Source organism: Armigeres subalbatus, chromosome 3, assembly GCF_024139115.2.
Source record: "Armigeres subalbatus isolate Guangzhou_Male chromosome 3, GZ_Asu_2, whole genome shotgun sequence".
NCBI classification, from domain to species: Eukaryota; Metazoa; Arthropoda; class Insecta; order Diptera; family Culicidae; genus Armigeres; species Armigeres subalbatus.
In genome coordinates this window covers 249,246,677-249,364,712 of record NC_085141.1, presented here as the reverse complement: position 1 = coordinate 249,364,712, position 118,036 = coordinate 249,246,677, and the positions used below count along the sequence as shown (strand labels likewise).

At 42.6% G+C, this 118,036-nt stretch overlaps 1 protein-coding gene across 2 annotated transcripts; it reads right to left on the bottom strand.

Annotated features, from left to right (window-relative positions):
* Positions 1–4,063: 4,063 nt before the first annotated feature.
* LOC134223361 (leukocyte tyrosine kinase receptor) lies at positions 4,064–114,816 on the bottom strand. Of its 2 annotated transcripts, XM_062702503.1 has the most exons (17): positions 114,515–114,816; positions 39,438–41,517; positions 24,293–24,901; positions 8,659–8,740; positions 8,435–8,596; positions 8,214–8,371; positions 7,984–8,150; positions 7,734–7,921; positions 7,506–7,671; positions 7,152–7,443; positions 6,495–7,095; positions 6,329–6,427; positions 6,064–6,271; positions 5,784–5,999; positions 5,655–5,724; positions 4,665–5,591; positions 4,064–4,604 (listed from the first exon to the last, which is right to left on the bottom strand). In XM_062702503.1, exons 2-17 carry the CDS (start codon positions 40,146–40,148, stop codon positions 4,080–4,082), a joined length of 5,181 nt encoding a protein of 1,726 aa, XP_062558487.1. In that variant the 5' UTR covers positions 40,149–41,517; positions 114,515–114,816; the 3' UTR covers positions 4,064–4,079. The 2 variants fall into 2 exon arrangements, with proteins under 2 accessions (XP_062558487.1, XP_062558488.1); XM_062702504.1 differs by lacking the exon at positions 39,438–41,517.
* Between the last annotated feature and the right edge of the window lie 3,220 nt (positions 114,817–118,036).

Genomic DNA, 118,036 nt, shown 5'->3' with positions numbered 1-118,036 from the left:
CGGATCATGTCTCTCAGATCCTTTTGTTTTTCTATATGGTGTACCACAAGAAAGTATTCTAAGACCAGCATTGTGAATTACCAGTGAGGTTTTTGTAAGCTGATGATGCCAAGATCTACATTGTTGTTAATAACCTTGATGTCTGCATTCAACTACAAATGCTTTTTACCCGTTTTAAAAAGTGGTGCACGGTAAACTGCCCGTTAGTATCCACAAATGTCAGATAATAACGTTCAGGAGACGGGGGGTCCCGCAGCGTAGTTGGCTACACGTTCGCCTTACAAGCGAATGGCCATGGGTTCGATTCCCAGCCCCTCCACCAAACCCTCGTCAGTCGCCGGATCCGCAGCTCATACGGAGGCGTTTTGGGGTACGCGCCTTACCGTCACGGCTGCCTAACGACCAGGGATGCCAGATCCAATTTTTAAAAGTCTGTATCTATCTCAGCAAAATGTCCGTATTTGTCTGTATGGAGTTTAGAAGGTACAGGAATTGTAAAATTATTAAAAAATTATGCGCTTTTGACAACGTACAATTTTGAGGTTTCAATAATAAAAAAGTCGGTGTAAGACTTAGTCGAGTCCAAGTACGAGATACTGAAGACAAGTAAGGTTGCTGTTGAGATCGAAATACGTATAGGCGAATTTGAGTAAAGCTCATCGATTATTTCGACATCTGGTGGTCGTCACAAGAACCACGAAAAAAGTGTCGTTGGCCAAAAAAGTGCATTGGCAGCATACGGAGGGAGTACGGTTTTCGCGTTTTCTGATTAATCGAATCATTTATGAAAGCTGAAATAGTCGCAAATTGGAAGAAAATTTTGTTTTCTTTGGGATGAGCTTCCATCCGGTGTGTGCTCGCATATGATTTTTCCGATTAAACAGCACATCTCTTGCAGTGTCTCCACCGCACAATCTTGGTTATGAATTCCCGGATTTTTAATTCGCAGCTTACTTGGGTGGGATTTGTTTTCAACAGCTGCTTAAAGACTTTAAGAAGCCATTGCCAGTGGAAAACATGAGACTATATACCAAAAAGTGAAGTAAATTTGATGGAGAAAATTTGATTTTGAATGTAAATAATCGCTTCTGACGACTTTTCTCCCAAACTCTCGCAGCGCACTCTATCATTGGATCCTTCTCGAATCCGCCTATTCATGAAGTTACTGTAAAGTTACAATCAAGTGGTGACAATAAATTAGATAAAACTATCTCGTTTTAGGACAAGTGAAAATATTCCACTAAAAGCTCTGAATAATGTTCTTATCAATATGTATGTTGTTACATTAGCATAAATTTATTATTTAAGTAATTTTCTAAAAATTGAGAAGTTGGGAAGTCCAAAAGAGTTTTGTTCGGAAGAGAGGCACAGAAGTAATAAATCCGTTTAAAAACCCGAAGAACGGAACGGACATCTTTTGGGTTTACAAACGGAGAACCTTTGGTCTTTCAAACTATTTTGGCTTCTAAGACTTTGGTCCGATTCGCGAATTAAAATCAAATTAAACTTAAAAATGACAGTTCAATAATTTTCAAATAACCCTGCTTGCAGAGCAATATTACTTTTGACAGATATTGAATCATTTTTGATAGATGTTTTGTTGGTCTTGCTGGGCAGCACCGGGGGGTTTCATTTCATTTCTTATGACCGGGGGATTTCATAATTTCCGAACTAGGACTTTTAAGATTAGTTTGATTTCAATTCGCGAATCGGACTAAAGCCTAAACAGAACTCTTTTTGCCATTACCATTTGCGCTTTCGAACCAAATCCTTTTGGTTTCCGAACATAATCTTTTTAGGCATTGCAATCTCAAATATAATCCGTTGTACAGAGACAGAAAAAAATTCAGAACCCTAGATGGCTCCCACGGAATTCCAAAAGTATTCCTTTTGAAAGTCTAAAAGGAATCCGTATGAAAATTAAGTCCAAAATAATTTCGTTCAGAAGGTTCCGTTCAGAAACCCAAAAGAATTCTGTTTTGGAAGTCCAAGAGAATTTCGTTCCAAAATATAATAGAATTGCTTCCAGAACCCCAAATAGTTTTGTTCGAAAATCCAGAGAAAGGACTTTTTTTGAGATTTTTTTGTTTTCTGAACGGATTTCTTTTTGGGCTTTTGGAAGTCTTCAGGGTTTTCGAATCGATTCCTTTTGCGCTTCCGAACAAAATCCTTTTAGGGCTTCGATAGGAAATCCCATAAGTATTCTAATCGGAATCCCTTATCCAGAAGCAGAAAAAGATTCCATTCACAAGCCTAGAACGCTCCGATCGAAAGTCCAAATATATTTCTTTCGAAAGTCCAAAAGGATTCCGTTCGGAAGACCAAAATTATTCCGTTCGGAATTCTAGAATAATTTTGTTCGGAATCCCATCAGAATTCCGTTTGAAAGTCCAAAGGGATTTCTTTGCAAAGCCCAGGGTGATTCCTTTCGAAAGCCCGACAGAATTTCGTTCATAAGCTCCAAGGGATTCCTTAAGAAACCTCAGAATGATTACGTTCGGGAGTTGACATAATTTTGCACGGAAATCCGTAAGAACAGATATCTTTTGAGTACACTAACGGAATGCTTTTGTGCTTCCGAATGGACTAATTTTGGGCTTCCAAATGGAATCTTTTTAGGGCTTCGAATACAATTAAAAAATATTTCTGTTTGGAATTTTAAAAGGATTCTGTGTGAAATCCCGAATCCCGTTCAGAAGCCTAAAAGGCCGCGCACGGAATTCCAAAATGATACCGTTTACCTTATAGAATTTCGTACGAAATCCCCATAACGATTTTATTTGAAAACCCAAACCCTGTTTAGAAGTTCATAGTTTTTGAAAACCGAATGTCTGTAAAAGTCTGTAACTTTAATCAAAAGTCTGTATAATGTCTGTAATCTGTATGATGTCTGTATGCAAGTCCAAATGTCTGTATAAATACAGACATGTCTGTATGTCTGGCATCCCTGCTAACGACGACTGACAACTTGTTCTTCTCGGAGGCATTCCTCCAACGTTACCCGGATAAATGGCAACCGAACAATGCAACGATCACTGGATACACGACATGCGACAAACGGACACAATGGACTCACGATGAAATGGACTGGCAACGATAACAATAATGGTAATGGAAATTTAAAAATAGATTCTGTGTGGATTCTGTACAGCAGAATACCACAGTAGATCTCGGCACAGTTGGTGCGTTTCCATGGGATTTTCCAAAGGGATTTTTTCCAGGATTTCCGAATGAATGCTTTAGCATTGTTCATGGAATTTTCCAGAATTTTCGGAATTATTCTCTAGATTTTTTCCAGAGGATTTTTCAGGAATTCTCCTGATGCATGTAGGAATACCTGAAGAATTTCATTAAATTTCAATAAACGTTGATTACTGTCCACAACTTTGGGAGATTCACTCTGCTTCTTTCTCATTTATAACACATTAACACTGAACCAGCTCTCCGATGTTCTGTAAATGAGGGGCTACCTAACTGTTCAGTAAAAGTCTAAAAATCAACCAGCAATTCAAATATTGATACATTTATCCCATTTATTCCGAAATGCCGAAGGATTATTATTTTAAGCACTATTGCTGCTAAAAATTCTTTTTATCCACGTCAAATGTCCAAATGAGAGTCTCTCTTTACTTACTTTGTTTTTCGATTATCACAAAGGCATGCTAACATTTACATCCGACTTTTTAGCAAAGATCTGAAGGAAATAGCTTTGTCTATAGCGTGCTGAGGTGAAAATATTGCAACGAATGTAAAGTTAGCCTAGATATTAGCAAAAGAAGGCGTTATGAAAGAGTCTCGCATTTGGACATACGACGTTTTCAAACGAGGTTTTTGTTGCCAGCCGTCGGGGCAACGCGTTGCTGGATAAAGGCTGCTGGTATCTCAGAATATAATGCTCAAAAATTTACCATCTACTTGAAATGGACCAATTCAATATGCATATCAACGAAAGCCAGTTTCTAATGCTTTGGAAAAATGCATCTAATGAGAAGACTTGCTTCTTCAGATAGCGCGAAATATTCTGACACTTAGACACTTCATCAGTTTCCAGAAAACACTCCACCTTCAGCCCGAGCCATCTAACAGCTGATCTCCGAGTGGTTCTCATTGTTTATGTACCGATCACTGAACGTCTGAATGGTGAACGCCGTCGGTCTGTTGTCGCTTTTATCGCTCCCACTGCTGTTACTGTGGTGGTGGCTTCCCCCACTATTGACCCCAACACCACCGCCCCCGCCCCCATTACCCCGTCCACCGATAATTTTTTCCCCAATGTCACCGTTGTTCAGCGCACTGGCGTTGATCATCCGGATGTTGGCGTACGAGGTTCCTCCCACGCCTCCGGTTTGCTGTTTGTTCAACGTCGACGGATCCAACGTAATCGGTGCCGGTATGCTGTTGAGCAACTTGGCCGTTTCGATGGGATCCATGACGGGAGGCGGCGGCATAACTCCGTTGCCGTTCAGACCGTTGCAGTGCGCAACCATGCCGTTCAGTGGACCACCGGTCCCGATGGAATTGGTCATCGGGTTGCTGAAGGAGATGGGCGGCTGTATACTGGTTGGCGTTTGCTGTGGCGTGTCGAGGGAGATGAGCTTGTCGACCTGGAATTGAGCGTTCGATTAGGCAACGGGATAAAGAGTAAAGGCATGGTAATGTTTTACCATTGGACAGGGAACTTCCAAGGGACCATTCTCGGTGACCAGCATGGTAGGCTCTTGAGTTGGCATGGTGGCTACCGAAGTAACGACGGTTGGATGTTCCCGGATGAAGGAGGTCTCCCAGCATTTTCCCTCCTGCGGCTGAGACTGATAACCGTTCATTATTCTCGGAGAGGCTGTTTTCGGTGCAGTGCAGGTGACCATGGTGTCCGGAATGGTTACACCAGTGGCTTCGCTGAGCAGTCGTTCAGCTACACTCCTAGGACCGGGGAGCGGTATGAGATAATCAGACGAATTGGGAACTTGCAGACAGAAGTCGTCGTTTCCGGGTGGTCGCATAATAGTCGTGTCCCTTTCATTAGAAGGTTGCCTGAAAAAGCTTGGCAAAGGAGCGTTCATCACTTCCGGATCCTGAGTACAGGTCGTCAACTGTTCCAGTAGGTAGGAGAACGTGGGCCGTTCCTCCGGTGTAGGATTCCAGCAGTCTGCCATGATGCGATAGATGGCATTGGGGCAGCCAGGAGGAGCATCGAGACGACCTCCCCCAGTGACTAGTTGCATTACATCGCGATTTGGAAGTCCGGTGTAGGGCATCAGCCCCAAGCTGAATACCTCCCACAAAAGCACGCCGAACGACCATACATCAGTCTTAGAGGTGAAGATACCATCCAGGAAGGCTTCCGGAGGCATCCACTTGATGGGCAGCATCGCTTTGCCGCCTTTCCGGTAGTAGTCAGATCGGTAGATGTCGCGAGCCATTCCAAAATCAGCAATCTTGACGACTCGACCGGGGCCCTTACTACTAAGTAAACAATTCCGTGCGGCAATATCACGATGGATGAAGCGTTTACTCTCCATGTAGCGACAACCCTTGGCCACATCCAGGGCGCAGAAGATAAGATCCTTCATGGTGAGAGGAGATGGACGTTCCTGTTGAGAGAGTAAGACCGTTAGCAATGCTGACTGTAGAATAAGGTGGGGAGTTGTGCTTACAGGTTTGTTGCGGCCTTCCCGAAGGAAGTTCTTAAGATCCCCACCAGCGAGTAGTTCAAGAACGATAAATCTGTAACAACAATAAAAATTAGTAATGGAAGCAGGCTTATGCAAACGTCCGTTCCAAACCGTGGGTGGCGATCGAAGCAGACACCTATCAGGTGCACAATGTTCGGATGGTTAAACTTGGCCATGATGGCAGCCTCCATGAGGAAATCTGACTCGGCTTGTCCGGTTGACATTTCTGGCAAAGTTTTCACCGCCACGGGCATTTCTACAGCATCTCCATCACGGTGTCGGTATAAACCTTGGTAAACCTCTCCGAATGCTCCCTGTCCGAGAGCCCTAGATGTGGAAAAGAAATGGTTTGAAACATAATCACTCGAAAAATATCACAAGGCTGACTCACTTGACAAGTCGCAAACTTTCGCGTGCCACTTGTGGCAAACTCTTGACATCGACGTTCCCGTTCAGAATACCATCACAACCGTAGTTAGGATTGAAGTTTGTCAAACCTGTGTCATCCGCGGTGGTGCGTAGTCGACTTAACTGTAGATCCTGCTCGAGCAACATTTTGTGCCGGAGAGCAGCTTGACGTTTACGTTGATAGCGATTATCTACAGATCGGAAGGTTAGCTCACTACAAAACACTTCAAGGTTACCATAGAACTTACATAAGATGAGTATTAGACTAGCCAGTGCTGCACATAAAACTATCACAACGATTACAAAGAATATGATTAGGTACTTCATTTCTAAGGTTTCAGTTTGTACTGCAAAGAGAACAGGAAGCCCGAATTAGATACCGTGAACAAGGGTAGACTTGAAAAAGTTACTCACATTCACAAGCAGTATAGTTATCAGGTTTGAGCGTCCACCCATCTGGGCAGATACATCCCACAGTAGATCGGTACTCGTCGAGCGCCACACATCGATAATCGCAACCACAGCCTTGAATCGCCGGTATAATTAACACCGCTCCGTGACCACTATTGGTTCCAGAATGCTCCATAGACAACTCCGGGACGTTTCTCTTCGACGCCAGGAACGAGCTACCGCCCTGTCCATTAGTCGAATTGATCATCGTATCTCCACCGGAATAGCCTCCGCCTCCACCACCCGTATCGCAACCACCACCACCTCCACCGAAGCCACCCTGACCATGAGTTCCCCGTGGTTGATAGCAGGGAACACCTCCGCGGCCTCCTTCCAGCAGAGATGCTCCATAGTTTGGATCCAGTGCCATATCGGCCTGGGCTCGCCAACCTCCTCCTGGGCCTGCATGCCTTGCTGCCTCAGAATGAGCCATCCCAGAAACGTCTTTCTTTCCCAGGATAAACTTCTTACCATGCTGTATGTCTTCGTCGAGATACCGACCTACACCAAGACCGCCACCCCCGCCGGCTACCAATAATGGAACAGCAGTGTTGGCTGAGTTGAGCTATAAAAAAATTATGTTAACTCATATTCAGTTCAACTCACATTCTAGACACTCACCAAAAATACGTAGGTCCCTCCACCACCGCCTCCAGCACCATCTTCGATAACTGTATTCTTCACCTGATGCGTCTTAGAGAAGAAAAGATCATTCGCGTATTGTTTGTTCTTGGGCTCGCAAGTTTCATCCCGCAGTCCCATCGACTTAATGCAAGCGTGCTCTCCGCTTTGTCCCACCAGAATGTAGATCTCCTCATCCTTGTGTAGCTCCAGCACGCTCAACACCATCGCTCCCCGAGAAGATCCAACTCCACCGGACCCGAGACCACCACCTGCACCCTTGGCGATGATTCTGACGAACAGATAACGGTTATGTTAAATGCACAGTGATTATCCCGAATAAGCATAACTTACGTGTAATAGCCCTCGTTTGGAACCTTCCACGCCTGGATTCCCTTGAATGGTAGACTATCGATCACGTGGATAGCGTTCAACGCTTCGGTGTTGTTGTACGACGCCAAACAATCGGATGAAGTCGGCCCTTGCTGCCCTGTAGCGCCACATGTATTGAGCTCGATATCTGTAATGGATTTTCCGTAAGTATCACGTTTTTCAGACGTTGTCCCACCTCGAAGAACTTACATGACTTCCCGACAAAGTCTTTGTGCGGTTGTTTAATCCCCCCAATACGGGGATCCCAGTAGTTGTACCCTTCCAGGTCATCGGCCGGAATGTTAAGCCCGAAGCACTCCGGACTCAGCGAGAAGTCATCGATGGCAACATCCGAGTAGATCCTCATACCCATGCGTGCCTCGAATTGTAGATAATACCTACAGAGTAATACGTTTAATTTAATAATTTCTGAAATTGTCAGAACTCAATGCAGCCATACTTTGTAGTAATGTTCGGTAGAATGATATCAACTCGTTGCCAGTCATCTCCGAGATTCTTGGAGCTCCACCAGAGAGTTGTAGTCACATTCTCTTTCTCTTTGATTTCCACACTCGACAGGTTGATACTCCCCGGATTCATTCCGAACTGATGGACGTAGAAGCGGACCTGATGAAAAGTGAATCTTGATTAGTCCTCTCCGTCGAAATGGAGATATTGAGAGTATCTTACCACACAGGAGTTTCGAAATGGCGAGGAAGCATTCGTGTGCACCAGAGGTGGAGGGTTAAAGATGACACTGTTCATGATAGCGTTGCTGGCCAATCCGACCAGTGTTTTCTTCTCACTGTCGTTGGCGTGCTGGTTCATATTGACGAACATGTAGTAACCTGAAAAGTTCAACAATTTCATTAGTTCGCCTTCCATGGCAATAGGTTCGCTGAATCGCTTACCGGTGGTATTGCTTTGCCAATATGTGTGGTCGAAATCCGGTCCGGTCTTCTCGGTTGGCGTAGGTCCGGAGTGGCGTGCCCAGGACAAGATGGCGTTGCCATAGTTCTGCCAACCGCACCAATTACTTTCGAAGTCGCAGCGTCCTCCGAAGGGGATTTTGTCTGGAAATGTACGACCAATTGAAAACCGAAGCGGCTTCACCCAAGTGATGATCGGAACTTACCGCAATTGAGCGTTTCGTCTTCCTCTTCATCGCAGTCAACGGTGATGTCACAAATCTTTGGAGTCTTGATGCAGACCGGTAACTGTAATAACATTGAAGGAAACGTTGGTATTATTTACAATAGAAGAAATGGTAATCAATTCTGAAAACTTTGAGTGTAAGTAAAGGCTTATGAATAAAAAGCGATTCCACACACGCCTGCTAAAAAATCCAGCTGTGAACAGATCGTTCATTGAAGAACTTGGAACACGGGCAGTGGATGTTCCGGAAGGTGATAGCGTAGAAGAGCAGTGGACGGCCATCAAGAATGCCTTCTCTAAACCAAGCAAGAACATCCTGGGTAAGCTGCGCACTCGGCGAAAGGAGTGAATTAAGTGGAAGAACCGTCGCGTATTTTTATTTCAGCTAGTTTTGCTTTCCATCTATAGCCAAAGGCCAGGTGTCGTCGCATAACGTGAATTTCTACGCCAGCCTACCTGCTCGATTTCTAGTGATCTAGTGTTGAGGAAGTCGTCTACCAGTCGAAGTTTGAGTGCTGATTGGCAATTTGGAAGGCACGTGTATGAAACGCAGTTTATTTGGATTGTTCTGGGGCTGTTAAGCGGAAAAGATGACAGGTAGAGTCGATGAAGAAGGAGTGTCATGAATCTCTCAACAAACTCATCGACGAATACGAACGTAACCTTCGTATGTTAGAGAAGGTCGGAGAACTGGAGCACGCTTCTTGTGTTCCAAACTCGACCCAGTCACCATGCGTCATTGGGAGACGCATAGAAGATGTTTCAATGTTCCTACGTACGAAGAGCTGATTGATTTCATGAGAAGCCACAGTTTAATTCTGCAATCGGTGACAACCTCGAAGCCTCGACCATGTGACCCTTCTCGTTCAACTCCAACATATCGCAATATCTCCTCCAAGTCAGCCTCGGCTTATTCATCCCTTTCTTCACAACCGCTCAAAATGTGTGCCTTTTGTAAGCAGTCTTCACATTCACCTTTCCATTGTGAAGTCTTTCGAACGGTTCGATGCTACGAAGAAGAACGCCTTGTGTATTAACTGTCTTTCGCCATTCCATCAAATGAAATACTGTTCGAGTGGAGATTGTCGTGTGTCCAACCAAAAACATCATACGATGCTGCATCAAAGAACCAACCCATCATCCAGCCAACAATCCCAATCACTGAAGTTATCGTCGTCTGGTTCGCAGACATCCTCTTCACCTTCCGCTAACATAAACCACTCGCAGTCCTCTCATGCAAGTAAGTTCTCCACTTCGTCTACAGGGTGTTCAATAAGTTCGAATACAAATGTTTTATCATTGTGTTTGTAAGCCCAATGTACATATTCTGTATTAGTATTGGTGACAGCGTTAGCTGTATATATATGCTACCGGATGTGTGTGGTGTTGACATTCTGTCACTTGTTGTTTGTTTATCACGCGCGTTGAAAATGGATTGGGGCATAATAAATAGCCGTTTTTGAATGTCAAAATCATTGCGGCGTAGTAAAAAACTGAGATTTTGGGGACGATTGATGCCCCCAGTGGCCCGGTACTAAGATGGAGTTGAGCCCTACGTGTTCCAATAGGACGATAACCCTTTATACACGGAAATTGCGATTTTAGCCTAATATGGGGACAATTTCATCGACTTTTTGGACAAAACATTGCGACCTCCCAGCTTCCCGGATTTGAACCCTCTTAACTTTTTTGTTTGGTCCTTTATGATGTTAAAGCTGTACGAATACAAGGTAAGTAACTTGGACCAGTTCAAGACGTAATTCTCAAAATCTGGAACGAAATGCCCATGCAGATCGTGCGTGCCGCGTGCGATGGGTTTTAGAAACGTTTAAAGCTCGTGAAGAAGTACAAAATAGAGGTCATTCCAAAAGAAATGTTACAAACGTTCCTTATAAACAATACTTCCAATGAAATGCAACTGGGAAAAGAAATAATTTAATCTAAATTTTAAAACATTTTTTGAAAGTGTATTCGAACTTATTGAACACCCTGTAATGAGACCCAAGCCCCCGCCAACTATGCTCTTCCAACTCAACATGTCACTGTGTCGACCGTCGAGCAACATCATCGCGTTCCATCAACTCTCAACAGTCCTGGTGAAGATTTTCGATCCGGCGGGTCAATCGTTGTGGGCGCGTGCTCTTTTGGAGTTCGGTTGTCAACTTAATTTCGTGACGGAGCAGCTTGTCCAAAAGCTGAAGCTTAAACGGACGAAAGATTTTCTACCAATCAGCGGAGTCGCACTTTCCTCTACATCTTCCAAATATTCGGTCTTTTTTTTACGAATCAATTTATTTCATTTCATTCTTTAGTTTGAACAATATTTTTTTGACAGATTAAGCACAGACAAACAGACATAACACATTGAACATTTACTCATCAAATTCATCGTCGTTTAAACACTAACGACATCTGTTGATTTCAGTTAGTTGGGCAAATCACGAATCAGATGGCGGTAGTGATCAAACGTCAAACTCGAGCAAAAACGATGCGCGCGCCACGAGTAATCGATTGGCCAACTAATGATCATTTGTTTTGACCAGTAAATCAGTGAACGATGGAATTATGACGAGTGTTATGTTTGTTTGTCTGTGGATTAAGTGTTTAGCCTTTGGCTCTTCATCTTAGGTTATTAGTTTGTTTCAATTATTTATAAAAAGTTTATATTCAATTCATCTAGTTTTTCAATTTTGTCTTCTAAGGTCATCGATAAGAGTTCAGTGCGTGATCTTTCTTGTTTCGGACAGCAGAACGATCGCGCGGTCGGCCGAATTATTGTGTTCTGCATTGCGCGGCCGGTAATAAAAATAATCAGTTCAGTGCATGATCTCTCTTGTTTCGGACAGCAGAACGATCGCGTGGTCGGACGAAATATTGTGTTCTGCATTGCGCGGCCGGTAATAAAATTAATCAGTTCAGTGCGTGGTCTCTCTTGTTTCGAAGCGGGCTTGGTTTCTGCCTCATACGCAGGAGGTCGTGAATTCAATCCCAGGTCCGTTCCATTCTCCTACTTTGTATCTTTCTCTTTATTTCTCATGTTCTAGCAATCGCTAGAACTGGAAATGGACTTCCATACCGTTTCCATTACTATTTCTATACCTTCAATTTGAGTATTCTAACAGTAATCTGCTAGAATTGGAAATGAACTTATAGAGCTCGTTTCCTACATCCAATTAGAAATTCCATCAGTTACCTTCTCCTATCTATCACATTGGCAGCTCGTTAACCAAGACGGACCTCTGCCTCTCCAACTTAACCCAGAAATTCCAACAAATTCCGCATGAACTCATGGCAAGTGCAGAGGTATATTCGGCTTGCAGTGGGCGAGTGATTGCATCATCATTTCCTCCCCCTTCCCTACATTGACTTGCATTCTGACGTGGCAGGCGCCAGTATGACCTAACAAATGAGATCACCAGCACTTGTACATTGAAGATGTGTGCTAGTCCCAAGCAAACATCTGTTGGTTCCCTGTGCAAGAACAGCTGATCTGGTCATAATGGAGTAGCAACTACGAGCAGTCAATCAAGCTCAAGCTCAAGCTTTGTCTTCTAAGGTCATCGATAAAACGGGCTTGGTAGTCATATGGCTATTGCTTCTGCCTCATACGCAGGAGGTCGTGGGTTCAATCAAAGGTCCGTTCCATTCTCCTACTTTGTATCTTTCTCTATATTTCTCATGTTCTAGCAATCGCTAGAACAGGAAATGGACTTACAAACCGGTTTCCATTACTATTTCTATACCTTCAACTTGAGTATTCTAACAGTAATCTGCTAGAATTGGAAATGAACTATAGAGCTCGTTTCCTACATCCAATTAGAAATTCTATCAGTTGCTTTCTCCTATCTATCACATTGCCAGCTCGTTAACCAGACGGACCTCTGCCTCTCGAACCTAACCCAAAAATTCCAACGAATTCCGCATGAACTCGTGGCAAGTGCAGAGGTATATTCGGCTTGCAGTGGGCGAATGATTGCATCATCATTTCCTCCCCCTTCCCTACATTGACTTGCATTCTGACGTGGCAGGCGCCAGTATGACCTAACAAATGAGATCACCAGTACTTGTACATTGGAGATGTGTGCTAGTCCCAAGCAAACATCTGTTGGTTCCCTGTGCAAGAACAGCTGATCTGGTCATAATGGAGTAGCAACTACGAGCAGTCAATCAAGCTCAAGCAAGCTCAAGCTTTGTCTTCTAAGGTCATCGATAAATTTTAAAATTTTAAAACCTAACTACTATGTACACTAAATATTTACATTAAGAATTTGATAACCTAAATAAGAACTAGCGCCCTAATAGCATCCTGGTCAGAATGTAAACAACGGACCCTAAACCTTTCCTTGCACTCACCAAAGCGCTCGTGTAATGTTTTGATCCCAGCCAGACGGCGGACCTCTGAAGTTCTTGTCCTGGGAGGAGTGTTGAGAATCATCCTAAGGAATTTATTTTGAACTCGCTGGAGTTTCAGATGATGAGTTTTTGCGCAGCTCTCCCAGACCGGCATGACATATTCGATCAAAGGGAGGATGATTTGTTTGTAGACAGCAAGCTTATTTTTCAGGGGCAATGACGACAGTAGTTTCAACAAAACGTTACACTTCGTCACCGTCTTGTCAACCAGTTGTCGGAAAATAAGCTTGCTGTTGAGGATCAAGCCATGGTAGTCAGCCTCATTGGCCCATTCCACAGTCGTACCATTGAGGATGATTTTACAGTCCTCAGGCGGAACATGCTTAGGGGATTTTGAGTGGGGGAAGATGATGACCTGGGCCTTCGCCACGTTGATACAGATCTTCCAGCTGGTGAGGTACTCTGTCAGGGCATCCAGGCCTCGTTGGAGTTTTGCCACTAGCGCTCTGATCACTCTACCGTTGTAGACGATGGAGGTGTCATCTGCGAACAGAGACAGAATGCCGCCTTCTGGAGGTTCTGGCATGTCGGAAGTGAACAGGTTAAGTAGCAAGTGCCCGAGAATACTGCTCTGGGAACTGGAACTCACTCCGCTGATTGAGACCCGGAATGTCCTGGCCTACAGATAGTTGTTGATCATTTTCACCAGGGAAGGCTGGGAAGATTGTAAGTTGGACGATGGAAAGTTGCTGAGTCTGAGACACTGATTAAAAATCAGCGAAAGGTGCTCAAAGACCGGATCACTCATGTGTTTGAGCTCGAGATTCAGGATCCTGTCGAAGCCTGGGGCCTTTATGTTTTTCAATAATTTGATATAGGCCGTCAATTCGCCAGCTGAGATCTCCAACTCCTCCGAGAAGTCGTTGGGAGGCAGGTGAATGTTGTTTGCATGCACGTTAACGGCTGCTTCGTCTGGACTGACGATGTTCTGTCCGAGATTGTGCGAACTGACGAATTTATTCGAAAATATTCGGTCGTCGTCCGCATCCAGTCTCATCACGCTGATTTTGAGACAGCAGTTGGCGATTCCATGTTCTTCCAAAAGTCACGATGGAGCTACCAAAGCAATCAGTGGAGGTGCTTAGTCTTCAATTCCCATCGAACATTGTATTAGCGGATCCATAATTCGGAGAGCCAGGTCCAATCGACTTAATATTCGGCGCTGAAAACTTCTTCGATTCGTTACGAGAAGGACAAATAAAAAATCGGACCGAATCAGCCCAGCTTGCAGAATAGAGCGTTAGGATGGGTGGTGTCAGGGAAAGTCGAGTCTTTCATTGTTAACATCGCTTACTCCACCTCTACCATCGAAGAACAATTGGCAAGATTCTGGGAGATTGAGTCGTGTCGCTCGAGTCGTACATTATCGTTAGAAGCAGCAGCATGTGAGCAGCATTATGGTCAAAACACAGATCAGGATTCTACCGGGCGGTTAACCGTTACTCTGCCAAAAGGAGAATCAGAATTCGCAAGTTGTTCGAAGGTCGTTGGGGCATATGAAGCTGATCGATAATCCATATCCACGCCAACCAACGTACTATCTCCCACACCATTGCGTCGTTCAACTAGATAGAGTGGGGTTCGATACATTCTGTTCGACTGACACAGGAGTGTCTTTGAATGATGCTCTCATGGTTTGTTCCGCAGGTGCAAGATGACCTAGTTTTGATAATACTGCGGTTTCGCAGCCCTCAATTCGCTATCATTTCTGACATCTAAAAAATGTATAGGCAAATTGGGATGAACTCTGTCGGATCAGCAATTTCAGCTTATTTTTTGGAAAGATTCGCCCTCCGAAACAAAGCGAACCTATCAACTCACAACCGTGACATAAGGAACGCCTTCGGCTCCATACCTCGCCACGAAATGTCTCCACAATTGGATCAGAAAGCCATCCTGCAGCCACAGTTGTCATAGGAAAGGACTTCTACATAGACGATCTGCTCACTGGTGCTAGCGTTGGGCCTCCATATGCAGATGTGCTCGACTTGCGGTTAGCGGCAGTATAGAAGAAGGTCAGCAACTGGCCCAACAATTAAATCAGCTGACGAATTCTGCTGGACTACAACTTCGGAAGTGGGCGTCTAACAATTCTCAGATTCTTCAAGTCGGTCCTGATCGTATGAAGGATGAACGTACCCGCCTCTCCGGTAAAGACACTGGGTCAACACTGGAATACAAGCACTGATGAATTCTGTTAAGAGTACCAAAGCACAGTAACTCCTTCCCAATCACGAAACGCATCGTACTTTCGGATATCGCACGGATTTTCGAACCTCTGGGACTTGTTGGTCCAATTGTAGTGCAAACAAAGCTGTTCTGTTCATGCAAGAGTTGTGGAGAGAAGGCAGAACATGGGACGATGAACTGAATGAGAGTGCTCAACGTCGCTGGACGGAATTTCGTGACAACCTTCAGGACATTGCAACAATAAGTATTCCCCGTTGGGTCCTCGGTCCTCGAATTGCATGGGTTTTGTGTTGTGTCCATTCGTGCATATGGTGCTTTAATTTATGTCGAGACACTCGTTTCGAACGTATGTATTTTTGTGAACCTTCTAACCGCAAAATCCAAGGTTACGCCACTTGGAAACTCGAAAAGAAATCCATCTATCAGCTTACCACGGCTCGAGCTTTCTGACGCGTTACTTTTTGGCCACCTGATCGAGAAGGCTGAATCCAGCGTACGCTAAACATTTCTTTTGGAATGATTGGACTACAGTCTACCACTGGCTTTCTTCAAACCCGTCACATTGGAAAACTTTCGTTGCTAATCAGGTGTCAGAGATACAACAAATCACTGCAAACGGAATATGGGCGCACGTAACCGGGTTAGAAAACCCAGCGGATGTAATCTCTTGCGGAATGCATCCGAATGATTTCGCTCCATGGTGAAATGGTCCAGAATGGCTTCGTCAACCATCTCTGTTTTTGCCATCGCTCACTTATCCAGTGGATCAAAAATTTCCATCGGATCAACTAGAAGAACGTACCGTTGTACTACCAACTCTAGTGCGGCAAACGAACGAATTGTTTTCGCTTTATTCGTCGTGCACTACATTAACAAGAATTGTAGCTTTAGTCCTTAGATTTCTGTTTAATTCGAACCCGGTTAACCATATTGAGCGACGCACGAGATTCTAAACAACAGAAGAATTAGCTGGAAGTACGGAACAACTAGTTAAGATCGCTCAAGAAGTTTTCAGCGCCGAATATTGAGTCGATTGGACCTGGCTCTCCGAATTATGGATCCGCTAATACAATGTCCGAAGGGAATTACCAATAGAACTAATGAGAAACAAAAAACTAGACATTGTTATAGTTGCATTTAATACCGTATATGTTACAAGTGACTAGAGAAACTAAAAAAGATATCTGCTGAAATTTTCAGCCAAGGGTAGAGAACCCCCTATTCCCGTCAGCAACGTTCATTACTCGAGCGTATTACAGCCGAATTATTTGTTTTTTAGTACATGTTTAGTTTCTGCCGATATCTAGTGATGTACAAAAAATCAAGCCATTTGGTTGGACCGCGGTCAAGTTATTAACGTTGCGGACGGGAATAGGGGGTGCTGCCCAAATGGTCCCGCTCCCTATATACAGTTGAATACAATGGCGGAAAGTATGAAAAAAAAACTATTCTGAAGTTACTCGCAAATTCGTTTGCGGACGAGTGCGGATGATCTTTAGCCTTCAATAGGAAGATGAAAGCCTACACGGAACCGCGAAACAACTCACTTTACAGTTGTAACAGTACTAGCAACCCTATAACCAGAGACCGGCGGAGTGAAAAACTGTAGAAATGGCAACGTATGAAAATGCATGAAATCGTGAAAATAACACTGGCAGCACTTGAACTTTTTGCTTGCTTCTTATGCAAGCAAAAAGTAAACAAGTCGAATTGGAACCGCTTTTGACGGTTCGATTGGAAACAAGATGGCGTCTTCGCCGATCTCTTATTCTAGTATTTCTAAACAGTACCATGAATAATGTTTTGAATTTCAAATAGAATTGTACAAAGTACCACAGTAATGATGAATTTTCCCGTTGAACTACCCCTCACAAAAGCTGACTTTGAGTGGTTACCGATAATGTTCATTTTCTACACTCAATAATTCACTGAACTAAATGAGTTCCCGCTCAAATGTATGGCGCAAAATAACCGCCGTTCAAGCAATATATCTCAGCGACCATGTGCCAAGGCCCGGCCAATGACCTATCAGGATTGCTTTCAGGATTCGTTGACCCCCGGAATCATTTTCAATCTTCGGGTGGGAGACAAGTAGATTGATCGTTTCCACTTGGAAGCTCGGGAAAAGGGAGGTCTTTACCCGCCGAATATGGATGTTGGTGTGGGTAGAGGCAATTTTTTGACCTTCGCGAAATCACTTCGTGATTCGCGTAATTTCCGGCGACGATCATAGAATCTCGCGCTTTGATCTGAGGATCCAAGGACCTAGCTCGTTCACTTCGTTTTGGTCTACGGAAGAGGCAAGAGCAGTCCGGATTTTCTAAATCGCGTCGTGGTGAGTTCTTGAAGGTGAACCATAGGAAAATGTGAAAGTGCTCCAAGTTTGCTTATTTAGATTTTTCCCTTAATTTCCCCTCTACTAGTTAGTCAAACCGTAATCAAGTTTGTAGTGCATTCTGGCGGTTAGGTGGTTGTGTAGACTTGCGGATAAAGCGGTAAGACTGAAGACTAAACTTGGTGCAAAGTGTGGTGTTCAAGACCGGTGTGGGTCCTCTTTTCTTTATCAGATTGTGGCAAGTTGCAAGGCCTGACACACCACCCACACAGTTGGAGACTGCTTTTGACCCCGTTTACCTGCTACGAAGGACGTCCCGGTGGTACACGTGGACCGGAGAGGGCAGCGCACGTCTTTTCCCGCGCCCTTGGCAGGGCGGCAACAACCGGACCGGTTAGAAACCGGTAATCAAGTTTCTTCATCTTTTTTCGTGAGTGACGGCGTGCAGAGCGTGACACGGTCGCGTAAAAAGTTTTTCCCCCGGCCGGATTCGAACCGGCGACCTTTGGATCGGGAGGCGCACACCGTAGCTCGACGCCACCGACGGCTGTACCCCGTCGGGCAGTCCACAATTTCGCGCCGGAGGCGTCATCGACAACGGCGACATCAATGAACGACGCGTGAACAATTTCGGAGTCCGTGGGAGAGACCGCGCGTGACACTGTAACTGATGGAATTTCTAATTGGATGTAGGAAACGAGCTCTATAGTTCATTTCCAATTCTAGCAGATTACTGTTAGAATACTCAAGTTGAAGGTATAGGAATAAAAATGGAAACGGTATGAAAGTCCATTTCCAGTTCTAGCGATTGCTAGAACATGAGAAATATAGAGGAAGATACAAAGTAGGAGAATGGAACGGACCTGGGATTGAACCCACGACCTCCTGCGTATGAGGCAGAAGCAGTAGCCATATGACTACCAAGCCCGTTTCGAAACAAGAGAGATCACGCACAGAACTGATTAATTTTATTACCGGCCGCGCAATGCAGAACACAATAATTCGTCCGACCGCGCGATCGTTCTGCGGTCCGAAACAAGAGAGATCACGCACAGAACTTATAAATTTTATTACCGGCCGCGCAATGCAGAACACAATTTTTTTTTTTTTTTTTGCTATTTTTATTTGCTAATTATCTAATACATGCATTCATCTCTTAGACTAGGTGTTCCGTGTTTTCTTAACACTATCATCCTTATTTGCTATGTTACGCTTTTAGTTATTATTAATACATTTCAATTGCCTCTGGCAGTTAGAATTTTTTCCTCTGGTTAAATTGAACCATGTAGGAATTACAATGTTTTCAACTTAAACTAAACTTAACCTATTTTATACTAAGGGTACAAGGAGTTAATCGTTGCAATAGAAGATTGCAACGATTTTTGTCTAAGATTGGAAATTATTTTGTTGGACATTTGTTGCAATGTCTCAATATTAGAAATTCTATGAAGTTCATTGGTACTATACCACGGAGGCAACTTCAGAATCATTTTCAAAATTTTATTTTGAATCCTCTGGAGTGCCTTCTTTCTGGTATTGCAGCAACTAGCCCATATTGGCACAGCATACAACATGGCAGGTCTAAAATTTGTTTGTAAATCAAAAGTTTGTTCTTAAGACAAAGTTTTGATTTTCTGTTTATAAGTGGATATAGGCACTTAATATATTTGTTACATTTGGCTTGAAGGCCTTCAATGTGATTTTTAAAAGTTAATTTTTGATCTAGCAGAAGTCCTAAATATTTAGCTTCGCTAGACCAATTAATTGGAACCCCATTCATAGTGACAATATGTCTGCTAGAAGGTTTCAAATAAGAAGCTCTCGGCTTATGTGGGAAAATTATAAGCTGAGTTTTGGAAGCATTCAGAAATTTTCCATTTTGCAAGTAAGTGGAGAAAATATCCAAACTTTTTTGCAATCTGCTACAAATGACACGAAGGCTTCGCCCTTTGGCTGAGAGGCCCGTGTCATCTGCAAACAAAGATTTTGACACCCTGGTGGTAAATCAGGTAAGTCAGAAGTAAAAATGTTATACAATATGGGCCCCAGTATGCTGCCTTGGGGGACACCAGCCCTTACAGGTAATCTATCAGATTTAGTATTCTGATAGTTTACCTGCAGCGAGCGATCTGATAAATAATTTTGGATCAGTTTAATGATGTATAGAGGAAAATTAAAATTCATCAATTTTACAATCAAACCTTCATGCCAAACACTGTCAAATGCTTTCTCTATATCAAGAAGAGCAACTCCAGTCGAATATCCTTCAGATTTGTTGAGCCGAATTAAGTTCGTAACTCTTAATAACTGATGAGTGGTTGAATGCCCATGGCGAAAACCAAATTGCTCATCAGCAAAAATAGAATTGTCATTAATATGAACCATCATTCTATTTAAAATAATCTTTTCAAACAGTTTGCTTATTGAAGAAAGCAAACTGATTGGGCGATCAAAATTGGAACAACTTTGGCATTTTTCCATTTATCTGGAAAGTATGCCAATTGAAAACATTTGTTAAATAAATTAACCAAAAAGGATAAAGAGCTCTCAGGAAGTTTTTTGATAAGTATGTAGAAAATACCATCATCACCCGGGGCTTTCATATTTTTAAATTTTCTAGTAATAGATCTCACTTCATCCAAATTAGTTCCCAACGAAGGATCAAAAACATTATCTTGATTGAGAATGTCTTCGGAGCTCCGTGTAACCTGATCCTCAATTGGACTAGTGAGACCTAGACTAAAATTATGGGCACTCTCGAACTGCTGAGCAAGTTTTTGAGCCTTTTCGCCATTTGTTAATAAAATTTTATTTCCCTCTTTAAGCGCTGGAATTGGCTTTTGAGGTTTTTTAAGAATTTTCGTTAATTTCCAAAAGGGTTTCGAACTGGGATCCAACTTCGAGACATTATTCTCAAAGTTGGTATTTCTCAGAATAGCGAAACGTTTTTTAATTTCATTTTGCAAATCTCGCCAAATAACTTTCAACGCGGGATCGCGAGTTCTTTGGTATTGCCTTCTTCTCACATTTTTAAGACGGATCAGTAGCTGAAGATCGTCGTCAATAATAATGGAGTTGAATTTAACTTCACATTTCGGAATTGCAATGCCTCTGGCTTCGACAATTAAATTTGTCAAAGATACGAGCGCATTGTCAATATCACTTTTGGTATCGAGAGGAATATCAACATCAAAATTCCTATCGATATATGTTTTGAGAGAATCCCAATCAGCTCTATGATAATTAAAAGTAGAGCTGATTGGATTATAAATGGCTTCTTGTGAGATTTCAAACGTCACAGGAAGGTGATCAGAGTCAAAGTCAGCATGAGTTACCATTTGGCCACACAGCTGACTTGAATCCGTTAAAACTAAATCAATTGTAGAAGGATTTCGACTGGAAGAAAAACTAGTTGGTCCATTGGGATATTGAATAGTATAATATCCCGCAGAACAATCTTCAAATAAAATTTTACCATTGGAATTGCTTTGAGCATTATTCCATGAACGGTGTTTGGCATTGAAGTCACCAATTACGAAGAATTTTGATTTGTTGCGAGTCAGAATTTGAAGATCAGCTTTCAACAAATTCTTTTGCTGCCCATTGCATTGAAAAGGCAAGTAGGCTGCAATGAAGGAAAATTGTCCAAAATTTGTTTCAACAGAAACTCCCAAGGTTTCAAAACTTTGGTTTCAAACGAAGAAAATAATTTATGTTTGATACGTCTATTAATGACAATGGCAACCCCACCACAGGCGCTGTCAAGACGATCATTTCTGTAGATAAAATAGTTTGGATCTCTTTTAATGGAGAGTCCTGGTTTTAAATACGTTTCAGTTATAATGGCAATATGCACATTATGAACTGAAAGGAAGTTGAATAATTCATCTTCCTTACCCTTTAGAGAGCGGGCATTCCAATTTAGAACTTTCACACAATTATTTGGATCCATTGAAACGGAGTCCGATAACAATTTTTTGTGTGTACTTTATACCAACCTGAATAGCTTCAGGAATGGTATTTGCTTTGAACATTGCATCAATCATGTGATGCAATTGTTCAGTTAAAAAATCAAAATCGGAAGCAGTCATGCTACCTGAATCGGCAACATGACCGTTATTTTCCGTTGGGATATGGGTATAAACCTCATTTTGAGAAGAGAAATTTGGTCTACCAGCAGCGATGTTTGCATACGTAGGTACATTGGAAAAATTTGAATTTACTGAAGTGCTTGCTACCCGTTGACGAGCGGCAAAATTTGTTTATGAATTGTGGTGGGTATGAATTGCTCGACCGGTAACCGGTTTCGAAATTTGAGCGTTTGAAAAATTTCTACCCGTCGAATCTGGGATCCGATTGGAATTTCCCGTCATCAATTTTGCACGGGAATTCAAAACTTTTTTGCGTGAAGGGCATTCCCAGAAATTGGATTTGTGATTGCCCCCACAGTTTGCGCACTTAAATTTATTGGAATCTTCTCTCACAGGACATGCGTCCTTGGCGTGAGAGGTTCCACCACAAATCATGCATTTAGCATCCATGTGACAATGTTTGGTTCCATGACCCCACTTTTGGCACTTACGGCACTGGGTGGGGTTTTGGAAATTTCCCCCAGGCCTGCGGAAATGTTCCCATGTAACATGGACATGGGACATAATACAGGCCTTTTCCAAACTTTTCATATTATTTAGTTCACTTTTGTTAAAGTGAACTAAATAAAATTCTTGAGAAATGCCCCTCTGGGAAGTACCAGACTGAGATTTCTTTTTCATCTTAATTACTTGGACTGTTGAAAATCCAAGTAATTGAGAAATTTCAATTTTAATCTCATCCAGTGATTTATCATCAGACGACTTTGAACAATCGCTCAGTTTTGTCGTCGTATGTGAAGAATTTATGGCGCTTCTCAGTTAAATACTGAAGAAGACGTTTGCGATCGTCAAAGGATCCCGGCAATACGCGGCAGTCACCCTTCCTAGCAATCTGAAATGAAACCTTGATCCCCTGAAGGTTACTCAAAATCTCATTCCGGAAGCCAGAAAACTCGGCAACAGATACCACAATTGGCGGAATCCTTTGCTTTTTCGCATGAATCGAATCACCTGGGCTAGAGGTAGATTCGATTTGCTCAATATCATCATTAATCAAATCGAACTGATTGCTCAGTTCGATTGGAGAAGAATTATTTCCGATATTAGAGTTAGAAGGAATATCTGAATTCTCCAGCTTCCTTCTATTTTTCCGCGCTTGGGCAGGACGGTCTTGAAACCTTGTTTCTTTGAAGGAAGTGGAGAATTCAGAGACTCTCCCTTCCTCTTGTTTTTGTTAATACTCATTGCTGAGCGTGGAGACGTGACCTTCTAAGAGGTTTTTTCCCAGAACGGTGTCCCTGCAGGATTACCACCGCTTGTCGGAATTTTACTTCCGCAAACGGGTCCAACGTAAAACGAAGGCACGGGTCCTTGCAAAGATCGTAACGGGATCAGTGGGTACAAATAGCGCTAAGAAGCACCGTTGAAATTAAAATAGCTTGGGGTAGTATTAAAAACTTCCTTCCGCAAAGAGAGAAAGAACCGCACAGCACGAAAGCACGATGCGGTCTGATGCAGAACACAATAATTCGTCCGATCGTTCTGCGGTCCGAAACAAGAGAGATCACGCACAGAACTGATTAATTACCGGCCGCGCAATGCAGAACACAATAATTCGTCCGACCGCGCGATCGTTCTGCTGTCCGAAACAAGAGAGATCACGCACAGAACTGATTAATTTTATTACCGGCCGCGCAATGCAGATCACAATAATTCGTCCGACCGAGCAATCGTTCCCCGTCCGAAACAAGAGAGATCACGCACAAAACTGATAAATTTTATTACCGGCCGCGCAATGCAGATCACAATAATTCGTCCGACCGAGCAATCGTTCTGCGGTCCGAAACAAGAGAGATCACGCACAAAACTGATTAATTTTATTACCGGCCGCGCAATGCAGATCACAATAATTCGTCCGACCGAGCAATCGTTCTGCGGTCCGAAACAAGAGAGATCACGCACAAAACTGATTAATTTTATTACCGGCCGCGCAATGCAGATCACAATAATTCGTCCGACCGAGCAATCGTTCTGCGGTCCGAAACAAGAGAGATCACGCACAAAACTGATTAATTTTATTACCGGCCGCGCAATGCAGATCACAATAATTCGTCCGACCGAGCAATCGTTCTGCGGCCCGAAACAAGAGAGATCACGCACAAAACTCTTTTCACTCAAATCCGCCCTTGCGTGGAAGAAGCCAAAAATAAGTAAAATGCCAAGAAAAATCCGGTGAGTATTTCACCTTTACTCCCGTGTTGAATTTTCACCCACTATGAAGTTTCACCAACTCAAATTTAAGTTATTTTCACTCACCCGGGACTGCGGTGAAAATAACTCAAATTTAGCTTCTTCCACGGAACAGCATAAGTTGAGTCGATGCAGCTCTTTTTGTTTCTAATAACATTCAAGAGGGAGAGTGAGAAAACTACCTACTAGTGAGTTAACATTGATTCCCTATTTCGAGAAACCGTCATCGCGGTAACAGTCACTTTGTCGGAGTACTTTAGTTCACTGTTCAGTGTTAGTTTATGTTACATTAACTTTGCTTAAATCATCATGAACAAAATAATCAATCTACTCACCTTACGAGAAGTACACTGCACTTGGGACTCGCTGCAATTCTTCGTGCTCAACGCATCCGGGAAGCAGTTCACCAACTTCAAGTTGTCTATACTGACGTGTCCTCTCGCTCGCCCGCCTATTCGATTCGGCACAACCTCGAACAGAATCTGAAAGTCCTTCGATATCCGATCGATTCGGAACGTGATCCGCTGCCATTTGCGCAAATCGTTGCCCATGATCTCAGCCGGCACCCAGGATGGATCCTGGTTCCCACTGGTTTCGATCACAATGCGCAACGTACCGTGTCCCATCGCGCTCTGGTGGGTCATCATCTCCAGATAGCAGTGCTCCCGAGTTGCGCCAAACATCGGCGAGGTCAGAATGTGTTGGGTGCTGTTGCCCGTTAGCCGCAGATGCAGAAAGTGGCCATTGGCGTCACCGAGTATGTCGGAGCTGGGGCCCGGCATCATGCCGGTTCGGTTGGATGCCGTCAGATTTGCCCCGGTTACCACCTGGAAGCTGTTGGGATTGGCTTCGTCCGCTTTCCAGGCGCATTCGGTTTCAAAGTTGCACATCACTCCGAGCATGTTGTCTATCTCGAGGGCAGTCGGTTGTTGGTGCGGGTAGTGCTGGAATTATTTATAAGAAAAAAATTATAAACGAAATTGTTTGATAAAAATTAATACAGTACTCCGAATTATGAGAAGATTATGAGAATGCGAAGTATGTCTGTATCTTATTTCAAGGAATCTTTCATAACGTCGAATATATAAACTACAGCGTTTGATAGGTCTTAGGTCGATTTGTTAAGTAAAACATTGTACTGGTATAATTAATGGGATTAAAGTAAAACTTCTGCGTAAAGTTAAACGCAATGATATGGAAATGCTAATTTCATCTTCCAAATTTATAGCCTATTCAGATTACGCCTTTTTTACAATATTAATTATCGAGTTAAATATTAGAAAGAAGATTGAATGTATGGGCATTTGCACCAAGTTACTCTTTATCATTATATTTATTAACATAAATGGCTTAATCTGAATACTGTCTAAGACGAGTTTGGTATTTTCCATTGATTTCCACTACGTTTTGTTATCTTTACAGATAAGCATAAGTCGTCGAGTTAAGTACGAGACACTGAAGACGGCCTCTCAGTTGAGGTCGAAATACGTATCTGTAGAGATAACAAAACGTAGTGGAATTAAGTTGAAAGTACCAAACTTGTCTTAGACAGCTGAATAGGCTATTAGACTACATGTTTATGATAGAATTAAAGGCGAAAGTATAGATTTGATAGTTCCGTAGGGATACGGCAGGCATGAAGATTTGAAATACAAGTGGATTTGAAAGCGAGCGGAGGGCATTTTTAGGGACGAAATAAATCACACCAAGATTCCGTGTGAAGAGGAAGGGAAGAGTATCAGGTGTGGAAACTTGATCCCTTGGGTGGGAGAGTTAATTCTCCCCTGTTTCATCGAGAATCAAAGTAGTTTTGTTCTAGCCTTTTTTTAGTACTAGCAGACCCGACGAACTTCGTTTCGCCTAAAATTGATTAATTCACCTTAGAAACATTTCATGTCGTCAAAGTCATGTTTAGTTCCAATTGCCTAATTATTTCTCGAGTTATGCAAAAATTAGACCTGTGCGGCGCCGACGATTTTGGGTCGGCACGCCGCCGATCATAATTTGGCCAAGCCGATGACTAATCGCAATAACAAAAAATAGCTACGAGTCGCGTAAAGTACGAGACATTGAAGATGGCCTTACAGTTGAAGACGAAATACGTATCTGTAAAGCAATATAACGTGGTGAAATCAATTGGAATAGTACTTGTGATGTCGAAGAGATCTAGTGATCCTTGATTAAGTTTTAAGAGATGGATGAGTATAATCGGTGGTGTGAGACTAGCGGTCAATAAAGATTGTCGTGCTTCAGTAAATTGTGCTCTGTAGTTTCTTGTGGACCCCAAATTCGGAAGTGCCTCGTTATTTCAGATATCACATTGGCGACGAGGATAAATGTGAGTAATTCTAATAAAAGCTATGGAAATAATTAAGAAAATGATAAACTTTCATGATAACCAACGGTGCGTTTTTTTTTGGAACACCGTCCAGTCACGTGTTCGGAAAAAAATCAAACATGTGTAATCCCCATGGTAACCGTAACCGGAGCAGAATAAATCGTCATTAATAAAATGATTACTAGTCAGTGAAATAAATACACGATAGAATGAAAATATATCAGTTCTTTGTTTTCATCGGATGATGAAAAAAGCATTCATCCGATGCATATTGACACTAAAGTTGCACTACTCTGGTGTAACGTGTCGTTAATACACAAACAAACAAACTAAAGTTGGGCATGGTGGGTTATTAATCAATTTTGAGATCATTCCATGCCCTTGTCAACTGTCATAATGTTCGAGGAGTTCATTTCTCACAAAGCTTTGGCACGCGTTCATTGAGTTTATTCATTATGTTTTCATATTTATCATTTCGATTGTAGTAAACAAAGTTCTAACAGTTTCAAATTTCGGTGATACCGTGATATTCTGCATATTTTTGGTGAACTTTTCAATATGAAAATATTCCAATCAACCGGGAACCGTTATGAAGGTAAACTGAATTTTAGTGAATACGATCCTTCAGATGGATTACCTAACCAAGAAACGGAAAAACAAATCGACCACGTTCTAATAGACTTATGCAGGGGTTCATCGAATTCACTCACCCGATGGATTTTGACATTTGAGCGGGTCGTCTTCTCGAACAAAAGTTCATTTTGCGTTCATTATGCGACCCGCTCAAACGTCATAATTTCTTGGGGAGTTCATTTTGCGTTAGTCTATCGACGGTAAATTCTTCTCCGACATCACGAGCGTCCGCACTTACGAGATCGAGACCGTGAAGAGACGGAGCAACTGTACCGCGCTAATAACACACGAAAGCTCTATGAGAAGTTAAACCGTTCACGTAAGGGCCACGTGCCACAGCCTGATATGTGTAAGGACAAAAACGGGAACCTTCTTACGAACGAGCGTGAGGTGATCCAAAGGTGGCGGCAGCACTACGAAGAGCACCTGAATGGCGATGTGGCAGACGAAGATGGCGGTATGGTGATGGACCTGGGGGAACGCGCGCAGGACATAATTCTACCGGCTCCGGATCTCAAGGAAATGCTGGAGGAGATTGGCCGGCTGAAGAACAACAAAGCCCCTAGCGTTGACCAACTACCAGGAGTGCTATTTAAACACGGTGGTGAGGCACTAGCTAGAGCGCTGCACTGGGTCATTACCAAGATTTGGGAGGAGGAAGTTCTGCCGCAGGAGTGGATGGAAGGTGTCGTGTGTCCCATCTACAAAAAGGGCCATAAGCTGGATTGTAGCAACTACCGCGCAATCACATTGCTGAACGCCTCCTACAAGGTACTCTCCCAAATTTTATGCCGTCGACTAGCACCAATTGCAAGGGAGTTCGTGGGGCAGTACCAGGCGGGTTTTATGGGCGAACGCTCCACCATAGACCAGGTGTTCGCCATTCGCCAGGTACTGCAGAAATGCCGCGAATACAACGTGCCCACACATCATCTATTCATCGACTTCAAAGCCGCATATGATACAATCGATCGGGACCAGCTATGGCAGCTAATGCACGAACACGGTTTTCCGGATAAACTGACACGGTTGATCAAAGCGACGATGGATCGGGTGATGTGCGTAGTTCGAGTTTCAGGGGCATTCTCGAGTCCCTTCGAAACCCGCAGAGGGTTACGGCAAGGTGATGGTCTTTCGTGTTTGCTATTCAACATCGCTTTGGAAGGGGTAATACGAAGAGCAGGGATTAACACGAGTGGTACAATTTTCAATAAGTCCGTCCAGCTATTTGGTTTCGCCGACGACATAGATATTATGGCACGTAACTTTGAGAAGATGGAGGAAGCCTACATCAGACTGAAGAGGGAAGCTAAGCGGATCGGACTAGTCATCAACACGTCGAAGACGAAGTACATGATAGGAAGAGGTTCAAGAGAAGACAATGTGAGCCACCCACCGCGAGTTTGCATCGGTGGTGACGAAATCGAGGTGGTAGAAGAATTTGTGTACTTGGGCTCACTGGTGACTGCTGAAAATGACACCAGCAGAGAAATTCGGAGAGGCATAGTGGCTGGAAATCGTACGTACTTTGGACTCTGCAAGACGCGCGGATCGAATAGAATTCGCCGCCGTACCAAACTGACAATCTACAAAACGCTCATTAGACCGGTAGTCCTCTACGGACACAAGACCTGGACGATGCTCGTGGAGGACCAACGCGCACTTGGAGTTTTCGAAAGGAAAGTGCTGCGTACCATCTGTGTTTCGACGACAATAGTTACAAGATACAGTCAAAAATTCTTTGAATATTCCGACTGCAATAAGCTCCATACAAACATTCATCCAAGAGTTTCTCTCGCAGTTCCTCCAAGAATTCTTTAAGAAGTGTTTTCAAGAAATCCTCCGGGAGATTCTCCAAGAGTGCTCCCATGCGTTCCTTCAAGACTTCCTTCAAAAATTCCTCCTGAAGTTCTTCCAAGATTTTTTCCCGGAGTTCCTCCGAAAATTCTTCTAGGAGTTTTTTCAAGATATCTTCTAATAATTCCTTCAGAATTTCCTCCAAGAATTTCTCCAGACGTTCCTCCAAGATTTCTTCCAGAAATTTATCCATTAGTTCCTTCATGAATTCCTCGAGGAGCTCCTCCATGAATTCCTATAGGAGTTCCTCCAAACTTTCCTCGAGGAATTCCTCCAAGAATTCCTCCAGGAGTTCCTCCAAGAACTCCTCCAGGGGCTCATTCAAGAATTCTTCCAGGACTTTTTCCAAGAACTTCTCCCGGAGTTCCTCCATAAATTCCTCCTTTTCAAAAATTATACCAAGAATTCCTCCAGGAGTTCCTCCAAGAATCCTTCCGGAAGTTTCTCCATGAATTTTGCCCTTAGTTCCCGTGGGAGTTCCTCCAGGGTTTCTTCAGGAATTTGTTCTTCTTGGAATTCCTCTGAAAGTTCCTCCAGGACCTCCTCCAAGAATTCCTACAGGAATTTCTCCAGCAATTATTTCAAAAATTCCTCTAGGAGCTCCTCCAGATGTTCCTTCAGGAATTTCTTCAGAAGTTACTCTATGAGTTCCTATAAATGTTCCTCCTGAAATACCTCCAAGAGTTGCTCCGAAAATTCCTTCAGAAGTTCCTCCAGGAATTCTTCCATTAGCTCCTTCTAGAATTCTTTGAGGGGTTCCTTCAGGAATTTCTCGAGATGCCTCTTCAGAAATTCCTCCAGGAGTACCTCCAAAGTTCCTACTAGAATACCTTCAAGAGTTCCTCCAGCAAGGAACTCCTTCAGCAGTTCCTCCAAGAATTGCTCCAGAAGTTCCTCCAGGAATCAGGAATTTTTCCATTAGTTCCTCCTAGAATTCTTAGAGAACCTATGTTGAAAAACAGGCCAAGTTTCAGTAGGAATGTAGAGCCATTGAAGAAGAAAAAGAATCAAAATTGTATGCGTAGGATAACTAGGAAAGCATCATCGACACGCAAAATGCATTGTAGAAGAGAAAGAAGACTTTCGATTAAAAGACTGGAAGGGCCATTCGGCCGAAGGGCACAAGGCCAAAAGGTGTTTGGTCAAATATGTTATTTGGCCGAATGAACCATTAAGCCAAAACCCGTGCCGGCGAAAATGCCGTTTGGCCGAACTAGTCATAGTCATTAGCGCCAAATAGGTCATTTGACAGAAAGTACCATTTGTCGAAGGGCTGCAAAATGGTGGGTTGACATCAAGGAAGGAGCGCCCAACAGAGCTCTGGTTCATTCCCACAGGTTTCAATCTCACGCTTCCACGGGTCATCCGATGATAAAAGACCGCCAACTAAGGGTTGTGTATTTAGCTGGTAGTGCAGTCTGGGCACTGTTGTCCTTTTGACATCAGATAGAGTGAGAAGGTATGCCTCGAGCGTCTGTTCACCAGGAGGTGCGGCTCAAACAGCGTCTGATTAACGAAATGCTGTATCGCGTCAGCTATACCTAAGGTGGCAGTCCCATCAGCGCGATGTAGGTAACGCGACCTCTCAAATACCACGAAAAATGGTGATAGAAGAAAAAGAGAACGTTATTTTTGGCAACCGACCCGACAACGAAATAAAAACCATGATTGGAAACTCGGTACCTGGAATGCCAGGTCCTCAAATGAACCTGGACGAGTGGACCTTATGGCTCGCGAACTGCAGAAGGTTTGAATTAACGTGGCCGCTATTCAAGAAGTCCGATGGCCCAGATCCGGAGAACGTGAATTCCAAGCCGTGGACCCCACGACCAACACTGCATTCAAGTATAACATCTATCACAGCGGCGGCAGAAAAGCAGAGCATGGAGTTGGTTTCGTAGTGATGGGCAAGCAGATGAAGCGATTGATGCGGTGGAAACCCATTAGCAAACGAATCTGTGTGTTGAGGATACGGGGCAAATTCTTCAATTACAGCCTAATCAACGTTTACGCATCGACAAACGATAAATCCGACGACGTGAAGGACACGTTTTATGAATGTCTTGATAAAGCCGACTTTTTCCGTCCCATAATCGTTAGGGAGAGCCTTCACTCCGCTACCAATGACAACGGCCTACGGCTAGCAAACTTCGCTGCTGCCATAGGGATGGCCATCAGTAGCACCTACTTTGCACGAAAGAACATCCGAAAGCACACCTGGAGACACCCAAATGGTGAAACTTGCAATCAGATAGACCATGTTCTGGTGGATGGGCGCCATTTCTCTGATATTATCGATGTGCGGACATTCAGAGGTCCGAACATTGACTCTGATCACTACCTCGTTGTCAGTAAAAATCGATCACGGTTGTCAACTGTATTGAACGAAAGATCACAGGGAACGACGCGTTACTACACCCAGCGATTGTCGGCGGAAGGAGTACCGGCTGAGTACCGCCAGAAGCTCGACGAATGGATAAGTGCAATCATCGTTAGCGACAACATCAACGATCTATGGGAGTCGATCCATGGAGCGGTGAGCACAACAGTACGAGAAGTGGTAGGCACTGCACAAAGGCGACCCAGGACGGGTTGGTTTGATGTGGAGTGTCAGAGAGAGACAGACGAGAAGAACGTTGCCAGAAGCCGAATGCTAGTGTCGGGTACCCGATCGAATAGAGATCGGTACAATGAAGCAAGAGCAGCCGAAAAACGGACCCACCGCAGGAAGAAGAAAGAGTACGAAGAACAAGTTATTAGTGAGGCGCAGGAAAAATGGAGCAGAACGATATGTGGAGGTTTTATGAGTCTGTCAATGGCGTGCGGAGAAAGACAGCGCCATCTCCCGTCATGTGCAACGACCAACAAGGGAATTTGCTGACAGATAAAACCGAAGTGGCTGCCAGGTGGAAGCAACACTTCGAGACTTTGTTGAATAGTGGAAATGACGGTGCATCGGTGAACAGAATAAATATTAGCGACGATGGACAAGCTGTGGAGTTACCTACACTAGATGAGGTTAAAAAGCTGTTAAAGAGTTGAAAAACAATAAGGCTGCGGGGAAGAACTAGCTCCCGGCTGAACTTATCAAACATGGCAGTGAGCAGCTTCATGAAGTTCTGCACCATATTATGTCGAAAATATGGGTAGACGAGGAAATGCCTGCTAGCTGGTTGGACGGCCTCATTTGCCCTCTCTTTAAGAAAGGGCACAGACTGGAGTGCGCCAATTACCGAGGAATAACCCTCCTTAATCCAGCGTACAAAATTATGTCCCGTATTCTGTTCAACAGATTGAGACCGCTTGAAGAGTCCTTCGTCGGCGAATACCAAGCAGGTTTTCGTGAGGGCCGATCAACGACGGATCAAATGTTTACTCTGAGACAAATCCTTGATAAATTCCGGGAGTACAACTTGCAGACACATCATCTGTTTATTGATTTCAAGGCGGCGTACGATTTAGTGAAACGGAATGAATTATGCCAAACTATGCTTGAACATGGTTTTCCGGCGAAACTGATATGGCTGATTCGTATAACGTTGGACGGATCGAAATCAAGTGTAAGGGTTGCGGATGAAATATCGACGTCATTTGTTACCTTAGATGGATTAAAGCAGGGTGATGCACTCTCGAATCTACTGTTCAATGTAACGCTCGAGGGAGCGATTAGGAGAGCTGGCGTGCAAAGAAGCGGTACCATTATCACAAGATCGCACATGCTCCTGGGTTTTGCGGACGATATCGATATTATCGGAATTGATCGCCGTGCCGTGGAAAAGGCTTTTGTGCCTTTTAAGAGGGAGACAGCGAGGATTGGACTCACGATCAATACCAGCAAAACGAAGTACATGGTCGCTGGCAATCAACGTGGGTTCATTACTGGTGGTGGTAGTGAAATGGTGCTGGATGGTGAAAAATTTGAAGTGGTTGAAGAATTTGTGTATTTTGGAAAATTAGTGACGTGCGATAATGATGTTACCCGCGAGGTGAAAAGGCGTATTGCAGCTGCAAATAGGGCTTATTACGGACTTCGTAACCAGCTTAAGTCCCGTAGCCCGCAAACGAAAACAAAACTCGCGCTGTATACTACTCTGATTCTTTCGGTGGCTTTATACGGCCATGAAACATGGACGTCAAAGGAGGCTGATCGAAGAGCTTTCGGAGTGTTTGAGCGTAAGGTGCTGCGGACAATATTCGGCGGTAAACAAGAGAACGGTATCTGGCGGCGTCGCATGAATCACGAGTTGTACCAGGTATATAAAGGGCTGGATATTATTAAGCTTATACAACACGGCAGAGAACCCGAAAGAGGGCGCAGGCTTCGTGGAAGGCCGCGTACACGATGGCTTTTTGCAGTTGAAGAGGACCTGAGGGCGCTCAATGTTCAGGGCGACTGGAAGCGATTGGCCCAAGATCGAGTCCAGTGGAGAAGGATACTCCATTCGGCGTAGGTTCATCGAAGAGCTGTAGCCCATCAAGTATCAAGTAAGTACCATTTGTCGAAATGGTACTTTGGCAGGGTGAACATTTTTGACCATATTACCCTTTCAGTAATCGACATTTGACTGTATGACGTTAAGCGGTCATGACGTTAAGCAAAATGACATTTTCGGCCAAATGGCCTTTTCTGTCAAACGACTATTCCGGCCAAACCGCATTTTTGGCTTGATTACCTATTTTGCCAAACGATATGTAAGGGCAAACAGCATTTTCGGCCAAATTAAAAGTTCGTCCGTATGTCACTTTGATCAAAAGGAATTTTTGGCCAAACTGTTTCGATGCATAACCCTTTCGTCTAAATGTTCATTCCTCGGCCAAATGCAATTCGGATAACCTCATAAAATAATTTTCAAATGAATATTTTGCAAAAACTTAGAGAATTTTTTGGGGTTAGTTTTCTTCAGATGAATTTCAAAAGATTCTGCCGGTTATGTATACAATATCCCGAAAAAATGTAAAAAAATAAAACAGATTAATCCACCTAGCGGTGATGGCGCCTTTCTCGCTTCTTTCGAGTGAGTATTTTCTACGCACTTTTGGTGAAAAAAAAGTATTTTGACCATAACTTATGAGCCTATAGTCCGATCCGGCCAATTTTCAACAGGAAACAATGGGACCGGATTCTGCATCGAATGCAACTTCTTGCGAGCAAATCAGCTGATGGTACATATGTGACTAAAATGAGTGAGATTTTGAAAAAAGGAATTTTGGTTATAACTCCGAATCCCATAGTCCGATTCCGCCAATTTTCAATACGAAACAATGGGACAAGATTCCGCGTCGAATGCAACTTGTTGCGAGAAAATCCGTTAAAGATAAGTGCCTGAAAAATGAGTGAGAATTTTGTACGTGTTTCTTATGTAAAAAATGAATTTTGGCCATAACTTCGAAACCCATAATCCGATTGGGCCAATTTTCAATACGAAACAATTGGACAAGATTCTACGTCGAATGAAACTTGTTGCGAGTAAATCAGCTAAGAGTAAGTGCCTAAAAAGTGAGTGAGAATTTTTCTTATAAAAAATATATTTTGGCCATAATTCCGAAGCCCATAGTCCGATTGGGCCAATTTTCAATACGAAACAATGGGACAAGATTCCGCGTCGAATGTAACTTGTTGCGAGCAAATCGGTTAAGGATAAGTGCCTGAAAAATGAGTGAGATTATTTTGCGCACACACATACACACACATACACACACATATACACACACAGGTACAAATGTCGATCCGGATTAGGAAGGCGTACGGAGGCACACAGACAGCGATGATTCGTCTGCCAGTAACCGCTGCTCATAAGGCACTGGAAGTAGGCAAACTGACGGTTGGATGGTCGAAATGCCCATTGAAAGCCGCCCCAGAAGTGAGCAAATCTATGGAGAGATGCTTCAAGTGTTTGGGCTTTGGACACCGAGCAGGAGCTTGTAAAGGTCCAGACAGATCTAACATGTGCTAGAAATGTGGGGAAACATGTCATCTTGCGAGAGACTGCACGCAAAGACCGAAGTGTGTGCTTTGCACTTCAGAGGACGGAAATGATCATCAGACGAGTGGCTACAAATGCCCAGCCTACAAGAGGGCGATCGCAGGCCAGCAGTAATGCAGATAATTCAGATTAATCTGAATCATTGTGAAACCGCACAACAACTGTTATGGCAGTCTACAGCAGAAACGATGTGCGATGTCGCGATAATTGCAGAGCCGTATCGAGTTTCCCCTGATAACGGCAACAGGGTAACAGATAGAACGGGTTTGGCTGCGCTACAAGTCATGGGCAAATTCCCTATTCAAGAAGTGGTGGAGAGTTCATGCGAAGGCTTCGTGATTGCCAGAATTAACGGCGTCTTCATATGCAGCTGCTATGTGGACCGTGGATCAGTTTAGCCAGATATTGGATCTGTTAACCGATAAGCTGATCGGACGAAGGCCGGTAGTCATAGGAGGTGACTTCAATGCCTGGGCCGTGGAATGGGGCAGTCGAGTGACCAACACAAGAGGATATATCCTGCAGGAAGCTCTAGCGAAGCTAGATGTACGATTGTGTAATGAAGGCTCGGTGAGCACGTTTCGGAGAGATGGGAGGGAGTCTATCATCGACATCACGTTCTGCAGTCCTTCGTTGGTGGCAAGTATGGACTGGAGAGTTAGCGAGGAGTACACTCACAGCGACCACCAGGCGATTCGCTACCGTATTGGCCAACGAAATCCTGGTGCAACACGAAGAAGGATATCCAGTGATCGGAGGTGGAAAACGAAAGCCTTTAACAAAGACCTATTCTTTGAAGCACTTCGACCGGACAGCAGTACCGAGACCATTGATGCGGCCGAGCTAACAAGAATGATGGTAAGAGCTTGCGACGCTACGATGCCACGAAAACTAGAACCGAGAAGCAATCGGCGTCCAGCTTACTGGTGGAACGATAGGCTAAGAACGCTACGCGCTGCTTGCCTCAAAGCTCGGAGGCGGGCACAGAGAGCAAGGACGGAACCAGATAGAGAGGAACGCAAAGCGGTGTTCCGGGAAGCTAGGACCGCATTGAAACGGGCTATCCAGCTCAGCAAGTCAGACTGCTACAAGGAGCTGTGCCGAGAAGCAGACGCCAACCCCTGGGGGGACGCGTATCGGGTCGTGATGGCGAAGATCAAAGGCCCATCGACGCCAGCTGAAATGTGCCCGGACAAGTTGAAGGCAATTGTGGAGGGTCTCTTCCCGAAACATGATCCGACCATGTGGCCGCCAACACCGTACGACGAAGAAGGAGAAGCAAACCCCTTAGATCGACAAGTGTCCAATAGTGAGCTTGCGGAAGCGACTAAACGCCTGAAAGCGAAGAAAGCCCCGGGTCCGGATGGAATACCGAACGTTGCGTTAATAGCTGCGATCCTGGCATATCCGGACATGTTCAGGAAGGCGCTGCAAAAGTGCCTGGACGAAGGCAATTTTCCAGAAATGTGGAAGATCCAGAAGCTGGTGTTGCTGCCTAAGCCAGGAAAGTCACCCGGCAATCCAGCCGCGTACCCAAGTAGCACAAATTGTTTCACTACTGAACATTTCACTGTGTTGCAACTATTCGGGAAGAAATAATCTTTGCGTATGTGCCATCAAATATAACTCTCTTGCAATCTAAAAAGCGCAAGAGGTGGAGCCTACGGAAACATCCTTCGATTGCAGTAAAAGTACAATAATGTTGCAAAATACTACAGCGGAAAAAATAAAATATAAATATAAAACTGGATTCGATTTATGGATCTTGTGATTGATAGTCCTTCACTCTACCACAGCACCATTCAACACTTCGAAGGGAGTGGATGTTGACTCACAATAAAAACCATACGATTATGAAGTTTTGTACTCGAGTTTCCTGTTACTTGATTGCACCATCACATGAAAAAAATGTGAGTTGTCGAAACGTTGAACGATGCAAAATTAAACATGAAGACACATTCAACTTTTCTGCAACCTTATTTAAACAAACAATTAAAATTTGAAAGACGCATTGAAGTAACATGGTAAAAAATATGCAACTTAATGATTTTGTTTCGTGTTTGCAACATGAAGTGCAGTACTCTTTGTTTGTTTGTTTTCAAATGTCAAACACGTACTGTATTGCAATTTTAATGAAACATTGATCACAATTCGAACGTTTTTTACATCTTGACGCAACTTTTTCGTGCTTTGATGTTTTTCCAATGCCGTTAATGAAACTGAATAGAAACAACGTGCTTTTAGGAAGATGTTGCGTGTGCTACTTGGGTACAGGTCTATATGCCTATTAGACACGCTCGGGAAGCTCCTTGAGAGAATCATCCTCAATAGGCTGACGAAATGTACAGAGGGAGAACGCGGGTTGTCGAATATGCAGTTCGGATTCCATAGAGCAGTATCGACGGTGGATGCCATTCGAACAGTGCTCGAGAGTGCTGAGAAGGCGTCCAAGCAGAAGAGACGAAGAGATCGGTACTGCGCAGTGGTCACGATAGACGTGAAGAACGCGTTCAACAGCGCCAGCTTTGAAGTCATCGCGGCGACGCTGCACAGAATGCGGATCCCCAACTATCTGTGCAATATACTGAAAAGTTATTTTCAGGGTAGAGTTCTGATGTACAAGACGAACGAAGGACAAAAATCGATGCGCGTTACAGCGGGTGTTCCCCAGGGCTCCATAATTGGTCCAACTCTTTGGAACGGGATGTACGACGGAGTGTTGACTTTGCAGCTACCCAGGAAAGTGAAAATCGTGGGTTTTGCGGACGACGTGTCACTAGCGGTGATGGGCGAGACTCTTGAAGAAGTGGAGGTGTTGGTGATGGAGACGATAGCCATTATCGAGCGCTGGATGAGCGGTGTTAAGCTGCAGATAGCTCACCACAAAACGGAGGTGCTATTAGTCAGCAACTGCAAAGCGATCCAGTGAATGGAGATCGTCGTCGGGGGCTATGCGATTGCTTCGAAGCGATCACTGAAGCACCTGGGAGTAATCGGCTAAATTTCAACGCGTTGACTACGCCTGTGAAAAGTCGGCGAGGATCATGCCTAACGTAGGCGGATCAAGAAGCAACACGAGGCGTTTGTTAGCTAGTGTCTCGTCATCGATACTGCGGTATGGGGTTCCTGCTTGGGGCAATGCACTGCAAACCAAGCGGAACCGGGAAAAGCTGAAAAGTGTGTTCCGGCTGATGGCCATTCGAGTCGCGAGCGCATATAGAACGATATCGTCGGAGGCAGTATGCGTTATTGCTGGGATGCTACCCATCTGCATCACCCTGGAGGAAGACATCGAGTGTTATCGGCGAAGAGACACCAGAAACGTAAGGAAGGAGGTGAGAATCCGTTCGATGGCGAGATGGCAACAAGAGTGGGACAGTACGGAGAAAGGGAGGTGGACGTGGGTCGGTGTGGATGAACAGAAAGCATGGTGAAGTGAACTTTGACCTGACGCAGTTTCTGTCGGGTCACGGATGCTTCCGGAAGTACTTACATCGGTTTGGACATACTAATTCGCCGTTATGTCCAGAGTGCGAGAATGTCGAAGAGACTCATGAACACGTGGTATTTGATTGCCCAAGATATGCGGAAGTGCATAGAGGAATGCCTGCCCTACGGGCGGTCAACATCGCAGAGCGAATGTGTCACGAAGAAGGCACGTGGAATGTGGTCAGCAGAGTCGTGACGCAAATACTGTCAGAACTGCAGCGTAGATGGAGAAGTGACCAGCGAATAAGCGTAGTCTCGGGGGGAAATCCAGTGTGAGTCCAGAGAGCAGTGTTTGGCCTGCTGAAGAAAGAAGAAGGAAGTGCTTCGGGTATGTAATGCACCGCCAGTGCGGACGTCATCCACCACCGGAACTGTCGGACCACCTCTGCAACCCGAAGACGAAGACGGCGCAATGCGCGAAAGCGTCCCGTGCGATAGCCGCCGGTAGTCGGGGCACCATCAGTGCGGAAGTTTCCTTCACCGGAACTGGTGGACCACCCTCGACGCCGGGGGAAGTCAGGAGGATTCGAGTGAGGAAGTTTACGGCACGACCGCCGATGAATCGAGACAATGTAGCAGTGGATCTCAGCAAGCCAGTCGGCGAACTAGCCTAAGCTAGGGGCCGGAATTTTAGAAGAAGTGCATGAGCACATAATACAAAGCACTGGAGGTGCTTCTTAATTTTCTTATTTTTTTTCAACTGTGAAGTAAAATCATCAGAATTTATTTGTGAAGATCTTATAGTAATTACTTTTGATAATTATCAATCAATAAATTTCAGAATATGTCATATCTACACCCAAAAAACCAATCTGACAATTATTGTATAAAATCTGGGCATATACAATTCTGTAAGCTTTTTATACAAATATTGTATTAAAATAATACAAATCTGTATTATTTTAATACAATATTTGTATAAAAAGCTTACAGAGTTGTATATGCCCAATTATTTTACAGTTTCTGTAAGGTTCTTATGCAGAACTGTATTAAAATCTGCCATCCCCTGGTTGGATGTACATATAACCACCTTCCAGCAAAAGTTCATCGCTTTCATTGACTCAAGAGGCTTCAGTTTTGGTGGCAATTTTGAGACACAACCAAAATTAGTTAAATTCCAGGATCATAATTCATCTGCAAATAAACAATTTTAATACAACTACTAAAACAACTACTCACCACATTAATCCGCTCGTAAATCGCCCGCAAAGGATCGTCCCTCGGCGTTTTGAAATGCTCGTAAGGCCTCCGGTACCCGGGCGATGACACTGAGTTCCCGTAGTGCATATCCAGCAGATTTTGTCGCGACTGGCCACCATCGTTGCCTCTGGACGATGTCGCAGAACCGTTTCGATCGGGCAGCTCTGCCGGTTCTTGCGATTTCTGCTCATTATTTAACCTCCGCAGCTCTGCTATGCTGGAGGCCTTAAATCGCCTCGGATTGAATGGCATCTTCCGGTCGTGGTGTGCATCATCCGCTCCACCGCCATGAGCGCGATGGGCCGTAGTCGGCGTCGGAATGTATTTGTTGTTCCGCGCCTGTTGGATCAGACTGGGACTGGCACCCCGATTCCCATTCTCAGACGTAATGTCATTGATACTGGGATAGGGAGCGGCGTCTTCTTCCTCGTGAGCAATTTGATTGCTGGAGGCAGTCCGATGGTCGGGATGTTCGTAGTGCTCAGAAGGTGGCTCGTTGGTCGTAGACGTTGTCGACGGTTGAAGGACGTTGATTACACCTGTCGAGTTGTGAGCTGCACCAAATGTGGCATTACCTAGCGGGCGTTGGCCCAATACGGGACGATTGAACATGCAGAGGAGGACCAACGGAATTATTTTCATCGTTCGGCGCCTGTTAAGGCCCGAGGCGAAAGTCGTAGGTTTTGGCATTTTTCTTCTACGTGTTGATAACTTGTTTCTTTTTTTAGATTAATGCGATATAATATCTCTAGTTGCTATCTCACTTGTCACTGTTCTTCAACGAAAGTGCGAGTGTATAAGTTTGTGGTTTCATTTGTGTTCGAACAGTAGGAGGCACGGTTGAAGACGCGAGAGCAGAATACGCGAGGAGATCGTACAGATTCTTTGATTTTGGAAGATTCGAGGAGAGACAGCCTCTGTCTGGAGTGCTGTCGGTAGATTCGAATTTCGGAGAGACTTACAGGAAAATCCTTGTACGCCCCAGCCCACCGCCTCTTCCTTTTTCGGGGTTGCGTTTTTGCTTCGACGACTTCTGCTGCTTCTGCTACTCCCGTTACTCTAAATGTGTCGTAGAGTAAAAATTCAGCTGCAATTTTCACTCGCTTCCGCATTCTCCATGGTAGCCATAGTACCTGTCCATCTGGCCATTTTGGAGTAACTTTACATAATTTACAATCATTTCTGTTTTATTTCGCAACTATTCTGAACGAAACGTAACTTGAACAAAATACTTTTCACTTATCCATTGGCGACCTCACTGAGGTGGTCTCATCTTAAATATTGATACCATACTTCTTCTTTTCCTTGACGCCATCACTCGTCGTCAATTGGGAGGACATATAGTCATCCATCTCTTGATTTTCAAATAATCTAATGCGTAACACCATTTTTCGAATCTCTTCTTGCAGCATTTTCCACCCCACGGGTTATTTTACACTTTTTAGACTCCCCCAAAGACGAAGCGTTTGAACCCTGGTTATCCTTTTTCCAACACTGCTTCCATTTTTTCCGATTTTCAAGCACCTATTTTTTAAATCGTTGCACAGTTTACACTGAAATCCGCATTTTCAAATCTTCATTTATCAATCTGATGCTATTAGCAAGACAATTCCTGCCTAAAACCCTCACAGGAAGGCCACAGAAGTTATTTGACTCCACCGTAAGTCGACGCCCCGAGTTTTTCTTCTCTTCACAAAATGGGCAGCGGCAGGGAAAACTCACTCTGGGCCGACGACCATCCGATTAGAAACGCAAAAAATTGCACCGTGCGTGGGCCAGCGCCCGTAATCCACGATGATTCCGACCGATCGTACCGGTACCGACGGAGTGTTTCTACCACGGCGTGGCCAGTTTTCCGGAGTTTGAGGTCCACAAAAAGAAAATTTTCGCCTCCGACGTTTTTCGCAAAAAGGACGACGGAGTATCCACTTTTCACTTTTCACACACACGCGCCGCTGAAATACTGGCTGCTGCTTCCACACTGGATGCTGTGCCCGTGCGGTGAGATGGTTTAGGATGGTTCGGCTCTCCCTCTCGCCGATATGGTGGGGTGTTCGTTCTGTGGAAAACAAGGAAAAATAGGGATGCTGTCGGTTAGGATGGCGAAGAATTTTCCTATCCCGCTACGTGTTCTCTCTCACTTTGTTACGATGGGTTCCACTCTCAGCGCCGTGGACGGCATGGCGAATTACGTGAAAGGATATGTTATGGTTATGGATGGTATCAGTCGGTGCCACCGCAATCGCATGCATTTCGTTGTTGTGCACAATACGATCGAGAACGTAAAATTTGAATTTTTAAGAGACTTATGTATAAACTGCTCACTTGATGAGGCTCCACTATGACAACGAAACAATATACTTAATAGTAAACAGTTAAATAAAATATTTCATATCTCAATGGTCAATGGTAATAACTAAAGCTCAATGTTAATAACTAAAGGCGAGTAGCCGAGAATATCTAAAAAATAACAAATCGCAATCTTGATGATATGATAACTTGGTATTGAATTGTTTGGGATTGTTGCCTGGTCTTTTAACTTTTATACCAGACAAGCTCATAAGTCATAACATAGCCGTAAAGCTGGTTATATACCTCCTCGTGGTGTGTTACGGAGTAAGTTCTACCATGGTCACATTGTCAGCTACCAGCACATCCTGACCCAACGAATACCTTATCAACAGGGTTGGGAAAAATCAAATTTTCGAAAAATCGAGAATGATCAAACTCACCCGCGATTTTACTTTTAAATTATCAAGTGATTAAAACTCGCCAGCGATTAAGAATCGTTTGAAAATCGTATCTTGATTTGAAGCATTTACCGTTACATTTTGAACTCTTTTTCCTCACTAGCATGAAGCTATAACGCCAAATAGAAGATATAACGGGACTGTTAACAATTAGCTATTATTAGTGAAGATTAATGATTGAATGAAAATTCTGTGTTTAATATCGTTTGAGTACAAAATTTGAGAAGTTGTCGCCGGTGACAACTCGTCTACTGTTTTCACGTGAGAAGTTTTCACATGAAAATTGCAATCATGATCGTCTGAAAATGATTAAGCACAACACTGCTTATCAATATCCAACTCCGTGGTCCTTCTCTCCCTAGTAACTCCCTAGATAAGCGTGGCCAGGAATGTGTAATTTACAAGTAACTGTTGCATGAAAAACTACAAGTAGAAAACATTAGCGTTGGTTTGTAGTTTCTTTTACAAGTATGAATAGTGCTGTAATTTAATTCACATTTTTTTTATTATTTTTAACGACTTAACAGAGAAAGAAACTATTATTCAAAGTGATTCAAATTACCATAGAGTGAAATACTATGCACAAAGAATGAATTTCTCGTTCCCATAAAAAATGAAAATTATGATACTTTTCAAATGACTCTAAGTTAGAAGAAATATTTTAAGTCCAATTCTGGTCGAGTGGTGGGGAAGATTAAGCTTTAGAAACCCAAAACTACTACAAAGGTGGTTCAGACCGCATCATGCTTTCGTGCTGTGAGGTTCTTTCTCTCTTTGCGGAAGGAAGTTTTTAATACTACCCGAAGCTATTTTAATTTCAACAGTGCTTCTCAGCGCTATTTGTACCCACTGATCCCGTTACGATCTTTGCAAGGACCCGTGCCTTCGTTTTACGTTGGACCCGTTTGCGGAAGTAAAATTCCGACAAGCGGTGGTAATCCTGCAGGGACACCGTTCTGGGAAAAACCTCTTAGAAGGTCACGTCTCCACTCTCAGCCATGAGCATTAATAAAAACAAGAGGAAGGGGGAGTCTCTGAATTCTCCACTTCCTTCAAAGAAACAAGGTTTCAAGACCGTCCTGCCCAAGCGCGGAAAAAATAGAAGGAAGCTGGAGACTTCAGATATTCCTTCTAAATCTAACGTTGACATTATTTCTTCTCCTATCGAACTGAGCAATCAGTTCGATTTGATTGATGATAAATTTGAGAAAATCGAATCTACCTCTAGCCCAGATGATTCGATTCATGCGAAGAAACAACGGATTCCGCCAATTGTGGTATCTGTTACCGAGTTTTCTGGCTTTCGGAATGAAATCTTGAGTAACCTTCAGGGGATCAAGGTTTCATTTCAGATTGCTAGGAAGGGTGACTGCCGCGTTTTGCTGGGATCCTTTGACGATCGCAAACGTCTTCTTCAGTATTTAACTGAGAAGCGCCATAAATTCTTCACATACGACGACAAAACTGAGCGATTGTTCAAAGTCGTCTTGAAAGGTCTCCCAAGTGATGATAAATCACTGGATGAGATTAAAATTGAAATTTCTCAATTACTTGGATTTTCACCAGTCCAAGTAATTAAGATGAAAAAGAAATCTCACTCTGGTACTTCCCAGAGGGGCATCTCTCAAGAATTTTATTTAGTTCATTTTAACAAAAGTGAACTAAATAGGGTCGGTGTACCAATTGACGCCATACATAAGAACAACTATTTTTTTAAAAATAAGTAAAAGGCATGTGGGGTGGGTGTACTTTATATATCAAGCGAAAGGTTTTACTTCCTGCTCATCTGTTTCATCATAACTCCCGCGATCGTCATTGAGAACGGACGTAATTAATTACCCGCTTCTCAACCTAAGTAGTGCACCGCGAAGGCAGCGATAAATCGAATTGAACCAACGCTCAAATTACAAACCACGTATCGGCCCATACACCGCGAGTGACGAGTGAACAGTGAAAATCGCATAGCTGACAAAAGTGTGACAATGGGGACGCGCAGCGGGGGGTTGTTTCCCCCCGATCGTGCCAATCAAAATAGGTATGTGATATTGAAGAAAACAAATGGATCAATAACCGAGCACAGCATATTTCTCGTGACAAAGTCAATCGAGACATACTGCTGTTATGAAGATATTTGGCTAAACAGAAAAGACGGTTCGTTGACCGTAATTCTGAATGAGAAAATGCAAGGAAATTAGTTGAAAACATGAAGGAATTGGCAGATGGAACACCGATCACCGTCAGCTGGGATACCAAACGGAATACGTCCCGCGCTGTCGTTGTCTGTCGGGAGCTCGCAATAGATACTGAAGACGATATAAGAACAAACCTAAGCACACAAGGTGTGACTGAAGTTAAACATATCAGCAGAATGAGCGACGACAAAAAAACGAAATTTAACACCGGAGTCGTGATTCTCACGTTCTCCCAGCCTTCACCGCCAGAAAAACTGAAAATTGGATACCGCGTCTGCAGAACCGAAAAGTACTACCCCCGACCAACGCAATGCTACCGGTGTTACGAGTATCAGCACATTAGTAAATTTTGCAAAAAAGAAGAACGCTGCCGAACCTGCGGCGAAAAGGCACACCTGGAAAGTGATGAATGCTCGAAAGAAATAAAGTGCATAAACTGCGACGATAATCATATCTCGACCAGCAAGGCATGTCCAATTTTCAGGCAAGAGCAGCAAATAATCAAAATAAAAACGGATAAAAACATCTCATACACCGCAGCCCGGAAACAACTTATCAACAACAGCGAAAAACCAAGTTACAGGCAATGTCCAAACTATTGTCGAAAATTTAAGAAAACAGTGGGAAAAGGAGCTGGAGGAGAAAATGAGCTTTATCTCGGAAAAAATGAAAGTTATTTCGGAACGAATGGAAGCGCTCAACGAAAAAGAAGCAAATATTAAAAACTGGTATAACTACCTCAAAGATAAAGAAAAGAATTTAAAGATCACTGAAGAGAAAATGCAAAAAGATATCGAAGAAATGAAAACGCACTGTGGCAAGCTAACAAACGAGCTGCAGAAAAAGGATGAATTAATAGAAAAATTAACAAAAAACATTGAGCCGCAGACCCAGAAAATGATCACAACTAAAGACAAACATGGAAAAAAAATTAAATGTGACAAACCGATCGAATCATCTCCCGACAGAGAAACCAGAGAAGGCACACCAAGAAGGAAAAGCAACCGAATAAACAACAAAAACAACAACAAACAAAGAAAAACAGATTCCTCAGACATGGAAACAGAGGAATTAAACGACGATAACTGATAATAGCAACAATAAAATCAAATCTGAATATGACCACGCTTATACAATGGAACTGTAACGGTATACGGAGCAAACACGCAGAACTTCAACTACTAATAAGTGAACATCAGCCTCTTTTCCTGGCCATACAAGAAACCAGGACAAACCCAAAGACAGCTTTTAATATAAAAGGATACAACTCGATATTTAAGCATCGACCATCTGGTCAAGGAGGGGTAGCTACGCTTATAAAGAAGGGAATCCCTTTCACCCCAGTACAAATACAAACAGACCTGGAAATCATCGCTATAGAGGTAAATACACCCTTCAAAATGACAATCGCATCAATATACATTCCGCCAAATATAACATTGGATACTAAAGAATTTGACAAAGTGCTATGCACTTTACCGAAGCCACTAATAATGGCCGGTGACTTAAACGCTCACCACGCGCAATGGGATTTGAAACACCAAGATTCCAGAGGTAAAGAAATTATCAAAATAATAGAAGACCATGGATTATTAACGCTAAATGATGGCCAAACAACCTTCATACACTCAGCCAAAAGAAACGATATGTACAGCACATCAGCAATCGATGTAACAATATGCAGCCCTGAACTAGCATCAAAATTAGATTGGACCATAATAAACGACCAGCATAGCAGCGATCATTTTCCCATTAAAATCGGAACTATTCAGGTCAACTGCCCTAATAAACAATATCCCAAATGGAAAATCGACTCCGCAGACTGGAAAAAATTCGAAGAGATTCTAGAAGATCAAATAAACCCAAATGAGGAATACTCAATAGAAGATCTGACTACTTACATCAGACATGCCGCACTAGCATCAATCCCAAGAACATCAGAAGTGGTATCAAAAAATCCGTACCCTGGTGGAATGACAACACCCAGGAAGCAGTGAAACAAAGGCGAAAATCTCTCAGAAAATTAAAAACACACCTATTGACCACCCTGATTACCAAATGATCCACGACAACTTTCGTAAACACAGATACGAAGCAAGGAAAATCATCGAAGAAGAGAAACAGAAATCGTGGGAAAAATTCACTTCTGAGATAAATGAACACACAACACCAAAAGAAGTTTGGAACAAGATCAGAAGCATATCAGGAAAAAATCATCAGAAAACATCTGGACGATAACATCAGATAACAACAACATAACTGACCCTCAACAGATTGCGGAACACCTAGCCAAACACTTCACCAAAGAATCATCAGACAGCGCATACCCACTCACCTTCATTACTAAAAAGAATGCTGAAGAACAGCAGCCAATTAATTTCCCTACAGCAAGATATTCACTGTACAACAAAGAATTTACTTTGGAAGAGCTTATATACCATATGGACACACTGAAAGGATCCTCACCTGGTCCCGATGACATCCACAATCAAATGCTGAAAAGACTTCCACTATTTATCAAGAAGAAATTACTTGCATCATACAATAACATTTGGATCAATGGAATATTCCCCAACACCTGGAGAGAATCTCACCTAATCCCAATCCCTAAACCAGGAAAACACACAAACGATCCAAAAAATCTTCGACCCATATACCTAACAAGCTGTGTGATGAAACTTTTCGAAAGAATGGTCAATCGCAGACTAATGAACGAACTCGAAAATAAATCAGTCCTGGGACCTAATCAATTCGCTTTCCGGAAAGGAAAACAAACAACTGATCCCCTTACAGAGATAGAAGACATATACACCCAAGCCATAAATGAGAAAAAACACGCAGAACTTCTTTTCCTGGACTGAGAAAAGGCATACGACAGAACCTGGCGCTATCTGATACTAAAAAATCTGTCAAAAGCTGGCATAGGGGGACACATGGCTACCTTTTGCCAAAAATTTCTCGAAGAAAGACGTTTCAAAGTGCTTTATCAAGGGCATTTCTCCTCTGAACAAATTCAACAAAACGGAGTACCACAAGGATCAGTACTTGCTGCCACATTCTTCCTAGTTGCTATCAATAGCATAAACGATTGGATACCCAAAAACACCATTATCAAACTATATGCAGACGACATCACCATCGCCGTAACCACAAGATGCGCCAGATGGACCCGCTTTAAGATACAAAAAATCCTAGACCGAATTAAAGACTGGTGCACTGAAACTGGATTTACCATCTCTACTCAAAAGTCGTCAATTATGCACATTGGAAACCGGAAAAAGCTTCTAAAACAGCCTCCTGCCATACTTGATAAAGAACCAATCAAACTAACAAAAAATACAAAACTGTTGGGAATATGGCTAGATCACAAACTCAACTTCAAACATCATATTCAAACGAAACGAGATGAATGTAAACGAATATTAGCCCTGATGAAAAGTATAAGCAGCACAAATTTCGGAGCAGATCGAAGATCATTACTTCGGATATTAAACACCATGCTTGTTCCCAGACTTATATACGGAGGCCCTATAATAAGCCGAGCTAAAGATACCGATCTCAACAGACTGTGCCCCATATACCATCAAGGAATTCGAATAGCCACTGGGGCATTTCACTCCAGCCCAATTGAAAGCCTGTTAGCAGAAAGTGGACAACTTCCATTGGATCTTAGAATATCTGAAGCACTTATCTTATATAGTACAAAACAAATGTGCCGCAAAGCTATCTCCCCAACCTGTACACTAACAGAGCGATCAAACGAAAAATCAGAGACCCTGAACATCCCACAGGTAAACGTTACCATAGGACAATCAAATTACAACACCATCAAACAAATAAACGGAGTCAACATAACCACACTCAATACTCTAACACCCACCGAAAAAGAATCCGTTTTCTCGAAGCATGCAAACTCAAATACCCCCACCACAAACACATATACACCGATGGATCAAAACCAGACAAGGAACGGGAAGCGGAATATACTGAGTGACCATGAAATTAGCATCAATCTTCCTAAACATTTATCCATCTTCAGCGCGGAAGCATACGCAATAAATAAAGCAATTGACCTCAACCCCACTGAATTGACGGTCATATTCAGCGATTCTCAAAGTGTCCTCGCGGCAGTTAAAGGGCACAACTCTAACCACCCATGGATAGAAGATATCAAAAACAAAGTAAAACAAAACCCTGGCCGCTTAGACCTGTGCTGGGTACCAGCTCATATAAACATAACTGGCAACGAAAAAGCCGACAAACTAGCGAAACTTGCCACAGCAGCACAGACATCCACCAATATTGAAACACCATACGATGATTACAAAAAGCTAGTTAAACTCCATACAAGACTAACATGGGAGAATGCCTGGCACAATAACCGCGGACACTTGAGAGAAATAAAATATGATACAAGCGAATGGTCAACATCCTTCTCGATGAACAGAGAAGAAAGCAAAGCTATTACCCGACTCAGAATCGGTCACACTAGAATTACACACGGACATTACGCCCGCAAGGAAGCCGCACCCACCTGCTCAGCATGTGGCTCCCCAATTACAGTGAAGCACATCATTCTGGAATGCACCAAATTCACCAAACACCGTATCGAAGAAAATATCGCCAAGTCACTCTACCTGGCCCTAGGAAACGACATCAATGAACTTAGAAAAACAGCATCATACCTCACGAAAACGAATTTGATCCACGAAATTTAACGCATCAGCAAAAATACTTACACGATGAATAAGCCAACCACCGAGCTACGCAGCATAAGGGAATCAAGACAACCAACCTGACGGGAACCCGGACCAAAGGCTAACACGAACGATAAATCCACAGTGACTAGATATAAGAATGTACCGTAATCCGGGGGAACATTGATCAGCGGGGTAACATTGATCAGTTGAACCATTTTCAAAAGATGAATAAAGTATTACTTTCTGTTATTACGATTACTTATTATGAGTTAGGTATTTTAATCTTGACTAAATTTGCTACCGAATAATATAATCTCCACTAGAATTTGCATTTAATTTTTGCCATAGTTTGAAAAATAAAATCAACATCATTTTGTTAACTCACAGTAAGCTGCCAAAAAAGCACTCAAAACAAGCATAATAACAAAAAAAATGAGATCGTACCTACAATTGGGTGATAAGTAATCTTATTTTCTTTGTTTATCCATATTTTTTGTTTCAAAATTTTGATTTTTATTGTTGAAAAACCAGATAATTCACCTAGCGGTCATGATGCCTTACTCGAAACAATCAATACGCTTCGCTTCAGTATAAGGTTTTCAAAAGTAATTGCCTACCTTAAGGCGTTTACAAACGCTTGCTTTATAGACGTAACAAAGTGAAATGATTGATGATCAAAGTTACCCCAAATTGGAAATTCGAAAAACTAGACAAAACAGATTTTTAAAACAATTTTATAATTATCAAATAATCAAGAACAATAGCCTCAAACGTTCTACACGTAGCAGTACTCGTTTTAAAAATATGAAAAAAGCAATCATTTAATTTACGGAGGAAATATTTACAAAACATTGAAAAAATTGATCAATGATACCCCGGATTACGGTATTGTAATTTTATCCTCCGGTGACTTAAATGACAACAAGTTGAAAAGGTCACCTAAATAAATCAAATACAACAACAACAACAACTTTCTGCTCCTTAGAACAGCTGTGAAAACCACAATAAAATTTGTTATAATCATCAAAATTGATTAATCCATAATAGGAACGCATGCACCAGTTGTGGCACTATTCTTAATTTTGGTTCCTTATTTGGCTAATCCCATTGTTTTCTTATGAGACTGGCCAAATAGGGACCACTAGTGCGACAACTGGTGCAATGGACGTCAAAAATTAAGCAAAATCAATTTTTACAATTATGCTTTGCTTGTTTTGGAGGAGATCAAAGGTTTTATCGTATCATATGAATATGCTTTATCGATATGAACTAGGTTTGCGATGATTTGATTGGCCATTTGGCATATAAAGCACTAGTGCAACAACTGGTGCTATAGCCACAACTGGTACACCTAGCCTAATATGAAAAGTTTGGAAAAGGCCTGTATTATGTTCCATGTCCGTGTTACATGGGAACATTTCCGCAGGCCTGGGGGAAATTTCCAAAACCCCACCCAGTGCCGTAAGTGCCAAAAGTGGGGTCATGGAATCAAACATTGTCTAGTGGATGCTAAATGCATGATTTGTGGTGGAGCCTCTCACGCCAAGGACGCATGTTCTGTGAGAGAAGATTCCAATCAATTTAAATGTGCAAATTGTGGGGGCAATCATAAATCCAATTTCTGGGAATGCCCTTCACGCAAAAAAGTTTTGAATTCCCGTGCAAAATTAATGACGGGAAATTCCAATCGGATCCCAGATTCGAAATTTTTCAAACGCTCAAATTTCTATTGCAACGATTAACTCCTTGTACCCTTAGTATAAAATAGGTTAAGTTTAGTTTAAGTTGAAAACATTGTAATTCCTACATGGTTCAATTCAACCAGAGGAAAAATTCTAACTGCCAGATGCAATTGAAATGTATTAGGGGAAAACGCCAAATGTTGAACGGCTAATTTTGTCGCCTATTGTTGAACTCCCATAAGAAATGCACGTGCGTTCAACAATAGGCGAAGAAATTAGCCGTTCAACATTTGGCGGATTACCCTAATAATAACTAAATATATAATATAGCAAATAAGGATGATAATGTTAAGAAAACACGGAACACCTAGTCTAAGAGATGAATGCATGTATTAGATAATTAGCAAATAAAATTAGTTAAAAAAAAAACTACAAAGTTGGTTGTTTTCACAAGCATAGTTGCTTTCGAAAAAATACTTTTCTAGCCCTAAGTAATTTAACTTAATCTACGTAAAACATATTTATCCAAAGTTGAGTTTTGTTTACTCAAAGTTGACTTTATTCAACTAAAAATTGAAAATATATGAAGCTACTTATATTTGGGTTATTGTATTGAGCAATCTCTGTTGGAGCCATGCATCTTGCCTTGTTTTTGACAACAATCATGGAAAAGAAAGGAAAAATTTACTAAATTTTGAATATAATTTGACGCTATATCATCACTAAAAACAAAATTCAAACCCGAAAAACAAAATCAAAGTCCCAAAATACATGTTAAATGAAACCCGCTTTAAAACACGCGTCAAACGAGTCCAGCGGAATTATATTTTTCATGGAAGATACGTTCGAGTGACGTACAAATCGTTAAAATTAAAACCCATATCAATCCCAATGTACGCCTATAAAAACCGCGAAAAAAAATACCACGAACGAACGAACCTTACTTATAATACAAGTACTAATATTATTGGTTGGCGAATCACATTTATGCAACACAAATTACAGGGACAAGGGACCAGGGAATTACAGGGAAAGCTGGACACACATGAACCCCACTTTTTGTTTCGGATATTTCACGATGTAAAATACTTAATTTTATACGATTTAAGATGGACTTGATGAACAATTTAATTAGTTATTCAAAAACACCATTGGAAGAAATCATTTTTGCCTTTCTCGTATTTTCATGAAAGTCGATAGAAAAATCAAATTTTCTAAAAGATAGAAAATTTTTCATTTTCAAAACTTGCGGGGACTTGATTTCTATATAGGGGGGAATTGATTCCTGCATGAGCTGAGCATATTTCGGTTCTTAGAATAGAATTGAATGTCTGCTTTATCAACAAAGTTAGAATGCTAACAGTGTTCACTCTATTGAAAGACAGGATGACAATATGTGGATTGGTCTTATTTTTCATATTTGCAAACCAATCAGATGAGCATAAGAGCAAAAAATGGGGGGGCAGCAGGGACTATGTCCAAGGGCTTGACGATCCCTCCCCAGGCCATCTGCGAGTTGTGGCGCCTGCCTAGGATGTGGTGGGGTTTGACAGTGGGCCCTGTTAAACTTCTATAAAAAGCTGCATGTATCCGCAAGTAGGCTCCGCCAAAGCGACCGTGTGCCGCTCAAAGCGCACAAGCCCAAGTCCTGGTGTTAGGTGGGACGCTAAACAGCCCTGACACGACGGCCCTCCGACGAGACAGGAGGTTTGCGCAGGCCCAATAATCCGCCTTTAAAAACAACTATTACGAACGACATAGAAGATAATACGACTCGATACAATCGGCAACGACCTAGGCGACGAATAAAGGATCACGATTGGAAGCTTGGAACATGGAACTGCAAGTTGCTAGGCTTCACAGGTTGCGATAGGATAATCTACGATGAATTACATCCCCGCAACTTCGACGTCGTAGCGCTGCAGGAAATCTGCTGGACAGGACAGAAAGTGTGGAAAAGCGGGTATCGAGCGGCTACCTTCTACCAAAGCTGTGGCACCACCAACGAACTGGGAACCGGCTTCATAGTGCTGGGAAAGATGCGCCAACGCGTGATTGTGTGGCAGCCAATCAACGCAAGGATGTGCAAGCTGAGGATAAAAGGCCGTTTCTTCAACTATAGCATCATCAACGTGCACTGCCCACACGAAGGGAGATCCGACGACGAGAAAGAAGCGTTCTATGCGCAGCTGGAGCAGACATACGTGACATGAACGCTCAGGTAGGAAGGGAGGAAATGTATAGACCGGTCATCGGACCGGATAGTCTGCATACCGTATCGCACGACAACGGCCAACGATGCATAAACTTTGCAGCCTCCCGCGGAATTGTAGTCCGAAGCACTTTCTTCCCCCGTAAGAATATCCACAAGGCCACATGGAAATCACCTAATCAAGTAACGGAAAACCAAATCGACCACGTTCTAATCGACGGTAAATACTTCTCAGACATCACGAACGTACGCACTTACCGCAGTGCGATTATTGAATCCGACCACTACCTCGTCGCAGTATGTCTGCGCTCAAAACTCTCGACGGTGATCAACACGCGTCGGAGTCGTCCGCCGCGGCTTAACATTGGGCGGCTACAAGGCGGTAGACTAGCCCAAGACTACGCGCAGCATCTGGAAGTGGCACTCCCAACGGAAGAGCAGCTAGGCGCAGCATCTCTTGAAGATGGCTTGAGAGATATTCGATCCGCCATTGGAAGCACCGCAACCGCTGCACTAGGCACGGTGGCTCCGGACCAGAGAAACGACTGGTATGACGGCGAATGTGAGCAGTTAGTTGAGGAGAAGAATGCAGCATGGGCGAGATTGCTGCAACACCGCACGAGGGCGAACGAGGCACGATACAAACGGGCGCGGAACAGACAACACTCGATTTTCCGGAGGAAAAAGCGCCAGCAGGAAGATCGAGACCGTGAAGAGACGGAGCAACTGTACCGCGCTAATAACGCACGAAAGTTCTATGAGAAGTTGAACCGTTCACGTAAGGGCCACGTGCCACAGCCCGATATGTGTAAGGACATAAACGGGAACCTTCTTACGAACGAGCGTGAGGTGATCCAAAGGTGGCGGCAGCACTACGAAGAGCACCTGAATGGCGATATGGCAGACAACGGTGGCGGTATGGTAATGAACCTAGGAGCACGCGGGCAGGACATGCGACTTCCAGCTCCGGATCTCAAGGAAATCCAGGAGGAGATCGGCCGGCTGAAAAACAACAAAGCCCCTGGAGTTGACCAACTACCAGGAGAGCTGTTTAAACACGGTGGTGAAGCACTGGCTAGAGCGCTGCATTGGGTGATTATCATGGTTTGGGAGGATGAGGTTCTGCCGCAGGAGTGGATGGAAGGTGTCGTGTGTCCCATCTACAAAAAGGGCGATAAGCTGGATTGTAGCAACTACCGCGCAATCACATTGCTGAACGCCGCCTACAAGGTACTCTCCCAAATTTTATGCCGCCGACTAACATCAATTTCAAAAGAGTTCGTGGGGCAGTACCAGGCGGGATTTATGGGTGAACGCTCTACCACAGACCAGGTGTTCGCCATACGTCAGGTATTGCAGAAATGCCGCGAATACAACGTGCCCACACATCATCTATTTATCGACTTCAAAGCCGCGTATGATACAATCGATCGGGACCAGCTATGGCAGCTAATGCACGAAAACGGATTTCCGGATGAACTGATACGGTTGATCAAGGCGACGATGGATCGGGTGATGTGCGTAGTTCGAGTTTCAGGGGCATTCTCGAGTCCCTTCGAAACCCGTAGAGGGTTACGGCAAGGTGATGGTCTTTCGTGTCTGCTATTCAACATCGCTTTGGAGGGAGTAATACGAAGGGCAGGGATTGACACGAGTGGTACGATTTTCACGAAGTCCGTCCAGTTATTTGGTTTCGCCGACGACATTGATATCATGGCACGTAACTTTGAGAGGATGGAGGAAGCCTACATCAGACTGAAAAGTGAAGCTAAACGGATTGGACTAGTCATCAACACGTCGAAGACGAAGTACATGATAGGAAGAGGCTCAAGAGAGGTCAATGTGAGCCACCCACCACGAGTTTCTATCGGTGGTGACGAAATCGAGGTGGTTGAAGAATTCGTGTACTTGGGCTCACTGGTGACCGCCGATAACGATACCAGCAGAGAAATTCGGAGACGCATAGTGGCTGGAAATCGTACTTTGGACTCCGCAAGACGCTTCGATCGAATAGAGTTCGCCGCCGTACCGAACTGACTATCTACAAAACGCTTATAAGACCGGTAGTTCTCTACGGACACGATCCCTGGACGATGCTCGTGGAGGACCAACGCGCACTGAGAGTTTTCGAAAGGAAAGTGTTGCGTACCATCTATGGTGGGTTGCAGATGGCGGACGGTACGTGGAGGAGGCGAATGAACCACGAGTTGCATCAGCTGTTGGGAGAACCATCCATCGTTCACACCGCGAAAATCGGACGACTGCGATGGGCCGGGCACGTAGCCAGAATGTCGGACAGTAATCCGGTGAAAATGGTTCTCGACAACGATCCGACGGAAACAAGAAGGCGAGGTGCACAGCGGGCAAGGTGGATCGATCAGGTGGAGGACGACTTGCGGACCCTCCGCAGACTGCGTGGTTGGCGAAGTGCAGCCATGAACCGAGCTGAATGGAGAAGTCTTTTATGTGCAGCACAGGCCACTCCGGCCTTAGTCTGATGATAAATAAATAAGAGCAAAAAATGGCATTTTATTTTGTAGTTTTAAAATTTGTATTTTCGCCATAACTTCTGACCCAACTGAACGATTCCGCCAAGTTTCTATAGGAAACAATGTTACAAGATTCTGCGTCGAATGCTATCTGTTGCGAGCGACCTGAGAATCACACATATTGCACATTAATTACAGTAACTTATTAATGACCGGATTCAGTCACAATATGGTTGCAACCAGATTTGTTGAACTTGTGTTGCTTGGGGAATAGATGAAGTCTAAGTGCTAAAAAAGTGAGCTAGACTTTTTTGAACTCTTTTTCACAATAAATAGTAATTTGACCATAACTTCTAAGCCCATAGTCCAATCTGGCCAATTTTCAATAAGGAACAATAAGACATTCTGCGTCGAATGCAATTTAATGCGAACAAATCAGTTGAGAAAAAGTGCCTGAAAAATTGGTGACATTTTTTTAGCGATTTTTCCATAAAAACCCAGATTAATCCACCTAGCGGTGATGGTGCCTTTCTCGTTTTTTTCGTGAGTAATTTCTAAGCAATTTTGGCATGAAAAAAAAAGTATTTTGACCATAACTTCTGAGCCCATAGTCCGATCCGGTCAATTTTGGATAGGAAACAATGAGACATGATCGCAAATCGGCTAAAGGTTAGTGAGTGAGATTTTTTTGTAAAGAAATGTATTTCGGACATAATTCCAAATCCCATGGTCCGATTTCGCCAATTTTCAATACAAAACAATGGGACAAGATTCCGCGCTGAATGCAACTTGCTACGAGTAAATCCATTAAAGAGAAGTGCTTGAAAAATGAGTGAGAATTTTGTATGTGTTTCGGCTAAGAGTAAGTGCCTAAAAAGTGAGTGAGAACTTTTCTTGTAAAAAAATGTATTTTGGCCAAAATTTCGAAGCCCATAGACCGATTGAGCCAATTTTCAATACGAAACAATGGCACAAGATTCCGCGTCAAATGCAACTTGTTGCGAGCAAATCGATTTAGGATAAATGCCTAAAAAATTAGTAACATTTTTTTCGCGATTTTTCTATTAAAAAAATGTATTTTGGCCATAACTTTCTTGCCCATAGTCCGATCCGGCCAATTTTCAATAGGAAACAAAGAGACAGGATTCTGCGTCGAATGCAGTCTGTGCGAGAAAATTGGTTAAGGATAAGTGCCTGAAAAATGAGTGACATTTTTTGCGCACAGACACACACACACAGACATCACCTGGGGCAGCAGGGACTTTGTCCAAGGGCTTGACGACCCCTCCCCATGGCCACTGCGAGTTACACCGGGACCATCGTCCCTAACCCCTAATCCCAAGGCGTCAAGCGACCCGTGCCGAGGGGATGCATGGCCATGGGGGTGAAATAATTGGCTAGGCCTTTAACGGAGCCTGTGGGGTACCTGGGCACCCTCCACAGTAATTGTCCCTTACCGCGTCATGCTGGGCTCTGGCGTGGTGGACCTCTTTTCCTGAGCAACTCGTGGGACCAAAATGGAAAACCAAGTCAATTCTTCAATTAGTGGTAGTAGTGTAGGCGACAACCCCTTCGCAAGAGGTGGGTTGTTCAGGTCTCCACCTAGGAGGCCAGAGGCAATAGTCGGCAGCTCAGTGCGCAGAGCCAGCGTGGGTCACTCAACCTTCCTCTCGGCTATAAAAACGCCGGTAGGGGTTATTGACGGCCCATGGCTTGTGGAGGCGATGAACCGCAAACGCGATGGGCTTTCGGCCTTCGAGGTGGCGACGGAACAGCTGGACGCCATCATCGACTTTGCGTCATCGAAGCATAATATCAGCAAGGACCTCAAGAGGAGCTTGCAGAAACTTCGAAAGTCGATGCTGGACGCCAAGCTGGAGAGGGCGGTCGGGACGGCCAAGTGTAAACCCGTGAAATCGGTGGAGTCGAGGTCTACCCAGACTGAGGCCCAAGGATTCGCGGACTCGGGCAAGGTCGAATCGACCGAAGGCGTGCCAGCGAAGACGGTGGTGCCAAAGTCTACCCAGACTGAGGCTCAAGTATTTGCGGGTACGTCGGGGGTGACTGTTCCAACGGAGCAGACACAAAACCGGGGGAGACAGTCTCCAGGGGATGAGCTCCCTGGGGGACGCTCCAAAACGCGGAGGGTTACTACCCCGAACAAGGGTAGTGGGGCTGGGAAGCTGAAGCCCGGCCAGGTACCTCCAAAACCGGGGTAGGAAGGACCTGGAAAGGTCCGTCCACCCAGGAAAGACGGTGGCAAGGGGTTACGACAGGCTGAAAGTTCTCAGCCGCACCAGACCAGGGAAATAGAGGGGGATGACGCCTCCTGGACCCTGGTCCAGAACAAGAGGAAACCGAAGACGTCAAGGGCCGAAAAGAAGGCCCAGGCGAATGAGGGTAGCACGAAGTCTAGGGTAGGCGCCAATCACTCCAGGGGCGATGCCCTAGTCATCACGGCGGACGAGGCTAAGTACTCGGACGTCTTGAAGGCGATGAGGAGTGACGTCAAGCTCGGTGAACTCGGCGCCGACGTACGTCGAATAAGACGTACCCGGATGGGCGAGATGATCCTCGAGCTGAAGCGGGGCGTCTCGCAAAAGGGCGCCGCCTACAAGAAGTTGGCGGAGGAAGTCCTAGGCGAGACGGTCAAGGTGAGGGCACTCACGACGGAGGTGAATCTAAGGGTTAAAGACCTGGACGAGATCACCGAAGTCGAAGAGCTCGTCACGGCACTGCGGCGACAGTGTGAAGTGGAGACGCCCACCGCAGCCGTTCGGCTACGGAAAGGTCCGGCAGGGACGCAGGTAGCATTGGTTCGGCTATCTGCAGCGGACGCCTCCAAGGTTGTCAAGTTAGGGAGCGTCAAAGTGGGATGGTCGGTATGTCCTGTGCGCATATACGAGCAACCCGAAGTTTGCTTCAAGTGCCTGGAACCGGGGCACAAGCAATGGGACTGCAAAGGCCCTGACAGAAGCAATCTCTGCCGACGCTGCGGATTAGAGGGACATAAGGTACAATGCTGCACGAACCCTCCCAATTGTTTGATCTGTTCCAGCAAAGCTGTGAACAGCAAGCACCCCACGGGGGGTTCGATGTGCCAGGCGTTTAAGCGTGCTGCAAAATCAAAATGCAGGTAACGCAGCTGGCTTGCTCGGCCTCGCCCGAGTGTTTGGTGTGCGCAGGTTTAGAGGAAACGGCGGAACACGTGTTGTTCGTGTGCTCACGTTTTCGCGCAATGCGTGACTACATGCTTGCCACATGTGGTCTGGACACTACCCCGGACAACCTAGTTCGGAGGATGTGTAAAGATGAAGTTGGCTGGAACGCCGTTTTATCGGCTATCGCCCAAATCGCCTCGGAGCTACATAGAAGGTGGCGCGTGGACTCAAGGATGGCTAGTTCAGGTGCAAATAAGAGGTGGTCCAAGGGATCGGAGTCGGCTTCATGGGTCATACCGGTGGTCATGCTCTGTGGTCGAACTCGATCCTTTTACCGAACAAGTGGCCGCGCGAAGAACAACATGGTATCGTCGCTTTCGCGGCGTTGGTCAACCGGGCGGGTTCCGAGCCCGAGGACGGAAAGGGGTCCTCGTCAAGGCTGGGGCAGGCGTACCCGAGCAGCACAAGTCAGACAAAAATAGTTGCAGCAACTTGATTGTGACTAAATTTGGTCGCATATCAGTTGCAGTAACCTATGTGAAACATATGTGCTGCTAGGGTAGGCACCGCGTCGGCAAGTCCCTCTGTGTGCTGGCGAATAGGCCCTATCGCAGAAAGGTCAATTTGGGGTGCACGCGGCATCATCATTCTTGATACCAGTCGTGCAGAGGGAAGCAGGCGCGAAGTCGACCCTGCCCACCTTCTGAGGACATAGGGCGTGGTAAGGCCACCTGGAAAGCCGGCAACGCGCTGGCACGATACCATGGTGTTCTTCTAAAAAAGCGAGTTACGATGTTCGGTGCTGCAAGGACACGCAGCTAACCTCGAGGGTGCGTTGTGCACTGGCCCCCCTTTGAAGCATTACTTTCTGGTTATACCGAAGGGACTATGGGCTTGGCGGCAATGGAAACGGTTTAGCGGGTCGGGAATGTAGTCCTGCCTCCCTCGGTGATCCCTAACCCCGCACTTCCTGGTTAACCCAGGATGTCTGTTGAGCAGGTATCAGGTATCAGAACGTCGGCTCAGGAGGCACGTTCCCCTCAATTTGGGAGATTTGTGCCATCGCCTTCACTGGCCTTTCTCATCATTTACCTGACGGAAAAGGAAGTGAAAAGGGGAAAGGAAGAGGAAGTGAAGTTGGAAAGGAGAATGGAACCATTTATAGGAAAGCCAATTATGTAGACTCACACGCATTCAGCTAGGGACTAAAGAGAGGTGTCACAAAAACACAGTGGACGCAACAATGGACGAACGTCAAAGACGAAACACAGAGCAGTGAAAAAACGCATAATGCGAATCCATATAGGTGACAATTTGTTGAAAACCAAGTAAAATACATATTCATAACTCCACTCTTATTTAACCTCACGTTGTGATTGAACAAGAGTAGCCGAAGCCGAACGTCAAGGACGAGACACAGAGTACACTGTGAAAAACGCATAATGCGAATCCATAAGGGAAAAAAAAAAATTCATTGTAAAAACAACGCATAATGCGAATCCATATAGGTAACAATTTGTTGAAAAAAAAAACTAAGTATAAAAAAAACATTTTCATAATCCCACCTTTATTCAACCTCAAGTTGAGATTAAACAAGAGTAGCTGAAGCCGAACGTCAAAGACGAAACACAGAGTACACTGTGAAAAGCGCATAATGCGAATCCATATAGGTGACAAACACAAAGTACATTGTAAAAAACGCATAATGCGAATCCATATAGGTGACAATTTGTTGAAAACTAATTAAAACACATATTCATAACCCCACTCTTATTTAACCTCACGATGAGGTTGAATAAGAGTAGCCGATTATCTCGGAGAAGTAAAAAGTCAACTACGCCATAGCTCCGGTTAGCGCAGCGAGGGCTAAAATACTGTGAAGGGGGCCCTGATGCTTCACAGGCTCCGTTTGCGGTTAGGTTCTTATTAGACCCCCCTAACCATTCATTCGTAGGCACGGTAAGCATAAAGCCGCATCACATCGAGAATTAGGGGTCACCTATATGGTGGACTTTTACCACTGGAACAGGCAATCGGTAATGTTATTCTTAGCCAGATAACCAGCTGCCGACACCACACGGCTATCTAGGCTGTTCGTGGAGAGAAGTTGACATTGACTTTACGTCAATTCTCAATGTGGCCGAACAGCCGACAAAAAGTCGGCAACGCGCTGGCACGATACCATGGTGTTCTTCTAAAAAAGCGAGTTACGATGTTCGGTGCTGCAAGGACACGCAGCTAACCTCGAGGGTGCGTTGTGCACTGGCCCCCCTTTGAAGCATTACTTTCTGGTTATACCGAAGGGACTATGGGCTTGGCGGCAATGGAAACGGTTTAGTGGGTCGGGAATGTAGTCCTGCCTCCCTCGGTGATCCCTAACCCCGCACTTTCTGGTTAACCCAGGATGTCTGTTGAGCAGATTCCCCCTCCATTGTTTAGGAAGAAAAAAAAAAAAGACATCACCTCAATTCGTCGAACTGAGTCGATTGGTATATAACACTATGGGTCTCCGGGCCTCCTATAAAAAGTTCATTTTTGGAGCAAACATATAGCCTTTACGTATACTTTGTATACGAGAAAGGCAAAACATGCAAAATGATAGAAAATATGCGATCTATTCCCCTAAAGTGCTTTTTTTGACCTCAGTACATTTAACGATGCACGAGAAAGGCATCATCGCCGCTAGGTGGATTAATCTGGGTTTTTAAATATAATAATGCTGGGCTGCAAAATGGTGGGTTGACATCAAGGAAGGAGCGCCCAACAGAGCTCTGGTCCGCACAAGTTCCTATCTCACGCTTCCACAGGTCGTCCGATGACAAAAGTCCGCCAGCTAAGAGTTGTGTACTTAGCTGGTAGTGCAGCTTGGCTTATCCTTCTGACATCAGCTAGAGTGAGAGGGTACGCCTCGAGCGTCTGTTCACCAGGAGGCGCTGCTCAAACAGCGTCTGTCTGGTACCCAGCGGCTGATTAACGAAATGCCGTATCGCGTCAGAAATGCCGGGCCCTCCTTAGCCGTGCGGTAAGACGCTCGGCTACAAAGCAAGACCATGCTGAGGGTGGCTGGGTTCGATTCCCGGTGCCGGTCTAGACAATTTTCGGATTGGAAATTGTCTCGACTTCCCTGGGCATAAAAGTATCATCGTGTTAGCCTCATGATATACAAATGCAAAAATGGTAACTTGGCTTAGAAACCTCGCAGTTAATAACTGTGGAAGTGCTTAATGAACACTAAGCTGCGAGGCGGCTATGTCCCAGTGTGGGGATGCAATGCCAATAAGAAGAAGAAGAAGAAAAAGTATCGCGTCAGCTATACCTAAGGTGGCAGCCCCACCAGAGCGATGTAGGTAACGCGACCCCGGTAAGGTAGCCTACTGAAGCCTCTTAAATACCACGAAAAATGGAGATATAAGAAAACCGCGACCCAAGCAGCACAAGTCAGACAAAAATCGTTGCATCAACTTGATTGTGATTAAATCTGGTCACACATGAGTTGCAGTAGCATTTGTGGAACATGTGTGCTGCTAGGGGAGGCACAATAGGGACTGGTGGCACAATAGGGACACAAGATGGCGATTAAAGGTCACATAGCAAACAGGGGCTAGCTTGGGGGTTTGTTTCAGCTAATGAGTAGTAGTTAATTACCTGGATGTCCAGATTTCCACTTCAAACGTTCTCTTCTACTTTCACTCTTTCAAATTTTCCGACTATAACTTTTCTCTGCTTTTCCAAAACTATAACCTTCTAATCAACCTTTTCTCTCGACTATCACCAGGCTAATGATAAGTCGTTTCGTGATCGTTGACCCCCAAGCCTTTGGTCGTTAACCTGTTGACATCCATAAATTCCGCCACATGCTGCCCACCCAGTTCGTCACCCAATTCGCCATCCCCATGGCCACCCATTCAATGTTTTTCTCGGCGTTCCTGGTGGTGAGTAGCGGTATCACTGTCGTCCTTTCTTAGGGCAGTGTAGTGTTGGCAGCGTTCGAAGGGTTTGTGGGAGCAGGAACATTTAACACTAAATAACCACGATTATTTTCCTTTTTTACAATTTAAACTAATACGAAACGCGAAAAATCTCACCAATCTTGGACAACACACTGACACTTGTTACATGCCAGAGGGATGGCAATCAGTAGAACCTACTTTGCACGAAAGAACATCCGAAAGCACACCTGGAGACACCCAAATGGTGAAACTTGCAACCAGATAGACCATGTTCTGGTGGATGGGCGCCATTTCTCGAATATTATCGATGTGCGGACATTCAGAGGTCCGAACATTGACTCTGATCACTACCTCGTTGTCAGTAAAATACGATCACGGTTGTCAACTGTATCGAACGAAAGATCACAGCGAACGATGCGTTACAATATCCAGCGATTGTCGGCGGAAGGAGTATCGGCTGAGTAACGCCAGAAGCTCGACGAACGGATAAGTGCAATCAACGTTAGCGACAACATCAACGATCTATGGGAGTCGATCCATGGAGCGGTGAGCACAACAGCACGAGAAGTGGTAGGCACTGCACAGAGGCGACCCAGGACGGGTTGGTTCGATGTGGAATGTCAGAGAGTGACAAACGAGAAGAACGTTGCCAGAAGCTGGATGTTGGTGTCGGGTACCCGATCGAATAGAGATCGGTACAAGGAAGCAAGAGGAGCCGAAAAACGGACCCACTGCAGGAAGAAGAAAGAATATGAAGAACAAGTGATAAGCGAGGCGCAGGAAAAAATGGACCAGAACGATAGGCGGAGGTTCTATGAGTCTGTTAATGGCGTGAGGAGAAAGACAGCGCCATCTCCCGTCATGTGCAACGACCAACAAGGGAATTCGCTGACAGATAAAACCGAAGTGGCTGCCAGGTGGAAGCAACACTTCGAGACTTTGTTGAATAGTGGAAATGACGGTGCATCGGTAAACAGAATAAATATTAGCGACGGTGGACAAGCTGTGGAGTCGCCTACACTAGATGAGGTTGAAAAAGCTGTTAAAGAGCTGAAAAACAATAAGGCTACGGGGAAGGACCAGCTCCCGGCTGATCGTCTCAAACATAGCAGTGAGCAGCTTTATGAAGTTCTGCACCATATTATGTCGAAAATATGGGAATACGAGGAAATGCTTGCTAACTGGTTGGACGGCCTCATTTGCCCTCTCTTCAAGAAAAGGCACAGACTGGAGTGCGCCAATTACCGAGGAATAACTCTCCTTAATTCGGCTAACAAAATTATGTCCTGTATTCTGTTCAACAGATTGAGACCGCTTGAAGAGTCCTTCGTCGGCGAATACCAAACAGGTTTTCATGAGGGCCGATCAACGACGGATCAGATGTTTACCCTGAAACAAATCCAAGAGTACGACTTGCAGACACATCATCTGTTTATTGATTTCAAGGCGGCGTACGATTTAGTTAAACGGAATGAATTGAAAAACTAAGCAAATTAAGCTTGAACATGGTTTTCCGGCGAAACTGATACGGCTGATTCGTATAACGTTGGACGGATCGAAATCAAGTGTAAGAAATATCGACGTCATTTGTTACCTTAGATGGATTAAAGCAGGGTGATGCACTCTCGAATCTACTGTTCAATATAGCGCTCGAGGGAGCGATTAGGTAGGCTGGTGTGCAAAGAAGCGGTATCATTATCACCATATCGCATATGCTCCTGGGATTTGCGGACGATATCGATATTATCGAGATTGATTGCCGTGCCGTGGAAGAGGCTTTTGATCCTTTTAAGAGGCAGACAGCGAGGATTGGTCGCTGGCAATCAACGTGGGTTCATTAGTGGTGGTGGTAGCGAAATGGTGCTAGATGGTGAAAAATTCGAAGTGGTAGAAGAATTTGTGTATCTTGGAACATTAGTGACGTGCGATAATGATGTTACCCGCGAGGTGAAATGCAGCTGCAAATAGCGTGTTGCAGCTGCAAATAGGACTTATTACGGACATCGAAACCAGCTTAAGTCCCGTAGACTGCATACGAAAACAAAACTCGCGCTGTATACTACTCTGATGCTTCCGGTGGCTTTATACGGCCATGAAACATGGACGTTAAAGGAGGACAAGAGAACGGTATCTGGCGGCGTCGCATGAATCACGAATTGTACCAGATGTATAAAGGGCTGGATATTATTAAGCTTATACAACACGGCAGACTACGGTGGGCTGGTTACGTTGTTCGTATGCCGAAACGTCAACGTCAAGCGAAGATAATATTTAGTAGAAACCCGGAAGAGGTCGTAGGCTTCGTGGAAGGCCGCGTACACGATGGCTTTCTGCAGTTGGAGAGGACCTGTGGCCGCTCAACGATCAGGGCGACTGGAAGCGATTGGCCCAGGATCGAGTCCAGTGGAGAAGGATACTCCATTCGGCGTAGGTTCATCGAAGAGCTGTAGTAAGTAAAAAAATATTGGCTGTGAATAGGTTCCATAGCCATCGCTAGAGCCGGAAGCGGACAACAAGCCGCACCACATTTTCCTCGTCTATCTTCTATTCTCTTACAAGTTTCATACCCTGAAACTGAAACTGTTTCAAACCCCTTATGGATCCAGTCAGTGGATGGGAAGGTCCGTTGTGATAAAGAGACTATCACAAGCCTCGGACAACCTGGAATAAGTTTTCCACGAGTCGAGTTCACATTGATTTCATGCGCCACCAGTGTAAACGTATTGGCTAGTTTTATACAACGTTGATTGGCCGCGGTCCGGGGATGCGTTGAGTATAACAAGAATAACAAGAATATTATGAGTTACGTTTATTTTCATTTACAGCTAGAAAAATAGGGGGTACCTCAATAAAAGCATAAGTTCGAAGTGGTACCTCTTAAAGAAAATGTAAAAAAAACCGCTTGTTTATAGAAAAAAAATGCAACGCAACGAAAAATAATCATCAGATAGTCACCTGAGAAAAACAAACCTCAGGAAAAAAACGGTGCTTTGGTATCTTTGAAAGTTTAGCTTTTAGTGGTGGTTTCTGACGGCAAAGGCTTTGATAGCACGTGCTATTTGTACCGCAGATAAATTTCTCACATCTATGCTTTGGAAAGTGGTCATAGAAGTTGTCGTTTTGTTGCATATTTCTGCTAACTTACACGGGCGTTTTCTTCCGAAAGCTTAGGGGCTTTTGGCGTCAGCTTTTAGCCAGTATACTGCAATAGAGGCGCTCGGATATTCTTCGCTGCTGCAGCGAATGCGTTCTGGGAAACTCCCTTCGGTTCGAATCTGCTGATTCCTAGGTGTCTACTGGAGAAAACGTAACGTCTGACGCAACTCACCTTAAGGAATTCTTAATAAAGTTAAAAAAAACCTGAAGGAATATTTAGTATTAGCAATCAGGAAGCAGTACAGTACAACAGAATTTATGACTACGGGTGACTAGATCGAATCGGTGTGGTGGTGGCATTCGAACAGGAATACTAAATACATCGACCGACTGTTGAACATCGAAATGATCAATTGCTTTGTTAGCATATTTTGTGATGACTTACGTATCCAGGTAATAAATTATGTTCTGTTTGCTTTTCTAATTAACCAGTCGATTGTTTTTGCCCTTCTATCGAAACACACGTTTTGAGTCTAATCTCAAAATTTCACGTTTATTTCAATTTTAAAAGTATTATTTCTTCATCTTACTGCACACATCATTTTAGATAAAACGGTCAATTCGATTCCTTTGATAATACCCATCTTCGAAACAGCATCCCTCGAATAGAGAACTGCCTGCATCGGAATGTAAGCCAGGAGAAGAATATCCTGATCGAATCTTCTCTTCATCAGCTCTCTCATCACCAACACCATCGCAACTTCTTATCAGTTCCGAATGTTTGCATTCACGTAAGCAGCAAACCGCGTTGATTACAGCATCCTGTTCCCGCGAGTAACTCGCTCCCTACCCGTAAACGTATCGGTGTGACGGAATTTTATTTTGTATAATGAAATGTGCGCTCCTGAGCATGTCGTTGCGAGTGCTCTCTCTTTTCCTTTCTGAATCTGCTCCTCTGATAAGCGAGAAAATTAAACATTTTTTTCACACGGGAAATCGGGAGAGCGTGAAGCTCAACATCTTCGCCGTAATATCCTGCATCCTTTCTGTGCACACAGCGGGATGCTGGGTGCCATTGGTTATTTTCCGCTTTTACGTTCAATCTGGTGCAGCATCACATGCTGTCTGGTGGTGATGGGTGAAGGATTGAGGCTTATCTTCCGAGTTCCGTGGCCAAACGCGCGTACGCTCTACTTCGATGCTACTCGAAGAAGGGGAATAAGAGTTTCCTACCGTTTGTGACTGTGTGTGAGTGCGTACGTGCGTGAGATCGTGCGTAATGTAAACTGTCCTTTGGCGGTTACTTGTTACAGGAAATTGACGAACAGCGAAGCAAGGATACTACTCGGCGGGTGGTATAAATACACGCTAAAAATTATTAACACAATTTTGTTTTCGACTCTCACAATCACAAAAAGATCCTTTTCTAGAAAGACACTTAGCTTAACGAGCTTTACACAGTCACAAAAATGGCTCTATTTATTTTATTGAAGCTCAGATCTCAATATTTTAACAGCTTTACATTCATCATAACACCACGAATCTGTTCAAACGCTTATAAGGTACACGTCTGTACGTGGTATTTTAGTGGCTGTGTAATTCGTGTTTTCGCCGCGCCGATCAACTTTTTACCAACTTACTCTAGGTTCTGGGTCGCATCAAGCTTGTGTTCAAATCTGGTGCATAGCAATACTGTAGCCGCAGGCATAACTATCGCATATTGATATGGATTTTATATCTATGTGAAATATTTATACTCTCAGCGGCAGAATAGTCGATAACTAACTGAAGATGTTTTAAATATTAACTGAAATACCTAAATGTTAATATAAATAATATTGCTAGACGCTCAAATATTTTTTTTAATACGAGCGTCTTAAAATTTTCAGATTACAACTGTCTTCTTCACTTTACTTGCACTATAATTATTCATATCAATATTCAAGCTTCAACGGTAGATAATTATCGTCCCAGCTACATGGAGATAATCCTCTAAAACTCAAAGACATTCAATAGAGCGACATTAAAGCAAGACTTAACGCAGGGCAGCATTGACTGTGCAACCCTTGCGGTTTACTCTGTTCACCTCAGACTCTCAGAAGGCAGCACTGTGTCTCTATTGGCAAACAACAATTCCATCATTTACAGCAGTAAAATGATCAAAGCCATTACGACAGAGCTGATGTTACCAATAAAAAATAATTCTATCTATATTAATGGGAGTTTGATTTGCTTCTAAGCCAGATAAGGGCATCGGAAATTCAGCTTTTAAATCAATCAGAACACAATCCACCATCCGTCTCCATCAATTAGCACCGACAGCCAGAGCTCGCGATTATTAATATTCTCGATCGCTAATGCACTGGCCGCCACTTCAAATTGTTCCAATCCGCAGCAGAGGAACCCCTCTAATAAATCTTCCTGCTGGAAAGGCCGACAGCTGCCGACGATCACTAATTGAATTAGTGTAGATAACTGCGCTCCGCGAAACCCCATTCGTCTCTCTTTTCCCATGCACTTAAATCTTTCCCTCATAGCGGCGCGGCTTAGCCGCAAGATCGCCTGATACAGCGGTTAGCCATTCGCGCTTATTTTTTTCTTTTCCAAGAGGAGATTTAACGACTTAACTTGTATGAATTTACTTTTTATGGTGCATAGCTGTGTTGATCCGAAACCGCGGCTAAGTTTGTTTCATTGAAACCATTTCGCGATGGAGATAAGTGGAGAAGATGCTGTTCAAGGCTACCGAGCAGCTGCACCGTCTATGTTTTGATACAAGACGTAAATACTTTGATCAATTTAAAAAAAAAGTATTTTCAACATAACCGTTGACGGTTATTTCGGGTAAATCGAGCAAACGCTCGTTAAACTCCTTCGAAGCTTTTTGAAGATATTCAAGTAACTCGGTGGCATATTTAAAAAAAATATTTAACCACCTAGTGGTGTTAGTTCCTTTCCCGAGCGATATAAAAGGTAAAGTGTATTTAAAAGAAGTCAAAAATAGCACTATTAGCTTGATAGGCCCGATATCCAGCTTTTTACGCTAGCCATAAATCAACTATGGTAATTCTATGTTTACACTTGCTGTGTACTTTCAGCAGTGTACAATGCTTATGGCATAATTCTAGTTACTAAGGATCCGCTGAGCTAGATACATGATGACAATTTTCACTTTGTTTTGAGACGTAACCTAATGTAACCAGCTTTTCAAATTATTTATTTTCATCTTTTTTACATCAGCTAGGTACTTTCTTGTTTCAGACCAATGAAACAAGCTTGAAGGTTTCATTGGTGCATGGCTAATTAAAAGGTCCTTTGCATCCCAGATTGTACTGAGGATCACACTGATTCAGGCAAAACGTGATGAGAGAACGTTCGTAGTGATTGTTGATTGTTCCCTTCCTTCGAAGTTGCGTGTGCCACGGATTCCCCAACAAAAATTTAAACAGTGTCACCACTCGTGGTCTCCTTCCGGAGGTTATCAGATCAAGGTCCAGTAACCTACACCAGTCACAGGATAAAAAAAAGGAAGGTAAAAAATCATTAAAATCGTTGTGGGAAAGTTTCGGCGAGTCCCGAGCTGATGGTTGGTAAGACTGACGTCATTTCATCACATCCCTAGCAAAACACATGTTCCACATAGGTTATTGCAATTCATATGTCACAATCAAGTTGCTGTAACCGTTTTTGTCTGATTTGTGCTGCTCGGGATGTCGCGGATCGCGAAGTAGCGAGTACGAGGCGGTTCTTTTCTCTATGCATGTCCCATTCACATGAAGGCCCTAATAGATTCAGTCTTCAAGGTGCAACATGTGTAAGATGTTCACCTAAGTTTGTGCACCCAATCAAACATTGCTTGCTATGTTCGAACTTGCACATAGCAATCTGAACATGAGCCTGAACTCCGATACACCCAGGCGCAATGTACAATGTTCAAACATCGAGTTTAAACTTGGGTTCAAACATGTGCGCTTGCACACGATAATGCTACGCTTGGGTAAATGAACGGGTTGCTAGGGAAACTATTGTTGATTCTCCACGTTTCCCAGCTTTGTTATTCATATCACGAATAAGAGAATCCAATGAAGGTATGATTGAAAAATTGAAACATGTTGTGCACATTTTTCGCACTTGCATAACGAAGCGTTTATAGAGGTGAGGTCTTGATTCAGGCCTTTCATTCAGGACGTCTTAGGTTCGAATCTGCTCTGAGTGGAGCTTTTTGTTCCATTTTCGAGCAATTCTTCTTAGGATTTCGGGATTCTGCAACCACCAAAAAACTGATTAGTTTATATTTCTAAAAGTTTGGGATAAGGTTTTTCTGACACGTTTATATGGGGATAATTCATTCTACTTACTTTGCGGTAGGTAGTACTTGATAAATATACCGAGAATCTGAAGCGAAGTTCTGGGTTGCATAGAGATTTCTTTATTCCAGGGAGAGGGTTTTCGACCTGTTTGAAGAACCTTATGATCAACGGGGCTTTAATTCCAGTTTCGTAATTTTTTAGATTGTCATAATTGGAGATTTTATCTTTTATGAGAGCCATGTAGTTTATAAGACTTTTATGTTTAAGGATTTGTGGGCTCATTTCTGACCTGGAGCTCCATCGTTTGTGAATTTTCTTTGTATTGCATAATGTCATCGGCGTATTATTTATACATAGCAATATAGAATACGTTATGAACAGACCCCCTACTATCTTTTTAAATTTCTATCAATTTGAATTTTTGGTTAACAACCTCCCTCCCCCACTAAAAGTGTGTCTTAGAACTTTTTGGAATCAACATCTATATTTTATTCACGATATGCAAATCCCATCGTATCTAACAAAACAAAATGCATGCTTGCATATGTAACGGATATAAAATAATTAGGGGCTACATTTTAGACAGACGAACAGAGACTTATGTATTTTACCTCGTTTAGAACATAAACGCAAGGACACTTTAAATAATCATTACATTGGAGGCTGCCGGTTGTCTTACCGGGAAAATGCACATAATATTCAGTTGTTATGAACATTAAGAATAATATCTGAAGATTGTATGCAAAATGTTGAGTAAACAAATTGTTGTGATATTGAGATATCTGTGCAACTAAGTGCAAACCACCTGACAAGGGCTGAAAAGTGGCATTTATAAAACTAAAACTATTCATGTGCTATTCCTAAAAAAAATCCAAAGACAAGGATTCAAACACTAGCGCCCTGAGTGAACGCCAAACGAGTTACCACTAGGCCATCACCGCTACTCAAGAAGAGAAACCACTTGACCAATATGAACAGATGAACAGCATGCTGTGTGTAAACTGATGTTTAAACTTCCATGTTCAAACCCGTGTGTTTGAACTTGGGCGCACACTCGTGTTCAAACCGGGTGCGATTTTGGTTCGGTTTATGATGAACTCGGTTTAGATCTAGTATGCATGTTTGAGTGCGAACTTGCACACGGGAAAACTGCACTTGTTTAAACGCGGTTCATGTTTTCGTGAAGACTGAATAGATTTAATACGGTTACTATGGGAGTTCTACCAATCAATTAATTCGAGTGGGTTAAACAGTTGAACAATTTCTTATTTATTAATGTTCCTTCTACCACCGCTTGAAGAATAATGAACTCCTCACTACAGATTCGCTCTATTTATACCCTGTCACGAAGATGTCATTACACACTATGATGTGTTTATTTCTACATGGCACACTGCGTTGTATACCAGCATAATGTCAACACTCCTCCGCAACGCTGTATTGCCTTGAATTGCTACTTCTTAACAAGCCACATTTTTGTCTAAGAGTTTCCATGCGAATTCCTGATATTGGTTTCGTTAGTAAATTCGCAAGCATCTTCTCAGTCGGACAATAAGTGAAAGTTATTACGCCAGTCTGCTTTAAGCCCTTTGTATGAAGATATTTTGTGCGATTTTTCGGTTTCTAACATATGCAAACAACTTTGATTATCTTCAAACAAATTGATCACAGTTTGTTCTTCATCTAGAATTTTCAACAATCTTCGTAACCATAGTGCTTTTTGTGATGCTTAAGATAATGCTACAAATTCGGCTTCTACAATAGATAACGAAACGCAGGTTTGTTTCCGGCAGGCCCATGAGATTGTTCCTCCGTAAAATTTAAACACATACCTGCTATTAGACTTGCGATCATTCCTGCTGTAAGTGTTCGTAGTTCAGTGTTGAGTGTTTTTGATACTTTGTGAACCTTACGTCGTGAAATGTTTAAGCCGAACAAGCTACTGATTGACATGTAAGAAGCGATTACCGGAAAATAAGATTAGCTTAGCTTTCTGTCATTGTTTCTGTATTGTATTGTATCTTTGCTTGTCAATGCTTCTTTAAGATTATTTGGTTCCTGTTTTTCAGATTTTACTATACATGCATATCTCTTCGGCAGTTGTCTACGATTGCGTCTCATTAACCGGCTGATACTTGATTCATGCTCACTATTACATGAACCGCTGGATCATCCCAAACTTCATCGTCCAAGTCATCTTCACTTATTTCATTTAAAACACACTGCACTGGTATGTCTTTCATCGGTTCAGTCCAGGGATGGGAACGGTTGACATTTCTTTTTATCATTCATTCTGCCACGCAGTCAAAGAAAAACAAAAGCACGGCAGCCGCAGCAGCAGCCACGACCAAGCAGACGACAGTCAGCACATGATTTTATTATTTTCTCTCCCCACGATGAATATTTCTGTACGCTCATTTCACCGACGTATGACCGTTTTTGGTGGTAAATGATAATTTCATTATTCCTTGCTCATTTTAGAGACTAGAACTAATAAATTAGTACCAATGGCTAGTATTCTTTCTAGGCTTTGCGCCACAGGCAATTAAACTCGATTTTGTTCTGTTTGCGCTGCGCACGAACAAACAAGAAATCTTATGCAAATGCTGACCGCACCGACGGCTCGACTCTCACGCAGAAGCAAACAAAGTTTGCCTCATCGGCAAAAAAAATGTCACAATGAGGCGTACATTTTTTTTGAAAACCTGTTTCGGTTTGTGCGGTGCATGAAATTTGACCGGATAAAATGTAAACATTCACATAATCACAGTGTTTTACTGTACATTTCCCATCACTGGTTCAGTCAACAACGAAACAATTACTTCATTATCGTCTTGCTGTATTTCAGTTTGCATAGTTGGTTTGCTTGAATCAAAGAACTTCACATCACGACTGATAGTATTTTTTTCAGTATTAACATCCAGCAACCTATAATCCTGGAACATCTGTGAGAAACATGTTCCGAGGTCGTCAACATATGGTGATTTTCAGCTGGCCTAAGATTCGGCGTGTAAGATTTTTGGTTACCACAATGACGCAGTCGGTAGGCAGACATTGAGAATTTAGTTCTTGTTAAACTTTGAAAACAAAAGGATTGGAAGGAAAAAAGGATTGCTGGAGCGACAAGTCTCCGGAAGAATCTTCCCCGAAGCGACAGGTCTTCGATGGAAAATATGTGTTAGATTTCCGGAGCGACAGGTCTCCGACGGAAATGCCTCAGAAGCGACAGGTTTTCTGAGTGAACAAATGATTGTCGGAGCGACAGGTCTCCGAGGGATGATTTTGTTCGTTTTATGTTGGACCAGGTGGCAGGGCTGATCAGTTTTGTGATTTTAGTAACACATCTTTAAATTGTATTAAGGTTCGGAAAAAATGCTGGAGGGAGTAATCTCCGGAAAATCATATCCGAAGCGACAGGTCTTCGGCGAAAACTTCTCAAAAGTGACAGGTCTTTTGAATGAACAAATGATTGCCGCAGTGACAGGTTTCTGAGAGATGATTTTGTTGGACTGGTGGGCAGGGCTGATCTTGGAACGTTAGTTTTGTCTTCAAAAAATGTCACTAATGGTCCGTTTATTATTCCCGTTATTCGTTAGTTCTAGCGGACAATGCACTATCCGACAATACTAGCGCGAAATTAGCATAATGTAAACAGGAATTGTCATCTGTTAATAGTGTTTACATTATGCTAATATCGCGCTAGTATTGTCGGATAGTGCATTGTCCGCTAGAACTAGCGTATATGTAAACGGGCCATTAGTGACAAACCTTCGATTCGTAGTTGAGTTTTTGTTTGATAAACAGAAGAAAAGATTGCTGGAGCGAGTAATCTGCGGAAAAATCTTACCCAAAGTGATAGGTCTGGGTGTAAAAAAATGTATTGGATCTCCGGAGTGACGCAGGAGCGACGAAAATTTTTCAGAAGCAAAAGGTTTTCTGAGTGAAAATATTATTGACGGAAGGGCAGGTCTCAGAGTGATGATTTTTTTTTTTGATTTTTTGTTAGACAACTAATAGCTAAGGGGCTGAAATGTACATTTCGGCTTTGCAGCGAAGGCGTGGAAATGATGCCGGTGAATAAGGACAACCATTAATCTGTCGTGGAGTTCCTCAAGGTCCAAAGGTCAGAAGCAAAAGGTTTCCTGAGTGAAAATATTACTGTCGGTAGGGCAGGTCTCTGGGGTATGATTTTGTTTGATTTTTTGTCAGACAGGCCGGCAGGGCTGGTCTTGGGACGTTTTTTTTTTTGTACCTCATCCAACCTTCGATTCGTAATTGGATCTTTGTTTGATAAACAGAAGAAAATAATCTTACCCAAAGTGACAGGTCTGGGTGTAAAAAATGTATAAATGTATAATGTATAAATAATAAAATGTAACTAAGAATCCAAAATGAGTAAAGATATTGTACCACATTATTTTATATTTTTTCACACTATATTTTTAGAGTACAGTAGAGAGCGAATGTGGAAGGTGTTAGTTGGATTAAATGTAACTTAAAAAAACATTAAATGAAATGTGTTATATTAAACCTTGAGTTCAATTTGTTTTCCGTGTAATCGTTAAGTTGGCATTACTCGTTCTTGGGCGAAAGCTCCGATGATAAACGAACTTGTTTTGTTTGTCGAAATTGACGTGTCACAAAAAAACGATGATCGTTCTTCTTTGGACGAACTTCGACAGCAACGGACGCACCAACATATGGTGATTTTCAGCTGGCCTAAGATTCGACGTGTAAGATTTTTAGTTACCACAAGGAACACGGCGCATTCCAATTTGTGACAGTAGCGCGTACGGACCTGGGGTGGCATTGTGCATCTCGAATCGAATCACTCGATTCGTACGTTTTTGCATTCGTTTCGAAAAAATTGCGGCATTATGTATTTCGTTCGACTTCATTCAGTCGCAGTACAAGATTTCGAATGGTGCTGTACTAGCTCAATCGAGTATGTTCTGTCAAACGAAATGTAAACAGAGAGAATAAGAGATAGCTGTCTCCGTATTTAGTGTGCCACCCGCTGGAGAGACAACCTTCAGCGCATGGCGAATGTGAGTAAACAGAGAGAAAAAGAGTAATTTCATCTGCGTGTAGCATGTTGCCTGGAAAGGCATCCTTCAGGGCATGAATTGGCCGTTAATTTATAAACAAGCAAGTTGTCCTCAATGACTATAAAAAGGAATATGGTTTATTGAGCAGTTGCAACTGATTAAAACATTATGTTTTGTATATGTTTGTATATGTTTTGTAAATTGAGATATTGTTATGACACAAATTATAAGTTTTATGTTTATTCGAGCTTATGCCACAGATCCTATTTTGAGCTAAATAATTTAAGCTAAAGAAGGATTTGATAATAAATTGATGTTTCCATGTGTTTTAGTTAAATGCACTTGGGTTATCTTTTGCGCGTTTTTTTATTTAACTCAACTATTTTTACGTAGATTTTGGAACCATTGGCGTAGCCACGGGGGTGGTTTTGGACATAACGAGTCCCCCCCCAGAAACAAAATTTTTAGAAGATTTTTTTTGTTTTTGAAAAAGAATGTCCAGAAAACCCCCCCAGACCAATTTTCTGGCAACACCACTGTTTGGAATATTATAAATTCAGTAGAAAATCGAATTATAGCCGCTATTGAAATTGGATTTTTCTCACAATCCATACGTTAAACCTAATTTCGGAAATAGTGCGCTGTATAGCACATCTCCAAATGAAAACAGCGCACCACTTCCGAAGTTAGGTTTAACGTACGAATTGTGAGAAACATCCAATTTTGTTAGCGGCTATAATTCGGATTTGCACTGAATTGATAATATACACGTTTTTACGCAAATTTCCCCCATCGATTTTTCACGCGGTTTATCGAAATCGTCAAGAAATACGAGAAAACCGCAAAAAAAAATAGTTGTAGTCGTTTTTACGCGGATTTCGGGATAATTAGAGATTGCATATTGTCTGGAAACCATAAAAGTAGGTATACTAATGACATTCTTTCCTTCAAGATACAATAATGAAATATTTATTCTCTTCCCGTAGAGAAATAAAAAGAAATATAATTAAAAACTTTCAGCAAGAAATGACTCTCGAACAACATTCGAAAGCTATAAAGGTGACGAGTGTTTTTCATTCGACTTGAGTCGTTTTCCAGTGTGCTATCGAGTATCCATAATGCCAAAACATCTCGTTATTCTTGTACCTCCTCGAACATACTCGAACGATGAGTCGTTTTCGAGATCGAATCGAAAGCCGTAATGCCAGACATGTTCGACTCGATAGAATTACGTTCGAATCGAGATGCGCAATGCCACCCCTGCTTTTTGCTCGTGCATTTTTTCCAAGTGTTTTTTCTCGTTCGGCGTGTTAGCGTTTTCGCTTCGTCGCGTTGGCGTTATTTTCTCCCGGACCCGGCATGTGAGAGTCGGTCGAGAGAAAGGTTCCTAAGCGCACTGCAATTGGAGGCGCAACTGCCACCTGATTGCAAAGGGGCTGAAATGCACTTTTTGGCTCTGTAGCGAGGGCTTGGAAGTGATACAGGCGAATAAGAACCATTATCAATCCGTCGTGGAGTTTCTCAAGGTTCGCAAGTATGAGTACTATACTCATGACCACCGTATTGCGACCAACTTTACCTGATCCATCTGAAGCATGGCTCCACTACCTGGAAGGACCTGAAGCTGGTCAGCATTATGAATTACACCGTCGTTGCCTGGGAGCGATATTGACCAGGGCACCGTGACGCCACGCACCAACTGCTTCAATTTCGGGCACGACACCAGAAACCACCGCATGAAGCCGTGTTGCAACAAATGTGGCGAACCCCATCCGACTGACGAGTGCGACAAGATGGAGGTGGCCGATCCCAAGTGCGCCTGGAAATCCGGAAGAAGGCTTCCACCAGGACTATACCGAAGAAGAACCGTGTACCTGTAGTCAACGAGGTGAACTATCCGACCATCGCTGCTCCCTGTCGAGCGATTCAAATCCTCCCATCGTTACAACTACACAAACGACTGGCAGCAGCAGCAGCAGCTCCAGCACCGCCAACTCCATCCTCCAGCGAATGGCCCCCGCTCCCTCCACATGGATTCCGCCGACAGCAAGATGAGCATCCTCAAATTCCGGCTCTATCAAATCTACAGTCTGGACCCTTTCGTCATTGAAAATGGCTTCTAGGTTGGGTCTGGTAAACTGAAACGCTTACTCGTTCAAGAGCAAAACCGTCGAGCTCAGCGATTTCCTTCAGAAGAAGGAGATTCACGCGGCTTTCATAACCGAAACCCACCTGACGCCCGAGATAAGTGCAACAATTTCGGCCTTAGGCTGGTGAGGTTCTATCGAACAAGCGTCAGAGGGGGAGGAGTGGCAATTGCCTTGCGGAGCAACATCGCATGTCGCGGATTTCTTGTCTTGTCTTGTCTTAGCACATGCACAGCCAGTATACAACATCGCATGTCGCGGATTTCAAGCTCAAAATCATCGAAGCCGTTGTAATGGAAGTCACCACCTCCAACGGAGTCGTCACGTTCATCGTGGCTTACTGTCCCACACCATTCAAAGTCGACGACGGCACGTCGGCCGAACTAAGAAGGGATATAGTGAAGTTCACTCGACGGCAGGGGCAGTTCATAATCGCTGGAGATCTAAACGCAAAACACCAATCGTGGGAAAACTCCGTCTCAAACCGGAACGGAGTCATCTGGTCCAACGACGAGCTGGAGGGCCACTACACCATCCTGAGCTCTGACAGCTCTACCCGATTGACACGGTCCGGGGCCCACCCAGTTAACATTTTGATACGTATAGCCATTGGCGTAAATAAGGGGGGGGGCTGGGGGTGCCTGGCCCCCTCCAGACCTACTTGTGCCCCCCCCGCCCCAGAAAATTTTGAAAAGTAATTCCAACTTAGTCAGTTTTTATTTCATTTACATATTTCCTACATATTTCTTAATTTTGATTATGAATTCTATAAACATATTTTTTGTTGCGTTATCACATCTATGACCATTTGCTCAGCAAAGCATCCATATACAGATGTGCTCGACTTGCGGTTAGCGGCAGTATAATTCTGGCACAGAAAGATATAAAATTATAAAACTTAAGAATCTTTGTTACAATGACAGAAAAATCAACAACGCATTCCATTTAAAGTATTAGGACAAAACTTGGGAAACCTTCGCACTCACAACAGAGATTGCATTAAAGAAATATTTTTATAATCCTCAAAAGATCTTGTTCCATTTAATTTTTTGGCGATTTCATATGGATCATCGGAAAACTCTTTTGAGCCTGCTTTAGTTAGAATTTGTTTTTTAAGATTAAAAAAAAAATAGATTTAGAAACCAGTTCGTATCAGAAAACATTTCTTTTGCAGCACAATTCAGATCGATTTGGTTGCTTCTCAAGTCTCTTTGATTTTTGCAGAGAAATCTCTCACCTATTCAGAAAACCATAATAAAGCCTATTCCTAACGTCAGTAACTACAAAAACCCTATGTTATTCTGGGAATTGATTTATGACTCATAAAAAACTCTTTAGGATTCCAAATTTGTGTTCATCTGTACTTAACTATTTCAGCACATAGCATACATTTTGGAATTGCATGAATACTTATATTGATTATGACAAAATTTCGTGGAATTGCCACATCTAAAGAGTTTCAAAAATTTCAAGTTTAAAAAAAATCGAGATCTTTATGCATTAAGTAATCATGGAAATGCTTGAAAACTTTCAGAAATATATTCATATCGAATTTCATTTATAGATAATTCGAAGAAGATTCTTGAATCTTAGATTACACACTTATCCACATTTAGTAACATGGAGAAGACAAGTTGACACAGACACAGCGTTTTGAAGCAATCACAGCATCATTGGAAATCAATTGTATTATTCGCGATTTTTTATGTTAGTTCTAGAACGAATGAGCGATAAACTTAGTCAAACAATTTCTATTGCAATCCATGCGCACAGTGCTTTAAATCGCCTTTGAAAATTACGTTCCACCAGCTGGTGCCATGGCCCCCCCTAGACCGAGACTCTAGTTACGCCTATGCGTATAGCATTTGATATAAGTTGTCATATGCAAGCAAGTAAACTTGTATATAATGCACTGAATCGCTATATACCTACTAAAGTGGAGGCCATATACGTACTAAACAACTACTTTCTTGAGTTTTCGTAAGCATTATTACGATCTAGTAAAAACAAAACAAAAATATTGTAAACAACCATGTCTCGAACATTTGACCTTTGGATCTAAAGGCTAATGCTCTACCGATGTGCTAAACAGCAACTGTTGGGAAACAGCAACTTTTTGACAATCATAATCTAGATGAAATTCTTGTGTTGACTACAATATTACAGTATACGATGTCTATCACATTTATACGATTCAAGTACTATGTTATTGTACGTACAAATATAGCTTGAGTCTTATATAGAAATTGTTTGTAATTGTTCCGATAATGTTCATACATAAAACGATTGCGCTGCATTCCAAACGATTCTGCCCACATATAAACGATGATGAAATGTCAACATCAACATTTCACCGTGTTTACTACTAGGGACACGGCAGGTATTTCCGTCCATCGTCATAGGGGTTAAAATCAATGAAAGCAACGTCATTTTGCTAGAAATCCACTATAGTAGAACGTTTCGCCTAAGCTTACGATTGGGTACGGATGAATTTGGCAAAAAAGCTTCTATTTTATTGATATTTGAGACTATGACGATAAGACGAAAATGCCTGCCTTAACCCTAGTACTGAGTTATTTTCATTTGTTTGAAGTTTAGTTGTTTTTTTAATGTTTGGCAGTGGCACTGAGCAAAAATCGGCAGATTATTAGAACAGAATTAAATAACAGCATTTATGCAGTGGAATCAAATTACATCGGATAGATTAAAGTAAGTAGAAATGAAATTTGTTTTATTGCTGAGATACAGTGGGCTTTGATCAATGCGCAGAAGTAAAAACTATTTACGTACAACGCACATCATATACGATTTTTATGACAACACGTATGTGCATATCAGGGTAGAAATATTTCACAGTCAATGCAGTGAAAAACATGGATCTCAGTAAAATCTGCTGTCGCCTTCATCGCCGCCGTGGTGAGTGCGACTGGGTGCAGCCGAAAAATCATTTCCAACACCGACTATTCAATTTCGCATTCAGCCACTCTCAAGTCGCTCTGACATGCTGCTCAGTTCGCGCCTTACCGTATGACTGTGAGTGGCCCATTTAAACGCGTGGTGAATTTTTTCAATTTGCTGGGTGAATGTGTACATTTTGATGTGGTAAATTTCATCTTCGCGGCGCTGTGGGTGATGTGAGTTCTGTTGTTTACTTTTCTGCCTCTCCGGGAATATGAGGTTGATTTCAAAGCAGGAAGAAAATAAAAAAATGATATAAAAAAACATCACCTTCATCCAGTGCTGCTGAATATTTACAACCCTGGTGCATATACGATATTTGCGATTCAATCAGATTATCCGGATATTGTTTATATCATTTTACGATTATTTTTAACACAATCGTTAATGTTCCATATGCAGGTAGAAATTATATTTAGGCCATTTTTATAAGTAATCATTTACGAGAATGATAAAAAACTGCAATATATGCGATCAAATATATACTTTTATATACGATCTGTGGTTTACTGGGCATGCAACACTCGACATTTTCATCATTAAGACTATAAGTCAGATGGAGGTAACAATAAAATCTTGAACATGAAAGATCACGTCTCCCAGCCGCTCGTCGTCCAGGAACTCAGCTCGGACCACTATCCAGTGGTGGCGGAAGTTGGAACTTTGGTGAATCGGCCCGATCTAACCCAGCGAAACTATTACCAAGACGACTGGGGTCGGTTTCAACGGTTTGTGGACGCGACCATCGATTAGCAGCGGCATCCGGTATCATCCGAAGATGTCGACGAGCAGCTGCACGCCATCCAAGAGGCGCTCTCCCTAGCCCGCGAGCAGAATGTACCAAAGGCCCAACAGGTATTAGCAACACCCTGACCATTGATACACTCACCAAAGATTTGATCCGTCTGCGAAATGTCACTCGCAGGCAGTACCGACGTACCTGCACCACAGGAAAAGTGATTTTTCCAATAAGATCCGCGCTCTCCCAGACTGTGCTAAGCCGTTCTGCAATTTGACCAAAATTCAAAAATCCAAGCATTGGCCCATTTCACCTTTGATCCCACTAGACAACAATGACTCTAATGATCGCTTGATAACTCCTGCAGAGAAGGTTGCCGAAATAGGTTGCCATTTCGTCAGCTCACACAATTTTGGACATTTTCAGTCCACATGAAGCAGCCGTTAGGGAGCTTGCGAACAACATACATCTGACTACAAACGACTTTTCGAAGTAGTTGGAGATCTCAGCTGGCGATCTGACAGCCTATATCAAATCATCAAAAAACATGATGGCCCCAGGATTCGACAGCATCCTAAATCTCGAGCTCTAACATATCAGTGCTCCATTATTTGAGCACCTTTCGCTGACCTTCAATCAGTGTATGCGACTCGTCATTCCATCTGGAAGTCTGGGAAGGATCCTTCCTCTCCAAAAAGCTATCGTCACATCAATCTTCTCTCAGGGTTATCCAAGATGTTTGAAAAAGCAATTTACCACCGTCTACTCGAGTCTGCTGAACAACATAACATCTTGCGCGATGAGCAGTTTGGTTTCCGACGTGGTCGATCAGCCGTACACCAACTGACCCGAGTTACCTACGTCCTTAGACGGAACAAGCATGTCTCTCACGCATCCGCCATGGCCTTACTCGATGTCATCATCCTCAATGGCACAACAGTGGAACGAGGCTGACTACCTTGGCTTGACCCTCGACAGCAAGCTTATTTTTCGGCAATAGGTTGACAAGACGGTGACAAAGTGTAACGTTTCGTTGAAACTGTTGTACTCTTTGATCAATCGCCGGTCGTCATTGTCCCTGAAAAATATGCTTGCTGTCTACAAGAAAATCATCCTCCCCGTGATTGAAAGCTGCGCTAAAACCCATCACCTCAAACTCCAAAGAGTGCAGAACAAATCGTTGCATGGCGTCCGCCCAGCAGGCTATCCGGGACCTGTTTCCAAACTAGAATAATAAATTTTGTGTATATATTGTAGTTAGGTTATCAAATTATTAGTCTTAAGTTAAATTTTAAACAAACTAATGCCTAAGATGGCTGTACAATGCAATGCAATTGTTAGGACTAGATTTTCTCTTTTTAATAATTAAACATCACAAAGATGAAGTACCACATGGTCCAACAATTAAAATGTAAAAATATGGAAAAAATAAAACTTTGAAAATAAATAGTAGTTTGTGCAACAAGTGGCAAAAGGATATTTTTTTCAGCACGAGTGCTAAGCTAAGTAAACGTTCATTTAATCATCGTACAACGTTCTGTGAAATTGTTCTGTAGCATACCAACTGCCCTTTTGCAATTCTGACTCTGAGCTCAATTGAGCAATCAGAACCAATTTCCAGATCGAATGAGTGACGGAGGTGTATTTTCCTATACATTTTGGCTGAAATTCCCATACAAACTTCAAAACAAATGCGCCAGCTTATGCAACAAGCGATTAAGCTGAAATTTTGAGAGATTGATTTTCTCACCCAAAGACACAATCCTGGGGGGTGCCCCGTGGAATTCGACAATATTTTTTTCTCCCCATATTAAACTGGGCCAGTCTAGGCTGCACCTTTGAGTTTTATTTATTTGTTTTTGAAAGGATGAATATATGCGCTAAGAGATGAAAAATGGGAGCCCTATACAACACCTGCTTTTAATTTCTAGACCCAAAATATCCATATTCGACTCAGTGTATGCAATATGATCCATATATGATAATTAAACTTCGGTTTAGCGAACAAAAATGACGTAGTTGGAAATGGAGCGCGCAAATCCTTTTCATTTAATTCTCCCATCAGTTGGATGGATGTGACCTGTATGACGATCGTCTCGTGGAAAACGTAATCTATTTTTATCTCGAGTTAAACGCGGAAAATTGGTCCTCATGCTTTATTTCTGCGGTTCCTTTCTCGGCGTATCATATAGTTTGTTGTCAATTTGCACATCGCGCGCTCGCTCGCTGTCCCAACCCAACAAGCTGCAGATCTCACATTCGCACATCAGTTAGGTCGGCAGTCGACGTTTTCATTCTTACCGCTTCGGCAATACGGTCACGTTGGGGACAACATGCGTAGGTACGTTGGATTGTGCATCACGGCTGTTTGTCACAGCTTGCTTCGGTTTCTTTTCGTGACGAACGCATGCAGATCTAATTTAGAACCAGATTTTATTGCACTGTTGATATTTTTGTTGGGTAAAGGCGCGAGCCAAGTGCAATTATTGTTGATCTCCAGAATGAAAGATGAAATGAAGAGAAGTGCGCAGAACAAATTCGCGCACGTGCTTCACATTTAAATTCTAATGTTGATGCTACGGTTGACAAGTGAAGCAGTGCGCGAAGTATTTGTTGAGATCTAATCAAATTTTGCAAGCATATGTTGACGCAATTTATTGCTTGTCAAGTCATAAGGTGAAGTAATATTGAATGGCGAATAACAAGCATGACTAAGAGTTTTATTCTTATTATATTTGATTCTATGATATTATTTCCGAGATTTAATGGCATCCAAGTCATAAAAAAGTGAAGCTCTCACATAACCATGGTTGCAATCCTTCAGAGTTATTTCAAGACAAACCAGTAACATCTGATTTCCAAGAAAATTAATTAATAATCTTCTTTTCTCGTGTTTACTCTCGCGTGTATCGGTCTTGAGCAGCTGCATAAAATTTGTAGTAAACAGAAAAGAAATCATCAAACATTGCATGATCCTCAAAACAGAGATGAACCGATTTGAATGCCGTTTCTTCCATTGCCTCCCGATTTCTATTTATTCCTCTTTAAAACATCGTGCCAACTCTTTTGCAGATCCAAATGATTCGTTTTGTTTCTGTGATGTGGCTGATCACTGCAGAACCATCTGTCTGGTTCAGCTACGCGGGCTGTCTGGTGATGATCAAAGAAATCAGTGCACTCGCTTGTTCAGAAATCGTGCCTCGTCAGAGAGGGAGATGTAGAATCGTTATCCAACGTCCACAGTTCAACGACGGTGACGCAAAAGTAGAGACGAAAGCAATAAATCATTGGCTGCTTTTGCCTCTGATGGCAGAAGTTCTACGAAACTCGCGGTTAACGATGTTGTTGTATTCGGCGAAGTTAAAGAATCTATGTGCAATGAAGAGATCTGACCCTCGCCGCAAATGATTTGAATTTTCTCTGAATTCAATTTGCATGCACAAAGCGTTCCGTTGATGTTTATTTCGATTAATCGTCAATGAATGGGATGAATATGAAACAAAGGAATATTCAAATTTCACATTCAACTACATAGTGCGATGCTGTTGATGAATAATGGTTGATAAACTGCACAAAAAAGTATACAAAAAAGACAAACAAGACAAAGAAAATAAAGAAGGCACAGAGGACAAAGAAGACAAAGAAGTCAAAGAAGACAAAGAAGACAAAGAAGACAAAGAAGACAAAGAAGACAAAGAAGACAAAGAAGACAAAGAAGACAAAGAAGACAAAGAAGACAATGAAGACGAAGAAAACAAAAGAAGACAGAGAAGACAAAGAACACGAAAAAGACAATGAAAACAAAGAAGACAAAAAAAAACAAGAATACGAAGAAGACAAAGAAGACAAAGAAGACAAAGAAGACAAAGAAGACAAAGAAGACAAAGAAGACAAAGAAGATCAAGAAGACAAAGAAGACAAAGAAGACAAAGAAGACAAAGAAGACAAAGAAGATAAAGAAGACAAAGAAGACAAAGAAGACAAAGAAGACAAAGAAGACAAAGAAGACAAAGAAGACAATGAAGACGAAGAAAACAAAAGAAGACAGAGAAGACAAAGAACACGAAAAAGACAATGAAAACAAAGAAGACAAAAAAAAACAAGAATACGAAGAAGACAAAGAAAACAAAGAAGACTAAGAAAATGAAAAGACAAAGAAAACAAAATAGATAATGACAATGTTTTCAAACAATGTCAATTCATGAGCATAGGATACGACTATGTCAATTGTTATGTTGAAGACGTTTTCATCCATATAATGTTCCTCTGTTATTCAACAAATATCTCTTTGGTCTTTTGGCTTATAAAATCCATTTATAGCTTTATTAGATTGAATAAAGAACAAACGGAGTATGCCTCTTATGTGAGTCTTTCCATTGAATTTTCTAAAATTGTATTGAGTTATTTTGTAAATAACTGATGAGCTCTTCTACTTCTCTCGAAAGTGTGGGCTGTCCATTCAACTAATACGAATCCTACAATTTTTCAACGTACCAGACAAAACAACCGTAGATCAATGACGACAATTTACCCACCTACTCGCAACCCTTGCCGGCGTCAGGGGACCCAGGCTACTGAAAGCGTGTACTGCCAGCTACGATTGAGATTTATGATGAAATCTTGATTGTTTACAGCATCTTCGTCGCCGTTCCCAACGGACTCGGCTCTCGCAAGAGCCAATTTCGGTGCCAATTTCTTCACATTTGTCTCACCGGATGTCGCGTGTGTGTGACAAAAACAAGCGCAGATGTCGCAGCGGCTGCTTGCGGTCGTCGTCCATGTCGTGACGCCATCCGACGACGGACGACAGCACCGTAAGAGACCCTCACTTAATGACACCCGCATCGCATGTGATCGCGTCGAAGACGGAATTCTACCCGCAATCTAGTTGTAGTGCTGTTTACAAAGATGATCTGATAAGTGATGCCAGTTTTACCGAATACTATGGAATATGAAGAAGCAATGTGAGCTGGAATCTTCTAATTTCCCAATATTCTTAGTACTAGGATAACACTGGTGGAGCGACAACATAGAGGCTTCTAGTCAGTTACAGTTATGAGCTTCTTAAGCTGGACTTTCGTAATTACTGTTTAATATGGCTTAGGAGAAGGTCATTCGACGAGTACTTATTAACACGAGTAGTACTATTTCCACTATGTTCGTTCCAGTATTTGACGTCGTCGACACAATTATATTATATAATTACAATAATTCATAACCTTGAGAAATTTGTAGAAGTCTTCATCAGACTGAAGAGAGAAGCTAAGTGGATTTAACCACACCCCGACCAACAATTTTTTCAAGTTTTTTTTTCAAAATTACCGGCAGTTGTATCAGTCGTATCAGTGAAAACATTTTAGATGAAACATAATTACTACGAAATTGCAGGCATGTTTGCAAAACTCTCCGAGCAACTGAAGTAGAGAACCGCATTTAACGATAGACGACAGACCTTACGACCCTTGAGAAAGGCCAAAACCAATCGACCGAAACGTCGGGAACGTATACAAATAGTCGTTCTTAATTCAACAGACTGAGAAAGCCAAAATTTGCATAAGTCAAAGGGGATTTGTTGGGCATGCAAACTGACCAGCAAGCGCCCTGATATGATTTTTCGCCGTTTTGCTTTATCGACCTGTCAAAATTTTCGACAAAAACAAAAATCTACGATGGTTTTTTGCATAATATACAAATGTTTTCAATTAATCGCGTAATCGAGATCGACCTAGAAGATCTGATGATGTTGTATTTGAAAGCACTGAACTTAACCACTACACCACAATACCCAAGTAACATTTTGAGTTTTATCATACTCTATTAGCAGTTTTGGAGAGCAAGTTTTCAAGACTAGCAATTAAAACTCAAATCTACATGACAACCTCTTGATGACCGCTTCAAGATTATGTTATGACTAAGTGGACCACTCTTGAGATCGTCTTCAAAGCAAGTTTAAAGTTATTCATAAGAGTTCCATAAAACCGCTGTCAAAAAAGGGAATTTCCGTGGAGCTTTTTGTTATTGTTTTGAAGAAAAATGATAATCATTGAAATGGAAGAATGAAATTAAAAACAACATCACAGACATGGATGAAAATAATATTCAATTATTGGAAATTGGATGCCCAGAATTCGTTCACGTGCTTGCAATTTTTTCTGCGCTTTCGTATTTCTGGTGAAAACAGGTAAGAAAATCAGTTTTTTTCAAGTGCGCCGTCGTAATACTGTGATTTACGGCCAATGAATTAGTGTAGCTAACAATATGGCTTTAGTTGCGAGTAGCTATAAATTATTTGACATAGTAGGGTAAAATGCCCAATAGTGGACCCCCTAGTAGCGTAATTTTGCTCTTCCTTTCATAAGGCTTGGGCTTGGGCTGCGAAATGGTGAGTTGACATCCGGGAAGGGGCGCCTAACATAGCTCTGGTCCTCACAAGTTCCAATACTCACGCTTCCACGGGTCTTCCGATGACAATTGACCGCCAGCTAAGGGTTGCGTACTTAGCTGGTAGTGCAACCTGGGCACTGTTGTCCTTCTGACATCAGCTAGAGTGAGAGGGTGCGTACTGTGGGGTCTGCCTAGGATGTGGTGGGGTTCGACAGTGGGCTCTGTTGAACTTCTATAAAAAGCTGCATGTGTCCCCAAGCAGGCCCTATCAAAGCGACCGTGTGCCGCTCAAAGCGCACTAGCCTAGTCCTGGTGTTGGGTGGGACTTTAAACAAATTTGACCCGACTGATCGAGCGTCTGTCCACCAAGGAGGTGCGGCTCCAACAGCGTCTGTTCTGGCATCCAGCGGCTGAGTATGAAATACTATTCCCCGGAAGCTATACCTAAGATGGCAGCCCCATCCCGGTGGATAGGGAACCTTGGGCCAACAACCTACTGTTCCCGAAACATCAATTTGTTCGAGAATCCGATAATGAAAGAATACGGACTGATTTTACGGCGACGACTCTTAGCGCGAAACAACGGACACGAATAGGAACATGGAACGTTTTAACCCTAGCCCAGCAGGGTAAATTGGCACAACTTGCCAATGAGGCACGCCGCATGAAGCTTGAGATCCTGGGACTGAGTGAAGTCCGTTGGCCAAACTTTGGAGAACACAGATCGCCGTCGGGACAAGTTCTGCTATACTCTGGTTTACGAGGTGAACACGCTCCCCGGTATCGCGGAGTTGGCTTCCTACTAAGCGCTCAGGCACACTCTGCGCTTATGAAGTGGGAACCTATAAGTGAAAGGATAATCGTTGCCAGATTTAGAACACGGGTCCGAAACCTTACTATAATCCAATGTTATGCGCCAACCGATGCTGCCGATCTGCAAGACAAAAAGAACTTCTACAGTCAACTCAATGCCGTCGTAGATAGAATTCCGAAGGGTGATATCAAGATCTGTTTGGTCGATTTCAATGCGAAGATCGGATCCGACAACTCGAACCATGAGCGCATTATGGGACGCCATGGTCTCGGAGAAATGAGCGAAAACGGAGAGCTGTTCGCAGAATTTTGTGGTAATAACGACATGGTGATCGGGGGATCGCTCTTCCCTCATCGACCGGTTCACAAGGTCACGTGGGTCTCCCGTGACGGCTTTACAGAAAATCAAATCGACCACATCTGCATCAGCCGAAAATGGAAACGGAGCCTTCTTGATGTACGGAATAAACGTAGTGCCGATATCGCGTCTGATCATCACCTCCTCATCGGCGAAATACGCCTGCGCATTGCGCGGATTCGTCGGCAGGAGGAAAGAGTTGGACGACGATTTAACACACGCCGACTGGAAGATGCCACGGTGAAACGGTCCTTCGTTGAAGAACTGGAGACGCGTGCTGCAGATATTCCGGAAGGTGGCAGCGTGGAAGACCAATGGACCGCCATCAAGAATGCCTTCATCGCCACCAGCGAGAACAATCTGGGCGAACTACGCACCCAGAGAAAACAATGGATCACCGATGAGACCTGGAGGAAGATAGAGGAGCGAAGAGAAGCCAAAGCCGCGATAGAGCGATCGAAAACCAGAGGAGCCAAAGTCTTAGCCCGTCAACGATACACGGCTCTTGAGAAGGAAGTAAAACGCTCATGTCGACGGGACAAGCGAGCGTGGGCAGACTCTCTGGCCGACGAAGGAGAGAGAGCCGCCGCAACCGGGGACATTCGCCTCCTCTACGATATCTCACGACGCTTAAGCGGGGCGAAGATGAATGCAACGATGCCTGTGAAGGACGCGAATGATCAGTTATTGACCGACCCAACTGACCAGCTGAAACGCTGGTTCGAGCACTTCGAACAACTTTTTCAAGTGCCAGCCAGGCCATCACCACCTCGGCATGATCTGCCTAGGATCCGACGTATAACACGCGTCAATACCGAAGCTCCATCACTGCTAGAGATTCAAACAGCCATTCAAAGCATGAAATCGAATAAAGCCCCAGGGGTCGACCGCATATCAGCCGAGATGCTTAAAGCTGACCCCATGACATCCGCTCAACTACTGCATCGTTTATTTCGTAATATCTGGGACACCGCAACTTTCCCGGTCGACTGGATGCAAGGTATCTTAGTGAAGGTGCCCAAAAAGGGTGACCTGACTGTATGCGATAACTGGCGAGGCATTATGTTGCTGTGTACCGTTCTCAAAGTTCTGTGCAAAATTATCCTAGCCCGGATTCAGGAGAAGATCGATGCAACTCTCCGGCGGCAGCAAGCCGGATTCCGTGCCGGAAGATCCTGTGTGGACCATATTGTCACGCTCCGCATCATTTTGGAGCAGGTCAACGAATTCCAAGAGTCCCTTTACTTGGTATTCATTGACTACGAAAAAGCTTTCGACCGTCTCAATCACGAGAATATGTGGGGCGCCCTGAGACGCAAGGGGGTTCCTGAGAAAATCATCGGCCTCTTCGAAGCACAGTACGAGGCCTTTTCGTGCAGAGTGCTGCACAATGGGGTCCTGTCCGACCCTATCCGGGTCGTAGCTGGTGTGAGGCAAGGATGTATTCTATCACCGTTACTGTTCCTCATCGTAATCGATGAGATTCTGGTAGATGCGATTGACCGTGAACCAAACCGCGGGCTGTTATGGCAGCCTATAACCATGGAGCACCTAAACGACTTCGAATTGGCGGATGACGTTGCACTACTCGCGCAACGGCGCTCTGATATGCAGAGTAAGCTCAACGACCTTGCCGATCGCTCCTCCTCGGCAGGTTTAGTCATCAACGTCAACAAAACCAAATCGTTGGATGTAAACACGGTGACTCCTTCCAGTTTCACAGTAGCCGGGCAACCAGTGGAGAATGTTGAAAGCTTCCAATATCTTGGTAGCCAAATGGCGTCGGACGGCGGTACCAAAATCGACATAGGCGCACAGATCAAGAAAGCAAGGGCTGCCTTTGCGAGTTTAAGAAATATCTGGAAAAACAGGCAGATAAGTGAACGCACCAAAATACGAATTTTCAACTCTAACGTGAAATCTGTGCTGTTATACGCTAGCGAAACATGGTGTGTATCAGTGGAGAACACTCAACGGCTGCAGGTGTTCATTAACAGATGCCTGCGGTATATAATTCAGGCCTGGTGGCCTCACAACTGGATCTCAAACAACGAGCTCCATCGTCGTTGTCACCAGAGGCCGATAACAACAGAAATTCGGGATCGGAAGTGGGGCTGGGTCGGCCACACTTTACGTAGGGGCGGAAACGAAATCTGTAAGCAAGCATTAGACTGGAACCCAGCGGGACATCGCAGCAGAGGCAGACCCAGAGGCTCATGGCGGAGAAGCCTCAATAAAGAAATAAAAGAAGTCGACCGAAATCTAACCTGGCAACAGGTTAAAGCGATAGCCGGGCATCGCTCAGGATGGAGATCTTTCAAGTCGGCCCTTTGCACCACCGTAGGTGTACAGGATCCATAAGTAAGTAAGTAAGTTTCATAAGGCTTAGAAATTTTCAACATATTAACTCTGCTTGATATCTAACAACAAGTTTTGCATCCCCTCTTCACGATACATACATAAAACACTCAAATACACGACGTTATTCGTTGATATTAACAGTTTAATTGCTTCCCTATAGTCGACACTTCATTTGATTTTCATGTCCCGTTTCGGGACGTTCTTCTCCCCTATTATGGACCCCCCAACATATTCCTATAATGGACACTCTTGTGTTTATTTTTTATAATAATCATCTAATTTTCCTTTCCATAGCATTTCCAATGCATGTAATCAAATCATAGAGCTGTAAGATAGGTTCTCCCGATAGAATTTCATAGCAAAATATTGACATTGTGCAGTAATAATGCAAAAATGGCTGAGGGTCCACTATTGGTTGGGGGTCCACTATTGGGCACTTTACCCTACACAGAAAAAAATTCCATGGTAACGGTTACTATTTTGTAGACTACGCCATGTTTTTAAAACAATCACAAATTTTCAGTTAAATCACAGATAACAGATGTTGAGGCTAGCATCTCATACGTGTGTAAACATCCGCAACCGTTAATTTAAATGTATTTTAAATTGGGACCGCGTTTGGCAATCGATTGGAGATGGCGCAAGAATCATTGTTATTGAAAACGCAGCCCGATTGCGGCTGTCAAATGCATTGGCTGCGTTCGACGGTTGTAATTCAGCTGCATCCTTATGTACTGCCGCAATCAGTTGAGTAGATGGCAGTAGTGGGCCAACGTATATCAATTCAAAAGTTTACACAGGATTTTCAATAAAATTTGTTCTAGCTTCAATGTCTGTTATCTGTGGTTAAATTAACCACGCATTCGGACAAATTCACCACTGATTCAGTTCAAGCAACAACATTCCACCAGGACCACAGTTGATTTTTACTGCGCGCATGGTAAAATCAAACGGGTTTGTTGTCTGCTGAAAATCGTCGGTGCATATTCTTAATTTAACCCTCGGAATGGTAGTTTCGACCGTAACATTTTTTTGCGTGTACTTATAAGTAGGGGAATCACTTTCCACCTCACAACATTTTCCTGTTCATATTGCTTAGCTTCCATGCAAATATAGTTCGGACATTTCTACGTAAAATGGTTCTTCAACAAGGCACAGTTCTGCTTTGATTTGAATTTATTGAACGGCTACTCAGTCTTACAATTTCACAACGAGTTCATTATCTACCCGACGTTTCGACACGGGAATTGTGTCTATTTTAAGGGAAAAAGACACAATTTTCGTGTTCAAACGTCGGGTAGATAATAAACTCGGTGTGAAATTGTAAGACTGAGTAGCCGTTCAATAAATTTAATTCAATCGTACAGTCGATACATAATCAGTTCTGCATTGATTACACCCAGGTTTTTTTTACACGGTTGGATTTCATTAATTTTCCGGTTAACCTGAACTTTCAGTTTTTTAAATACCCTCTGAATTTTCTTTGATTTTTTGTGAATTTTTTTGTGGGGTTAACTCATTGCTTCATTGACGCTGAAGGTCTTAAACGACCAGAACCAAACCGTGTAAAAAAAAACCTGGGTGTATTTGAAAATAAACGTCGTTCCGTTCAACATTGGTCCATAATAAATATCTTTTCCGAAAATTTAAATTTCCGAGGAAAACGCCAAAATATTAATCATTTTTTTCAATATCCAGCGATATATATCAATGAACCAAACAGTGATGAAGAAGCAGCAGTGTTTATTGATGACTACTATTGACCGGGCATCTTGTCTTGTCTTGTCTTGTCTTGGCAGCTACTTTGAGTACCATTCAAACTTGCACCGTTGTTATTTGCTTGTCCGAGCCCTGGGCAGGACGTATATTTATTATCTACGTCATTGATGCACGTCAAACGCTTTGGTATGGTCTAGCATGTGTATCCTTTGTGGCTATAGTAGGATCACGTCATACGGGAAAACAGGGTGTCATTATGCATGATACAGTAACAATAACTCAGCCGGCTTCTCACCGATTTTAAAGATTTTAGTATCAATCGATCGACGATCTCGTTAAGATGTTTCCCAACTATTAAAAACAATGGATTAAAGGAGGAGGTTTTGCGCTATCTTGAGTGAGAGTTTGGGAAGTTCAACTCACGAGAGCTTTTCCCTGCTCCTAAATAAATAAATAAAGGTGCCACACTATTGAAAATTTGAATTTCGACATCAACTGTCAACAATCGGTAAACTAACCAATCCCATACGAGCATCGCAAGCACAGACATCAAAATCGTGCAACATACAGACAGAGCTATAATTCAATCAGGACTTTACGGAGAACAGACACGCTGCTCTGCTCCTAGAGGCGTGACGTTCTTTGTGGATGATCCATTAGTGGCGGTGCTGGAAACTTATTCTAAATGGTGGCGTCTTAGTGAAAAACCATTTAAACCAAGCAGCAGTCACGTGAAGATTTAAGCAAGGTTCGGACCAACGTTTAGTTGATCGATTATCCGGAGTATCGATTTTTATTTCACTCCGGATAATCGAATCACTAGAAAAAAAAATCAATTGCGATAAAATAACGAAAAAAGGGTCATGGGTTCGAGTCCCATCGAAGGGAAAGTGGTTACCTCCAATACATTTTCCAAATCAATATCTTCCACATAACGTACATATTCACATATGAGTTTTCATAACATTGTAAATTAACGTCCAAGTCGGGTGGTTTAATCCCCGGAAATAGGCAATTACCTTTGATTGAACTGAAAAAAATCTGTTTTATTTTATTTGCAGTGGTGTAATCAGACATTATTTAGAAAAAAAAACCCTGATTAATCAACCTAGCGGTATCGGTGACTTTTAGTATTTTTGACATAACTTTTGAGTCCATAGTCCGATCCAGCCAATTTTCAATTTGAAATGATTAGACAGGATTCCCATTCGAATCCAACTTGTTGAGAATAGGTGCAAAAAAAAATTGCTAAACTATTTACGCGCTTTTCGTACAAAAAAATAAGATTGTCGGTGTAGCACCAAATGAGAATTCGGAAGTCAGGACTTCCAAACCGAACTGTCTTCCGAAGTTTTATCTGTCAAACTAATTGATGCGTTGCTTAGTGCATCTTTAGGGGAATCCAGCGTACTACTTCCTAAGTTGGGTAAGTTGCCTGTATCTGGAGAAAAAGCCAACTTCGGTATAAAAAGCGTTCTAATTTTATTCCGGATAGACAATATTTTGGTCATTATTTCTGAACCCTAAGTTTGATCTAATCAATTTTCAATAGAAAGCAATGAAACTTTTGAGTCGATCCATCCAATTTTCAATAGGAAACAATGTAAGTGCTAAGATCAGACCCAAGCGATTTTTCGCTTCCACTCCAAAGATAACAGAATCGCATTTGCCCAGCGATAGAATCGCGTTGAGATTGTTCGGTCACGTGTACATGGCGGAACCTTAATAGGATTTTCCATTAAATTCAACCAGTTGCAAGCAAATTGGATATGGATAAGAGCCAAAAATGGACTAGATTTTGTGCACTCAAACACACCTCAATTCTCCGACCATAGATGATCGGTATATAAATACTATGATCTCCGAGCCATCTAAGATATGTTTGTTTTTGGAGCGAACATACTGCCTTTCAGTGCACTTCGTGTCCGAGAGAGACAAAAAGGGGTCTTGAGACTCAAACAATTAGGCAATTTTCCCCACATCAAATAACCATTTACAGGACCTTGATATCTTTTTTCGGTGACACTCGTGTTCCCTTTTGTTGCTGGATATTTTGCCTTGAGAATTCATGAGAACTTCCGTGTAACTTTAAAAATATTTACGGTGGAAACTTCCGCTGAAATTCAAAAAAAAATCATTTAAAATACATATACAGTCCCATCCCGATTTTGGCAACACCCGTTTTTGTCTACCCCCGGTTTTGGCAACACCCGTTTTTGGCAACATTTTCTTCCCGATTTTGGCAACAAGCTCGAAAATATTTTTTTTATTACTTTTTAGAGCTAAAACCCTTTTATTAATATGTAATAGGATAAACAAAACCAAAAGTGAATGACATTAAGGATTATATGTGTATTATGGGCTATGTACGTGTAGTGGGCACTTTCACTGAAAAAATGAATCACAACTCGTATTTCCGCTCATTGCAATCAATTTGTATTGAAACTTTTCTGCTCTCTTTATTCACGTTTTCCATGCCCTTATTCTCACTACCTGAATCTAACCAGCCCACCGTGGAATGTTGTATTTTTTGACATCCTCACTTATTTTGTCGTTGATAAGCTGACTGATACCGCACAACACCTATTAAGCGAAGCCCGCAGTTTACATCACAATGCAACCGATACTGCATGAGTGATCCAGGAGCAAGCAAGCCCCAGTAGGTTTAATTGCTAGTGATTAGCACATTCGATTTTCTAATAGTATATAGCTTGAAGTTGTTTTGCTCATTATGCGCCTCTTTTCTGGTATCAGATAACTGTCATGTTATTGTTTTATCCGTCTTTCTGGTACATTCCCGTATAGAAAATAAGCAACAATTTTATTTCAAAGAGTCTTATTGTTTAAAATTGATGCAAATTTGTCTAGCGGTTAATATCAGAACACTGTTGGCTTTTTCAGTTTCCTGATGTGTCAATTGCATAACGAGCCTTTTGATTCCAGCATGTTTGCCAACAGTTCAACAGTAATGGTAAGAGTTTGGTAACATGTAACCGTAAGGCTCTCGAGCAGGCATTGAAAAAATCAGATCATGAGTAAAAATCTAAGCCAACTTGATGCTCTGTCGCGGGGCAAGTTATGAAATTCCTAAGATCTTTGAAATTGGACGTTCGCTGATTAACCGTTTAATGATCTTCAACGATCACCAATGGAAGCCTATTGAGTGAAGCGAATCACTTGGTAACACAACAATGAACGTCGTTACGGTGCGCTGATAGTAGAAGCCCTTCAAGCATTCTAAAATAGAAAACCACTATGAGTCTGGAACTCTAGCACACTGAATGGGAGGCGTTGATGCTTTCTCTCGAGTATCCCGAGTAGACGAAAATAGCTCAATAATATCAAATGTTGATAAGATAGCAAAATGAGATATGGACATGATTGATATAAGAGATAAAAGATCAGACGACAATATCAATATTTTGCACTAAAATATCATGAGAAGATCATGTTATGCTATTTGTAATAAATAATGAATATCATGTGCCATTAGTTTGTTCTTATCCATAGCATATTTTAATATTTAAATGATATTTCGGTTCAAATTTTTGATATTGTTGCCTGTTATTTTATCTATTATATCAATCAAGTCCATATCATGTTTTGTTATTTTGTTCATGGCTTTTGCCCGGGATCTTAACACCTTGAAAGAAGAGCGAATAAAGCAGAACCACATCATGGGTTTGATTGTTTGGTTTCATTGTACTAGAGCAAGCCACGACTTAGCTTGTTAGACGGTGTTGCTCATTGTGTTCGCCCGCGAGGCAGTTCGTCCGCTGGCTGTGGATACTACGATTGTAATAGATCAATCCCAAGCAACTAGAAGTTCAGATTTTACTTAAATTTACTCTTAACCGAACTAATTGGTTCACTATGGTTCACAACAAGTTCCAAGCATCCTTAACGGAACTTTAAAGTTCACTTAAAGTTCCGTTACATACAAAAAATTACTTAAAATGAGAGCTGATTAAGCCAAAATAGCCCTTCTTATCCGAACTTCTGGTTGCTTGGGATGCTCACAATGCTCACTCGCACTTTCAATGCCTGCTCTCTAGTGTTCTGTTTGTGATGACGACTAGTGTTCTGTTTGTGATGTTCTGTTTGTGATGTGTATCAGAACTGGAGTGCCTCCTGTGAAGTTCACCTGAGCTTGCTGGTGTAATTCTAGCTGCTTCGATAGGAGAGTTATGCGTCACATGTGGTTTTATTATTATTTATTCAGCATAAGGCCGGAGTGGCCTCTGCGGTACATAACAGTCGTCTCCGTCACTGCTGTACGTCATCAGTCACGCAGTCTACGGAGGGTCCGTAAATCGTCTTCCACCTGATCGATCCACCTTGATCGCTGCACATCTCGCCTTCTTGTGCCTGTCGAATCGTTGTAGAGAACCATTTTTACTCCAAGTGCGCGTTGGTCCTCCACAAGCATTGTCCAGATCTCGTGTCCAAGGAGGACTACCGCCACCTGTTTAATGAGGGAGTCTGTTTGGTACGGCGGCAAACTCTATTCGATCGGAGTGTTTTTTGGAGTCCAAAGTACGTACGCTTTCCTGCCACGTTGCGTCTCCGAATTTGTCTGCTGGTATCGTTATCGGAGGTCAAGTGACCCCAAGTACACGAATTCTTAAACCACCTTGATTTTGTCGCCATGATGGCCGTTGTTGGCTACTTCAGCTTCAACGTGTTAATGACTAGTCCGATTTGCTTTGCTTCCCTCTTCAGTCTAATGTAGGATTCTTCCATCTTTTCAAAGTTATAATAATGAAACTAGTGCAGTGCATGGAGAACTAAAGTGCGATGACCTGCAACGAGCACCATTTTGTCCGTAGGTTGACTGCTGTCGAGTGTCAGAGGTGTCATGCCGCAAATGGTCTTCCAGCTTCCACTTGGCCACTGTCACTCGTTGTGCGAGGTGCACATTGTGCTCATGGATCAACCATTGCCGCCAAAAATATTCCTGGGTTGAGTGCTAGGAGACTGACTAATGCAAAGGGATTAAGTTTTAGTGACATTTAGACATTGGATACGCTTGACCAATGTGCAGAACGCAGATTTCCGTTACCATTTTCTAAACCAATAATGGAACATCTTATGCCTGGCGTTCATTTTTTCCATAATGTCAGCGAAATTGTGCACAGAACTTTACTCTTAATCTCACCGACCACAAGAAAGTTTGCCTCCATCAAAATCCATTACATAAGAATTCGAAATTTGTAGCACATTTAGTCATCTTGTATCCGTCGGATTGCTATTTGAGTTATATAATGAATTATGATAAAAACAAGCATTTTTGGTGGAATAAAATTTATATGAGATGTCAGATTGAAGTCAGCACTTCAATGAACTACAATAAGAACGTTTTTTTATAACCATTTACTATGAAATTTATTATTTATTATGAAATTGGCTAATTGGTTACATTATCGTTTGATCACCATTCTTGAGATTTTTTCAATTTTGATTAAACTACAATCTCCGAGTTATGAATAATATAGCAAAAATGTCAATTCTGATGGACGTGCATCATTAAAACACACTCCACATACTTTGTAGTACATATTCTAAGTATTTAGCTTCAATCATGCAAATAAAAAAAAATTGAAATTTTGTATGAAATTTTTTTCTTGTTTTTATCAACATCCCCATTTTGGCAACATTAAAATCCGATCGTGTTGCCAAAATCGGGAAGGGACTGTAAATTGCCAGCTTCGAAAAACTTCGTAAAAACAGCCCCTTTTCAACCCCCTCCCACAACCTAGATACGTCCCATATTGTTAAAATAATCAGTTGTTGACTTCGACTGTAGTGTTAATTTTTGAGATTTTTCGGCTATGCAGTCTGGTTTATTAGAACATTTTTTTTTTAATTTTGTCCAACGTTTCGACATCGGGTTTGATGTCTTCTTCAGGGAAAAAAATTTGATTGCTCTTTGTTAAGTATGATGTGTGTTCTGTAACGGTCAATTTGATTTTTGGTCGGTATGCATCTTATAGGTTTGATTATTATCTCAATAGTTTTGTCACGTATAAAAAACATTAGATATAACTATTACGACTCCGTTTCTTTCCCATCTGCTTTCACACACACGCTGCTCCCTTCCTCTATACGAGCAGCATCGAGACCGATATGCCAATAAAATTGAATTTAATAATCATATTGTATATTTTATTATTGAAATTGAATTAAAATAAATCGAAGAAAAAAATACTCCGGACGATCGAGTCTAAAATTCCGGATAATCGAACCCCGGATAATCGAGTCCGACCTGTATTTTCATGTTATTAGAAGAAAAGGTGGCGAGACTGAAAAAAAAGGAATTGCCGTCGGTAACAGAATCAGAAGGGTCTTCATATAATCTTGGTAAGTGCAACTAATAGAAGGATATTCGAATTTTCTAAATGTCATGTCAAACTATCAAAAAATGCACGCCAGAGCCACAGGAGCACACTCTGAAAATACACTCCAGTGAAAACCCTATAGTGAAGTTGAAAAGCAGGCCAAGTTCCCTTTAGAATGTAAAGCCAAATAAGAAGAATATGAGCAGAATCACAAGTGCTTGTCGGAGGAACACGCTGCAAAAAAAATATTCGCATGGAAGGCGCCCATAGCGCATCAACGGCAAATCATCAAGTGGCTGACATTGGCGTCAGAAGCAGCGAAGTACAATTTCCTCACAAGTTTCTGACTTTAGTTTTGCTATCTCCTCTCGGATATGTGATCTTGATGCGATGGGTGGGCTTACGCCATTAGCACTGAGATGGCAACCAAAGACATATCTGTCGTGATCCGACCGAGATTTCTAGTCTCGACCGTTCGTCGCAACAATACTAAGCAAACTGATTGTTATTTCGCTCTCACACGATCATCCCGAAAAGTTTCTTGCTGGATGGAATCAAAATATCTTACAATCTAAGGTCGCTCGTTGCACGTTTAAACGAAATATACTACAAAAGAGTATAATCTGATTGGATGATAACTGAATGCAAATAAGACAATGAAGTTAAGTGAATATTCTTTCCGACACTTTATAGACCCGATCTTATCTACTACATTCTTCTCCTCCTCTACTCTACAGGAATGTAGTGAACGTATAATTCAAAATTTCACGAAAAGTTTCTGCAAAAATTATTTGAAACATATTACAATGTAGACGAAAAAGCTGCAGATCACCCAATTCATTTTTTGTCCAATTCAATTCTAATGCAATCCAAATCCAACTCAAATCGTACACTCAGTTCAAATCAAGTCGAAAACTAATTCATATCCAATTCCAATCCAATCCAATTTAAACTTCATCCAAATCCAAGCCAAATTTAATAAAATGCTCAATCATATCTAAATCCAATCCAATCCCAATCTAGATAAATCTAATTCCTCATTTAAATCTAATTTTATCTAAATAATCTAAATATGTAATCTAATCTTAATCCAAAGTCAATCCAAATCCCTATTTAAATCCAAGTCCAACCGAAATGTCATCCCAATTCAATCCAAATGAAATTCAAATCTATTAAAGAATAGTCCAAATCAAATCCAAATACAATTCAAATCCATCCAAATCCATCCATCCATCAAATCCAATGAAATAAAAAAAATCTAGCCATAGCCAATGAAATATACTCCAAAATCCTATCCAATTTTAATCGAGATCTATTTCAAATCCATTTCAAATTTATTCTGAAACTATTGGAAATCCTATTCAAATCCAATCTAAATTCAATTACTCATTCAAATATAAATTTTATTCCAATCCAAATTTAATCTGAATTAAAATCCAATTCAAATCTAATATCCGAATCCTATCCAAATTTAATCCAAATCCAGTCCGAATCAAATCCAATTAAGACATAGCCAAATCCAAATAAAAACTCATTCAAGTCTCTTAATCCGATCCAAATTTAATCTGAATCCAATTCAGATGCAATCCAAATTCAAGTAAAAAATTTCAAATCCAAAGTTCAAATCAAATCTAATGCAAATGCAATCCACATGCAGTCTAAATCCAATCTTACACAAATATAGCCAATTCAATTACTCATTTAAATCTGATCTTCATCCAATCGAAAATCAACCTGAATCTAATCATGATTCAATGCAAATCCAATTTAAATACCAATTCAAATCCAGATCCAGAAATTTCACCCCAATCCAATCCAAATTTAATTCAAATTTAATCCACATTCAATCCAAATCCAATCCAAACCAAATGTAGCCAAATTAAATCACTCATTTGAATATAATATAATCCATATTGAAAATAATAATTATTTTGAATCCTCTGAAGTGCCTTCTTTCTGGTATTGCAGCAACTAGTCCATATTGGCATAGCATACAACATGGCAGGTCTAAAAATTTGTTTGTATATCAAAAGTTTGTTCTTAAGACAAAGTTTTGATTTTCTGTTTATAAGTGGATATAGACACTTTGGAAGGCTCGCGAACTGACGCTTTTTTCCTGTCACCATATTTTTTTGCTCCCGAAAATTTTATTAATAGAAATTATGTTATAGTGAATTTCTTGGAACTGCGTGATTGAACAGACAAATGCTGATCAAAATGTTGCGATCTTTTTGCGCCATCCATAGTAGAGAAGTTGAAAGGTAATGAAGAGTTGCAGGTCATCGTCATGGAACGGCTGGAAAACACCAACGGCCGGCGTCTTATCATCACCATGAACGCCGGAGCCTTCATTCTGACACACACCTTCCCGACAACCCCCTTGTTGGATGTTCTTTGGTAAGGTAAAAATGCTGGACGCAGACTGCATTCGTGTGGTAAGTTATCTAATGAATCCTTAAATTGAATTTTAAACTGAATTTTGCAATTTTGCTTGCCGTTGTGGTACGTTGTTAGTCCAGCAAATGTTTGAGTTTTTTTGTTTGTGCTTTATTAGAATGATTTTTTACACATAGTGCTAGCATAACTGGGCGTTCCCATCTTCTTCTTCTTCTTATTGGCATTACATCCCCACACTGGGACAGAGCCGCCTCGCAGCTTAGTGTTCATTAAGCACTTCCACAGTTATTAACTGCGAGGTTTCTAAGCCAGGTTACCATTTTTGCATTCGTATATCATGAGGCTAGCACGATGATACTTTTATGCCCAAGGAAATCGAGACAATTTTCAATCCGAAAATTGCCTAGACCGGCACCGGGAATCGAACCCAGCCACCCTCAGCATGGTCTTGCTTTGTAGCCGCGCGTCTTACCGCACGGCTAAGGAGGGCCCTAGGGCGTTCCCATAAAGGTAACAAATTCAACATTTTATCTATATTGATGGCATCAGGAATATAGCGGTAGGTTATTTCATTCTCATCTCCTCTTTGAACGTTCAACGCCAAAACATGAATTTAAATCGTCCATAAGGCATAATGTTTTTGTTCTTGTTTGTTATGTTTTGGAAAAATGTCTCTCCAAATCGATATCTTCTCTATCTATTCTAGTTGTTTGACTCTTCTTTAACTCGTCTGATTAGTAAATTTTTTTGGATGAATTATAAAAGCTTGAGTTTTATTACTCAAATGGAAATTAGCAACGCACTCTTAAATTATTAGTTAATAATCATCCTAACACGAAATTCGACAAAAAAATTATAAAACAAAATGCGAGATAGTTTAGTTTTATGGTGTGAAGGAATGCATAGAAGCAATAATTAGGCTATAGTTTCAAGGCTCGTCTACGTAATGGATATTCTATTTGCTGCTGTTTCGCATGTTGCTTTCATTGAAGATTAGGTTAATGAAAAATGTTTGATCTTTCTCGTAAATTGATGTATACTGAATAATTTATAACAAATCAAGAAAGTGGTTAATTTTCTAAAAACTTCACGTGTCGTGTGATGTTTTCTCCTGTGCGGTACGTCATTTCCTGAGTGGGACCACGTAATATTACAATTACAGAAACACCCAGCATACATTTTGCAGGGGCAGATCATGTTAAAATTATCACAAACCAATTTGCATTCCAATACAGTACATAGTTAGCTTTCTGGTACACCAACGTACATAGAGATATAACAATATTTGCAATTTTATCTGTACGTGAAAAAAGCTATGTTTTATATTAATTATTTTCCCTCGCGTTAGCTGAATATGAAAAATTCACACTTTCTGATTATTGCGGACAGTTTAAAGATAAATTAACAATAGCTCTACCGGAGCGATTAATTGTCTGCCCTATACGTTGGGTGAACAATGTTACAACAAAATACGTCGTAACTGATCTTTACTTTGTTCTCGCATCAACATTAACATGCTAGTTACTTGGATTACATCACTTACCAAGGTGAATCCTGATCTAAGTAATGACACTTCCTCTCCCTATTTACAATACTCCTTCCCGTAACAACCGTAGAGATGCAGACGATTCGTCGGTCTCTAAAACAACGGTTGTTACAATAACATTCCTTCCCTTCCCTCGATGATCGTAAGGACGTGGCCGGCGCCGTTATTGACCCATTAAAAGTTGAGCTTTCGGAACGTGCACATTGAGGATGGAAAGCTAATCCCAAGTCCCATCTGTTGGTTCCCTGTGCAATTCCGCTAGTTCTGGTCAATCACGGAGTAGCAACTACGAATTGTACGATCATCTCATGCTCATGCTCATGCTCATGCTCATGCTCATAAGTGGATATAGACACTTAATATATTTGTTACATTTGGCTTGAAGGCCTTCAATGTGATTTTTAAAAGCTAATTTTTGATCTAGCAGAAGTCCTAAATATTTAGCTTCGCTAGACCAATTAATTGGAACCCCATTCATAGTGACAAAATGTCTGCTAAAAGGTTTCAAATAAAAAGCTCTCGGTTTATGTGGGAAGATTATAAGCTGAGTTTTGGAAGCATTCGGGGAAATTTTCCATTTTTGCAAGTAAGTGGAGAAAATATCCAAACTTGTTTGCAATCTACTACAAATGACACGAAGGCTTCGCCCTTTGGCTAAGAGACCTGTGTCATCTGCAAACAAAGATTTTTTACACCCTGGTGGTAAATCAGGTAAGTCAGAAGTAAAAATGTTATACAAAATGGGCCCCAGTATGCTGCCTTGGGGGACACCAGCCCTTACAGGTAATCTATCAGATTTAGAATTCTGATAGTTTACCTGCAGTGAGCGATCTGATAAATAATTTTGGATCAGTTTAATGATGTACAGAGGAAAATTACAGTTCATCAATTTTACAATCAATCCTTCATGCCAAACACTGTCAAATGCTTTCTCTATATCAAGAAGAGCAACTCCAGTCGAATATCCTTCAGATTTGTTGAGCCGAATTAAGTTCGTAACTCTTAATAACTGATGAGTGGTTGAATGCCCATGGCGAAAACCAAATTGCTCATCAGCAAAAATAGAATTGTCATTAATATGAACCATCATTATATTTAAAATAATCTTTTCAAACAGTTTGCTTATTGAAAAAAGCAAACTGATTGGGCGATAACTAGAAGCCTCAGCTGGATTTTTGTCCGGCTTCAAAATTGGATCAACTTTGGCGTTTTTCCATTTATCTGGGAAGTATGCCAATTGAAAACATTTGTTAAATAAATTAACCAAAAAGGATAAAGTGCTCTCAGGATGTTTTATGATAAGTATGTAGAAAATACCATCATCACCCGGGGCTTTTATATTTTTAAATTTCCTAATAATAGATCTCACTTCATCCAAATTAGTTCCCAACGAAGAGTCAAAAACATTCTCTTGATTGAGAATGTCTTCGAAGCTCCGTGTAACCTGATCCTCAATTGGACTAGTGAGACCTAGACTAAAATTTTGGGCACTCTCGAACTGCTGAGCAAGTTTTTGAGCCTTTTTCATATATTCTTTCATTGTGCTCTCTTTTTTGGCACTATTCTGTCACCCGGCCTACTCCACTGCCGTTCCGTCAGGGAGCCTACCAGGGACGCTAGCATATTTGCTTTATTTGTCTCCATTTTACGCTTATATTTACCTGATTGTTTTCCCTATATCACTTCTTCCGGGGAGCACTAACAAGACCTAAAGATAAAAATCGTAATCCTACCGGCTGCGCCATTGTCGTGATCCGACCGAGATTTCTAGTCTCGACCGTTCGTCGCAACAATACTCAGCAAACTGATTGTCATTTCGCTCTCACACGATCATCCCGAAAAGTTTCTTGCTGGATGGAATCAAAATATCTTACAATCTAAGGTCGCTCGTTGCACGTTTAAACGAAATATACTACAAAAGAGTATAATCTGATTGGATGATAAGTGAATGCAAATAAGACAATGAAGTTAAGTGAATATTGTTTCCGGAACTTTATAGACCCGATCTTATCTACTACAATATCCTGCGTGGTGGTATTACATGGTGACTATTTTTGTTTGATTCCGCGTCACATATCTGGCATTGACGCAATTTTTTTTTTTTTTTTTTTTTTAACTAATTTTATTTGCTAATTATCTAATACATGCATTCATCTCTTAGACTAGGTGTTCCGTGTTTTCTTAACACTATCATCCTTATTTGCTATGTTACGCTTTTAGTTATTATTAATACATTTCAATTGCCTCTGGCAGTTAGAATTTTTTCCTCTGGTTGAATTGAACCATGTAGGAATTACAATGTTTTCAACTTAAACTAATCTTAACCTATTTTATACTAAGGGTACAAGGAGTTAATCGTTGCAATAGAAGATTGCAACGATTTTTGTCTAAAATTGGAAATTATTTTGTTGGACATTTGTTGCAATGTCTCAATATTAGAAATTCTATGAAGTTCATTGGTACTATACCACGGAGGTAACTTCAGAATCATTTTCAAAATTTTATTTTGAATCCTCTGGAGTGCCTTCTTTCTGGTATTGCAGCAACTAGCCCATATTGGCACAGCATACAACATGGCAGGTCTAAAAATTTGTTTGTAAATCAAAAGTTTGTTCTTAAGACAAAGTTTTGATTTTCTGTTTATAAGTGGATATAGACACTTAATATATTTGTTACATTTGGCTTGAAGGCCTTCAATGTGATTTTTAAAAGTTAATTTTTGATCTAGCAGAAGTCCTAAATATTTAGCTTCGCTAGACCAATTAATTGGAACCCCATTCATAGTGACAATATGTCTGCTAGAAGGTTTCAAATAAGAAGCTCTCGGCTTATGTGGGAAAATTATAAGCTGAGTTTTGGAAGCATTCGGGGAAATTTTCCATTTTTGCAAGTAAGTGGAGAAAATATCCAAACTTTTTTGCAATCTACTACAAATGACACGAAGGCTTCGCCCTTTGGCTGAGAGACCTGTGTCATCTGCAAACAAAGATTTTTGACACCCTGGTGGTAAATCAGGTAAGTCAGAAGTAAAAATGTTATACAATAAGGGCCCCAGTATGCTGCCTTGGGGACACCAGCCCTTACAGGTAATCTATCAGATTTAGTATTCTGATAGTTTACCTGCAGTGAGCGATCTGATAAATAATTTTGGATCAGTTTAATGATGTACAGAGGAAAATTAAAATTCATCAATTTTACAATCAAACCTTCATGCCAAACACTGTCAAATGCTTTCTCTATATCAAGAAGAGCAACTCCAGTCGAATATCCTTCAGATTTGTTGAGCCGAATTAAATTCGTTACTCTTAATAACTGATGGGTGGTTGAATGCCCATGGCGAAAACCAAATTGTTCATCAGCAAAAATAGAATTGTCATTAATATGAACCATCATTCTATTTAAAATAATCTTTTCAAACAGTTTGCTTATTGAAGAAAGCAAACTGATTGGGCGATAACTAGAAGCATCAGCTGGATTTTTGTCCGGCTTCAAAATTGGAACAACTTTGGTGTTTTTCCATCCATTTATCTGGAAAGTATGCCAATTGAAAACATTTGTTAAATAAATTAACCAAAAAGGATAAAGAGCTCTCAGGAAGTTTTTTGATAAGTATGTAGAAAATACCATCATCACCCGGGGCTTTCATATTTTTAAATTTTCTAGTAATAGATCTCACTTCATCCAAATTGGTTCCCAACGAAGGGTCAAAAACATTCTCTTGATTGAGAATGTCTTCGAAGCTCCGTGTAACCTGATCCTCAATTGGACTAGTGAGACCTAGACTAAAATTATGGGCACTCTCGAACTGCTGAGCAAGTTTTTGAGCCTTTTCGCCATTCGTTAATAAAATTTTATTTCCCTCTTTAAGCGCTGGAATTGGCTTTTGAGGTTTTTAGAAATTTTAGTTAATTTCCAAAAGGGTTTCGAACTGGGATCCAACTTCGAGACATTATTCTCAAAGTTGGTATTTCTCAGAATAGCGAAACGTTTTTTAATTTCATTTTGCAAATCTCGCCAAATAACTTTCAACGCGGGATCGCGAGTTCTTTGGTATTGCCTTCTTCTCACATTTTTAAGACGGATAAGTAGCTGAAGATCGTCGTCAATAATAATGGAGTTGAATTTAACTTCACATTTCGGAATTGCAATGCCTCTGGCTTCGACAATTAAATTTGTCAAAGATACGAGAGCATTATCAATATCACTTTTGGTATCGAGAGGAATATCAACATCAAAATTCCTATCGATATACGTTTTCTATAAATCCCAATCAGCTCTATGATAATTAAAAGTAGAGCTGATTGGATTATAAATGGCTTCTTGTGAGATTTCAAATGTCACAGGAAGGTGATCAGAGTCAAAGTCAGCATGAGTTACCAATTGGCCACACAGCTGACTTGAATCCGTTAAAACTAAATCAATTGTAGAAGGATTTCGACTGGAAGAAAAACAAGTTGGTCCATTGGGATATTGAATAGTATAATATCCCGCAGAACAATCTTCAAATAAAATTTTACCATTGGAATTGCTTTGAGCATTATTCCATGAACGGTGTTTGGCATTGAAGTCACCAATTACGAAGAATTTTGATTTGTTGCGAGTCAGAATTTGAAGATCAGCTTTCAACAAATTCTTTTGCTGCCCATTGCATTGAAAAGGCAAGTGGGCTGCAATGAAGGAAAATTGTCCAAAATTTGTTTCAACAGAAACTCCCAAGGTTTCAAAAACTTTGGTTTCAAACGAAGAAAATAATTTATGTTTGATACGTCTATTAATGACAATGGCGACCCCACCACAGGTGCTGTCAAGACGATCATTTCTGTAGATAAAATAGTTTGGATCTCTTTTAATGGAGAGTCCTGGTTTTAAATACGTTTCAGTTATAATGGCAATATGCACATTATGAACTGAAAGGAAGTTGAATAATTCATCTTTCTTGCCCTTTAGAGAGCGGGCATTCCAATTTAGAACTTTCACACAATTATTTGGATCCATTGAAACGGAGTACGATAACAATTTTTTGTGTGTACTTTATACCAACCTGAACAGCTTCAGGAATGGTATTTGCTTTGAACATTGCATCAATCATGTGATGCAATTGTTCAGTTAAAAAATCAAAATCGGAAGCAGTCATGCTACCTGAATCGGCAACATGACCATTATTTTCCGTTGGGACATGGGTATAAACCTCATTTTGAGAAGAGAAATTTTGTCTACCAGCAGCGATGTTTGCATACGTAGGTACATTCGAAAAATTGGAATTTACTGAAGTGCTTGCTACCCGTTGACGAGCGGCAAAATTTGTTTGAGAATTGTGGTGGGTATGAATTGCTCGACCGGTAACCGGTTTCGAAATTTGAGCGTTTGAAAAATTTCTACCCGTCGAATCTGGGATCCGATTGGAATTTCCCGTCATCAATTTTGCACGGGAATTCAAAACTTTTTTGCGTGAAGGGCATTCCCAGAAATTGGATTTATGATTGCCCCCACAGTTTGCGCACTTAAATTTATTGGAATCTTCTCTCACAGGACATGCGTCCTTGGCGTGAGAGGTTCCACCACAAATCATGCATTTAGCATCCATGTGACAATGTTTGGTTCCATGACCCCACTTTTGGCACGTACGGCACTGGGTAGGGTTTTGGAAATTTCCCCCAGGCCTGCGGAAATGTTCCCATGTAACACGGACATGAGACATAATACAGGCCTTTTCCAAATTTTTCATATTATTTAGTTCACTTTTGTTAAAATGAACTAAATAAAATTCTTGAGAAATGCCCCTCTGGGAAGTACCAGAATGGGATTTCTTTTTCATCTTAATTACTTGGACTGGTGAAAATCCAAGTAATTGAGAAATTTCAATTTTAATCTCATCCAGTGATTTGTCATCACTGGGGAGACCTTTCAAGACGACTTTGAACAATCGCTCAGTTTTGTCGTCGTATGTGCAGAATTTATGGCGCTTCTCAGTTAAATAGTGAAGAAGACGTTTGCGATCGTCAAAGGATCCCGGCAAAACGCGGCAGTCACCCTTCCTAGCAATCTGAAATGAAACCTTGATCCCCTGAAGGTTACTCAAGATTTCATTCCGAAAGCCAGAAAACTCGGCAACAGATACCACAATCGGCGGAATCCTTTGCTTTTTCGCATGAATCGAATCACCTGGGCTAAAGGTAGATTCAATTTGCTCAATTTCATCATTAATCAAATCGAACCGATTGCTCAGTTCGATAGGAGAAGAAACAATGTCAACATTAGATTTAGAAGGAATATCTGAAGTCTCCAGCTTCCTTCTATTTTTTCCGCGCTTGGGCAGGACGGTCTTGAAACCTTGTTTCTTTGAAGGAAGTGGAGAATTCAGAGACTCCCCCTTCCTCTTGTTTTTATTAATACTCATTGCTGAGCGTGGAGACGTGACCTTCTAAGAGGTTTTTTCCCAGAACGGTGTCCCTGCAGGATTACCACCGCTTGTCGGAATTTTACTTCCGCAAACGGGTTCAACGTAGACGAAGGCACGGGTCCTTGCAAAGATCGTAACGGGATCAGTGGGTACAAATAGCGCTAAGAAGCACCGTTGAAATTAAAATAGCTTCGGGTAGTATTAAAAACTTCCTTCCGCAAAGAGAGAAAGAACCGCACAGCACGAAAGCACGATGCGGTCTGTTGGCATTGACGCACTGATTTTACGAATGTGCATGTGATATCGTGTCTTGGAGCCTTGAATGGCAGTGCAGTCAGACAGAGGCCTTTTTCATCAGTGATAATGATGTGAGTTCTCTTTTTTTCGGCAATACTGTTCTGATTCGTTCCCTGTGACGATGAGTCGTAGCTACGCTTAAAACTAGCTAAATAGGTTAATTAAAAATGTGTTCAAGTTTATCGACATTCGTAGGGAATTGACTGTTGGCTTCACTGAGTAGAAGTTTTTTTTTTTCAAAACTTGGAGCGTGGTGCCTGCCTTATTATGTTATGTTTCAATTCAAAGAAACATAATACATAATACCATATTTTATAATGATGGTAAATGAACAATCTTATGACGGCTTAATTATCACAATGTTTACTAATAGATAGTAAATAGGCGTAATGAAGCTTTATTTTGCCACCGAAAAGTGAATCTTATAGCTGACTCATAAATAATCATTAGTACATTATAGATAATAACAGTTACTTTAGAAAAGATTAAGCTACTAGTTTAGTAGCCCAAGGAGTGCCAATTGGCACATCAGGATCAATGCCAGCAAGATCCTGATTATGGCATTCCGGTTGCGTGTTAACGGACCTTGTCTTGGATATCGCAATATTGTGAAAGCGAGGGCTGGCAGTCTGACATTCTATTTAGTAGAGCCGGGTGACACTGACTCGAAACGGTGAGTGGGATAATGGCCAGGCTGACTTCCGTCCGCAAAAACCGTGGCGGGCCTTGTAGCACGCTGTCTAATCCTGCCACCAAGCTTTGCCTGCTGGGTGGGAGTAGGCTCAGATGACCTTTCCTGACTTGCGCTGATCTGGCTCTGAACACGTAAGTGTCAAACCTTGCATGGCTTCCCTGCATTCCGTAAGGCATGCAAAGATAACCATCAGATCATTAAAGGAGACTAGTCCATTAGGATTCGACGGCAGACACAAGGGCGGGCCATCTACAATGAGTGAAACAAAACAAAATAATTCTTACGATGATGCGTTAAGCATGGAGGTGGTAAACCTCTTGGCCAAGGGGGGTTTGGCTAGGTCTCCTACCAGGGAGGAGGAGAGCGGAGTGACGGAGGCTGCAACTAGCAGCACCGGAGTCTCCCCAGCAGTGGAGATAGTGGGTGGGTATAGCCCTATCAGCACGCTCGGCGGGCCACTACCCGGGATGCGGATGGTCACTGAGCAACTCGATGATATCATCGAGTTCGCGAGCGCAAGGCAGAACATCAGTAAGGAACTAAAACAGAACCTTCGGATGCTCCGCCAGACTGTTCGTGCCGCAAGACAAGAACAGGATGCGTTTATTAGGCGGGTGGTGGGAGGAGAGAAAGCCGACAAAGGTGCTCAAACCGATGCCTTCTCCGTTCTGCGAAAAGCGACCAAACCCCAAGAGGCGATTGATTTCACCCTGACGGTCAATGAAGAAAAGACTGCGCCTAACCCGAAGCGGGTCAGGTAGCAATCCGGCGAAGGGGCTCAGAGCAAAGCCAAACGATGTGCGATCATAAAGGCCAAACGTCGTCTGGACGGAGCAGATCAGGCTGCAGAGGAGCCCGGAGGGAACTTCTCGGCCCAGTGGCTTAGCCAGAAAATTGGCCAGGGGGAGTTTTATGATTTTTTTTGGAAGAGCAATTTCATTGTTACTAGTTAATCTCTTGACTCTTGAATAAAAATGTTCTACGTATGTACTCTAAGCGGCGCAGCCAATTTTTTTATTTGAGAGGGTTCGAACAAAAATTTTCTTCTACAAAAATTGTATTGGGAGGGGAGGCTACGCCACTGTCTCGGCCTATAAAGGCGAAAGGCCCCAACCAGAAGCAAGTAGAAAATCCTTGGCAGCTGTTCAGTAGGACAAAGCGGAAGTCTCGAACCGCAAAGAAAACTAAGGACAGAAGCGAGACCTTGTTGGTGAAACTGATAAGGTACACCGGGGCAAGTTGAAACGGGTTTTTCAAAGTTGAACTTTGAAGAGCTGTAAAAAATCACCAATTTTAAATCCGTTTGGGGTGTTTGCTAGTTCGGGCCAAAGATTATACAATAAAAAAATAAGCAAGTTTACTGGATTCTTTTTTATTTGCATCGTTTCAACTTGCCCCACGTATCGGGGCAAGATTAAACACTGCGCAATATAACCACATAAACTAATTTTGCCGTATTAAAAATATAATATATGTTCTCAGTGAGACTCAAGATGCACGAGGTTGTAAAGGTGACTGTACTGCCAGGATTCGCATAAGTGTCCCTACGGGCCCAGACCGTAGCGACCTGTGTCATCGTTGTGGTGAGAAAGGGCACAAGGCGCAGGAACGCGATAAGGTACCAAAATGCCTTATCTGTGCTAGCAAAAATTAAGCCTGTAACCACGTTACGGGTGGATCTTCGTGTCCCATCGGAGAGAGAAACAAGATCAAGCCGTGCAAATAACACAGCTGAATCTTAATCACTGTACAACTGCCCAGCAGCTGCTGCAGCAGTCCGTCTCGGAGCCGAAGACCGAGGTCGCCCTCCTGTCCGATCCGTACAACGTTCCTGTCGATAACGGCAATTGGGTGGCTGACGGGTTTAGGATAACGGTTATTTGTGCGACGGGGCGGTACCCGATCTAAGAGGCGGGTCCTCTGTTGAGGGTAGCGCAATAGCCAAGACCAATAGTGTGTTCTATTGTAGCTCCTATGCCCCACCAAGGTGGCCATTAGAACAGTTTAACCAGATGATCGATAGGCTATTGTCTGATCTAGTGGGACGTAAGCCTAGACGACCGGATGACAGGATATTTCAGTTCGGAAGGAACGGAGTCGAGTCATGGATTGTCGTAACGTTTGTCAGTCCTTGTCTGGTACCAGATTGGAATGTGGACGAGGATTACACCCATAGTGATCATCTAGCAATTAGCTTTAATATCAACTATGGCGTGCAACATCAGTGGTCCGGGGATCCCTGTCAGGTTCGTGGGTTGAGGACCAATCACTTCGACAGCGAAGTTTTCCCTGGGACTGGAAGTCAACACTGAAGGTCTAATCGGGGTTGCGTTGGTAGCTGTCCTATCACGCGCGTGCGACGCCACCATGCTGAGGAAAGCCCTGCCGAGAAATTGCAGACGCCCGGTGTACTGGTTTAGTGCCGAGATTGTGGCCCTTTGATCAACCTGCCTCAAGGCTAGGTGAAGGATGCAATTTGCCCGAGGATAAAAGAGCGGATCGCCGTGAAGTGTTTCGAGCTGCGAAACTGGCATTTAACAAGGCCATCAAGAGCAGTAAGAGAGCATGTTTCGAGAACCTATGCGAAGGAGCCAACGCGAATCAGTGGGGTGACTCCTACAGGATAGCGATGACCAAGAACAAAGGGAGCTCTTCACCCCCCGAACGGTCCCCGGATAGCTTGGCGAGAATTATCGAGGTACTTTTCTCGTCCTGAGCCACAAGTCCCTGGCCTCCTGCGCCGCAAGGCAATATGGGTGTGGCCGAAATGGTGGCTCCGATGACGTACGAAGAGTTATTTGCGGTGATCAAATCCCTGGTAACAAAGCTCCAAGGCCTGATGGAGCCCCGAACAGCGCTCTCTAGGCAGCAATCATAGCGAACCCGAACAAGTTCAGGCTAGCTATGCAAAGATGCCTTGATTAGTGTTACTCATCGGCGTGTATGCCAATCTGTCTTATAGACCCGACGGGCAAGTTGCTAGAGAGGATCATTCTCAACAGGCTGACCCCTTACTCAGAGGATACGAGAGCGGCCTTTCAAGCAATCGGTTCGGTTCTCGCAAGGGTAAGTCCACGATGGACGCTATTGACTCGGAGGTAAAGACCGCCGAGATAGCGATCCAACAGAAAAGGCGAGGTATTCTGCACTGTGCGTTAGTGACACTTGATGTGAAGAACTCTTTCAACAGCGCAAGCTGGAATACCATCGCGCTCTCGTTACTTAGGCTGCCGGTGGGCCTGACCTGGAAAGCTATTTCCGATGCAGGTCAGATAAGCGTTCCTATTACCGTAGGAGTTCCGAAAGGTTCAATATTGGGCCCGGTATTATGGAACCATATGTACAACGGGGTTCTGAAGCTAAAGTTCCCTCCTGGCGTTAAGATCGTCGGTTTCGCCGATGACGTAATTTTGGAGGTCTACGGGGAGTCAACTCCCCGGTAGAACTGACCGCAGCACACGCGATCAGCACGGTGGCGGATTGGATGTGCGCTAGAGGCCTGGGCTCGCTCAACACAAGACGGAGGTGGTTATCCCGTGGTAACCCTGCAAAGATGGTATTTGCTTAAAAAATCACTCAACAGGTTCAAATGCGCAGCATAAACTGCGTCATTTTTTTAGATAACTACTGTTTATTGCTTCTCAATATTAATGTAATAGGAAGGCATGCCCTCAATAAAAAAAACACATTAACGATGTGAAAGTGTAATTTTATTCAGGATTTAGATTAGGAAAATCACTGAACATGAACGCGAGAACCTTTTTACAGCCCCATTACTTGAATGAAAAAGAAGTTGTACACGTCCAACTTTTGGCAGGCCAACTAAATTCAGCTTAGCTTGTCAATTAGACTACTCTAAACTCAACATAATAGACGTAGTAATTTACCCCGAATAATTTTTAAAACCCCAGCAACAATTAAACATCAGCAGGGACGTTTTCATTGCAAATCACAATGAACCATTTAATTTTATTACGAATAAACGGATTGCTCAATTCACTTACCTTCTAAACGAAATATAATATCGGCGTAAACTAATCTGACGAATAACTCACTACGACATAACCTTGGCGAAAGAAAATCAAGCACTAATAAAGAATTTTCTAATGAATAGTAATAAAACATATCAAGCCAGTTTGAGAAAACAATTTCAAAACATTCAGATTTTTATTGTCTATCAACGTATTTTAATTTCCCAGCATCCCTGTTTATGGCTTGTTTCAATTAACTGTCAAGGCACATGCCACGCAAGATGCATGCTCGAGTTTTTTCATTATCCTATGCTGAGAAAGAAACGGAGATAAAAACGAATTACCTAAACGAAAACACTTGTCGGTTGTTTGTTTCGTATCTCTGCCACCTTTTCCACTTCCGGCTTATCCGAATTTGTTTATTTCTGTAAGATTGTAACCAATCTTATATCAACCGCACTTTTAACCGTCATATACGATTGAAGCACATTTGAAAAAAAAAACACATAGCGGAAAATCCACCCGCGCACTCTCGAATGTCACCATCCGCTAAGAAGACGACGTCAACGACGACGGCACGGCGACCTTCGCTATTTGCACTTCCTTTGAGGTTAATCCACTCCCGAGAGAACGACTTTCACCGACACGATCGCGATCACAACTGGCCGAGAATATTCACGACCTCTATAGGTACGCGCCCCGGTTCTCGACGTTCCTACGCCACCGCGCCGGCTACAGACACGGCCGGGCCGGGGGCAGTAGCCGCAGAAAAGGATGACAACCGCCTGGATGGCGGTGGATGGCGGCGACGGCGGTGCGACTAAAATAACACGACTGCGCAATGACGATGGAGACGCCGAATATCTAATGGTCCATATGTTTATCCCACCGATTCAAGCTGAGCTGCGTCTGCCATCCGTCCTCGCACGTTGTCGTCGCTTCAGTCTGAGGCGTAGAGAGCGTAGGCACCCCAACATAGGTGGAACAGATCGAGCGAGAACCAAAACAAACCGCACTCTCTAAATTACCTGATGCTGAATGGTGAATTAAACAAAGTCATACTAAATCGAATCCTCCCCTTTTCCGATTGAATGCATTTTAATACCATATAGGCAAGCTGGACTGTGATCGGGCAGCATTATTCTGGATTAAATTGGAAATCGAAAAAAAAATTAACGAATTCGATCATTTAGTAGTTTGTTAATAACTCATTCCAGAAGCTGAAATTCAAAATGTGTTGTATGATGGACTTCTAGTGCGAAGGTTTTTCTGCAACTCTGTGTTATAATTCGTTGTTTGAATTCTACTAATAACGGAGTTATAATTATAGTTTCAGTAACTTAGACTAAATGATAACAAAACTGCAATCATTTAGTATAAGTTACTTCAGCTAGCGCTATAACTCCTTTATTAGTTGAATTCTAACAACGAACCATTAGGCAGAGTTGTAGGAAAACCATCGCACTAGAAGTCCACCATACAACGCATTTTGAATTTCAGCTTCTGGAATGAGTTATTTACAAACTACTAAATGATCGAAAGCAAATTACTAATCGATAACATCCTTACGCATGAATATTCCTGGATGGGATATATCATTGTCGTTATCATCTAGGTCAATTATTTTAGCTGCAATGCTGCAATCGACCAGACTCGATCTGATTTTTAGATCTACAAATATATCATAAAACATTGAACGTATGTAGTTTTTGTATGAAGTCATTAGCTGGCAAGACCTGCCTGTTAGGAAAAAAAAGATTTCCAAGTTAATCTGGGTTCAAACAAAAGTCGTAGTTGTTTCTAGGATCCTAAAGAAATAGCTTACGGTTGGTATTCAAGACTCCAGGAAGTACTTTTCAATCCCAAAAGCGCTCAAAGATGTCTTACGGTTTCCAGAGGTAAATAAGTAGTTGATGGAATCTAAAATTGTGATTATTTTAAATTTACAAAATTTTCAGCAGTAATGAAGAGACCGTTTCAAACTGCGCGCCGCTATATTCATTAAACTAAGTCAAACTACCCCCACCAACATTGTTCCTCGTCACAAACATTCTGGTATTATCTTGGGTACTGATTTTACCCCAGGCCATCTGCGAGTTGTGGCGCCAGCCTAGGATGTGGTGGGGTTTGACAGTGGGCCCTGTTAAACCTCTATAAAAAGCTGCATGTATCCGCAAGTAGGCTCCGCCAAAGCGACCGTGTGCCGCTCAAAGCGCACAAGCCCAAGTCCTGGTGTTAGGTGGGACGCTAAACAGCCCTGACACGACGGCCCTCCAACGAGACAGGAGGTTTGCGCAGGCCCAATAAGCCACCTTTAAAAACAACTATTACGAACGACATAGCTCTGCGCCCAAAACTCTCGACGGTGATCAACACGCGTCGGAGTCGTCCGTCGGCTAAACATTGGGCTGCTACAAGACGATAGACTAGCCCAAGACTACGCGCAGCAGCTGGAAGTGGCACTCCCAACGGAAGAGCAGCTAGGCGCAGCATCTCTTGAAGATGGCAGGAGAGATATTCGATCCGCCATTGGAAGCACCGCAACCGCTGCACTAGGCACGGTGGCTCCGGATCGGAGAAACGACTGGTATGACGGCAAATGTGAGCAGTTAGTTGAGGAGAAGAATGCAGCATGGGCGAGATTGCTGCAACACCGCACGAGGGCGAACGAGGCACGATACAAACTGGCGCGGAACAGACAAAACTCGATTTTCTGGAGGAAAAAGCGCCAGCAGGAAGATCGAGACCGTGAGGAGACGGAGGAACTATACCGCGCTAATAACGCACGAAAGTTCTATGAGAAGTTGAACCGTTCACGTAAGGGCCACGTGCCACAGCCCGATATGTGTAAGGACATAAACGGGAACCTTCTTACAAACGAGCGTGAGGAGATCCAAAGGTGGCGGCAGCACTACGAAGGCAGACAACGGTGGCGGTATGGTAATGAACCTAGGAGCACGCGCGCAGGACATGCGACTTCCGGCTCCGAATCTCCAGGAAATCCAGAAGGAGATCGGCCGGCTGAAAAACAACAAAGCCCCTGGAGTTGACCAACTACCAGGAGAGCTGTTTAAACATGGTGGTGAAGCACTGGCTAGAGCGCTGCACTGAGTAATTACCAAGGTTTGGGAGGATGAGGTTCTGCCGCAGGAGTGGATGGAAGGTGTCGTGTGTCCCATCTACAAAAAGGGCCATAAGCTGGATTGTAGCAACTACCGCGCAATCACATTACTGAACGCCGCCTACAAGGTACTCTCCCACATTTTATGCCGCCGACTAACACCAATTGCAAGAGAGTTCGTGGGGCAGTACCAGGCGGGATTTATGGGTGAACGCTCTACCACAGACCAGGTGTTCGCCATACGTCAGGTATTGCAGAAATGCCGCGAATACAACGTGCCCACACATCATCTATTTATCGACTTCAAAGCCGCATATGATACAATCGATCGGGACCAGCTATGGCAGTTAATGCACGAAAACGGATTTCCGGATAAACTGATACGGTTGATCAAGGCGACGATGGATCGGGTGATGTACGTAGTTCGAGCTTCAGGGGCATTCTCGAGTCCCTTCGAAACGCGTAGAGGGTTACGGCAAGGTGATGGTCTTTCGTGTCTGCTATTCAACATCGCTTTGGAGGGAGTAATACGAAGGGCAGGGATTGACACGAGTGGTACGATTTTCACGAAGTCCGTCCAGTTATTTGGTTTCGCTGACGACATTGATATCATGGCACGTAACTTTGAGAGGATGGAGGAAGCCTACATCAGACTGAAAAGCGAAGCTAAACGAATTGGACTAGTCATCAACACGTCGAAAACGAAGTACATGATAGGAAGAGGCTCAAGAAAGGTCAATGTAAG

Excerpts from the sequence above, each read along its gene's own strand:
- LOC134223361 (XM_062702503.1), bottom strand. The coding sequence starts at position 40,148 with ATGCCAAAACCTACGACTTTCGCCTCGGGCCTTAACAGGCGCCGAACG. Across the intron at positions 8,151-8,213 it reads CATTTCGAAACTCCTGTGTG|GTCCGCTTCTACGTCCATCA; the intron begins GTAAGATACTCT and ends ACTTTTCATCAG. Across the intron at positions 7,922-7,983 it reads CTACCGAACATTACTACAAA|GTATTATCTACAATTCGAGG; the intron begins GTATGGCTGCAT and ends ATTACTCTGTAG.